The 144,179-nt window shown below is 45.3% G+C and overlaps 1 long non-coding RNA gene across 1 annotated transcript; it reads left to right on the top strand.

Moving 5' to 3' along the window:
- The first annotated feature begins 31,939 nt into the window (after positions 1–31,939).
- LOC146867713 (uncharacterized) lies at positions 31,940–103,802 on the top strand. The gene is made up of 4 exons (XR_014966127.1): positions 31,940–31,998; positions 91,148–91,242; positions 103,501–103,616; positions 103,720–103,802. It is a non-coding gene; the product is annotated as an uncharacterized LOC146867713 (long non-coding RNA).
- Positions 103,803–144,179: the final 40,377 nt, after the last annotated feature.

Raw genomic sequence — 144,179 nt, 5'->3', positions numbered from 1 at the left:
CACACAAATATTCCAGACTAAATCCCTGCCTGAATATTTTCAGTTGGACACTATAACTGTGTGAAATGTTCCCACGTGTTGTATATATATGTAATTGAGTGTCACAAAATGTATGTTTAAACTGTACGATGTCTTAATTGGACACACATTATATGTTTTTTTTATATATGAAGAAAATTTGGACTAAAAACCTAAGAAAAATTTGGATAACAAAACATAAAAAGGATTGACCGATAAATCAATATTTGTCATATGTATGTTTATCTGTTGATGTTTATATATATGTTGGTTTGAGACTAGGGATACACATGTAAGACATGCATACATAAAAAGTCTAGAAGAAGCCCAGGGAGCAAGGACAGGCAACACACAAAGTTAAAACACAAGGGAATAAATTGCCCATCTGGACGTATATAGGTTCCATGTTCCATGAAATAAAACACACGTTTACGGTATAAGGGGTATTAGTGATGTACGTATACTTTTAGAAAGTGGGCATTTTCTTGTTTAACTATCCTGCGTGCCTTTGCCTGCTTGTGATTCACCATCTGGTTTTAGAATGACAGTGGCTGTTTGTGTATTCACTTTAGACACTCACACAAAGGAAGCTGAGGTGTGGCCTGCATATGCTGATGGGTCAATCTGGGCTAGAGTGTTGGGCGGATTTGTCACAGACATCTGAATAGGCTGTGGCTGCTCAGCACAATGCTGCCTCCACCTCCTGTAGTGAAACTGGACCAGGGAGGACAGAACTGGATTTAATGAGCAAGAGTGACTTTCTGAACAAAGCCTTCACAGGGAAAAACGTGGTATAAGTATTAGACCTGAAACCCCGGAACTTTAGATTGCTTCTGGACTAAGAGGACCATGCCAAGAAGAAGAACTAACAAGCTGCTAGGAGGTGTGCTGTCCCCCTGTGCTGTATATTGTCTTGCTGGGTGGACTTGCAGTTGCTTCTCCTGTCCTGCGGGTAGTTGAAAGGACTGACATTTTGCCGTGCTGTGGTATCCTGCTTAAAGAAGATCTCCAAGGGTTTGATTTAGAATTTGCCTCCTGTTAAGTCGTCTCAGGGACACAAAGACTTCACTTGCAGCTTTCTTGAATACCACTGCTGGGAGCTCTGACCAGCCTTGGGGTGCCAAATCCAGTTCAGGGTCCTTGAAGGTTGCTTCTGCTGCAAAGAGCTATCAAGAACTGAAGAATCCTACAAAAATTACACTTCGCTCGTCTTGTGGCTGAATTTTCCGATGCAGTACCGATGTGCCGGAGAAGTTCCAGACACACAGCCCCATGCAGCCAAAGCAATCCCTGCAGTGCCTGACAGCGGCCTGAAGAATCGCCGCATGATGAGTCCAGTTCACTGACCTCCGAAGTCCAAGATCACTGCAGCGGTTCAGACACAGACCCTGCTGTGCGGCTAAAAGAAACAAAGCATCGGGGGACCGCGACTGAAGAAATCAATGCAATGCCTGTGTGCAAAAGCATGATGCTTCTGTGCCAAGTTTAGCACACACAGCCCAGAACCATCTTGGAATCAACACATCACTTACCCCTACAGTACGGATTCAACGCATCACGTCTACTGCATGCTGCAGAACTGTTATGTTATGTTATGTTAAGCAAACTTATAAAGCCGATGGCAGCCCCAACAACGGGGCGTCCCAGCGCTGACAGACAAGTGGCCAAAGAGAGGAAAACTAGAGAGTAGAGAAAAGCCAGGTTTTAATCAATTTCCTAAATGCCCAGTGATCTTGTGTGCTCCGAGCAGCAAGAGGAGCAGCATTCCATAGGGTGGGGGCCATTGCCCTAAACGAGCACCCCCCTGCTCTCCGCCTGCGCACTCTGGGAGTACAAGCCAGGTGCAAGTCAGCGGAGCATAGAGCTCGAGTCTGAACATATGGAGAACATAGCCCTTGCAGGATTTGGGGGCCTTGGCCATATAGAATCTTGTGCATAGTGCATAGAGTCTTAAACTGGACTCTCTGTTCAATTGGTAACCAGCGAAGACGGTGAAGAAGATTAGAGGCATGAAATTGCTTTGGTAAGGCAAAAAGAGTGTGAGCTGCCGCATTCTGTGCCCGTTGGAGTCTTTTAGTTACGGATTTGTTCACAGCGAGTAAGAGCCCATTAAAATAGTCTAATCGAGACTGCACTCCAGATTGAACGATCGTTTGGCGGGTGGATGCATCAAAGTATCTCAAGATGGGTTTCAGGCCGTGTAGGAGGCCAAAACAAGTCCCCACCACTTTTTTTGGGTGGTTCTCAAATGAGAGGGCATTGTCCATCAAGATCCCTAAGTTCTTAACAACGGTATTTAGTAGGGGGGTTCCCAGAGCCGTAGGCCACCATTGGTTGTCCCATTGATGGATGTCACGACCCACCAAGAGCACCTCAGACTTAGAGGAGTTCAATTGTAAGTAATTGTTTGCCATCCAGTCTGAGATGGTCAGAAGATCCTCTTGGAATTTCACTTGGTCTTGTTTAAGGTTGTTGGAAAAGGTAAATACCAGTTGGGTATCATCAGCATAAGATACCATATTGATGTTCTGGGCTTTAGCCAAGAGGGCTAGTGGGCGGACATATGCTTTGAACAGCGTGGGGCTCAAGCCAGAGCCCTGGGGGACCCCACAGCCAAGAGGGTAGATGCTGGACAAATATGGAGGGGTAGAGACCTGAAAAGAGCGATTGGTCAAGAAAGATGCAAACCAGGACAGGGCCTTGCCCTTGACCCCGATCTCCTCTCATCCCCTCCCCAAGGACACAGGAACTGAAGCATCACTATGTTTTCTGATGCTTCCCTCCACTTCTGCTGTTTTGCCTTGTGGATGTTGATGCATTTGCGGTACTTTGTGTAGATATCACGCATCCATAGATTTCTATAGTAAGAATTGCTTGAAACATTTTAAAAGTTATATTTTGAGTTCTGTATGTTGGATTTTTGTTGTTTTGGTCTTGTTTGGTCTCGATAAAGATCCTTTGTTTTTCTAAACTGGTATTGTTTTCACTGTGTTAATGTGTGTGTTATGTGCAAATACTTTACACATTGCCTCTGGGATAAGCCTGTCTGCTCGGGTGAGCAGGGGTTATCTGCGTGTGTAATCCCCTTATTCTTACTAGATGGAAGGGTACCTACTTGGACATGGAGCATATCAGTGCCAACTAGAGACCCCCAATGTCTGTTATTTTATTAGTGTTGTTAATGTTTAGAAATATCATAAAAATATAGTTAGTTTTATGTTTGCAGGCAATAATATCATTAATTACATTTGTTTATAAAACACAAACATGTAACATCTTTTCTCATTTTGTTCATATTTTGAAAGTTAACTTATTGTATAATTTTACTTCTTTATACATCTATATTTCAAGTTAAAAATAAAAATTAACACACAGCTAAGTAAAAACAATATTTTCATGATTCTTCATATAAAACAGTAAATTATATTTTATTTCTATTCTATGTTCTACATTTTCCCCATTCATTTTTTAAGCATTTTAAAAATTTTACATTGTTTTTATACATATTTTTAACATCATTTTAACATATTTTTTCAGCATCTATTGAATAATTGCATATATTATATAGTATTATTCAATTTATACTTAATAGTATTTTAATATTTGTAACAACATTTATTGATGTGCTTTACATGTGTAAACAGCTTTTGAATTTTTTTTAATGAATTTATTCAACATTTGTGCATTATTTACCATTCCTTTCTATGGGAAGACAGTCTTTTGAATTGTTTCATTTAGCAGCCATTTTTTTAACTACTACCTTTTATTTTGTGATCTATTTGTGTTATCTTTAGTGTATTTTCTCAGAACCAGATTGTGGAAAGGTGCTGATTTCCTTCGGAAAAGGTAAGTTCATTTTTTAAAGGCTTTGAGGGTGAGGGGGTTAGGGGGAGGTCTGCAAGTTATTTATAGTTCTGTTTGTGGCTTTTTGGTAAGTTTAGATAAATTAATAGTAGTATTTTTCACTAGTTTGTTGTTTAGGGTATTCATACACTATTTTAGTAATGTATCATTATGTAATTTTAAATTGTGTTATGCTACTTATATTTTGATGGTTAAGTGTGATATACATGTATTTTCGAGAATATGATGTTTTTTGTGGAAGTTTTAGTTTAGAAATGATTCCTATGGGCATTGAGAGTTTCCCTTTTTTGTTAAAGGAAATCAATTTTGGTTTGTAATAGACCAATAGTTTTTACTTTGGTTTCCTTTTTTCAGGTTTCCTGGAGAGTTTCATTTTTAAAAAAAACTTTTCTTCTTTTTTAAGGTTCCTACTCACTTTGGATGACTTTGAGGGCTCTCTAATAGTTTTGTTTTATTTTTTGATTTTTTGGGGGCTTTTTGGACAATATTTTTCATATTTTTGGTGGATTACTATTTTTGACCACGTACAGAGGAAGATCTGCAGATAAAAAAATGTTAATTTTATTTATTTCATTTCTTATGAGTGGGAAATGAGATATTTTACTGTTTGTGTAAATACTATGTGGTTGTTATTTGGAATTTATGGTTTATGTCTTGTCAATAATTTATGTGATCAATTGAATTTGTTTTTAGTTTCTTTGTGTTTTTATGTAAATAATTTATATGCTTTATGTGCTTAGTTTGTCTCCATTTTGTTGGTAGAAAGGGCTTTCAGGTAATGAATTGAAGTGGTTGGCTACCTCTATGACAGGGACATAGGCTAGTGCTATGATTTTTTTTTATTGCAAATTCAAATTGGCTGTTTGTAAACTATTCTACACTGCAGATTGTACCCCGTATTTCCGTATGCTTCGATTGAAATGATAGTATCAGCCATTGTTGCGGAAAGGAACCGCTCATCCTTAGGTTGGCGGTTCTGACCGCAGGATTACGATGCAACCACCCAAAGGGCAATCGCACACATCCATTTGTCAATTGAAGGTTGTGTGGCGGGCGGAAAAGGCCCGCAGCACATGTTTCCATTGACAAATGGATGATTGTAAACATCCCAGCACCGTGTGGCAGGCACCTCACAGGGCCTGCCACACGGTGCAGGAAGGTTTAGGGGGACACCCCAGGCCCCATAGCAGAGGGCCAGAGGTTAAGGGGGCCCTGATAGGCCCCCCCAAAGGCACTTTCTGACTGTCGGAAAGGCCAACATGAAATGGCTGTCTGAAAGTGCCATCATAATCCTGACGTCCGAGCCGAGCCTGGCTCCGCTGTCATTAGGGTATTATGGTGGCTTCCGACGCTCCAACGGGCTCCTTGAGCCCGTCAGAACCACGTTGGAATCCCTTGCTAGTTTCATTCTGACAACCGTCATCATTATGAGGCGGTTGGAATGAAACCTACGATGTTGAGTGGAAAGCCTCTGACTGTTGCTCAGAGGCTTACTGCCCAACATCGTAATTGGGCCCTATGTGTCATTGCTGAATGTTCACAAATGTGTATGTCTTGGTATCTTCTAGGGCCAGAAGAAGTATCACTGGTGGCTTTTTTAGTTCCTGCAATTAAACTTTTTAATGTGGGTGTAAGTGGTAGTTGGCCTGTTATGTGCTTGGTGGCCTTAGGCAGTATATCTTTATGGATTGTTTGTTGTGGGTTCCTGGGAGCTACTGATTTCCTCTCATGTCTTGCAATATCTCCCTTACTTCTATTTCTGCCACATTTGGGGGGTGGTTGTGCTCTCTTGCATGAATGACATAATCCTTTGTAGTTCCCCTCCCATAGCATTCATTAGAATAATATTTGGTACATTTCCAATTTATATTTCCTGTTGATGCACTTTCTAAGTGATTCAGTAACTGCTTTCCTTTCTGCGATGTTAAGTACTTTGCTACCTCTCTCATTGTATCTGAAAGTACTGTAATAGTATAAATATATACAATATTCAAATGTTTGTACATTTGTTATTTACATATAAAATTATGCAAATACTTCTGTTTTGTATATGTACATGTTTACTCTATTTAGACGTTTCACACAGTTTTGCATTTTTGCATTGGGGGTGTTGGAAAAAAAAAAAGTCAGTTTCATTTTTGATGTTAGCTTCTTGGTTGTTTGTGGAAGTTAAGCTTGTTAGGTTTATTTTTACTTGCTATTTGGGTGCGTTTATAGTTTTTTAATAATTTATGTATACTTACTTTCATATATTCTTTTGCTGGTTTGTGGTAGTTGTTTTTTTCTACCAGTTTATGGCTTTTTCAAGTCCTAGTTTTGTCTTTTAGGAAGTCTATGTACATAGATAGATGTTTGAGAGTGTTCTATTAATTATTTGTTATTTTGGCTATTAAAGTTTATTAACAAGTATGTTTTATTTTAAATATAAATGTACTAACTGGGGCCTGATTACGATAGTGGTGGGACTGCCACCATCAGGCATCTCACTAACATCGGCCCCTGCAGGTTCGCCGGCCTCATTAGGAAGTGGAGGGGGAGGCATCTGGCGGAGAGACCGTCCACTGCGCATCTGACAGGCTCAAGGAGCCCTTCAGAGGGATAGTAATTCCTACAACAGGGGTGGTGCCTGCTCAGGCACCGCAGTAGGGATTACAATGTCTCTTTCCACCAGCCCTTTCATGGTGGTCCCCCCATGAAAAGGCAGTGGGAATGTGACTTTGGGGGCACCTATCAGTCTCCCCTTCCTCCTTGGCCCTCCCTATGGGGTCTGGGGTAAATCCCAGCACCTTGTGGGAGGCACCGCATGGTGCCTGTCACAAGGTGCACGGATGTTTCATAACATGCCTCTTAGCAGTGAGGCTTGTGCTGCAGCCCTTTTTCGGCCGCAGCACAAGCCTCAATGCTAAGAGGCATGTTTCCAACCACCTCCACGGCGGTGGGATTGTAATTTGCCTGGCAGGACCGCCAACTCCTTGTCGGCCGTTCCCATTCCCAACAGGATGGCGATTGGACGCTCGTCCAATCGCCATCATAATCAGCCCCTTGGTTAGGTAGTTGTTGAATCATAATCAGCCCCTTGGTTAGGTAGTTGTTGAAATATATATATTTCTTCTTTAATGGTCTGGTGAGAGAATCTGGCAGAGTTTTCTTGGTTATTGTTTAAATGTTTGTAGTTAATAGTAATTTTTTGGGGGTTGTATTGTTATGATTTTAGACGTCAGTGCCCCCTGCGAACTTATGGTAAGGAGCAGCAGGAACAAACCCCTGTACCCGGTCCCTAAAGCACAAACAAAACAACCATACTTATTAGACAGTAGCCTATTCCAGAAAGAACAAAGAATAGCCTCTTGCCGAAAAGGGAACCATAAAATCTATTAACAATAGGAAGAATAATAGCAAGCATGGGGCCGGATTCACAAAGAGCCTTTGCACTAGTGGTGGAGGCCCCACAGCCATGTCAGGATCTCTGCATTTCAGTTTCTCATTGCGGAGATCCCGCTACGAGTGGGGCCCCCCTGCCACAACTGGGGGCTCTGCCATGATATGAAGGCCCTTTGTGAATCAAGCATCTAGAATATGAATATACATGTATAATTAATGACGTATTTGTTATGGATGAAAGCATCAATAATGTATTTATTCAGACTACAAGGGGTTAAATCTCAGCAGCAGGAGGACATATTTTTAAAAGGCCTCTGAGAATAGGCTCCTTTACTTTCCTACATAAAATTATCTTATTATGAAATCTGTAAGGCCGCACAAAGTGTTTTCTGTGTGCTAAGCTATCCTACAGTAAAAATGTGGAAGTGAGGCTTTAGACAATAACAATATCTGGGCCAGATATACGAAATTCGTATTTTGAATTCCCTAAAGTGCGATTCCATAGGAATCGCTATTTAGGAAATGCAAAATGGTATGCACAAAATGTGCGATTTCCTAATATCGCTATTAGGAAATCGCAAATAGGAAATGCAATTGCATTCCCACCTATGGGCCAATGGGAAAAATTACCGGACATAAACTCACTGCCACTTCGCTGCTACTTTGCCGGTATCCTGTGGGAGAGCGGGACAGGACTACACGTCCCAGGATCCTTAGCGGCTCATAACCACCACCGACGCTGATTCCACGTGCCCAGAGGCGCCTTTAAAACATCCTGAGGGCTCCCGTCTGCGCCCATCCGAGACTGGAGGAGGCCGGGCAGGGCCATGCTACTAACATCTTGACTCTGGGACTTATTAGCCTTGCTGTGTAAGATCTGAGAAGACTCGTACACCAAGACTTTTATATCGTTCTATATTGACTTCACCCCCCAGACACCCTATGAGACTTGGAATTATCACCACATATATAAATTCTTTGTTCACATCAACTAGCCTTGAAAAAGTCGTGGGACTACTACCCATTACGACGAAACATGTGTTGGCTGTAGATGACTACTCTTGAAGACTTGCATTTATTAAACGAAACCTGATAGAAGAGTGAAGAACCACTAAGTGTCCATTATTCATGTTTATACTCACGGCTTACACCATGTACTAAAGTCACTTTAATAACTAAAAGACGTGTGCTAAGGAATGTTTTATGGGCCAATGGGAAATGGCTTGCATTTCCTAAATTGCGATTTTCTAATCAGAAATCGCAATTTAGGAACTCAAAGCCAAGGGTCCCATTAGGCTTAAGGCCCCCCCTGGATGCCCCCCGAAATTCGTAGTGCACATGTAAGTGCACATATGCCATAGGGGTATATGTGCGCTTGATGTCACAATAAAAAATGCATTTTTAAATGCAATGTTTAATTTTGCATATGGTTACCATCGACTTTGAGTCAATGGTAATTGCATTTCCTAAATGCCCATCGCACATTTAGGAAATGCTTTGTACATGTGCTTTAGGAATTGCAAATAGGTAATCCCTATTTGCGTTTCCTAAATCGCAGTCGGAATTTGCGATTTCTATCGGGTATAAATCGCAAATTGCGACCGGTGTTTGGCAATTGTACATATGAAATGACTGCTATGCATTTTATAACAGGCCGAATTGCGATTCGGACCGTTTAGAAATGCAAAAGGCTTTCGTACATCTGGTATTATGTCCTTTATATTATCAGGCTCATTATTTACCATTGTGCTTGAACACTAACTCAGCCTGGTGTTTTCCTGTGTCAATAAGTGGCCCTTGAATAATGTGCACAGTTAGTCACATGTCCCTAATGGTACATTTCTGGTTTTAGATATAGAATGTCTCTCTTTGATGTGTCGACAGCTTTTATTGGCCTGTAAAATACATCTCAGTACCCTAATCAAGGAACCGGTTACATTTGAAGCCATCCATATTTTCCCATTCACCAACCATCTGTAGTAGAGGCATGGAGAAATGAACTCCATGCCGGTCCATGTTCCTCTTTCTGGAGCCTGCAGGGCATCACATGAACATGTATGAAAGTCTCGAGTACAATTACCATCATTGTAAAGCTCTCAAGTTTCTAATGTACATGCGTGAATTGATCATCCAGTTACGGTTTTTGCTTTGCATTCTGGAATTTGTAGGCTGACTTTACAATGCCGTGAACATGAATACCCAGAAAGCAATGCAAAAACTTGAACTGGATGAGCAACTCGTGCATGGATCTAGAAAACGTAAGAGCTCTGTCCATAAAAACTTATGAAAGAACTGGGCACTCTTATTCATCTCTCTCCTTTTAAACGCAGTTTTTAGGATGCACGTTTTTAGTTCTTTTGGCATAAAACTATTATTTTAAGAAATTTGCAGATTTAACAGGTGCTAAATTAGTACATATAGAAAAAGAGAAACAGACAGTACAACTGAAGAGTATTTAGGAGGCAGCACAAGAGCGAAAGTTAAAACACACTGTAATATCCGACGAGAGGTCAAAGAGCATGACCTCTTAACTGGACCCCTCATTAGTGCTAACAGAAGAGAATGAAGCAACCGGCTGACCATGTCCAGTAATTAATTCATTGACTGATTTAAAGGAAAACCAAAAGTGATTAGCTAAGAAAGAAAACTCTCTTGGAAAAAGCTTGAGTCCCGTCTCAGAATGAAAAATGCTTTTCTTTCAAACGGCGCCGAGCACAGTTCCTCCAGCATCCATAAATTAAGCCTAATAGGCCTGAAGGTCTGTTCCTTTCCTTCCAGCGAAAGACACTTGATAAATGAACTGAAACAGACTCCAACTGGGTAATTGGGTTATTGTAAACATATTAAAAAGCAAAAATGCATTGCCTACATTTGCCATTCATGGGCGAGAGAGTTAGAAACCTGTTGATCAAAAGAAATCCATCATGAGCGAAAAACCAAGTTAGCAGCCGGGCAACAAATTGAGGGGCTCAGGTGCACCGATGGACATCACCCACCATGGTCTGCTAGTGGGAGCAAACAGAGAGCTTATTGAAACAAGCATTTGCAATGTAATAGGTCTCGCATTTGCGCGAGTTTAAGCTATTGGCATTGTAAATGTCATGCCTTTTATTTATCTGTTTTAAAAACAACACATAAATAAAAGGCAGTCTCATTTACAATGCCAATAGCTCGAACTATCGCAAATGCGAGACCTATTGCATTGCAAATGCTTGTACCTACATCCCGTGGAATGATTACAAAAGTGCCACCTGTGGTAATTATCCTGCGGCAGGTGTATATCGCTGCTATGTCTATCCCGCTCTACTTAGAATCGGACCCCACTACCTCCAGATGAACCATGTACATTTTGCCCCAGATAAAACACTCAGCTCAATGATGAATCACAAAATGACGTCTCACCATCCAATAAACCTTTGGAGGCTCAATCTTTTCCGTCCAGACAGCAATGTTTTAGAAGTTGCTTTCTGTTTACATAAGAAAGTTACCATGACCACCTGTTCTTTCGCAAGACATTGAGGGGTTCAAACACACCTGAGCCAAGGACTGCACTGTAACAGTTCCACAGACAAAGGCACCTAATCAAATCACTGACCCTACAAATGATCAGTTTGTGGATTAGATGAGTGTGGATCTGAAGATTTGTCTCCCCGTTTCTTCACAAAATATCACCAAAGAGCACACTGAGCTCATGAAAGCCCACAAGACACACAGGTGCATGATGTGGTCAATCGCCTTTGAATATGTGTTTCTTGCTTGCTGTGGCATGATTGGAGCAAATCTCTGATTCTCGGGCAGATGACCTACACATACAGCCCCCTCCCAGACCTTTAAACGTGCATGATGACCCTCCTGGTAGCATGGCCACTGCTGCCCTATGATCATCCACCTTGTTTGCAGTCGGATTTTGTGACACTCATATGCCAAAGTGAGTTTCTGCAATCCCTTAGAAGACAATGTGGGTGATGTACCCCTTACAATTCATGTTTAAAGCTATAAAATGACAAAATGATACAGGCAGATTGCTGAATGCTCTCCTGTAACACAGCTTCCCTGTAAGCTAGACAGCTGCAGTTTACTAGTATCCTCTTCTGATATATATTAAAGATTGAAAAAAAGAGTGTTGTAGGTTCCAGACCCATAAACCTGCTATAAACAGGTAAATACCACCAATCATCTGCACATTCACTTTAGACCAAGCCAACGCCCTATAAAAACCAATGCCAAAGATGGGCTTTGATGTGTGCACTTTCTCAGTATATGGCTGGGTTCAAACTGGAACGGCATGGTGAGCAAAAAAACGATGGTTTTAGGCCCAGATCTTTGTACTGGGGTGAATGTATAACATTGTTCTGTATTCTGTCCATCAACTGTTGTTTTTGCATTTGCACTTTCTCAGTGACATTCCTCTGAACATCTTTGTTGGCGCTAACACTGTGAGCCTAGGGTAGAATGGACAGCTCGCCAGTGGTGACCTAGTATTGCTCGCATATGGTGACCTTGTCTCGCTTGCCTTTCGTGACCTTGTCTTTGGCGATGTTACATGTAACATGGTGTCTTACAAAACATATGAAGGTATGGAGTTCCGTTACAGAGACAAGTACCCCTTAGTCATACACCGTCAAATGCTACAGTTCATTCACCTAACCAACAATGCATGCCTACTTTAAAATACCACAAGCTCCTGCTATGCAAACCTCCCTCACACTTAATACTGTTGCTGTTCAGAAAAGCACCTAGAAGCAATTGAATTATGTTTTGTGCGCCCTACAAACAACATTAACAGGGACATAACAGACGTTCTGGCCCACATCATGAAAAGCTAGAGTTGACCTCACCCTCCCTGCCTGCAATGAATGCAGCATAAAATCCCACAAGCGCTCAGTGCAAACCTCTGTTACACGTACCACTGGTGCTGCTCACGAAAGCGCCTAGAAGGAATTTATTTACCAGTGTGCGCTTTACAAACAAAATTAGCTGGGATATACCAGCCGTTATGGCGCTGAGTGTATTAATTAATGAATGCATTTCAGGAATCTGATTCTATTCTGGTGATAGTTTGAATCAGCTTGGGTCAATCAGCCTTTCATCCTTCCCTAGGTTGATAAAATGAGTACGATTTAGTCGGGTAACAACAGACATACTTCTTGCTCTGAAGAACGGACACGGACTGCAATGTGGAAACGCATTGGAGCAACGACACACTAAGATCCAATAAGGGGGGGTGGTGCTGAAGGGTATGCCGACTGTTAGAAATGGGATCTCTGGTTGGCTAAGGCTTGCGCCAAAGCCAGGCAGTGACCACCACTCTAGTCAGGGCAAGGGAGTTACACACCAAAGATAACCCCTGCTCACCCCCTTGGTAGCTTGGCACGAGCAGTCAGGCTTATCCCGGTGGCGATGTGTAAAGCATTTGCGCAACACACACAGCAACAACATACTAGGCACACCACAAAAGGAACGCCACACAAGGTTATATACAAAAATAGCCTTTGTATTATCATAAAACACATTAGATGGTAATCACACAATATACACTGTGCCAACTGGCACTGGGCAATATTTACAGGGGATTATTTACACATGACAGAGCCACGTGGGCCACTGTCAGAATCATCACTTGGAAAAAATAGTAAAAGTCAGGACATATCATAAACGTAGACCACAACCAGTAATTACTGGCAAACACTATACTCAGTATCATCCTGTGACAGAAATCATATTATGCACAGTATCACATTAGGCGAGAAATATCTTCTACGCCAACCTCATAAGCCTAAACATATTAGACCATAACCTCCTAAGCATAACTCACATTAGGAAATACTCTTACTAACATAAACCGCAGTAGGGAATACATCATGCCTAAACCACAGTAGAGAGTAACTCCAACATAAAACAGTATGGAAAATCTCATAATCATAAAAACACTTTTAGAGGTATAAAACAGGGTGCTTAAATCATACTACATACATGACATTTCCTAGCACCACATAATCACATTAGGGCCTGGTGCCCTACAAACCTCACAGCCCCCCTGGCCAACTGGCTATCTCAAAAAGGGGCTCAAATGCCCTATGTCCCAAAAGTCAGGACGCGCTGCCAAAGCAGCGAAAGTCAAGGGTGCGCAATCTGCGCAGACCTAAACGTTGCAGCAGCCCACTACTTGCTGGGCAGCTGGGAATGTCAGGGGCAAAGGAGTGCATCTCACTCCTAACTCAAAACATGCCCCCAAAGAACTGTACGTTAAACGGTGCAGCTGCCCACTACTTGCTGGGCAGCTGTGAATCTCCAAATGCGGCCTGGCACCACTGTGCCGCTTCTGTTCCTCTCAGGGACTCCTAAATCAATCTGCGCCACTGTTGCAGCTGCCCGCGCTGGTGCGGCGCCAGCTGGGAGTAGGGAAAGGGGCTCTGGCCCCACTGTGCCTTGAAGACAAATGTGCTCAAACAATAAAAGCATGGGCCCCTCTGGGCCTTCCTAAAACAATTATGGCCATCGTTGGAGCCACCAAGGCTCTGGGAACAATTATGCCCGTGGGGGCGACCGGGCGAGAATAAACATGCCCACCATGCTGGAGACACAAGGGGCTCTAAACAAACAATGCCAGCAACGTTGAAGCGGCCCGCTCTCCTGGCGGGACCGCTCAGACTCTGTGCCCAACACGGGGAACAGCATGGGCTCCTCTGGGCCCTCTATTAACAATTATGCCTGCCATGTTGGAGCAGCCCGCTCTCCTGGCGGGACCGCTCAGACTCTGTGCCCAACACAGGGAACAGGATGGGTCCCTCTGGGCCCTCTATTAACAATTATGCCAGCCACGTTGGAGCGGCCCGCTGCCATCTGGGACCGCTCTCATTCCGTACAACAACCATCAGGGTGCCGCGATCAGCCCCAACATTGTGCCCCCTGGAGCCCCCACTCACCATACTGATCCCGGGAGGCGCTCGTCGTTAGGCCAGACACTGCGGGCAGCAGGTGGGGCTCTCTCTGGAGGCTGGACTCTCCCGGTCTCTTCCTGGCTTTACCCGGGCCCTCCTCATGGGACCCGGGACTTCCTCAAGGAGCCTGCGAGGCTCCGTCTAGATCTCTGCTGGCGGGGCGGGGAATTCTTCTCCTCGCTCTGCCCCTGTCCCAGGCAGAACGTGCCTGACTTCCGGCCTCGATCGGGCCGGCGGCGGTGATCTCTTCTCCGACAAACTGAGGGGTAGGCTCCCTCTCTAAGTAGGCGCATGCGGGGTGGGCACCCGCCATTTGAATAAAGGTAGAAGCGGGGTGGGCACCCGCAAAGCTCCATTAGAATGCGGGGTGGGCACCCGCCATTCTCCATCCATTTAAAGCGGGGTGGGCACCCGCTCAATCTCGGCAATTCCGGGGGAATCCCTACGCCGGGGATTCCCTCAGGGCAAGGTGCAGCTCGATGATGCAAAGCTCCAGGGCTCCTCTTAGGAGACAAATCTCAGCGCTCCCAGGGCGCAAAAGGCAGACACCAAGTCTTTTTAGGAATGAAGGGCAATGCAGGGCCCAGGGAGGGCCAGCCCTCCCCTGGGCCCCAGCAGCAGCACGCCCTCAGGAGCAGCACACCAAGAGTGAACATTTACATGGGGTCACAGCCCCTATATTTATACTACTAAATCCCTTTGTCTAAGAGTGCAGGGCATGGGAGAACCAGATACAACTGGTTCAGGATCACTTTGTGTACATGACTCCTTCCTTCCTTTCAGAGTGCAGGGCAGGGACATCAGACTCACCACAGGAGGTGGAGCCAGCATTGAGGAGGGAAGGCACAGCCTTATTCAGGTCCCAGGTGCAACTCCTCCCTCCCATCTGCATGCAGATCTCTCCATTCACCACCGGGCAGACTCACCCTGGCTCCTGGAATTCCCCAGCCCTCTCAGCTCCTGTCAATCACAAGACAGACATGCAATTCACATCATGTAGGCAGACACACAGCACACAGAAATGCTAACTTATAAAAGTGGCATTTCTAAAATAACCACAATATATCTGCGCACACTATTGCGCAGCATTTATTCTCATGAGTTTGCACATACTAAACTTGACCCTGCACTCCCCTCATACCAGGGATTACCATGGACACTCATATCCCCCATGCATTCCTATGGGAGGGCAGGCCACTCTCACCACACGCACTCAGAGTGTACACGTACTTTACACTGGGCCACAGTGCAAAAGTGCGCAGAGGCCTAAAATCACTACCACCACGTCAGAGCTTAAGGCAAAAAGTTCAGGGGTGGACCTGCCAAGAAGGGCCAAGTCCAACACCGACACTTGGCCTTCCATAAGTCCTACATCGAGAAGCACATCTGTAAACACTTATACACATGCAGCTAATTATATTTGGTGTAGCTTCTTTAATTAGCACAACTCTGCAAGTGTAGCAGCATGCAGGGTGGAGATGGATTTATAGGCTGCCACCAGCAATCACTTAGAGGCATGCAGATTGATAAAACAAATATGAAAATAATGGCCACAAAAGTTGTTATTTTAGGACATTATTTTTGCCAGGCATGTTTCGAACTGCTGATAACCTTGAGTGATGCAAATGTGAATACGCAGACAAGTTGCAATACCTCAACCCGGTTAGTGTTTAAATACAAACAAATGCGCAGTGTACACAACTGATTGGTAAAATAGAGAGGACTGACGCAGCACCTGCCATGCAGCTGAAAAGATTGACGCAGCCCGAGTCCTGAGCACTATGTTTCCAACATCCGAGACACCCGCTACGACTTCGACGCTGGGCCTGCTGTGTGGCTGAAGAAATCGACGCATCACCTACTCGCAGCTGGAAAATCGACCTAGCGCCTGTTTTGGCGCATCGACCCCAGCATGTCTGTATTTTCAATCACCTGTGCGCCAACGTCTTCATCTACGTAGTCCAGCAGTAATGAACTGAGGCTGCGTGTCTGGAAACCGACACATCACCTCCCATCGCAGTAGGGAATTGACGCATCACCTCTCCTGTCAGTAAGGAATCAACTCATCAACTCCCCTGTGTGGCAGTAAGGAATCAACGCATCACCTCCCCAGGCAGTAAGGAGTCGACGCATCACCTCCCCTGCGAGTAAGGAATCAACGGATTGCTTTGTTTTAAGGCTTCACCTCCACTGTGTCTTTTTTTGTCTCTGATTTTGACACATCCCTGATACTTTGTCATAAAGGTGACGCATCCATTGTTTCCTATGGATTGAACCATTTTGAAACTTTTAAAAGTGATATTTTTGCTTGTGTATGTTGGTTTTTGCCATTTTGGTCTTGTTGTATTCAGAAAAAATATTGGTTATATTTCTAAACTGTTGTGGTGTCCTTTTGCAATGTTTTCACTGTGTTACTGTGTGTTTATGTACACATGCTTTACACATTGCCTCTGACATAAGCCTGACTGGTCGTGCCAAACTACCAAGGGGGTGAGCAGGGGTTATATTAGCAGTGTAATCCCCATACCCTGACTAGAATAACGGTCCCTACTTGGACAGTGTGCAAACCACTCCCAACTATAGACCCCCATTTCTAACACCTCCTAATGCTCAATTCTACACTCATGACTGCTCTTCAATGTGTAATACAGGTAATAGTTGGTTGGTACCTATACTACTTCTTTAAATCGGTAATGGCCTTAATTCCCGTTATATTAAGAGGATTTAGGGAGCACGTGTTGATAAATGGTAATGTAGAATCCATGTTCAATATATTGAGATAATATTTTTGGGGCCTGTTTCGTATCGTGCCTTCTTGTGTTTATTCAGGTATTTAGCATAGCTTGCTCCTCTGAGACGTGAGACTTCTGTCAAGGTGGCACCAATACTCACTACACTTCTTCATTCTCTTCTGCACCTGAAGACATGCAAGCTCAGGAGATTCGGAGTAGCGCATTGTGTGGGATGGGCACGGAGAAGTAAGCACTTTTGGCACCACATTCTTGCAGAAAGTCTCATACTTAACCCCTTCCCCACTCATGACGGAACCACTCCGTCATGAGCCACGGTCGCCGTGTGCTCATGACAGAGTGGTTCCGTCATGCTGCGGCCGTTGGCGGCCGTGCCGCCCACGCGGCGCTAATTCCCCGCCTGTGCGGGCGATTAGCGTCGTGGGCGGAGTCATGACGGAACCACTTCGTCATGAGCACAGCTCAACCGTGGCTCATGACGGAGTGGCTCCGTCATGAGCACCGCGCCACCGCGCTGCCCCCAAACCCCCCCCAGCGCTGCGGCGGATTTCCCGCCGCAGCGAAAGGGTTAAAGGTCGCAGTTCAGCATGTACATGTGTATGCATTTTAGATGCACATCTTGTAATGGAGGTTGTTTTGTTCATTTGAAACTCCATGACAAATTGGCCACTATATATATGCTCTCATGCACAGCAGCCTTTTTGGAATAGGTTTGGCTTTGCAAATGCTTGTGAAACAAATCATCAAGCATTGCCATAGAATAAATACGAGTGAGCTGGTGTCAGAAATCATTGGCGTGTGAAGGTAAACATTGCCAAAAACCATTGGCAAAGCTAAAAAGTGTGACCTAGTGGTTTTGTCAATGCTTAAGATGACATGTTTTTAGTCTGACAATCTTTGGCGGACACACATTTTTAACCAATGAGAACACCTTTTGAATTGACTGAAAGGTAAAGGGGTAACACGGACAGGGAGATGGGCAGGCGTCTCAGCTACTTTTATAGAGCCAGAGTCAAGAACTACTTCTAGGGTCATCACCATGGGTAGCAAGGAGTGGTTTGTAGAGTATTTTACAAGTGGTATATTGTAAAAGACCCTGAACCAGCATGAAGCCAACATTTAATAGGACATTTGGGGAAAACTAATTGCAAAAGGCGCACAATCATGGATTTTTTTAGAGTAACACGGTCAACATTTTAAATTATCTCAAAACTTCTTTGCCATGTATTGCAGGGCATGCCCCAAAACGTTGTAGGATAAGTTACCAATGTTCATTTTCTACCTTTTTTTGACAAGCAAAGTTATCAGAAACCTACAAAAATCAAAGACAACTTCACAGGGGAGTTTGAGTTTCTTCTCAGATATTGTGGTTTAACAACATTGGTTAATGCCTAATAAGCTTCACTTAAAAGGACAATTTGAAGATTTGCAGGCTTTTGATGAAAGGAAGTTACCCATTTTGAGTTAATGGGAGTGGTTGTGTAGGAATAATGTGAGCAATGCCAGAGCCTTGCCTTTAAGACTCCCAGTAGAGGTCAATCTTTGACTGAGCACCTTGTGGTCAATATTGCAAAATGTGGCAGAAAGATCGATTAGTATCAGTGCACTGGGAAGACACTGGTCTCAGGCCATGCAGAGTTCTTCTTTTATGCTCAGTGGGATTTTTTCATGTCCTAAATCCAGATTGGAAGTTACAGAGAGGCCTTTCATATCCAAATGGAGAAAGAGTTGGAGTAAATCGAGTGCTTCATTACCTTCGCTGCACAGACAGTACCTGCATATATAATTAACTATAATGCCAGGATTTTTCTTTAATACAAATGAAGCGTCAAGTTAAAGATTCACAATTAAAGTCTCTGTTCACAAGTTATTTTTTTCCTGAATTGATAAAGAAGTTACATCCATCCTGTTTTCAAAGAAATGGTGACAGCGTCAATATAGTGATGAACAGGTTACATACGTCCAGTTTTAGGTATTTGTAACAGCTGACATGTGTTTCGTCACACAGAAACTTTTTTAAGGCTGTATTACAGTAATAAACATATATTGTGGAACAGATAACCACTTAGTCAAAAGATAGGTCACAAAGTTTAGGGTGAGTCCCAGTTGTGAGAAGTGTTCGAACTGAGCGTTTACAAGAAGGCCGTAGCAATAAAAAAACATATACCAAAAAAGTAGGCCATAGATATATTCTATGTGTAGCATAGAGTCGTAGACGTGTATAAGAAGTGCAATAGTAGAGCCCTTGCTTATATGGTTCCAGATTAGATTCTTAAAATGAGTAGAGAAACGTGACACCAAGTGTGACAATATAACACAAGATAATGTAAACAAATGATTTAACCTTAAAGAATACCAAGGTTGTTAGTAGCAATAAATGGATGAGAAGAGTATTGTATCTAGGAAGGCCATTCGTGGAGAGGTCTCACATTAGAAGTCTTGACTGTCTACTATGGAACAAAGAGAGAAGTAAAACAGGTGAGTGAAGTGCAGTGTCCCTGTGGCCAAAACCTGTGAGGTCTCGAAAAGCTGAGGAGAGACACTTACACACTAGAATTTAACTCGTCTTCTTAGGGCGGGAAAAGTAATATTTTGTGTGGCATAGTGTATCCTTTCATCCCAGTCCAAAGAACGAGGGGCTCCAAAATGCGCTGAAAAAATGGTGGTGGAGTAAACAAGAAAAATATAATGGAAAAACCATGCACCTAATAATGCACATCGAGCCTTTAGAATAAGCACTATTTGCACCCAGCAACATATGTAGCGTAATTGCTACATATGTTGCGGGTGCTAATAGTGCTAATTCCGTATGTAAAACTAAAAGTAGGTATTATTTTAATCGAACCGAGCAAAATTTTGTGATCTAAATGTCAAATACTTAGTCATTGTGGTTTACACTTTGATGTGGAGTGCCAAGGTTATTCCTTTTTGGATACATTGGCACATTGGACTTCGTCCCGTGTGCACTCACACCCTGGGTTGTAGAGTGTGGTATTACCCTTGTAGCACCATTTCTCTGACTAATTCATTGTACATACGTAGCATGTATGATATGCCAACTAAATAGTGTTTCTCAAATGCGAGCTGCGATTTCTTTTCCATTACTACCCTTTCTTTTTTCATATTTTATTGTGGTAATCAGCATTAGTTTTTTTCTGATTGTTGGAAAATTTCAAATATTGGGAAACTTCTCTTTGTATCTAATACACAATAATATAGTACGACATGGCATCCTGATCAAGATCAGCTGGTCGTCTATGGAAATCTGCACCCTCCACTGAGCACCTACAACACCTCAGAGTGCTGAGGAACTCATACAACAGATAGATCCTAAAGGCCAAGGCAGACTTTTTCAAAACCCAGCTAAACTAAGCCCTTAACCGCCCAAGAAAACGATTCAAAATCGTCAAACATCAAACGCGCAACCTGCCTAAATCTTTGGAACTAAAGGATTCGGCTACACCTAAGGGCGATGAGCTGGCCAATTTCTTCATAGAAAAGACAAAAGCCATTGAACTCGACATCCAATCTAAGAAGGGCATTCTACACCTATTGCTCATGACACTAAATTTTACTCTCAGATCAAGGTCCATTTTAGTACTCTGATGGAAACCCCAAAAAACAATACCTCTTGGCACCCCTTCTCGCCCATCACTGAACAAGAAATCTATAACACTATTCTAGCGATTAACCCCTCCAATCACTTCTCTGACCTTCTGTAGGAGAGTAGGATCTGCTTCTTATGGTTACCCCCACTTTTTGCTGATGTTTCACAGTTTTTCGACTTTAGTCTGGCTGGGACCCTGCTATCCAGGGCCCCAGCCTAGCTGCTTCCTCTCTAAATTGATTGCATGTACTTTAGGTACACCACAGATTGTATTCTGGGGTACCCTTATAAGTCCCTAGTATATGGTCTACTATGTACCTAGAGCATAGGTACCCCAGAGGTCTCTCAGGGGCCGCAGCATGTATTATGCCACCCCTGGGAGACCATTTAAAATGACACAACAGGTCTGCTACAGAAGCCTGTGTAAGGTGGTGTATGCACCCCTTACTTAGATATAGGTTCCCTATATCTATCCATATCACTGCACATAGAAACCTATCAGTCACCCCTATGGCAGACCTTCTCATTCCTGAAGGCAGGGTGCTGGGTTTTATGTGAGAGGGTGCCCATGCATGAGCAGAGCCCCTCTGCAGCCTTTGGAACCTTTATTCCGGGGTTGATTGTGATGCAGCCAAACCATATACTCTTAAGTGCATTATGACCTCGCGATAAATGCTAACTTTGGAATGGCTGCACGGAAACATGTCGTGTTAGGTGTCAAACACCTTGGAATCATACCTCCACTCCAGTAACTGGTATGGGAGGTATGATATCCACCCTACTAGAGGGAGAAACTTGACAGCACCGGTACACCCGTTACCCGCTTCACAGATCCTGGCATCACAAAATGGATGCTGCCAGCCACAGACATGAGTCTGCCCTCCTGCTGCTGGACAAAACTCCGGCAGGGGAGGCCTGGACAATAGGTTTCCTGTCACAGGGAGATGTGAACACCTCCCAGACAGGCTTTAGTGTATTGGGGCTGGGTGGGTGCACTCAAAGAGTGCTTTGATGTCTGAACTGGGGACCCATTTGGTGTCCCAGTGCATAGTCCAGCTCAAACTGGTTGCAGGGGCTACCAGCCCCTGCTCTGACATGAAACTGGACAAAGGACATGGGTGTAGCCACCCCTCTGTCCTGACCCTCCCATAGGTGGGTCCCCAGAGTTTGTCCCACCCCTTCCTTGGGTATAAAGTAGGAACCCCTGGCTATAGGACTTTAGATTTACCTGGACGAAACTCTGCTACAGAATCCCAGAACTTCTACTATCTACACGATGTAGGATGACCGAATAATCTTCCTTGGCGTAAAGGAGTTACTCCCCTGCAAGGCAGGCACCTAAGACGCATCTGTCCGGTTTGCAACTACGCAGCTCCTAAAGGACTGTGAAGACTTTGCAACACAGTGGATTCCCAAGCTTCTCCGAGGCTGATCCGTGCTCTCAGAAATCCTGAGATCCAAAACCCTCGTGGGGACCGTGCAACCTGAACCCCTGGACACCGTGCACATTTGCAGCAGCATATGCTTCTTGGCAATCCTGGCAAGGCTGTGCTTTGGGCTACTTGTAGTCCAGACCCCGAGCAGTGATTCCACCGAAGAGTACTGGCCTACACTCCTCGAGTGACCCATGGTCTGGTATTTAGTGATTCCTCTCGAGGTCCCTTCGCGATCCCTTGTCCGTAGACTTGTGGGTCCCTGAGAAGGGTACTTTAACTTTCAATGGGCTTACCTGGTTGCTCCAGATGTGCCTTGACTCTCCATTGCTCGAGGAGTCCACAGGACCTTGCTGGTCCACACCAAAACTGTTTTTCTCTCACCGCGTGGGTTGCAGTTGCCAAGGCTTGTTGGTCTCTAATCCGGACACCGACCCCCCAGCACTCGACATCCTTTGTGGGACAGCTCACCTGAAGTCTGTGGTTGTCATCGACGCCTCCTGGTCCCCGTGGCAGTGGAGTCAAGCTTCACCTCATCGCACCTGAAACACCCAACATCGGTGGGTATACGCCTATCGTGCCCCTGGTCACTGCCAAGTGACCCAGACTCTGTCGCCTCTGCTTTCAGGTTCTTCACATCTTCGATCCAGGCTTGGATTACACTGGACACTTTTCATTTCCATGACAGCAGCACTTTGCAGCAACTCTCCATTGAAGACAGCGAAGATTCCCGACACCATTTGACACCTATGCACCCGGTTTCCCTGGGTTAGGTAACACGAGTACTCCGGTGCTCACGTGGGTGCTGGCCTTAGAACCTTCTAAGTCTGAAGGGTTTGCTCCAAGTTCTCTCCTAAGTGTCCTTAATCTCTAAAATTTCAACCGCGACTTTCCCATAGGATTGTATGGAGCTCGCAGCTGTGTTCTCACACTGCACACGTCCCCCGTGGGTCCCCTGTGTCACTACCTTGGGTGGTTTCTTGGGGTCCCAGTGATTCTACGTGCTCTAGGAACTGTGTCTAGTCAAGTCGTGGTTCTTATACCACTTTCTTAATATATGGTTTGGTCTCCCCCTGCGGCCCAATGTATATTGTGCTATTTACCGTAGTTTTAGAACTGTAATATTGTTTGGCTTGCTCTCTAATCTCATAAAGAGGTTAGTAGAGAGTGTTTAGTAATAAATACATATATTTTATATATATATATACCTTGTGTGGTTCTCCTTTCATTTGGTCATTCAAGAGGTTATAATCTGGTAAACCAAGCTGCTTTACATTCCTTCGAGACTTTGCCTGAAGGCTGCTCTCCATAGCTACCACTGGGATAGCTTTCAATAAAGGTCGTCTTAAACCTAATCATCAATAAGGGTTGTTTGGAGTGGTGCAAGGTGCCCCCTATAACTAGTGGACAGCATATACCAGGCCAACTTCTCACACCCTCTACCTCCTTCTTTATTCAGAATGATAAAAACATCTATTCTACCTCTATGGGCAAAGATTGTAAACGCCTCTCTGAGACAAGGCTCCATACCGGACTGTCTTAAAGTAGGACAGGTCAGACCCATACTAAAGAAATCCGACTCCCTCCCCTCAGATCTCAACAACCATCGCCCTATATTCAACATCCCCACCCTGGCAAAATTGCTGGAAAAATGTGTACAAATTCAATTATGTAACCACTTCGAGAATTTCAACACCCTAGACAAACACCAATCCGGCTTCCGTCAAGGTCACAGCACGGTATCTGCACTCACATAATGGATGACATACTAAAAATGCTAGACCGCAACAAATCATGCCTATTGATAATTCTTGACTTATCCTCCGCTTTTGATACGGTCAAGCATGACAACCTATTATCCCTACTGGAACATAGGATGGGCCTTACTGGCCCAGTGTTACAATGGTTCACCTCCTTCCTAAACAACATAACACCAAGAATGTAGAGAGGGCATTTACTCTCTCAACCCTCCATGGTCACCATAGGGGTTCCACAGGGATCAGCACTCTCACCCATTCTTTTTAATTTACTCATGAAGCCCCTAGCAAACGCATTGAACTCTGAGAACATTCTATATCACCTGTAAGCGGACGACACCCAACTGTATATGAAAATCTCCAAACCAGATAACTTCATCTCCCTCAACGCTATTCTACAGAATACTCAAAGATGGCTCACCGGAAACCTCCTCATGCTCAAAACCAAAAAAACTGAATTCCTGCTCATCTCCTCACCCAACCACACACCCAAGACAGACGTATGGTTGAAACATCTAACTTCCTTTGACTGTGCTACCCACATCATTGACTTTGCGAAATCCTTGGTAGTCACCATAGACAAACACCTGAACATGCAGGCGCAAATTACTAATGCCACCAAGGGAGCCAATCACCAGATGAGTATACTAAGGAAACTTAAACTCTTTCTACCACAGACCGACTTAAAAATGGCGGTACAAGCCCTAGTGTTACCAAGATTGGACTATGGAAGCACCACTCTTTGCGGGCTCCCCAAATACAAGCTGGTCCCACTGAGGGCATTGCTTAACGCTGCGGCTAGACTGGTCTCAGGAACTAAAAGAAATAACCACATTTCTCCAACCTTGAAAGCTCTGAACTGGCTGCCCTATGAGGCAAGAATACACCTAAAGATCGCCTGCATGACCCATAAAGCCCTCCATAGCAATACCCCCAGTTACTTAGCACTAAAGCTAGAGCGTTCTGGAGGATGCAGGCAATTGCGAAGTGCAAGTTCACTACTACTGAAACCACAATCCTTCCATAAAAAGAGAACTGGTTGCAGAGCTTTCTCAGGGATGGCAGCGAAGATTTGGAACTCTCTACCGCCAGTGATACGTGGAATCCCCTCATTTACCTCCTTAAAAAAATGTAAAAATGCTTCTAATGAACAAACTCATCTCCTAAGACTTTAATGCTAAGTCGACTACTAGTCACCTATGCTACACATTTATTACTGCCTACCTCTTTTGTATTGAGTGACCATTACTGAATGTACATATACTACCGCAACCTCCTAATGTTTAATAGCGGTGTGTGGATCATTCTTTATTGACTACCAGTCACCTATGCTATCCATATATTACTATCTATCTCTATTGTACTGAATTGTGAATATCGAATGTATGTATACTACCTCAACCATCTAACGTTTAATAACTGTATAATGTAAAGCGCTCCGATACCCTTGTGCGTCGATTTCGTGCTATATAAAACTTAAGAAATAAAATAAATAAATCCTTTGACAATGATAGAGATAAGCTTCTTTTAGAACTCTTCACAGGTACAACAGACAAAACTAGAATGGCCGAACCCACCACAGAACAGGAGGGTTTGAGGCAAAACTTGTATCAAATTGGTACATCTAAGAAGGCAAAAACTTTAGAGATGGTGGGGCTCCACCATACTTAAAAGATATGAGGCCTCATGTAGGAAGCCAAATACCGGTCGGTAAGGGCCGATTTTCGGTAATTATACCGTTACCGACCGGTATTTTGGCTTTTGAGATGTAGGGGGAGAATTTCATGATTCGGTATTTACCGAATCGGTAAAATTACCGATTCGGTAAATACCGAATCATGAAATGAGATGTAGGGGGAGTGTGTGGTGGGTGTGGGGATTCGTTATTTACCACCAACTAAAGGTTGGTGGTAAATGACGAATAGGTGACAAAAAGCATTTTTGTGCACGTTTAAGTGTGCAATGTGGCAGACATACATGCCCTTAGGGCATGTATGTGCGCCACATGTGCACACATGGCCGAATCAGGGGTGCAACAGGGTGTCAATGTGACACCCTGCCACCCTTGCATGTGCTCCCCCATTACCGAATCGGTATTTACCGATTCGGTAATGAGGCATACCTTCCCATCACTGGGAAGGTATGCCTCATTACCGAATCGGTAAATACCGATTCGGTAATTACCGAATTTTTCCGAATCGGTAATATTTACCGACTCATTACCTACAGTGCATTTACCACTTCATAAATACCGAATCGGTATGATTCGGTATTTATGAAGTGGTAAATGCAAGCCCACCTGCATAAGGCCCATAGTGATATAAAAAAAGTACCTCAGGGTTTGCAAGTTATGATATTTCCTTCCTTTGAGGACTCAGACCCAGACCTACTTAATGAATTGAAAGATCTGATCCTTTCCTTTTCTTTTAGGATGATGGATATCCTCATTGGACATGCAGAACGCAAGAGAAGCAATATATTACTGGAAATTGAAAATTTGGAGACTGAAATCAAAAGTCTCAATTTGCAGGAAACTACAGAGAAATATTATAAAATTCTCAAGGATATTTTAAGTGCGCATCAGTTGTACATCAAAGACAAAAAAAATTGAAAACTCCGGATAAAACGAAAATGATTATAAAAATGGCAGAGTTTTTACTTTTGCTCATAGGTTTGATGACGTTAAATCACGTTCCAATGTCTCTAGTGGTGTAAATATGGCTCCAATGATTGTTATGTCAACCAGTGAGTTGGATGCATCTAGGATACACAGCGACAGGAGCAAATCGGGTGACACTAACTTAACAACTGCAGGTCCCTCTGACAACCTGGCCTCTTCTTCCTTTTTAGAAGAATGGTACATTTCGGGAAAGGAACAAGAACAAACGTCAACAAACCAAACACAAGAAAACAAGGAGGGTAGACACACAGGCCAACCTAGGCACAAGGGTAGTGCTGACCATGAGATAGTTATCCCACAATCAGAAAAACTCAGTACTGCTTCGAATATGACACCCTATGAGGAAGGCACCAGACGTAAACAATACAGACAATGTTGCTATTGTGAATTTGTCCAACCATGATCTTTCTACTTTTGAAATTGATGTACTCAGCAAGGGTCATGGCTTTTGCCTCACTGTTAGTCCTGACTTCACACAGATGCATGTAGATTTGTTCAAATTTTTTCAAAACACAAAATTAAACAAGTTTTTTATTACAAACCTGTGTACTCCTCTTCCCTTATCCCAATAACACCAGTTTGTAATACAATTATTAGGGAGATACAAGATCTATATCTATTACTGTCTTTAAATGATAGTGGGGGTACTACACCTACCATCTTAGTTGTATTATCAGACTTGGACATCACACCTAACTTGAATATTGTCAGTGGCTTAAAACCAAAATCTGTCTTTGTACCTACTCTACCCCCTAATATTTTGATAGATTCATTGTAGAAGGCGGTGACCAATGATTTATATGTACTAGAAGATAATCTTTCTGGGAAACACTGACATTTTAGACATAATCGAAAAAAAGGAGAAAGTTTGACCCTGAAATCACTCGCTAAAACACCTGAAATTATTATTAAGAAACCGGATAAGGGAGGTAACATTGTGGACATGCCAGACAGTGACTACACTCAAGAAATTGATAGATAACTTACAGATGGCCAAGTATTCCTAAGGCATATCAACAATCCACCTAATAACATCACTAGATTAATCAAAAGCAGACTTAGATTTTGGCACGTCAAGTGTCTTCTCACTGATGTGGAGTTCCAATACATGTTATCCTTACCTAGGGCACCCTGTATGTATGTACTCCCTAAAAGTCATAAGCAAGGTACATTTCCTACAGGGAGGCCTATAATTTTGGGTATAGGCTCCCCCACGGAACATATCTCAGAATACATAGATGTTCTCCTACAACCGCTAGTTCATAACCTTCCCTCATATCTAAGAGAGACCAGTGATCTCTTGAACAAACTGGACTATATCGAGTGGGTAGAAGACTTCACTTTTGTTACACTAGATGTCTGCTATCTTTACACCTGCATACCCTTAGAGAAGGGGATCCAATCTTTGGCAGCTGCTCCATTTCAAAGAGATGCAACACTTTTTGAACATGCAGAGTTGTTACTAGACTTGACACGCTTACTTTTAGAGAACAATGTTTTCCTACATCAGAGAAATTGGTACAGAGAGGCTAGGGGCATCGCCATGGGTTCAAAATCTTTCCCCATTATACAGAAACCTATACATGGGCATTTTTGAACAACAACATCAATGGACGGCCGGCCCACCAGAGGTTACTGAACATATTGTTTACTGAGGACGCTACATAGATGAAGATTTTGTCATTTGTGCCGTTAACGACACACATTTGTGTATACTACTACAGCATCTCAACAACAATGAATGCAATCTACAGTTTACTCACCAGACTGACAAAAAGGAAATAGATTTCCTTGATGTAGTGGTCTATGTCAAAGAAAACAAGATACTAATAAAACATTTTAGAAAACAGACAGCGTGTAACTCTATTCTGCACGTGACTAGTGCTCACCTGCATTCATAGAATAATTCAATCCCCTTAGGGGATGCCGTTCTTACCAGCATACACAGGGGAGTGAAGGGGAGCAACAGACCACAACTCCCAGCCTGCTCCGCAGCTCCTTATGCTGCCTACGCCCACGCTGCACCAAGAGGCACTACATAAACTGCTCAAGGATCCTGCAGTGTGGGACCCCGTTCTTAGCGGCATGCACAGGGAAGTGAAGGGGAGCAACAGACCACAACTCCCAGTCTGCTCAGCGGTTCCTTACGCCGCCAATGCCCACGCTACACCAGGAGGCGCTAGATAATCAGCTCGGAGATCCCGCAGCGCAGGACCCAGTTCTTACCGGCATACACTGAGGAGTGTAAGGGAGCAACAAACCACAGTTCCGGGCCTGCTCCACGGCTCCTTATGCCGCCAATGCAAACGCTGCACCAGGAGGTACTAGATAATCAGCTCTGGGATCCTGATGTGCGGGATGCCGTTCTTACTGGCATACACAGGGGAGTGAAGGGGAGCAGCAGACCACAACTTCCAGCGTGCTCTGTGCTGCTCCTTTAACCGGCAACGCCAACGCTGCCCCAGGAGGCACTATATAATCAATCAATCAATCAATCAAGATCTTTATTTGGATACAATGTATCCATAAAAGCACAATAAAAATAGCAGCATGTAACAGTAATACATAGATCAAATAAAAGAGGGGAAAGTTTTGAAGTGAAGCACATCATAAAAAAGTAGCAACAGACCACAACTCCCAGGCTGCTCCGCAGCTCCTTATGCCGCCAACGTCCATGCTACCCCCAGGAGGCACTAGATATCAGCTTGGGGATCCCGCAGCACTGGACCCCGTTCTTACCGGCATAAAAGGGGAGTGAAGGAGAGCAACAGACCACAACTCCCAGTCTGCTTCACGGCTACTTATGCCACCAATGCCCACGTTGCACCAGGAAGTGCTAGATGATCAGCTCGGGGACCCCCCGAGATACGGGACGGCGTTCTTACCACCATACACAGGGGAGTGAAGGGGAGCAATGAACCACAACTCCCAGCCTACTCCGTGGCTCCTTACGCCGTCGTCGCCCATGCAGTGACAGGAGGCGCTAGATAATCAGCTCGGTGGTCCCTCAGCATGGGACGCCATTCTTACTGGCATACACAGGGGAGTGAAGGGAAGCAACAGACCAAAACTCCCAGACTGCCCCGTGGCTCCTTACACCACCCATTCTGCACCAGGAGGCGCTAGATAATCAGTTTGGGAATCCCACAGCGTGGGATGTGTGCTTGAGCACCCGGGCGGCGCGCGGGTGGAGCACAGACAAAGAGCGGCCTGTCTGCGCCCATAAGAGCCAGGAAGAGGCTGGGCCACCTCTCTAACCCCTGAGCCTCATGGATTCTTTATTCAAGGTATTGTTCTGTGGAGCTCCATATTAGACAGTTGGTGAAAGACAATCGGAAAGAGAAAGCAAACAATGCCCACGACAGGTGGAGGGGGTTTTGTAACAACTCTTGCCACGTTTTTGGCCAGGGCAGCAAATGTCTTCTCGAACAAAATCACCCTGACTGCAAGGAGACTTTTGCTGGAAATAACTAACCTTCGACAGAGCCCTTTATCCCTCGGTGGCACTTTGTCAATAGATGCCCAAAGTGAGATGGCACCAATACTGTTATCTGCCACGGATTTATCAGAGGGAGCGGAGGGCAAACAAGTGCAAGGCACTTTCATGTTGGAACCCCCAGTCAAAAAGAAAAGATGAGGGGAAAAAGTCTGTGGTACCAATTGTCCTTGATCCAGATCATGTGGACTCGAGCTAGACTTTGTCAAAACTGCTCCTAAAAATGGAAGATATGCTAAAGATACTTTTAGCTCCCATTAACTCATGGTTGGAAAAGGTGGAAGCCTTGCTTTGTCAGCCCAATGAGCTTTACTCCTGCCATTTAGCCAGTAGCCATGTCACAGAGCTCGCGGGGATGAAGGAAGGGAGCAGGGTAGATCTGTACCTGTAGCTCCCTCAACTAGCAATGGTCCGCAAGTCAGCAGTGGCCAGCATTCAGAACACAGGGGCAGTTTGCAGTCAGACCAAGGGCATAAAAAACAAGCAATTGGAAAGAACGTGTTTTCAAGGGAGCCAGAGACCTTCTGAAAACAATAAGGAGGAGGGGGGTGGCATAGTTGTAGCCTGGCAAAGGTCATTAGCCCCCGGGTCAATCAGGGGCCCAATTTACTGGGCCCAAACTCCTCCAGTCTCCCTTTAAAGTTGGAAGAAAGAACTGATATTTTAAACCTACCCCCAGATTCAGCACCTTTGGCTATTTTGTTGGGTGTTCCACTTGTCAAGCAGGGCTCTAAGGAGACAAAGGTAGATCTGGTATATAAGGTGACCCACTAGCTGGATAGATCTCTGATAAATGAACATCATATAGCTCCCCATGGTATTATGGCTAGAAAAGTGGAGTGAGTGAGGAGTGCCACAAAAAAACAGATAGGTGGGGTGAATGTATTGTGTTTAATTTAACTCACCCGTCGCATACTAGGGCCATGATCCACAGCCAATTTAGACACAAATCAGACACGGGAATTCAGGTCATCCCGCTTCATTTTAATTATCCTGACGGGGCCCAATACCAAAGATTCCAGAACAAAAATGTTCGTTTTTTTCAGGAAAAGATGTTACAATGCCCAAAAGTGTGCCCAAATATGAGTACGACCATTCCTCTTGCAAATAGATTTGTACCATTGAGAGACCTAGATTGTATTGATTGACTACTAGCTTCAAGTGAGATTATGGTTACAACAGGGTGCCCTCTGTAATCTAGAGAGGTAAATGATATTCGTTCACATTCTGTTCCGTCTAGCTGTAAATTCATGTCCTGGAACATTGCAGGGTTAAGGGCTAAAAAGGATGACGTGCAGTGGTTAAGTATGTTAAGGTCTGGTCACATTGTCTCACTGCAAGAAACCTGGGATACGTCAAATTTGTTTGTTTTTGGATGGTGTTGCGTCTTTTTTTAAAGCGGCTTTCCCTTCCACTACAGGACGTGCTACGGGAGGTTTGCTTATTTTAATATCCCTTAAACTGGCTTGTACAACGAGGAGCCTGTTTAGTCCATCCCCACATTTGTTAGCAGTAGAATTATCCTTTCCCAGGCATCCCACCTTGGTGGTAATTAACTTCTATAACTCCTTTGCGGGAAAAACAATAGTGAGCATAAAGCTGCACTTGAAGACTTTCCAGAGCATGTTGGACATGATAGTCGCTCCCATTGTGAATTTATTATAATGGGGGATTTTAATGTACATCGCTGCTCCTCTAACTGTATATTGAGTAGGGGATCACTCTATAGCTTGGCTCCCTGTGGAAGGAATGGGCGGAAACAAAATCTAGGAGGCCGTATGTAGTGCTCAATTTTGATTGGTTTATTGTCTTTATAGTCTTTATATTGTCTTTATTGTAAATGAATCAGAATGTCTCTATATATTCTTCTCTTTTCTGCTCTGGTTTCTCTATCTACCTTCATGGGTCCCATGGTGTCTCTGGTTCATTCTGTTTCCTTTGGTATCTTGGTGAAAATTTGGCCTTGTTATTCACGTGTTGGTTTTTCCTTTTCTCTCTTTCTTTTCTTTCCTAGGTTCTCATGCGGGAGAGGGACATACCCCAGGAGGCTCGGAAGAAAGAAGAGAAGATGGTGAGTAACCAGTGGTATTTTGACCTTTCTAGGACACACTCCCTTAGCCCATTTTGAACATTCGGCCCAAGGCAATTTGTTAGAAAGCTTATTTGCTATTAATAATCTACATTGTCTTGAGCACACGGATGAGACAGAGTTGGTTCTTTTCTTTATTGGTAGGGGATGTTGCTCAACCATAGATTATATTGTGGTATCTGCTCCTTTGCTCTTAAACATACTGAAAGCAAGCTCATCTTGGACTGGTTACAGTGATCATAACCCAACGACTGTAGAAACTATGGGGGTGCTGGTCTTTCGTGGAGACGAGCCAAAGAGCCTCTCAAATAGGGATTTCTACCCAACAGATCAGGCGCGTACTATTAGGTGGGGCAAGATTATGGTGGAGGCTTTTTTAAACCAGTTGTATATTAAGGGTAAAAAAGATATTAAGCAGTGTCTCAATAATCACACTGAGCCCAATGTGGTAATAGAAGCTTTTGGTAAGCTGGTAAATCAGATCGCAAAAAATCTCACATGACGAAGAAGATCAGGAGATACTGAGGGGTAAAAATGGTTAGACGTAATAGTCAATTTTTCATAGATAATAACTTTTCAAGAATAGAGTTTGTTATTCCCGCTGAAAGATCCGTATATAGGTTTTCCTAAATCATGTCCTTATATAGGCACAATTCGCATTGCCCTTATTTAGTCAAAGAATCCCAGTCCTTATTTAGGCATTAGCCATGCTATCCAAATGCAGGCATGGTCACCTACATCCGTCCATCCCAACGTCACAACGAGTTCTTAGAAACCAGACCCTTAAGCCTTTGGGACTTTCCCTAGCTAGGATTATTAATTTCTCCAAGAACTCATCTATTATGCATGAACTACTATTCCTTAGGGTTTCATTCATGACGTCTTCCTTTGCCCGACTTTACATCCATGCTAACATTCCTAAGCACTTTCCAGGTATAAATATACCTTCCCTTACCATGGCAAACCACGGCTCAGCTGCACAGCTCGATATGGCTCGCCAGGGCAAGTTCGGAAGGAATTTGAGTCCCCGCCTAACGCACTGACCAGAAGCTGTCATCCCTGCTCGCAGAGAATCCAGCTTCCAGTGTTCTGACTCCCTTCACAGGGTGTTAGAGTTTGAGAACCGGAAAGAGATTCCCACCTCTCTCATTCTAAGGTATGGAGCTGACTAGAACCTAGAGGGACTCTTGACATATGCAAACTCTAGCTTACCATACTATAGAATACAGCACCTAATTCTTACCTTGTACTTGACTTAGGTTAGGCACACTGGGGTAGAACTATTTAGAAGCATCAGGCGAGTATCCACTTTTTAGCCTATGTTATTTATGTATGTGTATATGAATATATGTCATAGCTAGAAGACAATGTTAGTGCAGTAATATTTCTTCTTGCTGCTTGCGCTGTACGTATTATATCTCGTAAACTGTCTTGCGATTGTAACAGCTTATATCTCTTACACGAGAAACAAGACTGTTCAATAAATCCTTGTTTTTTAAACACCTGTCTATCTATTGCTGTGTAACTCTGAAGAAACTAAGCATGCACAATTGACTGAGTGAAACTGTTATCTGTTGTTTCCATGATTCTGAGACATGTTCCGATTCTAAAGGGAAACAAAGTTGTCATGTTTATGCGGTTGCCAGAAACTACTCCCTTTTTGTTTATGCAAGGAGTTTCTAGTGGCCTCTGAGTTAGCTGGCACACAAAGTAATTAAGTTTAATGTACTCGATAGAGACATACTGACCTCAGTCCTATGCCACAACTATAGTGTATATTATTCCAATGCGTAGAGCCCATAAGGGAAATAGGAACTACAATACATGCCGCCCAACGTGTTTGGTAAGGCAGTAATTTAATGCCAGATACTGAAGTAACTCAGTCGTGCTTTTCTCAGAGACTCCTTCTCATAATACTCCACATGACGTCTGAAGTGGGTAGGGTTAATATCCGCCATATCTGAGTAGGACGCAAATCCTATGTATTAGCTGTTTGGTTTGTTCAACGTTGAAGGATACAGTGTTCCAAAATATTGTGCACCTTATCTTTGTTTCCTTGAAACTTGTTCTACATTTTTCAAAAACAATGTCCCAAAACGGGGATAATAATACCGTGACCGGTGAGGCTGTGACTGACCAAGTCGTAACAGCTTTTAATCTTACAGGTTTAAATGAAACCGATGAGGGTGTTATAAGCATCCATCCAAATTTAAGGAGAGCCATCACTCTAAAACTTATAAAACATGGCCTAACACCAAGAGGTGGTAGAGCAGTTTTCGTGATAGAGGCACAAGAATCTTTTCAGACAGAGGTATTCTATTCATGGATAGTATTGCCAGAATCAAATCAAGTAAAACACGTGTTTCACTTCTATAAAGAAGATGAACCACCTGAGGAATATATTCCCTTTCAGGATGTTGAAATCCCACTCACATACCAGGAGCATAATCTCTGGTTTAAAGGCGTCCTAAAACATTACAATCACATTACCAGGCTCAGTCCACTAGGTAGGCCAGGAGCAACATGGCCAATTTTAGCTGGCTACACACCTCATCTTGATATCGAAGAGATGTCAGACGATGAATTACTCATTCAACTCAAAGAGTTAATAAAAATTTACAGACAGTTAGTCCAATATGTCATGCGGACTTTCACAGTTCAACCACCATTAACCATTCCAAATCAAACCCCTCACCAGGGGTATGCACTTAAAATTACTCCAGAGACTTTACACACAGTCATGGGTAAAATGCCCACAAAACGTGAACAAATTCCATTCTGGATAGCTAAAAAAATTACACAAATTGAAGCAGTATTTCCTAATACTAGCCCCTATGAGAAACACAGAATCCTAACAATCTGTTTACCAATGGGGATGACACCACATCTAGAAGACTGCACCACTTGGGGCACAGTCTTTGCGGCCATCTATTCTAAAACACATGGTGTTCCGTCTATTGCTGTAATACCTGATGTCCTGAAACAAATTCAAAATGAATACGGGGCAGAACCTGCTCTGAATTTAGGTATGAAATTACTAAAAAACTTCGACCAGGTCTCAACAATAATATTATCTAATATTAAAGGGGAGGCAGCATCAGTGTTGATCCGCCAACGTTTAAGGTAATTTGATGTAACAGAACATCAACAAGTAGTACCCAGAATAATAGAAAAATCGTATGATGAATTAGGCAGCGATAGCTTGGGTGGAAAACCAGTTAAACCACAACTATCTGAAGGTCCTGAGAACGCAATCCTACATCTTCTAAAAATAAATGGGAAAATAACAAAAAACATTCAAAAGAGAAACGTTCTCAATCCCGAGGTAGGTCTCCTCAAAAGGAGCCCTCTGGTAAAAGGTATAACCTCAGGAATAGGGATAATTTGAGAAAACCTGACAGATATCAGGATATTGATTCACGCTCCTCTCGTACCTTTCAGATATTGTCACAGACATCTGAAAGAAGAGGACGGTCAGATCACAAAGAAGAACGTGTGAAGTCCAAAGACGATCAACACGTTCAGAAAAACAAAACAAATCCTCAATTCACTAAGAAGAAGGTAGCAGGTCTAAAGATCAGACATGCAGAGAATTCTGAGAACACAACTCAAGAACGGATAATGGGCTTAGACAATGATGGACAGTGCAGCAAAAGTAACAATAGCTCGCCAGAACCTGAAGGAACTTCTGGAGATAGTGGACTTGAATGAATACATCACAGTTTAGACTGTAGACACCAGGGTTAGTACTCTGCAAAGGTTATATGAAATAACACTCCAGATGGAGGGAGACATACCAAGGAAAGTGAGAGCACTTTTTTGCGAGAAACTTTTGAGGGGTTATGATATACTTCTAGCAGAACAGGACTGGCCACCAGAATTTGTCACAGAGTGCTCACATGGTGAAGACATCATTATGTCAGCCTTCTGCAACCATGTTCCAACACACCTAAAATATACATATGCCAGGAAATTGGCAGTTGCCCAGGCCCCAGCATTATACAAAAATCATGTAGGATGGGATGAGGACTCACCTCACTACAAGATACAGTTAAAAAACCAACCTACTGCACAAAGGCAGTACCCAATTAAGCAAGAAGCTAAAAAAAACAGGTCAGGGGAGATCTTAGATCAACTTGAATACCAAGGGGTGATTCAAACATGCACCCCATCAATGAGCAATCCTTTGTTTCCTGTATCCAAACCAGACAATAGTATATCATCTAGTTTTGGATTACAGACACCTGAACACTTGTTCCAAAACATTTGCAGTGCAAAATGCACACAGTACAGCATTAATGAATAACATTGTGCGTAAAAAATATAAAACCACGTTAGATATGTCAAATGGTTTCTTTTGTCAAAACATAGCACCTGAAGGTAGGTACTTGACAGCTTTCTCAATAATGGTGACCCAGCGTCACTTTTTTCGACTCCCACAAGGGTTCAAAAACAGCCCGGGGTTAATCTCAGCAAGGGTAACAGAGTTACTACAAATTTATGATGATGAGGCATTGTCATATGTCGATGACATCTATCTGACAGACGATGACCTGGACAGGCACTTGAACAGAGTGAACACCATTATACTGGGCTTCGCCTCTGAGGGCTATAAATTCAACTTTAAAAAATCCAGAATTGCCCACCTCAATGTCCTTTTCCTAGGATATGAGCTTTCAAGTGAACGCTTAAGCCTGGCAGCTAACTTTTTGGAAAAGTGTGCGCTGCTCCAACCTCCAAAAACGCCGAAAACCTTACAGGCGATTCTAGGTTTCCTGAATATTGGAAGAACTTACATTCTAAATTAGGCTGAAAGGGTTAAACCTCTCTATGAATTAATCAAACCTGATTTCAAAATCAAAAATTGGACACAGGAACACACAGATATCCTGCGATCACTTCAAACTGACAGGTTAGCAACAAATCACTTACAAACACGCTTAAATACATGCAATTTAGTGATCCGAATAATTTCGGGTCAATGCAGATTCACCTACTCAACTTTTAATGAAGGTGAAAAAGTACCAATTGCATACAAATCACATTTGTATGCACAAGCGGAAATATGCTTCACTTCGACAGAAAACATTCTGACAGCAGTTCAAAGCGCTGTAGCAAAAGAAAGAGCTCTAGCTCAGGGGAAACGCATTATTGTTATAACTCCGGTACCAGCCTTAGAGGCAGCTACAAAAGCGAGCATTCCAAATGCAAAAGCTTTACATCCAAGATGGATACAATGGGTTAATTCTCTTGCTGCAACGGATGTTGAATACGTTTTTGATGCTTATTTAAAAACACAAGCATTCCTGCAATATGAACATGAATGTACTCTGCCTATTGAGATTCTCCCTCTTGATCAGTATGAATTTATAATTTATACTGACGGATCAGCACAACCCGCTACGGAAAGTAAGCAAGCTTTAAAGCGTGCGCAATCGTTAAAGGTCGCATGCGCGATGGTAAATTCCGACCAATGGTCACTAAATGAGAATCTCTAGGGGATTGTGCAGCTCAGCGAGCTGAGCTACAAGCATTCAAATTGGGACTTAAAAATACGGGTTGCGAATTCCCTACACTTATAGTGTGCGATTCTTTTTACTGTGTTCAATCATACAATCAATATTTACAGAATTGGCTTCAAAATGGTTTCAAAGATGCAAAAGGTGGCCCAATCAAGCATAAAATGCTTTGGAAACAAGTAGTTCAGTTGCGAAATGGACTACAAAACACTCACATGATACACATGCTGAGTCATCAACGAGATGGCGTTCACGTTGCAGGGAATTCATTGGCTGACGAAGCCGCAAAGGGGGCTGTGCAAACGGCTTCCGTAGCTGCGATCACTTGTTCAAAAATGAGAATAGACAGTGAGATATTGTTGGCTGTCAATGCATCAAACAAAGGCAGTGGTGCAGCGGTACCTAAAAAATTTCCACTCAAATACTTGTATATAATTGATGCGAACAACGTTCCATTTGCTTGAATCCCTGGAGTGGGGTATAGGGTAATTCCAAACATGGAACGTAGATTAGGACTAATCATAGCAGCACATGAAGGGATAGCCTCTGCCCATGCAGGTGTTTCTGCCACAGTATCGTTACTAAAACAAAGATACTGGTGGCCCGGCATTAGGAAACAGACCAAAAACTATGTTTTGGAATGTGAAATATGCCAACAGATGAAAGTCTCTACAGTGAAACGTCCTGCACAGATACCCTTGTTAATTTCAGATAAACCATTAGCTTGTGTTTACCTGGATCACTGCGGTCCCTTGCAAAGGGATGGAAACTATAAATATATCATGGTCGCAGTGGATTTGTGTTCAAGGTTCCTATGGATGTGGCCTCAGTGCTCAGCTGACGCTCGAACTGTTATTAAAGATTTGTAAAAGTCTTTATCGGCATATACGCAATTGGCACACTACATTCTGACCAGGGCCCTGCGTTTAGCTCTCGAGCTTGCAAAGAAGCCATGGCCAGTTTGGGCGTTGCATTGCGGTACTCCTCTCCGTTTCATCCTGAGGGAAATTCTGTTGTGGACAGGACAAACCGGGACATAAAGCAGCCTTTAACAGCTAGGGTATTAGGTTAGGGTGATGGGTGGGTCAAACATCTTTATGGGGTCCAACGCTCATTAAATAATTTGCCAAGAAGTTCTCTAGGGGGGGTCACTCTGTATGAAATCCTTTTTGGTACAAGTATGTGGGTTCCAGATCTCGAATGATTCTGATGATTGGGACTTTGATACTGTTAATAACATGATGTCTGATCTAGAAAGGTCTGCTGCATTCTCTAACCATGAATACTTAGAGGGTTCAACAGACTATGAACAGCTTTATTGTTACAACCACTATGGTCATCATTTCTTGCCTAGATCTGCAACACCTAGAAATGTATTTATGTATAACCAATGGGAACATTGTACAACCACAACAAGGGGTAGCTCAAAAACGTTTGCAATGAAGTTTCCATATTTTTCAGGGTACAATACATCCAATCATTTTTCTTTAAAAATATGAACAAAACAGGAACGAAAAATAAGTTAACTAATACAAAACAGATTTATTCTGCAGCCTTTATTGCCCAACTGTCTAGACAGGGTTTCGACTTTTGGAAAGACACAATTGACACAAAATCTGTCTGGGGTACAAAAGATTGGCAGGTGCGGGGGATAGAAGCTTTGTTTAGAGCCTGCATCATTCCCACAGCAAATAATGTTTTTGAATGACACTGCCCAACAAACGTCTTGCCTTGGGTTAGCCAAGATCAAAGACATGAACACACCGTCCATACCTACACCTGCAAGTAATAGCACTACACAGGGGGAGGTCGATGTACATACTATTCTACAAAACAACAGATCAGATCCTGAATGGGAAAAATGGTTGCTCTGGCCCACAGACACAAACATCTGTCAAGAAAGATTCCTGAACAGAATACAGGGTTTTACAATCAATAGGCCAGACCCACGTTATGTTCAAAGACAGCATCCATGGTTAGTAACAACATACAGTGTAGGAAAATTATGCATTGATTGGCTACAGAAATCTACACTAGAGGATGTGAAACAACACTTATCTTTACTTAAAGAAGACGCAGACCGTAGGGATTTCTTGCTAGGTCCTAGAAAACCGCATCAAAAACGTTTCATATATGCCGGCATTCATGCTGCTTATATTGAAATTTGGAAGGTTACCCAAGCAGACACCGCAGAAAGAATACGAGAAATTGATCGTATTAATTTAGAGAAATCTCTCGCTGTGGTCGACAATGGGTTAACGACTCTGTCATCCAGGATATATTCACTGGGCAACATTGTATCCTCTGCTATAGACAATATGGAACAAGATTTGGTCCTGCTGTGACAAGGCCAGTCTCAATTACGTTCTATTCTGTTATTAGGCTGGACGCTACAAAACTTGCGTGCAGGCTATGTGCCTTGGCGTTTCATCAACATGTCATCTCTGTTTTCAGAATACAATCTCACGGATAAACAGATCGAACTGGCACAAAGGGGAGCACAGTATACAGTGCTGAGCATTGAAAAACTGGAAAAATTGCCATTAACGGTAGCAGAAAAACCAGCTACAGAATGGATCATTCATGGCAAAATAACTCTGCCTGTTACAACTTTCCATTTTCAGTATTGCCTCAAACAAATGCAAGCAGGCAAATATGAAAGGTTGGGTAAAGAATACATCAAGACATCCTGGGATTTACCTTACACACACAGATGTTGGTGTGGGGGGCGTGAAGTGTTTCTTAGCAGTACACAATGTGAAAATGCACTGAGCGGTTCACTCATGTGTCGGGATATTAGTTTACACGGGGCCTGTAGCGCTTCTACTGCAAATTTATCCTGCCACCTGCAAGGTTCACCAGCCGCTGTGATCAATTAAACGCTTGGACAACTTTCAAATGGGAGTTACCACATGTTGAATGATCAGAGCTGTTGTGGCATGTTGCCAGGCATCCCATATCTGGTAACGGTTGGCTCCAGGGTCACTTGCTGTATGCAACTTTTGTTCCCCCAAATAGACACAGTCAGGGAGTTAAGTACCTTTATGGCCTTCACTGAACATCTCTTCTCTACGAATTGATACTTTAAGCAGAATGGAAAGCCATTCTTTTACAACAAACCGTGCCTTTGACCTCGGCCAAAGAAACCTATGATGTACAAATTTCAAGGACTTCGGGTGAGACATAGATTCTGTTATGTACAAACTACCATACACATTTCACAGAAATGTTGGGACGTATCTTAAACATGTATGATATGAGAAGTATTGTGCATGTATTTAATACCACATGTTCAGGACTGTTAACACCTTTTCAAGCAGTCCTCGGAATCATTCCAATCTTCGTGCACTCGGTGTTTGGTGGTCTGCCGCTAATTCTAGCACTCGTTGCAGGAATCCTGTTTTTATTCCTACTACTACGCTATGGCAAGCCAATCCACCAGCGTCACTCCCAGCACCTTGGGGTATGCTCTCCTGGAAAGGAAGTGTCGTGAGCGCATAGTACAACTTTTGGGCTTACCTCATCTATGAGAATTAAATACCACATGGTTTCTGTCATTCAGACCAATCTGGCAAGATTGCATCTTACCTGTTCTACGCTGCCTGCTATACGGTGACGAATGCGTGCTAGACGTCTGTCTAATACTCCCATCAGTTATGCCAACGGATATCGATACTCTGCTGCACCCAATAACGGCCCATGCTCTGTGTTGTGCCCAGAGGCTACCAATCCTGATGCCAGCATTCATTGAGATCTCACAGACGCAACATGCTACTGCTGAGGTACGAGATGGATCAACGGGCACACAGGTAACATCGGAAAGGAAACATTGCTACTGGCGATGCTTCACATCTATGTGCAGTTAATCTTCTAACTTCTAAATGAGGTATTCCAACTATCACTGACATCGGAAGACAATCTTTTGTCTACAGTAATATAGGATTTCATGTTTTCAACAGCCCCTCACACTGACTTTTGATTCGGCTCACAGTGTACCGGGAAAGCTATGAATTTGGCCTTCATTTTTTAAAACAAAGACAAACCTTGGAACTTTTTTCATGCAATTTCTTTTCTTCTCTAAAATTAAAATGTTTCTTTTTATGGCAAAGTAATATGCTTAAAGTAGAACTATTCATAGAGAACAGATTTCTTTGAACACTTCCAGGGACACATTGGGCCCGATTCACAGAACTAACTTAAGACAAAATCCTAAACTTACTACCATTTTCGTATTCACAGAAGGCACTTACTCATTTTGGTATTCACAGAAGACACTTACTCACTTTGGTATTCACAGAAGTTAGGAGTCCTAACTTTAGGACTCCTAAATGCCTCCTGTGAATACCGAAAGTCTTAAAATTAGGATTTTGATTAGCCATTGAACCGGGACTGGTACTGCAATCTAGTAGGAAGCAATCTTTTTAACTCCGCATGAGTGTAGTATCAAATGCATTTTATCCAGGCGTAGGCCGGTATTGTTAAAAATTTGCCATTTTGCAGAAGTGTGACCTGTTGTGATATACCCGTGAATGCTGCCCTCATCATCTATAGGTTATGGAATTGTGAGTTTTTTGGCACGGTCGTTATGCCGAAGGAAAATTCTGATTGGGCACTGAATAGGGACTAGTACTTAAATCTTTTAGGAAGTACTGTTTTTAACTTTGTGATTATATTGTATAATATGTATTTTATCTAGGACTTGTTGGTACTGTAGTTATATCATGACAAACTAAATATATATAAGGGCGGAGACATTGTCATACAACAACTGTACATGAAATAGAATCGTTTTATTGGTCTATTCTTTGTGTAAATGTACTTTTATAGCCATAATGTGGTTGAATAAAGTTTTATTGACTGACTGACTGACAGTCCCCTTAGGGGAAATGACACAAGTTAGAAGAAACTGTAGTGAGGATTCTATCTTTTTGAAGGAACTCCAACTGCTGGAGGAACTATTCACGAACAGAGGCTATTCGCCTAAAATACTGAACCAAGCAAAAAACAAGATACTCACCACAACATGACAGTCACTATTGAAGGGCAGGGAGGGCAAAATAGCAAAGCTAAAGATAGGTGACTTGCAGTTATTACTAAATACAGTACACAAAGTCATGTTCTATACAAACTCCTGCGCAAGCATTGGTATCTACTGAGACTGGATTCAACAATGGCACAATGCATCTCAACTAAACCCAAGATTTTTCACAGTAGATGAACCAGTTTGAGGAATATACTATGCCCAAGTTATTTACCAACAAAGAAACAAGATACGTCCTGGCTGCCAGACAAACCTAAGGGGTTCTATAAGTGTACACAATGCAATGTCTGTCAATTTGCTTGCAACAAATTGACTTGTTTCCAATATTACACTTCCACAAGACATCATATACAACAATTTATGAATTGCAGCACTAGATTTGTTGTATGCTGCATTATTGGCCATTGTGGCCTAATATACATAGGAAGCATGCTTACACCCTTAAAAGAACAAATCCAATAATATATCAGGACAATTAGGAATAATAATGGCAAGTATCTATTTGCTATACATTACAATACAGCTCACACCACCGGGGAGATTACAAACATTAGTTTTCATGGTATAGCACAAGCACAGACTAGTTCGGGGCGGGCAAAGTCTTAGCCCTCAGACGGCTGGAAACTCAGTGGATTTTAAAACTATGTGCAGTAGAAAGGGGTTTGAATGTTGACAGAGAATTACATGTTTTTCTATCAGAGTAACACATCAATAATGAATACACTTTTTTTTATCATTCTTTAGCTTTCCACAATGTTGCAACTTGCATTTTATTTTATAAATATGCAATTGTGTATATTTGGCATAGTCGTATGATGGACTACATTCTTTGGGTCCAAATGTATACGTTGTTTTCACTCTTTACAGATACGGGTCAATTATGATGTGCTCTGTTCCTCTTTTCTTTGCTCTATTTGCTCTCCTTCTCACACTAAAATGTGGTTGCACCTCTCTTCAAGGTGAGATACTTATCATAATGGTAATGTAACTAACACATTGTGATTCAATTGTTTATGGTTGATCTACATCTACCGATTGTGCCAAAATATGCAGAGAAGCCTCCCTGCCATTAGATTGAGCTGTTTCTTATAGTTTCTCCCACAAATCTATTTTCACACTTGAGTTTACAGTTCCTTAGAATTTTCTTATAAGCAGCCCTTGTTGTAACTATTGGACTCTTGTCACCTTTTCAGTTGCAGCAATACGCATTTTCTTGCCCCCCCTACATTCTGCATTATACTATCAATGTGTTTAATAAGCTTAACAATAAGGTTTAACTTAGAGAACAATTATTTTAAAGATGCAAACAGTTTAATTTGCTTCTGTTATTGAACAATCAGCAATATGTATGTGGCTGTATGAAACTAGGAATGGGATTCAATTTTCATATATGCCAGGAACAGGATTCAGTGAGGAAATAATGTCCACCCCTTTACTGTTTCTTCTATCATTCGAAACTGCCTTAGAGTCTACACCTGCTTGAATGGGTCTTGAATGATTCATAATTAAATCGCCTTTCAATGTTAATATTAGCGGTTTGTGGTTACTCTCCCGTATTTGTTGCGCTATCATGGCGACTATCTTGTGCAAGATATGTAAATTCAGCATAATGTAGTTGATTTTACTCTTGTAAGTGCCTATCTTGAAGGTAGGCTGTATACTATCTGATAAGGATCACATGGTACATGCTCGTAAATCATGGGACAGGGTCAGGGCCCCAAGGTGAATTGTCGATGTGATGCACATGTTTTTTAGCAGGCAATATTCCCCAGTAATTATCCTCATTCTTGGCAATATCAGACATGAGGTCAAGGGTTTCAAAAGTTGTGTTAAAATTGCCTGCAGCTAACTCATAACAATTCTTGGTAGAAGAAATATAAAGGCGGAAATTCCTTGGTTCTTGTAACTCACCTATTATAAATGTTTACGAGAAGAAATGATCTCCCACACAAAAGGTTGATTAACAGTCCTATAATGTCTGGTAATCCTTTGTTGATCTGCTTTAATTTACAGTCCAGTGAGGGCTTTACCAAAACAATGAATCCACTCAAGGCTTTTCCAGCTTTAGAATCATAGGGCTCAATGCTATGGGTCTTAAATCCTATTCTATGGACTGGGGAAGTAGCCCATGTTTCTTGAAATAGACAAAAATGGAATTTATCAATGTACAAACCCCAGTCATTATCTATTCATTTAGTTTTAATCCCTGCCATGTTCCACTTAATAGAGTAGTGTGTAAAAACACCGGTTGCACCACGCTAACACATTTCCCCTTTAGTCCCGTTGGGTAGTTCTAAAATATAAACAGTTGGAGATACAGTGATTCAAAATGTTGTCTGGGTGATTAATTTCTAATGAAGACTGTGGGCTGTATGTTTTTCAAACTGTGCCATGAGGGTGATAGACTAGCTTAGTGTATGTACATTAGTCCTCTGGCTGGCGTGTCAAAAGAGAATTTAGTTAGAAAGTGATCAGACAATGATAGTTGATCGGTGCAGAGGAGTTTGGGGAATATTGATTTGCCCTTCATTCTGTCCATCATCTGTGTTTCTTTTGACTTTGGGGAATATGCAGAAGAGGCGGTCAAGGTAATGGCCTCCTTCCTGTGTTGATTCCGCAACCAGTTGTGTGTAGCCAATGGTGTTCATGTCCTGTAGTATGATTTGGGAAAAGGTTCCTGTATGATCATCAACCAAAATATTCATATCACCCGTGGGCGGATAGAATTAAAGCACATTGGGTAAGACTATGGAGTCTATTAGGATGGCGGGCGGTATGGCCAAACACAGCCAATTTCCTGTCCGCCGCGGTGCGACGCGCACCGCCATCAAAGTGCGCCCGCCACCGCGGCAGTGGGAGCCAATGAAGACTCTTCGCCATCCGAAATGACGTCCCGTCTGCTGTACAAATCAGGATGCCTCAAAAAGCCAGTCGCACCGCAGCGGAGAAACCGCCCAACTAGAGAAGGCGGAAGTTCGACAGCGGAGCGCAAAACCTGAATCCCGGTCCCGACCGCAATGAATCCAGCTCTTCACGTCTTCCCGGTGCTGTACCTGATACATCACCAGCAACTCATGGACCGTTGTGGACGCCGCCACGGCTACACAACAACACAATCCCGCACACAACCACAACACACAACTCATGGGCTGATACAGGGTCCCTGGCCACACCAGACACCCTGGTGGGGGCAGGAACACATCCACAAGTGTACCCACACAGTTCCTACCTGCCACCAACTCACCCCTCAGCAGCCAGGTCACACATCACAGCGATCTCCAAGTAATGTCCCGGTCACGTCACCGCAGCGGTCAAGACAAGGGAAAACATGCGCACAATGCAGAAGGCAGTGCCAGTGCCAGGCATGGGCAGGACATAAAGCACTAAGGGCCACAACTCCACACTCCACACACTGCCCTCCAACATGAATGGACATGCCATGTGCACCCCCTGTGCAGCCCCATGCCCATCACTAAGCTAGGTGAATCCACACCCTGCACCACACAACAAGCAACTAGGGAGACAGCCACAGCAGAAGTGGCTGCAGAGGAACATACAGCACACACAGCACAGAAGCACAGGTCCAGGGCAACCCACACGCCACAACAACACACCTCATTCATGACAAGAAAGCTGAGTACAAGCACAAAATGAACACACACACATACAACGAACAAACATCCTACTGGACACACAGCCTGCCAAGTCACACAGACATACCCCACACTGACACATAGCCACATACACAGACCACATGCCACCAGCAATGGAGCACAACATATATAGGAAAGCCAAAGTGAGGTGCACACAAATGGGAGGCCAAGGAGACAACCTCCAAGCATGTGTACATCACATGCAAGACAAGGAACAGAGAACAACACCCTCACCCCATCAAAGCACACATGGCTGGCACAGTGAGGGAACGCAAACCATATTCACCTCAATGCAACAACTCAGGGAGACAGCAAGGCAAACCATGTATAGGCACAGGGATAAATGGAAGGCCCTGAAGTCAAACTGTGAACAGCCACACATATGCAAACAACAAATACACTGGGGTATGCCAGCAGCACAACAAGCAGGGCACATTGACCCACTCCATGACTGTCAAACACAAGTAGGATTCTCCACACATACCCCCCTCACACTTGCAGCACACAACCCCAGTGTCAGACACACAGAAGGGTGTCAATAATGTCCAGTCAATACACAGACAAACAATCACACTCCGTGGGGGTATCCACAAACATTAGACACACACACAGGGATGCCAGAACCAATGTCTGCACCAAAACACATAACTCAACAGAAACACACACAGAACCAGAACAAGACAACACATGACCTGTGCAGCCAAACTGTGGGAAGGCAATGGGAGCACAGACACAACAGGAGTGCACAACCTCATCAGTCAGGAACAATGCACAGGCAACATACCACAACACAGACAAGAAGTGCACCATCACAGAACAACACAGACACATCAAACACACAACAGATGCACATGGCAATACATCACATAGCAAACACAACAGGACATCAGGGAATGAACACCAGGCCAGGACAAGGCAAAATACACCCACAGCACTTCATGCACAACAAGCAGTGTGTGCATACAAAGTATAACAGTCCCACACAGCCATGAGTGACACACCATGAGCACACACAACAACAATCAAGAGAGCACACTGACAACATCACACCCAGGAAGTCAAGCAGTACCCTAACATACACACATACATCTAACACAACACCCACAAATGCACAAGTCTGGGACACAAAAGTGGAAACAACTTGACCAGAGGACTGGCCAGCACAGACAGTTGAACTGCACATGAGCAACCATGACTGCTGAACAGTACAAGAACAACACAGATAACTAATTGGGGAAATGTCATGAGTGGCACAGTGCTCCTGGCCAAAGATCTGTACCACAAAGCACAGTGTCACAAATGAAATGATGGGGAGGCACACACACAGGCAACACAAGGGGACAGCTGACATCAAAGTGAAGTGGCGTGCACTTCAGTCGTGGACATGGCAGGAGTGTACCATACACACATAGAGGGAGTGCTGACTCACAATGTTAAGGCACCTGAAGCACCGATAGGGGATGGCATGACACTGCACACCACATGCCACACTGGAGGCAATAAAGCACCATGTGACAGCAATGCATCACACCCACAATGTCAGTGTGGTTGAGCAGGTATGCACAGTGAGTACAAACAGTATCAAGACACATGCCTGTTCAACAAAACAAAACCTTGACTTGCCAGTCACACACTCTGTATGCTCACAATTGGCTAAAGCAATAAGTAGGAGTCAGACAGAACTGCAAGGACACACCAACATACTGCACAGTGCACAACATACAACTCACACATGTGCACAAAATCATAATCACAGGCCTGAACAATCCAAACAACAGGCAACCAACCCATGGGTGACACGGAAAAACTTTATTCTGGAAGGACACTGACAAAACAGACAATAGGAGCAACTGTCTTTATTCACAAATTGCACAGATAGGCACCAATATTAGATAAGAGCAAGGCACAAAATGCAGAGCCTGTACATGAGAAGCTGCACAGGCAGTGGGCACACAGCAGTGAATGACAAGGCCAGTGGGCAGGATAAAGTGTAGAGTGTGTCCATGAGAAGCTGCACAGGGAATAGTTCAACACAGCACGGAGCAACAAGGCCAGTGGTCAAAACGAAGTGCAGAGCTTGTCCATGAGAAGCTGCACAAGCAGGGGGCAAACAGCAAGGCCAGTGGCCAGTCCAAGGTGCAGCTGAGGAACATGAGAAGCTGCACAGGCAAGGGGCAAACAGCAAGACCAGTGGCCAGTCCAAGGTGCAGATGAGGTACATGAGAAGCTGCACAGGGAATAGTCCAACACAGCAGTGAATGACAAGGCCAGTGGGCAGGACAACGTGCAGAGTGAGTCTATGAGAAGCTGCACAGGCAGGGGGCACACAGCAGTGAACGACAAGGCCAGTGGAATGTGTGTGACTGTACCCTGCCATGGTCAGCAACACAGTCTGGGGTGTTACGATGGGCAGCACAGGCCCCGCTGTGGGAGAGACAGGTGTGTGAGGTTGACCAACATTAAGACTTGGCTGTCAGTTGGACGGGGAGCTGGCTGTGTGTCGGGCCCAGTTGGAGCACTTGACTGGGAAGAGAGAGGCCCAGCTTAGGTAGAGCTATCAGTGGCTTGGGAAGCCGTCAGGCTGCTTGGACCAGGTGGTGTAGTGGCACGTGGAGGTAGAGTTATGCGGACGTGAGACACCGTGTGGGTGGGAGATTGTGGAGGGGTGCCTTTCCACTTCTTGGGGATTCTAAATGGCTTGCCTGGCTTTGGATCAATGGGAAGTAGTGTGGACACAACAGGCATATGCAACACCAAGGCTGCATCAGGTGCAGACGCTGCCCCTCCCTCTGGGGACGTGCTGGATCCAGCGGGACGCTTCGCCTGGCCTTGCCTCTGCCCCACCATCCCCTGTTCACCATGTGTTCCCCCTACAGTGCTCTCCTTTCACTGCTTTACTGGGCTTGGAATGGGAGTTGAGGTAGTGGGTGAATTTGCCTTGGAGCCCTTCTTATGTGTAGCCTTGGCAGGCACCACCTTCTCAGTGGGCACGGAAACTGTCTGCTTGTCTTTGCAAGACGCTTTTGGGACAGGAGAGTCCTTGGCTGGAGATGGCTCTGAGGCATGTGAGCCTGAGGTCTGCTTCTTCGCTTTTTGGGCCTTGGTGTCGCCTGACGGGGTTTTCTCTTTGTGCTCTGGGGTGGCTTTGGTTTTCTGTGGGGATGGTGTCTGCGGCCTGGGCCCCTTGGGATGCTGCTGCTGTGTCCCACGTGTGCTGTATCGTGACCTTGATGTCTGTGGAGCGTGGTCACTATCGTCAGATGTGGCCACTGGCATGGGGGTGGACAAAGGGACTGGAGCTGGACTACGAGATTGTGCTAGTTAAAGGGCTGCCGTCACTGCGGAGGACATTGACTGGACAGTCTGGTGCAGCCCACCCACGTCTGAATGTATGCCCTCCATGAAAGCAACCACCTGTGCCAATTTGTTGTCATGGTCTATGAATGCATTGAGGAGAGCTGTCTGGCTTACACACAGCTGGTGCAAAAGGTCCACAGACTCAATACTGATGGCAGCAGGGGGGACAGGGGCAGGGGCAGCGGTGCCTGGGGAGAAGGACACTCTTCCCCTCTTACTGGTGCGAACACGGTCAGCACCAGAGGAAGTGGCTGAGAGGGTGGGCACTGTTCGCTGTGTGGTGGAAGATGATGCAGAGTCCCCGTTCCCTGTGCCCGCCAACATGGATGCATCACCGCTGGCATCAGATGACATAGAACGTTGCATCTCGGGCTGTGATTCCTCCAGCAGACTCCTGTCCCCCTCCGAGGCGCTGGTCCCATCTGTGTCACCGGGCTCCTGTGCAGCTGCTGTGCTTGTTTCCCCACCACTGGTGTCTGTCCCCTGTCCCTCCGTGACCACGGGAGATGCCGCATGAGAGAGAGAGATGTAGGGTCAGTTCAGTGGCAGCAACAGAACAAACATATGCAAGCAAAGCAACACTGAGGATGACTAAATCTACATGTTGCACGCCAACCTGTGCAATAACATTGTGCAAACACACTTTTGTTACTTAAACAGTGCATGTAAACAAGAAAACCAGGCATAAGTGAGCCATGTGATGACCACACAGCACAACATCCTGCATGTAGCTCAGACATGAAGCCCACCGCCCAGAATGCTATTGAAATGCCCAGTACTCGAATTCCCTTAGGTAGTACAGGTAGGACAAATGCATGACAGCTGCAACCAGCACAGAGGTCACTCACAAGCCACTGCATCACAGTACCAACATCACATAGCCCAGCGCTGGCGCAGGCTTGATACACATGCAGCCACACACAGCCAAAGTCACCCTTCCCAGAATACTCACCCCTAATTTGCTGCTGATGCTCCTTCAATCGTGCTTCCAGCTCAGGGTGTGGCACAGCCAAGATGCGGCACATCAGTGGTGTCATGCTGCGCCTTGCCAGCCTGCTACTGCGAGGGAGCAGCCCCAGTGTCATCTCCGCAACGTTCTTTGCCAGCTGTGAAATGTCATCCCACCTCTTGTGGCAGTGGGTGCGCTGGCGGTTTGACACACACAGGGCCCGCACCTTGCTTGCAATGGCTCTCCACGCGGCCTTACGCTGGTGTACTTTGAGCTGCAGGCATGGGAGACGAGTGGGAAAACATCAGTGACACAGTGTTATGTAACAAAATCTCTTAGTACAGTAGCATGATATTGACTCATCCCAACTCCACAGATATGTCTTGCAGAGACAGGAATGCATCTCACAGGGTACATCTGCATGTGAGAAGCACACGTAAATGCATGCAGGTGTGAGGGGGGACACAGTACCTGCACATCTCACATACAAGCAGGATGCTAGCACAGAAAGCCATGTGTAGTCTGCCCACATCTACTGTCCATTTCCAGGTAGAGCAAGACATACGTCACATGTCAACATGTGTTTGAGGGGAGACTCACTGTGTCCAACACTGCGCAGGCCTTAACGACCTTGCCCTGTGAATAGCTCACTGTGCATTGGATGTCACATTGAGGGACATGATCTCACAAACCCACACCCTTCTCACATGGCCAGTTGTGCGCAATCTACAGGGCTGATATGGCTCTTTGATGGAGAGTCCTGCAGAAAACACACATATAACACTCTGTACATTCAGTGATGTGTCAGATTGGGCGGTGACTGTGCAGGCCAGGTGGGCTCACACTGAGATGGACAACGGGGGACCACACAGCCATTCACACAAGCAATCACTGTCCTGACTCCTGCATTACCAACTTGCTGCGTCACTGTATGGCTGACAAGACAAGACATGTCCCTCCAATCCTCATGTACAGAAAGGGAAATGTGTGAAATAGGCTACACACGCCTTACCCCTGGAGACAGCATGTTAGGTAGTGCATGACCCAACCCCACACTCTCAGGCACATACTACATCAGACCGACTACATGTGTGCCCCTCTGCACTCTCACCCACACTGTTGAAGACTTACCATGACATTTGGGGCACCATATATCCTTGGGTACTGTGTGAGCACCTCGTCCACCAGGACTTCCAGCTCCTCGCTTATGAAGGGACTGGCACGGATCTTCTCAGTCCTTGCCATCACTGTGGACATGAGACAGCAGTGGCGGCAGTGGGTGGTAAGGGGTCTCAGGCAGCAGTCCCTGGAGGCAGCAGCAGGTGACAGCACCAATGGACACATCATGCTGTGTCAATGGCCATCTGGCAGTCATCCACAGTGCACAGTGTCGCCATGGTTGATTGCATGTCACAGTGCACAAAATGCCAATGTGCCATGTTCCCCACTGCTGAGCACACATGCCATGTTTGTGTATGTGATTTCTTAGATTGACATGTACTCCCTCACATGTCATTTGTGATATTGATGTACCTGTACACAGGACAGTGTTGTTATGGACTCCCCAATGTGTACACATGTCAAGGTGTAAAAGTGCAGGGAATATCACTGTGATGTACTTCAAGTTGAAGATTGTCCATATGTGCCTGTTCGTTTATGTTTGACCATGCACACACTCGTCATGTACGCTCAGCCTGTGGTCATTGTGTTGTTGATGTGTGCCAGGTTCGACTAACGCCTGAAGGTGTGTCAGGTGCAGCAGCTAGGTGTGAGACAGTGGTGTTGCATTTTTACACCAATGCTGGATGATATACTCCCAGGCGTGCCCATGGTGAACTGGGCCATATCCATATGTGAATTTATATATGGCGAGTATGATGTGGATGTACTTGCTGTGTGTCAGTTGACAGGTGTACAATCAGTGTAGCTGAAGGAATCCCTACATGTCAGCTGGTCTGTAACACAATTTAGATTACAGTCATTGTTGGCGTTGTGTCCGCCAAAATGTGAGATGCTGTGCCCATCTCATGATGTATTGCATTGACATGTGTCCACTTTCAGCTCAACTAGGTGGAGACCAAATCTGCATCGTCCCTTTATAGTGCTGGCAGACATGGAGAATGTAGAGATCAGCCGAGATTTCCGTCTGGATAGAGCCACCCTACAGACCCTTTGTGCTCAGTTGGAGCCCCACCTGCAGTCTCGCAGAACATATCCAACAGCTTTCACCCCCACATCTAAGGTGATGGCGACCCTGCATTTTTTTGCCACTGGATCGTTCTAGCACACGGTGTCCAGCGCAGGTGGGATGTTGCAGCCCATGTTCAGCATGGTGCTACAGGATGTTCTGTCCGCCATGATGAGATACAAGGACGCACATATCCATTTCCCCAGGGGGCAGGAATTGGCAGCTGTGAAGGGAGGTTTTTATCCCCTTGGACACAACCCCCATGTGGTAGGTGCCATTAATTGCACCCATGTTGGCTTGTACCACCACAGGCACGTGAGCACATCTACCGGAATTGGAAACATTTCCACTCCATAAATGTGCAGGTGGTGTGCCAGGCAGACATGATCATCTTGCACGTGTGTGCCAAATTTCCATGCTTTGCCCATGACTCCTACATCCTGCGGAACAGCATTGTACCACAGCTGATAGCTAATCTGCTTCCCGTGCGTGCATGGATTGTGGGTAAGTATGGCTAGTCAAATAGCGTGCTGTGTGTGTGACATGCTGTCCTCTGACCCAGCAACATTGCAATGTGTATCTGTGTTTGTCACACATAGGTGACTCTGCATATCCCAACCGTCCTTGGTTACTAAGCCCACTGCAGAATCCCAGGACACCAGCTGATGACCGCTACAATGATGCCCATGGGAGGACACGTCGTGTGGTGGAGCGCACCTTTGGTCTGCTGAAGTCACGTTTCCGATGCCTGGACAAGACCGGAGGTGCACTGATGTACACGCCCGGGAAGGTGTGTAAGATTGTAGTGGCATGCTGCATGCTCCACATCATAGCCATTCGCAAGGAGATCCCCCTGCTCCTGGATGCTGATGAGCAGCAAAGGCCCCTGCCTGCAAACCAACCCGTGTCCAGTGATGAGGACAGTGGAGAGGAGGAAGGTGTTGACCTGCATCAACAGCTCATCACCCGCTACTTCACTTAAAGGTGAGTGACAATGTATGATGAATGGACGACACCGGAACGGACGCACACAGACACCGCCGGCTTTCGGACCTTTTACGAAATAAATAGAACCAGGATATTGCGCATGAGAAATTGAAGCGGAAAAATACAACAGTGAGGCTCCGCTAAACATAGAGGAGATGAAGACATCGGTCCCTTTTCTTTTATATAAAAACAGCACAGGTTAAAAGATAAGAAATTTACCAAAAGAAGCATAGGAACTTTATCATCATCAATAAGAGCGGAAGTGAAGCCTTGGATCCTTTTAATTGAAAAGCAAGGTGGCCGCCAAATAACAGGTGCTGGTGCTCCACAGTATAAATACCAAAGAGATATAAATTGAAAAGATCGGGACCCATAGAATTGAAGACACCGTAGCAATCAAAGGGAAGTCTTCTTGCCCTAAATTTTAAAGAACGGGAGTAGAAAATATTATGGTCTTGAAAAAGAAGGCATGATTTGATTAGTCCTTCGAAACGCGTCAACGCTCTCAAAATAGCCACAAATTCGTTTGTATATGTAATGATGGTAGACATTGATAATTTATATCAATACATAACCAAGGTGGTCTAACCTTTGATCTTGATTGTGGCAGTCAATGACAGATATTATTGTCTATTGTTATTCTATACAGAAACTCTTGTGCATAGATTGTGGCAGGTTCATGATATATGGTTTTTAAATTCTTGTTTGTAATACAAATGTTTTTACTGTGATCTTTTTTGATCAAAACGATCTTTTTATTTTATTGTGTTTTGAAGAAATATATTGTATAATAAATTCTATTGTAATAAATTGAAGTCAGAAACCCATCTACTCTGAGTCCTTGTGCCAATGCATAACCACTGGTGAGGTTTTTTTTAGAATGGCCCTAGAGTGAGTGGCGTGTATAGGATGAATGTAAGTTGAGATAGTGTTCATTTTCTTCCCAGAGGACAACTTCTGATTTAGTTCCGTGTACGAACTCTAGTCCTTTGGGTTTCCAAGGGTTCGTCTCTTTGTTTATATATGAGTGACAATGTACAACGGATCCATTGTCTGATGATGTTGCTGTTGTTGTGAAGGTGTATGTGGGCTTTGTGACTGCAGCTGGTTGTTGACTCAGTGGTGGCTGACAATGTTTCTGGAACAGGGCGGTTTTGTACTTCGACAGGATGTGTATGTTGGAAGTTGTTGCCCATTGTGATGTGTGCATGTTGGATTATCTTGATGGTAGGTGTTGTGTGATGTCTGTGCTGCCACAACAAGACTAGTGAATGTTGTTCTGTTGTGTTTTCCTAGGTGCCTTCAACCTCTCCTTGCCTACATACATTCCATACTCCTGGTACATTGTAATCATGTTGAAGACAGTACTTCCTGGAATAAAGACGGAGCAGACACAATGACATGTGTGGAAGGATTTTTTATTTACAATGGTGACATGTGAGGCGGGGTAAACATTTCCATTGAGGTGATTAATGGAGCAGTGAGTTGACAGTTATGGTAGATGAGATAATCGAGTTGCCACCACATTGATGTGGGGACCCAGTCCAACAGACAGATGCCATTCACAAGGCAGTGTGGGGAAGGACAGTCCAAAAATTCAATGCAGTGGTGAAGAGGGTAGCCATCAGGGTTGGCTCCGTGACTGGCATTTGGCAGGTGCTTTGCCTCCAGATACTTCCAGGGTTTTCTGAGGACGGCCCCTTCGTCGCTTGGCAGGAGGGGGGCCCTGCTGTAGGGCCAGTGGGGTCTGAGGACTCACCCATCTCTGTGGGCGCAGGGGAGGATGGTGAACTGTCATCCTGCGGCTCACCAGAGGAAGGTGGAGGTGTTGGTTGTGGGCAGGCCTGTCCCTCAGTGCCACCACTTGCTGGCCCAAGAGGCTCACCATTTGTCCCATGCGGGTGTCGATTGACCTCATCAGCAGGATGAGCTCACGGAACACTTCGTCCGACGACCCTGTTCGTCCCTGGGCCCGTTCATATGCCCCAAGGACTCTGTTGATGTCGTCCAGGGATTGGGTCCCAAACTCTTGTTGTCTGTGAGTGACCCTGCCCCTCCCACCTTCCCTGCTGCCACGGACCTGTTGCCTCACCACTGTAGGCACCCGCATCCTCTCCCTGCCCTCCTCAGTCGGTGGAGTGGGGTGGTCATCCTCTGGGACAGGGGGATTGTTGCAGGCAGCGCTGGTGGTGGTGATGTTGGTGGTGGTGGTGGTGATGGTTGTGGTGGAGGACGCACAGGCCGTAACAGCAAGGGTCTGCAGAGACGTTGTTATTGCAGCAGATGTGGAGGGGGGGACCATCGCCCTGGGACCTGTTGCGCCCTGGCACACCAAATCGGCCGGCTTTGAGCTCATCGTCCAGAGAATCCCGGGAGTCAACATCTGAGAGTCCATGTACCGGGGCGTGGGGGGAGACTGGCTGTGCAACTTCCTGGTGTTGTCCTCTGCAGTGAGTTCTTGGTCACCTGTGGGTCAGATAGGAGATGGTCATTGTAGTGCACCCCAAAAGCTTTGTGTTAGCTGTATTTCATTCACTCTTTGTACACTACACAGTTGACTAATCATCACATTTTGTTGTATGTGTACTACTGTGCCTCCTGACATGGTGCTGTGGTACATGCATTACTTGTCCATGGTGTGAGGTGTCAATACCTACCATGAGTAACGTGCATAATTTCTGAGTACAGGGACATGTTGCCATCTAGGGACTAGCGCAAGAAAAACTTTCGGTGAGGACTCTTTTGCTTACTCTGCCTGTCAGACGTTACAACTGGCCATGAACTGGCCATTGTCATCTCCTGCATACCTTTGTCTTGTCATGTGCATATCTGGATTTGTACCACCAACCATGTTTTCTTGTTTCACATTTGGTCCTTGCTGCTCTGGCCCCATGGCACTTACACATGGAATTCAGTGCTGTGCTTGATTGTGCCTAGACTTTCTTCTACATGTGGATTGGTGTGTCACACTTTGGTTGCTGTGACAGCCTCATTTTCTTAGCTGTGTACACACTGTGAGTGGCAATAGGATCTGTGTGTATGTGTGTGCAATGAGAGGGCTGGTGTTGTCATTTGGCACCATGCTTTTTGCGGACAATGGCTGTGTGTACATACTGGCTACTTACCTGTTCTGTTTTCCCATTTGGCTTTGACTTGACACATCTGTGTGTGTGTGTGTGGTGGAGGCTTGCATCCTGCTCAGGAGTGTGACTAGCAAGCATGGTATGTCTACCTACCTGTTAATTTGTTTGTGGTGATACAATGGCTGACACATGCATCTGGGATGGAGGGGGGGCTCCATCGTGATGGTCTGGGGGACGAGTCGGCCTATGGTGAGTTGTTGTTCAGGCATCCCACCCCCAAACATACCTCCCAGGGAAGATGTCTGTCTACCTTTTAGTTTGTTTGTAGCGAGCTAATGGCTTGGAACTGTTTCTGGGTGTGGAGTGCTCCACCCTGGCTGTGTTGGGACAGGGTTGCCTGGTGGGAGTTGTAGTGCAGGCCCACCCCCGACCTCCCTGTGAGGATGGCTACCTACCTGTTAGATGATGGTCAACAATGAAATGTGTGCAACATGCTTTTGGGTGGGGGTAGTGCTCCATCGTGCTCAGGTATGGGACAGGGTGCATGGTGGGAGTTGTAGTACAGTCTTCACATCCACACACACCCCTCACTGTTAAGATGGCTACCTACCTGTTAGTTTGTTTGCAGTGGGTCAATGGCTTCCAAATGCTTCTGGGCGGTGTGGAGTGCTACATCCTGCTCAGGGGTGGGACAGCGGGCATGGTGGGAGTTGTTGTTCAGGCCTCCCACCCCCACACAGCCTCCATGGCAAGAGGGCGACCTACCTGTTAGTTTGTTTGTAGTGGGACAATGGCTTCCAAATGCTTCTGGGTGGTGTGGAATGCTACATCCTTCTCAGGGGTGGGACAGGGGGCATGGTGGGAGTTGTTGTGCAGGCCTCCCACCCCCACACAGCCTCCATGGCAAGATGGCTACCTACCTGTTAGTTTGTTTGTAGTGGGACAATGGCTTTCAAATGATTCTGGGTGGTGTGGAGTGATACATCCTGCTCTGGGGTGGGACAGGGGGCATGGTGGGAGTTGTTGTGCAGGCCTCCCACCCCCACACAGCCTCCATGGCAAGATGCTACCAACCTGTTTGTTTGTAGTGATAGCATGGCTGCCACATGCATCTGGGTGGGAGGGAGTGCTCCATCTTGATGAGCTGGGTGACAAGGGTGCATGGTGGGAGTTGTAGTGCTGGCCTCCCACCCCCAAACAGCCTCCATGGCAAGATGGCTACCTACCTGTTAGTTTGTTTGTAGTAGGACAATATCTTCCAAATGCTTCTGGGTGGCATGGAGTGCTACATCTTGCTCAGGGGTGGGACCGAGGGCATGGTGGGAGTTGTTGTGCAGGCCTCCCACCCCCACACAGCCTCCATGGCAAGATGGCTACCTACCTGTTAGTCTGTTTGTAGTGATATCATGGTTTCCACATGCATCTGGGTGGGAGAGAGTGCTCCATCTTGATGAGCTAGGTGACAAGGGTGGATGGTGGGAGTTGTAGTGCAGGCCTCCCACCCCCAAACAGCCTCCTTGGCAAGATGGCTACCTACCTGTTAGTTTGTTTGTAGTGGGACAATGGCTTCCAAATGCTTCTGGGTGGTGTGGAGTGATACATCCTGCTCTGGGGTAGGGCAGGGGGCATGGTGGGAGTTGTTGTGCAGGCCTCCCACCCCCACACAGCCTCCATGGCCAGATGGCTACCAACCTGTTAGTTTGTTTGTAGTGATAGCATGGCTGCCACATGCATCTGGGTGGGAGGGAGTGCTCCATCTTGATGAGCTGGGTGACAAGGGTGCATGGAGGGAGTTGTAGTGCAGGCCTCCCACCCCCAAACAGCCTCCATGGCAAGATGGCTACCTACCTGTTAGTTTGTTTGTAGTGGGACAATGGCTTCCAAATGCATCTTGGTGGTGTGGAGTGCTCCATCTTGCTGAGCAGTGGGACATGGGAGCCTGGTGGGAGTTGTTGTGCTGGCTGCCTGTGTAGTGATATCATGGTTGCCACATGCATCTGGGTGGGAGAGAATGCTCTATCTTGATGAGTTAGGTGACAAGGGTGGATGGTGGGAGTTGTAGTGCAGGCCTCCCACCCCCAAACAGCCTCCATGGCAAGGTGGCTACCTACCTGTTAGTTTGTTTGTAGTGGGACAATGGCTTCCAAATGCTTCTTGGTGGTGTGGAGTGCTCCATCTTGCTGAGCAGTGGGACAAGGGGGCCTGGTGGGTGTTGTTGTGCTGGCTGCCTGTGCACATGCCCCCCTGGTGATGTTGCTAGCTACGTTTGGGGTGGATGTGAGTGAGGGAATGTTGGATCTGTGAGACATGTGTTGGGGAATGTGTGGTGCATATGAATGTACTTGTGCCTAGGAGGTGTAGCTTTGTAGTTGTACAAGACAGTACATAGCAGTGTGGTGGTAGTAGTTTGTTTGTACTTACCAGCCTCCACACCCCGGCTACTCCTGTGAGACTTTCTAGATGCAGTATGGAGAGCACCATCTCCTTTCATGCAGTGAATGGTTTTGGTGGGATGGGAGGACCACCACCAGTCCTCTCAGCCAGCTCACGGTTCTTGCTCCTCTTCTGTTTGACAACCCTCTTCAGGTCATGCCACCTCTTCATGATTTCATTTTTTGAGCGCGGGGTGGTCCATACTGCATTGACCTTATCGACTATCCTTGCCCATATTTGAGCTCTGGTGGCTAATGGTGTCTGTTGGACCAGGCTACCAAACAGTTGTGGTTCCACTCTAACTATCTCATCTACCATTACCGTCAACTCACTCTCTGTGAATTTTGGCATTTTATGTGTTGCCATGGTGTGTGATGTGCAAAGGGGTTATGGGTGCAGGGTTGTGAGTGGTGGAGGGGGTGATGTGGATGGTGTGTGATATGTAGGGGGGTCAGAGGTGCAGGTGTGGAAGTGGTGGTGGTGCTGTGTGTGGTGTGAGTAGTGCTGGTGTGTTGCTTTGCCTATCCTTTGTTGTCAGGGTTAGTGGCCTTCAGTCTTGGAATGTTGCAAGGGATTGGGGTCAGGGAAGGGGCTGGTTTTATACTCAGCTATGTGGGTGTGTCCAAATGGGTTATTTCTGTCAGGTGTGTTGTGTTGTTTGTCCTCGGATTTGTATTTTTGTACTTGCCATGTGGTTGTGTCATTGGGGTGTGTTCTGTGTTTTGGCGGGCATGGCTAGTTTGCTGTGTGCACTTTGTGGCCTTGTTGTGGGTTTTTTCTTCCGTCTGGCATATTTGTCACGGAGCATCCGCAGTGGTGGCTGTGCTGCAGCTCTTCTGCCAGCTCTTCCATTCATCACTGTTTGCGACCACAGCGGTCGGAAACTGCCGAACGTACCGTGTGGGCATCGGGGTTATCCTAATTTTCCGTGCGGTGTCTGCGCTGTCCTGCCGGCGGTTTGATTGTTTTCTGCCGCGAATGTGACAGCCGCGGACGGGTTTTGGCCATCTCCGCCCGCTACGGGCGATTTATCTTGTGCTTTTTCCGCCACGGTCGGTGTTTTCTGGCGGTTGTTCCTAATTTGGATGCCGGATTTTCCACGGTGCTGGCGGGCGGTTGATTTCCGCATCCATGGCGGTCAGGGTGGTCTTCCGCTCGCCATCCTAATAGGCCCCATGTATGTCTGATTCAACGTCGGATAGGCATTTTCTTAGGTGGCAGTAAACAACTGCATCCATCATTAAAGAAGTGGAGAAGGTGATTGACTTGGTTAATATGCATTTGAAGGAGGTGAAAGGTGGTCCATCAATCATTTTGAAGGGAAAGGATTTGTGATAGATCAGCGCAAAAACCTTCTCTTCATCCTTGGGCTCTATTTTCTAACACATAAATTATGGTTTGGTGGAATGCGGTTTTATAGATCTGCAGTTGAGGAGTGTTTGAGCCCTGTTTCTGTGATGGCCACAAGCTCAAAGCCACATTGAATGAAGAGAGTGTGAAGATTGAAGGTATATTTTGCTAAACATCTTGCTTTAATGAGTGCACCAAGGAAATGAGCAGTATATTGTGGTGATATAGGGTCATCAAGTGAGGTGACTATTGAGAAAAGTAGACATTAATTGATAAATGGATGCAGAGGCAAGAGCACTGGCTGGTAAAGTTGAGCAGGGATGGGAGGCCAGGTCTTTAATGGAGGATACTGGGACCAGAGAGGTTTTAATCTTAGGAGGTTTTGATCAAAGGTTCAAAACGTTCCTTTGGTAAGCCAGTAGCATTATCTTTTACATTATTGAATATATTCTTGGTTATGTTGGGCATAATGGAAGGTGACTACTAGCTTCTCACCTCTAGGTATCATTGATCTGAGAGGTGTAGAGAAGTAGAGTCTGGTGTGTAGAACAGTAGGTCCCTGACTATATCACCTCTTCACAAGGTTGACACATAGAGGCCGATTATGATGTTGGTTGGAGTTGCCTCCGACCACTATCATGGCGGAATTGGAACTGATTGACCTGCGGTCAGCAGTCCTGACCCCCTAATTACGATGCGAATGCACATGGTGTGGTTGCATGCTCATATTCCCTGTGGAAGCATGTGCTATGGGGTAAACAAGCTGTAGCACAAGCTCCCATAGGGAAATGGGAGGTTGTGTTCATCGCTGCACCACATGACAGGCACCTCAGGGTGCGTGTCACACGGTGCAATGTTCAAGAAGGGGACACTATAGGTGTCCCCATTGGCTGTCAACTGGAGGCCGCAAAGAGAAGGGGACCCTGCCAGGTGCCCCCAAACTCACTTTCCAAAAGGCTTTTCATGTCGGAAAGCCCGGCATGAAAAGCCTGTCGGATATCGAGCATTGAAACCTCAATGGCAGATTATGGGCCGGCCTCCGACTGCCCGACGGGCTCCTTGAGCCCGTCACACCAGCTGGAATGACAGGCCGGTTTCAAACCCAACCGCCTACATTGTAATTAGGCAGTCGGATTTGAAACCGACAATATCGGTTGGAAATCCTCTGACCTCAGGTCGGAGGCTTTCCGATCGAGAATGTAATAGGCCCGTTAATGTCTCAGGAAATTCAGTTATAAGAAAGAATTCATAAAATGATGTGGTTTCAAATTTCAATACTTAAAGTAAAAAAGTTTAGGGCAACATATTATTACACAGATCGTAAAAAAACAAATATTCCAGCAGCGTAAATATGGTCAATAAGCAATTCCAACAACCTTATTCAGTCTCTAAAGCTCGTAACGCTTTCTGGTAGCCATAGTAACTTTAATATAATTGGATACCTCAGTGCAAATAACAAGAGTGGCCAAAGTATGCATAAAGTTAAAACCATCAATATATGTACAGGGGTGATTTCCCTAAAAAGTGGTGCTAAAAAAAAAATTCTCGCCTCTTTGTATAGGGGGCAGAATAAGATAAAGTGCATAGTGCTCTGGTTTGCCGAATTATCGCATGGGAAAGGCATGAGGTTATTGGCCCACCCTATTTGACTCGGGAATGCCACTAGAGAGTGCAAAGTGCATAAGGGAAATCTGGTTAAAATAAATCCGATCTGGACATTGGTAGTAAAGGTTAGATAAAATAGCTGTGGGCCGGGGGCAAACATGAGAGGCCCATCTCCTCGTGTTGTGAGTAGCGCATAATGGCCCAAGAGTGATGTGCCTCTTTGATAATGGCTTTTGCATTCCCGGGGATACTTTCAGGGTTGTCATAAAAGTGCCCCAGTCCTATCTCTTGGAATTTGTCTCTTACGAATCTGAGCCATGGGATAGTTAAGGCGCTGTCCAGATTAATACAATCTTTAGCTACTTCCCTTGAGAACATTAATTTGTCAACCAGCCAAACGTTTGCCTATAAGAGCAGAGGGGTGCTACCTTTACGGTCCTCTATGAACTCTAACCCCAGTTCTTGATGATAAAAGAGTGTAGGGGCACTGTTCGGGGTCATCAATAACCTTTTTGTAAATGTATTTTCCAAAAGTTGTAGTTGGCGGCTTTTGTAGTGACCCCCAACCCCATAAGTTGCCACAGATAATCATTTAGCCTTGTAAAGGTTAACTAGCTCTCACAGGCTTGTGTCCTAGTTTGCATGCGAAGCGAAATAGCCCCTCCATGGCCCTACTCGTGTGTTGCACCCTTGATGTTATCAGTGGTTCCCAATTCATCTGGTTATTGACTAGGTTCCCTAAGTAAGTAAAGTTGTTCAGCTTAACAATTATTTTGCCCCTTACTGCAAAATTTCTGTTTTTTGTCGATTTGAGGCCACACACCATCGTGTAAGATTTAATAAAATTGACATTTAAGTGAAGCCACGACATAAAATCGGTAAAAGCATTAAGCCGTTTTTGGAGGCTATTTGCTGATACTGCCATTAACACTGAGTCATCCGCACATGATAGTAGTGGGACAGGGCTACAACCAATTCGAGGAAAATCAATCTCCTTGTTCAATAAAAAAGCCTCTAGGCCGTTTTTGTAGATTTAAAAGAGAAAGGGGGCTCAAATGCACCCTTGCCGAACACCTTCTGTGAAGACAATCGGCTTGGTCTTTTCCCCTTGGGTACCGTATCTTATAACAACTGTGGTTATAGCGTGTAACCTGTGCAGCAGGGAAATGAGAGCCTCTTCTATATCCAATCTACCCAACAGGGCCCACAATTTGTCATGATAAACGGTGTCAAAGGCACTGGACAAGTCCATGAAGGCCAGGTGGATAGAATCCTTCCTTGCCTTCATGTACTTGCCAATGATCAGCGACAAATTCAAACATTGCTCAGTGGTACCCAAACCCCTCCTAAAGCCATATTGTGATTTTGGTATGACCCTTGTGGTGGATGCCCAGGCCTCTAGTCGGGCAAGAATGACCCTCCCAATACCTTTACTGTAGCATCAATGAGAGAAATTGACCTATAACATGCCGGGTCACTCCTAGAGCCCTTTTTAAAAACAGAAACCACAATGGCCTCCTTCGAGGTTACTGGCACCAGGCCAATGACTACTGCTTTGAAGACATTTGTCAATAGAGGTGCCCACAGAATGGGATTCTTTTTAAATAATTAAAGTGGGACCCCGTCAGGGCCTGGGGCTTTCAAACAAATCCCCTTCACTAAAGCCTCCTCAACATCAGATACTGAGATGGATAAGCTTAGTTGGGAAGCTGCAATTCAGTCTACAGGCAGATCCCCAATATTCTCCTCTAACTGCTTAAGTTGCGGGTTAAATATAGCAGTAAAGTGAGATTCCCAGGCATCCCCCAAGATCAATGATTTCATCTTTCTCACTTCTTCTGTGAATAGAGGGTGGTTAATGATTCCCAAAAGCTTTTAGTATCTTTGAGGGAGCTTGCTCTCTCCAGATCTTCCCATGCCAGACTCCTCATTTCTTCTTTTCTTTTCCCAATAATGATCTTATAAGTTTGCCCTGCACTTTTGATTAAGTTTCTGTCATGAGGGGTAGCATGAGGGGCCCTTTTAATGTTATTTTGGACATTTGTGCATTCTGTGTCAAACCACCATACCTCTTGGGGTTCCCTTCGATGGGTGGGTCTGGGCAGCTTTAAGCTACATCCAAGCAGAGCAGCTCAAACTCCTGGACAACCTGATCTGGGGAGGAACCTTGCTGTAAACACCTCATAATTAAGTGATAATTTGCTATAATGGTGTCTTCCTCAAATTAAGGAGGATTTATCTTGCCCCAGTTTAGTCTTGCCCCTTTGTTTGGGTTATAGTGACTAGGGCGATCATCGCCTTCCCCCGCCTGGATCGTTATATTGAGTGTAACTATGAGGGGATTGTGGTCGCTGGCACAATTAGGTTCCACCATAAAATTTCTGACAAGCCAAATAAATTTCCTAGATATTAACATATAGTCAATAAAAAACTTTCCCCTGCCACCACCAACATAAGTAGGACACTGAGGGAAGGGACCACAAACCAAGTTATTAATAAAACATAAATCATTCCCAACTACAATAGTATTTAAAGCTTTGCCTTTGGGCGAATGAAAAAAGTGTGGCTGGGGCTGACCCTCAGTATCCGATAGCCCATAGACACTTTGAGAGCTGTACTTGCAAGTTGTGCAGTTAAAGTTCCTCACCCAGAGAATACATAATGACTGCCACTTCCCAGTGACTTGGGTGATTTCCACCTGTAAGGATTCAACGTGTCGGCTATTTTGATCAAAGATTTTGTAATACCAGTTCACCACTAATATTTTAGCCTGTTTCAAATTAGAAATCATAATTAATTGATACCAGGGTGATGAGCTTACACAAGAGCTTTTATGGATCCATATTTCTACGAAATTAGCAGCAGGAAGAGGTGTGGCGCCGCGGGCAGGGCGACTGATGCCGGAATCTGGGGATCACAGTTCGATCCCCGGCGCTGGCGGCAGATTAGCCCAGCACCATGTGACTCTGGGCAATAGCTTGCTTAATCTTCCCGACGGCCCCCAGTGCCTAGAGACCCTTACGGGTGATTGTTCGTGCTTTACAAATGTGGATTATTATTATCCCTCCTTTAGCCCTTCCTGCTGGGGACGCTATTGCTGGGACAGTAAAAGAACATCTAACATAGTGTCATCCCTGGACCAGGTTACCTGAAGGCAGATGATATCAAAGCCTCTGATATACTCTAGCCATACCTTGTTTGTATTTTCGTATTAAAAAAGGCTTGACTTTTTTCCATTTTGTAATATAGTTGTAGGGGTAGGATGGTGGGTCTGCATGGAAATAGGATGGTGAGTACATTTTCAAAGCATTTTTCAAAAAGTTTGTTACATTTAACATTTTTGGAGCTTTTTATTTTTTTTTAAATTTCTTACTTACTTATTGTTATACAATAAGTAACATAACATGCCTATTGTTTAAAAAAAAAAAATGTGAATAGTTAATTGTTTAAAAGTTATTTATCATGCAAGTTCTTTATATTTTGTTCGCTAAATGTTTAATAAATGTGTTTTATGAATATATGCAAACATGGTTTTCACTGCTATTTCAATTAAAATAGTTTATTTCTATTATCACATTTATTTATTATGATATTTAAGTAATGTATACACAAGTTGCAATTCAAATTAATGGCGCTGTTATTTCTGAATTTAATTATGTATTTTGTACATGGAATTTAATATCCAAACTTAATAATTGTATTATTGTAAAACAAAAAAAATCATTATTTAATTGAAAACTATGTTATGTCTTTCAAATGTTTTATTAAGATTATTTGTTTCCAGTATTTATGATAGATTATTATTCAACTAAATAAATGTTAATATTAAAAAAAAAGGTTCTATGAGTGTATTTGGGTTTAAATGCCCCCAAATAAACATATTTCACTAATGTGTGTATATTTTCAAAATGTCAAATGGATACCTTCAAGGTGTAACACTTTGTAGAATGTGCATAAGGTTTTTATGGGAACAGGAAATTAAGAACACCCAAAGTCCAACACTTTCCTGAATGTGGTTTAGTTGGATTTGGAATAGTAAATCTGACTCCTCAAAAGTCCACACTTTTCTCTGATATGGTTAAGTAAACCTGCTCTCTCCACCCCCCCTCTACCCCCCACAAAATTCCATCCATTTGGATATGTTTGCAGTGGGAATAGTAAATTTGATCCTCAACAAAGTACATTAGTTTCTCCAATGCAGCTAAGATTTCAGTGTGAATAATAAATGTCACAGCCATAACGTGTTAGAATTTCTTTTTTTGTACCTTAATAGTAATCACACACACACACACCAGCCACAGTGATTTATTAGAGACGCACTCACAAAATATCATACAATGAACAAACAACACCATGCAATAGACCCCAATGTTCACTGCTCTGAAGAAAGAGGCAACACAGAAAAACTAAGATATCAAGGTACACACGCAACATCACAATGAGCAAACAAGATAAAAGTCACACCAAATCAGAAACATATTTGTTTTTCAGAGAAGCTCCACAAAGTTTGCAAATCTACCTTAGGGTTTCTATAATACCTCTCATGATTTCATGAGCTCCAAAATAACATGCCATAATAAAAATTATGCAGGTTCCTTCTTCACACTAAAATTCCCTCCCATTAGAGCCTTGAGAAGGCTCGAACAAGCAGTGGCCAGCAAAAGAATTTGCAGCTTCAGGATTCCAGGATTTAAAGACTGCACTAGCAATTATGTGGAGTTGTGGTATTTCCTTTCCCTCTAACAAATAGCCTCAGTTTAATCTTTTTATTGTAAGTTTGCAATGACTCTTTAACTTATTTTATGGTGCCACAAAAGATTGGACGAGGCCCAAAACAACCATAATAAAAATGATGAAGAGCCCTTGTAGACATCAAGAGTTTCAGCAGTTAGAGCGTTGAGGAGTCTCAAGGTAACAAACACGCATTGACAAAACCAACATGTGTGCCTATTTTCTATGCCACATGTTTCTTCACTGCCTGGCAGGTTTGTATAGGTGGTTGTGTGATAGGACCAGTGGGTGAGTGTGAGTTTGAGTCAATAGATGGATGAGATGAGAAACAGCATGGATAAATAATGTGTGAGTGCCACTTTTGATTCGATTGTCAACAATGATGAGTGACTTCAGAATGTCTTTTCAGGTTACATATTAAGTACAAGTAGCAAATATATATATATATATATATATATATATATATATATATATATATACAGACCAACCCATACTTTCAAGTTGGGTCTCTTCTAAACAAAAACCTAGGCAACCCCAGAACAGTTTTGACCTGCTGGACCCCATTCAGTCCTATGACACAACAAGCACAATACCCAAGTCTGGATATACCCATCACACCTAGAATGTCTTACTTACAAAAATAGGAATATTCCAATGTGGAGTGCCAAGTTGAGCCCACTCTAGTTGGGAACACAAGCAACCCTAGATGGGTTTTTACCTAGTTAAGCCCCATCAGTGAGGTACAACTTGTGTCCAATGGCATAGTGAAAATGACATGGGAGCACATGTCTGGGCATACACTGGGGGATTCTTACATAGAGTAAACGAAAAAAGAATCAGGTAATGCATGAATTAGTCTAGATTACTGGTAGTTACCTGCTGCTACATTCCAGTCCATCATTTCTTTGTCAATGATGCCTCTGAAGACATGGAAAAGCCATATGTAAATCAGACGTGGTCCAGATCCTATGGGAGCAACCCAGCATGAAGTGCCTGGTGAATTGTTACATAGACAGAGGCACAAGCCACTCCAAACCAGTTTTGACCTTACTGGTCCTTATTGGAGATGTCCTCCTTTAGTCCTATGGCTCTGTGAGTGGGGGGCCCACGTCTGAGCACACACGTTGCTCATAATGCAATATGGGAGGAAAGCTTTAATTATTCTCAGCCATTTTCATAAAAATGTAACTGCATTCTAGTCCTTTTTTACACATTGTGCCACTTTAGATATTAACCAAAAATATGCAAATAAGGCACATCTGCTCCAATGGGAATAGTCCAACCTGAATCACCAGGCCTGGTCCCCACTTGCCAGGAACACAAGCAATTCCTGATTGGTAGGGAATGTTACAAGAGTTATCACCAAGGGCTCAACTAATTGCAAGCATTCCACACATCAGCTTTGTGTTTTAATGTAACCAGAAACTGCCCAACTGGCCTTGAAATCTCAGTAAGAAAGACATTAAATCAATGTAATATTGATGGTATAGAAAATTGAACGTCCATTCTTATCCACTATGCCAGACATGAAAAGACAAGCACATCGAGATTTTTCAGTGAAAATAAAGGAGTTTTAAAATTGAGTCAATTGCAAAGGCTGAAAACTATATTATGAAAGAAATGACTACGAATATGCAGAACTTGAAGGCAACAAAACCCACTGATATACAAGAAGGCAGTATACTGCTAAGACCAGAATAAGCTTTACACAATTTAAAGTCACCCTCAAATATTAAGCAGCTTCACTCCTTTTCAGTGTTTAATGTACAAATAATATGTCAAAAATGTAAAAAGGAAATACTATAAACATAACACGCATCAGTAAAGCTTGCATGGTTAGCCATGCTATTAAAGCATTATTGTATTGTGTAGGACCCCAGAGATGATGCCTGGCTGTTGAATGTTGCCTTGTAGTAATCGTCTGATGCTACTATCACCATAATTTGGTGAGAATTCCAGACTGCAAAACATCAGGTAGCAACATCTCATTACACCTATCCCGTGAACTTCAGAGTCCTAGCCAACCATAACTCCACTTTGTAAGGGCTGTGGTCCTGCATCTTTGGAATTTACCGACACTGTGGAATGTGATCACGTAAGAAACTAATTTCGTGCACCCTTGTAATTCAGCAGTGATGGCACATCACAAAACACCACCTAATAAAAGCTTTCGATACAGCACCTCTGCTCACCCAGTGATGGTGATACCAAAAAGAACCGCTGGAACAGCAGTGTATCTCTGCAATATTAAAGAGACAGGAGAGTGATCATATGCCTCAGGTATTGAAATTAATGTGACAGAAGTATGTTCATTAAGCATGCCATTCAGATTTTGGTTGAAAAACACATACCTCTGGCTGGATGGAGCAGATTAGCACACTAAGGGGACGATTATGATGGAGGTTGCCATTGTTGCGGGAATGAGACCTTCTGACAGGCAGTCAGTGATCCTGCCCACCAAATTAGGATTCGAACCTCATGGAGGCGGTCAGAAACATGCCTATCTGTATTGAGGTTTGTCCTGTGGCCTGCAGCACAAGCCCCAATGCAAAGAGGCATGTTTTCAAACATCCCTGCACCCCCTGGCAGGCACCATGCAGTGCCTGCCACACAATGCAGGGATGTTTAGGGGATCACCACAGGTGCCCCCCAGGGAACAGGGTCCCTCCTAGGGGCCCAAAAAAAGCCTTTCCGCCAGCCTTTTCACGTCAGAAAAACCAACATAAAATGGCTGACGGAAAGGTGGATCGTAATCCCCACAGCTGTGCCTTGGAAGGCACAGCTTCCATTGTGGGGAATGCGTTCGGACTGCCCGCCCGACGGAAGCTTGTGGTCAGTCCCTGGGCCAATGCGGTCGGTCCGACCGCTTCCTAATGCATCCTAATGCAGCAGTTTGACCCTCGGTAGGAGATGCCACCGGAACTGACACTAACGGTACGTTGGTGTCGGTCCCACCGACATCATAATCATCCTCTTAATGACACATGCCCACTGCTCACATGAACAACTTATATCTCTCTACATTAATCCACCTCTAATCCTTTGGGTTCTGGAGCAGCTTTCTATTAGTCAAAAAGCGCATCATCAGGGGTGGTAAGTGCTATATAAATACAACCACAATTAATGGAAGTGTATATGTGGACTGGATCAATTCTGATGCACAAACCTTCTCTGCAAACTCCAACCAATGAAAAGAATGCACTACTACTATCAAAGTGACAGTGGGCCCAAGACTGTGCATACCAGTCAGACGAAAAAAGTCAACTGTGGCAACAGTAAAGTGGTGAAAGGAATGCTTGAATTATTCTCAGCCACTGGCCAAGGTGCGACGTGCATTCCAGTCCATTGCTTATCACCCACTGTACCTCTCTAGACAGACACCAGTCACAGGCAAATTATATATTCTTTGTCCTTCTCCTCCTTTTTTCCATCTTGTTCTCTCTTGATCCGGACCAAAATCTAATGATAAAGAATATGACGTGGTCCTGAAATATGTGCTGCTGCTCAGCACCGGCACAAATTAAGCTGGAGTGAGTGGCTATGCTGCTGCAGAGCCTCCGATAAGGACCCCATTCTCTTTTTGAATAGCACCATGTGTGTTAGGGATTGTGTTTTATCGGATAGTCTAAACTATTGATAATACTGGGTGTTATGTCATAGTCATATATATAGTTCTTTAAATAATTTCGAAAAGACAAGAAGCTCTAAAAATGTTTCTGCACTGATCCTGTTTCTAGCAGCACCGCAACTGCATTGTCTTCACAATGTGTTCACATCTTTCTCTGCATCTTCCTGTTTGAAACGGTGCTACATAATAAACTGGCCCTCGCCTTGCCTTTTGGACTCAAATTGCAACAGTTGGAAGTAACAAAAGGTTATGACCTCTTTGTTACTCCTTTGTGCTGTGTGTTCATTGTGTTTTGCAAGTGTACCATTTAGACAGGAAGCAGGTGAGCGGGGCCCAGTGAGACCTCATTAGCGGCAACTTTCGCGCTACCTGCCTGTGCACGTTCCTGCTCCATTGTTACTGCAGTCACTTGCAATCACCACGCCTGCACTACCAACAGGAGAGATCAGATGTGAATAATACATAGAAAAATGTACCTTCAGCAGCACATAATAAGGCCATTAAAAGTCACCAAGGGGTTCCTTGAGATCAAAATGCATGAGTATACAGTACAAGTACTCTGATATAATGGCACCCCTCTGGGACTTTCAATGCCCTTAATTACATGTGGTGTGTAGTGTGTGGTTATATATAATGTCTGTATTTTATTTCACATTGAAGGTAAATAATTTGCCTCCTTATATCTCGCTGTTTGTTTAGATGCGACCAACCAACATCGTTGTTTTTACTTTGTGCTGCTCATTCTAATATTTCTAAATATGCTTTATTTACAAACATCAACCAATACACTGTCGTCTACCTGAAACGTGTTCTTTACAAAGTTTACTCATGGACTATTCACAGTTCTCTTCATCATCCATATTACCTTTAGTTCCTCCCCTGTTATTATTCCTTTCGGTTTCTGATCCCATTGTTATCCTCCTTTTCATGTTGCCCTCTTTCCTTATTTACTCTCTGTTGACTCCCACTCGGGTCAAAAGTGTGCTGCCAATAATCGGCTACATTTACCCATGTTTAGCAAGAGCGCTCGCTTGGCCAATAAGATCCAAGGAGCATGGTTTGGGAACAGCGCCGTGTGTGGTGGTGACCAAGGTGAGATATTTCCCAGCCCTCCCCTACCAGGACTGCCAGTGCTGCCCATAAGAAGCTCTTCAGAGGAAGTCCTTTGGGAAAGTGAAATACGCCTTTCGAGCAGCACCTCCCGGCTTGCAAAAATAGCAAGGACTGATGAACAATATCCAGTGGGTCTGAAAATGATGGCAATGGCATCATTTAAGGGTCGCACATGTGGGACTCAAGCACCTTGATGTGGCTGTTATTACTTTGACATATGATTAGCCTCAAACCACTAGCTTCACAATAGGATAAAAAGCAGCACATTGATAGGGTAATTTAGTCCCTGGTAGCCGGCAAGCCAATCCAGAGGAAGTCCTGGTCACCAATCGCCTGTCGGAGACTGGCAAAGCCTGCTCTCCATTTTTCTGTACCTTTTGTGCAACCACTGGTCATGTTATTGCACCAAAGGCAGATCAGAAATGGAATCCATGTTTGCTTGGCCTGACTCAACATTTTTGTTTTTCTAAAACAAAGTCCCAACGAGGGAGGTTGTTTTAGAAAAACAAAAAAGCAATTGCATAGTTGTGCAGTGATTTACCACCTTGTGCATCCAAACTATGTGTGTTTTCCCTGACCGGGAGCCTTCATGACTCACATGGCGATCCTCAACATGGTGGTGGGGAACAGCAATGGTTTGCATAGTAAATCTGGAGTAACGCAAGGCATCACAAGTCACTGTCTTGCGCAACTCTGCATTGGGAAGGCATTCCATGTGTGGAGGTGGGTGTTCCCACACATCCACCCATGTTTTTTGGTGCATTCCCAGATTCACTAAGACTAGTAAACCTTGCAATTGGCCAAAATGCTATGCTTTTCCAGATGACGCATAACGGGGAGAAAATCTTTATCTCTCCTCATTATTTCCTGTTTCTACGTGTGTTCTAATATGCAGCACACATAGAAAGAGCAAAATGCCGCTGAGGATTGTTTTTGAAACCATCCTGCTTGTAGCATAGGCACCCTTGCACATTAGCACAAGGCTTCCTGCATTGGCGCTTAGCAGCCACAAGTGCTCAAGTGCAGAAAGAGCAGGAATGTGCCATATTTTTGTAACTATGACACATTTCTGCCGTCTCCATTTGACACAGAGCAGCAAGTTGTTTTGCTATGTTGCGCTGCATCAAATCTTAGTAAATCTGGGCCCTGTTGCGTAAATGTGGCCCAATTCAGCACATGGAGCAGCAGAGTGACCTATAGGCAAACAAACATATTTTGAGGTTCCTGTGTATGTGATATTATACAATCTCTTTTCATGCCACTGGATACAGCAGTTTCTTTAAATAATTTAGAACTCAACAATGTTCAAAGATCAATAAAAGCACTGTACACCCTGCAATCACCTTTCTTTTGTGCTGCTGCTCACTTCAGACAAGTCTTGTTTTTGCACGTTTTGAATATGCTCAGTTCTTTTAAGGGTTTATGTGTTTTATGAGTGTTCACTACGAATCAGCATAATTCTGTGAGTCTGTTGGAGTGTTAAATGCGAACATTTTCTTGAGGAGAAACCATCTAAAGATTTTCATCGTAATTATCTCGTACAGTTATGGTGATTAATCATCTCTATTAATGATTCCTATATTGAGTAAACTTTAGATTATATTTACCAACATGGTTGAGGAAGGAGCAGGGACAGCTGAAGATAATTTAAAATACGAGAAATTTAACAAGCCTATTAAAAGATTCTCACTATAAATTAGTAATAGAATGGAGAAAAAAATTGGAAATTATGCAGATGACCAAAAATTTGGAATCTGAGGATGAACACTTTTGGTCAGCTGGTGGAGCAGATTTTCACAACAAAAAGGGGTAAAGTAACCAGTAAGAAGAATCTTTTTGGAAAAAATAAGAGTCAAGCAAAAAATTGAAATCTGCATTGAAAGACCATGATTTCTGTGACTGCACAAACCCTGAAGGTGCATATAGCACACAAGAAGGGCCCGGCATAATAATAAAACAATAAGTAAGGTGCACAAAAATACAGCAGAAAGATGCGATGAGTCATCTGTTAGTTCGTAAGTAGAGATTAGTTGCTCATCTGACTTTGACTCTGAGGACCAGGAGTGTAAAGCTTAGGATGAACATATAGAGATAGAGTGAGGAGAAGGAGAGAGACCCATAGGTATTAACAGGTACTTTGGGACATACAATGTTTCAGCCTATGCTTTTGAAACAGTCTCTTTCACCTGAGTGGACACCAATTGATCATGTGAGAGAGCATGTTGAAGTTTGGTTACACAAGCAAATACCTGAGGATGTTAGGATAAGATTGAGATCGGAGTATCCTAGACCATCGTTTGCGAATAAGATGAAGTTCACCACTGAATCAGATGCAAAAATCTTAGGGCCCGATTATGAGTTTGACGCAGTTGCGCCGGCTCTCTGCCGGCACAACTGCACCAAACCCGCACAAGGACTGCCTGCCGTAATACGAGATGAACGAGTTCAACTCGTAATACAGCAGGAGGTCCTTTGCTCTTCCCATGGAAGTCCCTGGAAAACAGGCACTGCAATGGGAACAGCAAAAAAGTTCCAGAACGGCAGGGACGTGGACATCCATGCTGTGCTGGAACTTCGTGGGAATCCAGACGGGGGGCACATGTTGTGCCCCTCTCAATGTATCCCCATGGCAGGGTGGACATGGGGCTCCTGTAGGGCCCCTTTGTTCCTCCACCGCCAGCCTTTTTATGGCGGGGCTCCGTCATGAAATGGATTGCCGTGCAGGAACTCATAATGTGCTGAGTGGGACTGCACCAGTCCCCGCTCAGCATATTGCATTGTGGCGCAGCTGAGCCACCGCCAGGGAACAACTGTTCCCTGGCGCATTGGCGGTCCACCGCTGATGCAACAGTGAACGTCGTAATCGGCAAAAGGGTGGACCGTCACTGCTGCGCCACCAGAAGTCTAGCGGTCGGAAGTCCGCCAGACTCATATTCAGCCCCTTATCTTTTATTGGCAAGGGATGATCAAATCTTCATAAAGGTATTGATAAAGGATTATGCACCTGTCACGATTGACTATTTGACTGTATTAGACCTCTAGCACAGATTCTTGACACCGCAGAAGAGGCCTTTGCTTATCAACAGAAATAAGAAGTGGAAGAGTAATGACAGTGGTTTCAGCATGCAGTGTGTTTATTAGGTAATGAGAACACTGTGTTTTCTGTGGGGTGTAGGATGAGTATTTGGCTGAAAATTGACCTTAAGCTGGTTGATCCGGCAAACAATGAGGAAGATCTGGTAGCTAAAGTCTTCTTGTTTGGGGAAGCTTTTATTAAAGCCATGTCTAAGTTTGTAGGGGCCTTTTTTCAATTCAAAAGTCACAAAGTTATATTAAAGACACAAATACACTGAAGCACGTCCACACACATGCCTGGTACATATATGCTACCTAAGCAAGCAAACGGGGAAGTGAATGACCTATAGGCAAACAAACATGTTTTGAGGTACCTGTATATGTGTTGCTGATTCTCAAAGCAGTTGCTGTATTATGATAACTGCAAAGTTTAGAAACACCTCAAGGTATGTTAAACAATACAAATGTAACACGCTTAATGGGGTACAATGAGACACCGAAGTCTAGCAGCACCAATCAGAATATGTGCAAAATGCAACGTTTTGCAAGAACCAAGTGCTGATATAGTGCATAGACAGACACTTCTGTGTGATGTGGTGTTCCATGAGAATATGGTTTCTAAAATATTGTGGGACATAAATATTATGATGAGAAGAATATCGTGGACTAGAATGTAACAGGTGAAAATATAGTTGTTTTAGATATATTTTAATTTTGTTATAAAAAAATAACTGTTTAAAATAACATTGTAATGTATGTTGTTGTTTTATGTGTATTTGGGATTTTTTTTGTTGGTTTTTACAATTTTGGTGATTTTTTTAATCTATATTTCTTTCAGTAGCATCATTTTAAGAGCAGGATGTTCAGGTTTCAGGGGAATGTGGTGGAGAGCTATTTTTATTTATCTATATATTTTTTATGATATTTTTTAATAACACTTTTTTTTAATTGCAGAATATTTAAAATTTTTAAAACATCTTTTGTTTGCTGTGTTTTTTTAGTAAATTAAGTATGCCTTTATAATGTATTTTTTTGATTGTTAAAGTTTTAGTAATTTTTTATTAGTTCAATTTTTTTTATTAATCTTTTGTGCTATTGTCATGTAGTTAATATTATACAGATAATATAGTGATTAAGGTCCTAATTAGGATGTCGGTCAGTAAGCCTCTGACCCCTCTTTGGAGGCTTACTGACTGACGTCCTTGATTTGAATTCCGACCCACGTATTACGATTACGACGGCCGCAATTCAAACCGGCTGGTAAAATGGCTGGCTTCCGTCGGGCTCAAGGAGTCCGTTGGCCAGTTGAAAACCGAACATAATCCCTTACGGACAGCATTTTCGCCATCGGGATGATGATTCCGTTTTCCGACAGGCTTTCCATGTTGAGCCTTCCAACATGGAAAGCCTGCTGGAAAATGTTTTTGGGGGGCCCCGAGAGTGGCCCGTTTCCTCTTAATCCTCCGGTTGGGGGCCATTGTGTGGCAGTCACCGTGAAGTGTCTTCTATACAGTGCAGATATTTACAGTGACTCCCATTTCTCTATGGGAGCTTGTGCTGCGGCAGGTTACTGACCACAGCACTAATTTTGCATGTTTTTAAACATTTTTTATTATTTTTTAATATATTATTTTTGAACAATTTTATTTTTTTATATTTGCCATTTTTTGGCTCTGTAATCTCTGTTTACATTTGAATTTTTTGTAGATTTGTTTTAGTTTTGTTTTTATTTTTAATATATATATTTTTTTAATTTGGAATGGGGGGGAAATACGTAGAGGATTGCTTAGACCTCCAAATAGAAGGTTCAGATCTAGTGTCCTCCTTTGAATCACTAACAAAATTAGCAGACACACTTTTAGAAACAAAAGGCCCCAGCAAGATATCAACTAACCCACGGTGGTTTGACTCCAACTGCTCGAAAGCTTTAAGGAATTTGAAACAAGCACTAAAAAGCAAACCAAGGGACACGGCAATAGTGGCCAAACTGAGGCAAACCTACAAGGCCAAAATTAAGGAGAGAAAATTAGTAGTACAGGCAGAGGTATGGGCAGATTTGAGAGAGGCAGGAGAAAACCGGGACTATTGTGAATTCTGGAAAATAGTAAATAGGCCTTGTTTTCAAGATAGCTCCTCCCCAACTATTAGCACTAACATTCTCCCAGAACAATGGGTTAGTCACTTCGAGGGACTGTACAATAATGCGAAGGGGGTATTGCAAGAGGGTAGGTGGGAAGGGGATAGGAGTGTAGATTTAACTTTCTCACTGGAAGAGCTCAAATTAGCAATTCAAGGGCTCACCCCCAACAAAGCACCGGGACCAGATGGGACACCTCCAGACCTGTATAGAAGCAATATAGACCTGTGGGCCCCTATTTTAACAAGGGTCCTAAATGCGGCGATTAGGTTTGGTCTACCACGCTCCTGGTCCACCGCCCTAATAGTACCTATCTTCAAGAAAGGGAGCCGAGAAGACCCGAAATGCTACAGGCTGATTTCTCTAATCGACGTCTCAGCGAAAATTATGGGACGGGTGATATTGCACAGGCTAACAAACTGGACAGAGGAACATTGCACTTTAGTGGACACCCAGTATGGTTTCAGAGGGGGGAGGTCAACAAGCGACCAGTGCCTGAATCTGTATTTGTTAACAGCTAAATACACCAAAGCCTCCACTGGAACCGTTTTCATGGGGTTCATGGATTTGGCAGCTGCTTTTGACAATGTCAATAGAACTAAACTCTGGGCCATGATGTTTAACCTGGGTATGGAGGCGGAGTTGATTAACATTCTAAAGGAACTCCATTGGAATACTACGGCTAAAGTACGTTTCACCTCGGATCGGGGCTGCACGGATGCTTTCCCCTGCACAGGAGGAGTAAGACAAGGATGCATCCTTGCTCCTTTTCTTTTCTCGCTATACATAAATGGCCTGGAACGACACCTCATCTCTCTAGCCGCAGATTGTCCAAGAGTAGGATCACGACAAATACCTGTCCTTTTGTACGCGGACGACGCGGTCCTGCTGGCCCGCACACCAAGGAGTCTACAAATCTTGGTGAATGGGTTTGTTGAATTCATGGCTGACCTAGATCTGGCAGTGAACTTGAAAAAATCATTTGTCTTGGTAGCAGGGAAAAAACCAGCTAAGAAACCACTGTTCAAGATAGGGCCACATGTCCTGGAAACGGTAAATACTTTCCCTTACCTGGGCCTGCTCCTGGACTCTAACATGTACTTTAAGCCTTTGGTAGACGAACATTGTTCAAAACTTACATCATCCAATGGGGCAATTTTAAGCTTTGCACACAGACTGGGTCGGTGGAGCCCGGAACAGATCATGACACTCTATGGGTCCATCACTAAGTCAAAGGCCCTATACGGGGCAGAGGTGTGGGGATTTACGGATGTGACTAAATTGCAAATCGAAGAAGACCAGTTCCTCCGCCGAATTCTCAGAATCCCAAAATCCACCCCTGCGGACATTGCTCATCTTGAACTGGGGATGGGCTATATCTCTGACGAGGTAAAGATCAGACCAATTACTATGTGGACAAGTGTATGGACCAACCCAGAGGCGGAATTAACCAGGGAAATTGTTAAAGACTGTTTGCTAAGGGAAAACGCACTTGAAATTCCATGGTTGAAATATGTTAAAAATACCTTGAAAAGTATTCATCAGACACATTTGTTCTTGGATCATACGCAGATTACAACCATGTCTAAACTCATAGTAAAGAAACTGTTACTGGAAAACTTTGCAAGGGCTAGACTCAAAGTGGGACAACTTAAGAGAACAGTAACTGCACATGGCTTGGTAGCAAACAGGGCAGGCATGGAACCATATTTGTTTTTAATGCACAACCAACAGGACAGATTTTTAATGTGCCGTTTTAGGCTCAATCTTTTACCTAACATTTTAGCTTACCCCGCGGGGTTCACCACAACGATTGAGCAGAAGGGTGCCTGCGGCTGCGACAATAAGTCTCCGCAGGACACCCTTCATTTTGTACTTTTATGTCCATTTTATCAATTTCCAAGGCGCCGCTTCCTGGTCCAAATACTGAAAAACCAGAAAATACGCCAAGCAAAAGCAGCCCTGTTGTTTTTACAAAAAGCAAATGATATGTATACTCTCTATGCTATCTCAAATTTCCTAAAAGTTACTGTTAGACTTAGGAATACAAGGAACTAATATAATCGTATTTACATGTCCTTTCTGCCCCTGACCCACAAATCATGTCCCTAGTAAATGTTTTTAATCCTTCTCTTTTTAAATTGTTGAAGTTCAGGAATGAAATGTGATAAATTGTATTTTTATGATGATTTTTAATTATCGAAATAAAAACGAACTGAACTGAACTAATTTGGAATGGTTTTAGTAAACTTGTGTATCCAAAATTACATTATTGTCCCTTAATCTTATTTGGTTTAGGGTGAGAATACTTAATTGTACTTTCTTAAAGTCCAACACATTTCCCAATGGGTCTAACCTTGAAAATGAACTTTAAATCTGAATTCCCAAGGTGCACCATTTTCCCCAATGTGGCTACGGTTGGAGAAAGAATGTTACATTCCACCTCCCAAAAGTGCAACACTTTCAACAACATGGCTACGGGCCTTATTAAGACTACGGCGGTCCATCGGACTGCCGTAGCCCAGGTGCAACTGGGGCAGTCAAACTGCATTGGTACCACCACAACCGCCAGGGATCAGAGATTCCTGGCGGTGTTGTGGCAGTCTTGCGACCGCAATATGCTTGGCAGGGCCGCTGCAGCACAACCAAGCATATTACTAGTTTCCTCCTTGCCACGGTTTTCATGGTGGTGAGCCCACCATGAAAAGTGTGTCAGAGAGGAAACAGGGCCACATGATGCCTCTGAGTCAGGTGTGCATGCAGGGGGGCGATGGTGTACCCCCCTGTCTGCATAAAACCCCAGTTCCTGCAGGGCATAGACTTGACAGTCCATGCCCTGCAGGAACCTGCAATCGTTTTCCCATTATGGTGCCTTGCTAAGCACAGCTGTGGCCCAGCCACCGCAGGACCGCCCAACCTGGAATCCTGTTAGAATCTGGTGGGCAGTCTCATTATAAATTTATTGGTGTGGGAGTTGGGTACTGGAAAATGGTGGCCTGGTCCCACATGACCAAACTCATAATAAGGCCCTAAGTTTGAAGTGGGAATAATATATAGAACCTCCCCAAAGTCCAACACTTTGCACATTGTGATTAAGTTTGGAGCAGGAATTGTAAATAAGTTCTACCCCAGAGTGTAACGCTTTCCTCAATGTGGCTAAGGGGCTGAATGCGACTTTGGCAGTCCGAATGGCGCAAAACCCCCTGTGCAACGCCACCGCAATGCATGCGCAAGTCCATCAGCCATATTACGAGTTTCGCATGCAGATCTGCCACCTTCAGCTCGGCCGTTCAGCCAATGGTCTAGCACCGGCCACACATTGGGAAACATGTCTTCGGTTCACTGCCGGGCACCGCCTGCACCGCAAGCCTGACTGCAGAGCGCATTATGAGTACAAAAAGGCATCGGTGGTCCGGTAGTGGCGCAAAACAATAGACGGTCCTTCGCCATCTTCCAATGCCTACGTTATAAGCAACAAATCACAACACGATTCCAATTTTAGAACCAATGTTCATTGGCAAGTTTTAACACCTTATTCACATGAAGCAACATAACAAATTAACATGTTTTTAGACCAGCCCATAAAACAGCTTCAAAATGCAGACCACAATTCCTTTTGAAGATCAGTGAGGAGCAGTGGGGGAGGAAAGGAGCTGACGTGGCATTGATGGTAGTTCCCTGTACTCAGTGGCTCTTGGCGTCTTGGGCTTCTCCTGCTCGTGGCCTCGTGCTCCCTGCTCTCGGAGCTCCTGGTACCCAGTGGCTCAGCATTAGTCCCTGCCTGCCCGCACCTCTCCAAGCTCAACTCTGCCCAAAATCCACATATCACAACAACAACTCATTTTTGCCAATTAGTTGAGCACCACTGTTAACCTTGAGACAACAACAATTTAGTAGAACAATTAAGGCCAGTTTCAGGTTTGCACACAGGTTATGCCATAAGCCAGTAACAGAATTATTAGAAATCTAGAAGAGCAAATGTATTCCTGTAGGATCTTAAGGAGCGGGCGTTTGGGGCTATAGTAATCTGGACACCCTCAGACGTACTAAAAATGGCTTTTCCAGTAGATTATTGTCAGTACCCAAGAGCACAGCAACCTTCAATTGCTATTAAGGGTTAAGTCTAACCTACTCAGAGAATGCCATTGGCTCCACTCCATTGATTCTATAGATTAATTGCTGGAGAAAAACGGTTCTACTTTTCCGTATTCACCGAAAAAAGTAGTAAAGTTAGACTTTTGGTCCAAGTTTACCTTTGTGAATCAGGCCCTATGATTGTATGTTATGTCTTAAACTTTTATGGTTCTTTGCACTGAACAAAGATTTTTGACTGACCGAGTCATACTGTCTTCATTTGATTTTTGGAAAGTCAATAGATTTGGTGGCCAGAATAGAAGCATTCACTTTGAAATTGTAAATTTTTAACATGTAGAAGCTCTATTGTTTCATTTGGGAAATCAAACACAATTTTTTAATGTTGTTTTGGCTCTGTTTGGATGGTGTTGTCGCCCTAAAAGGAAAATCATGTAAAATCCTCTCTTCCGGTGTCGCCTTCTGGGAGATCTGTGATGTATGCTCAGAAATACGGAGGGGGATATTCACAAGGATGTATCTCCGATTTAACGGCACTTTAGCGCAGCCAACGTCGTGATAAATTTACCTCCCCATTCACAAGCCGTTGCAAACAGCCCACATCACCAGTTTACCCGCGATAGCAGCCGCAAAAAACATCGCCACCGATGACCCCCGCAACTATCGCTAATGAGATGCAGAGTAGACGTTACCGTGCCAAAAGCAGCGGCAACACCACTCCACAACATTCACAACGACCAGACAGAACTGCGATAAGAACACAAAACAGGCGATAAGGCACGTTAGCAGCAGGAAAATAACACCTTCTCTGACCTGGTGCAAAGTCGGACCACAGCCTGCACCACAAAAGGGAGCACAGCCCACAGCCACATCGGAAGGGCAACAGATGCACCCGGGCAAATGAACATGCAGCCAGGAGGGCCAAAAGGGCAACAACACCTGCCGCCTCCACCCCCAGGACCCCCTCTCCCCGGCACCCCCTCGACAAAAAACATGCCACATCAGCTACACCTAAACACGTCCAAAATAATCAGCTTGATGTCGCAAAATCACAACTGGTGACATGCATGTGTCGTCACAAAAATAAGCATCACACATTCACTTTCGAAGCAACAAATGAAACTTTATTAACATGAACACTGAAATGAAATGAAGACACATGGCGGCTACCCGCGGGACAATTCGTAGGTCACTGTCTGCAAGACAAAAATAATGATGAGAAGGTGTGTACTGTGCACATCAAAGGTCAGAGAGAGAGAGAAGGAGAGAAAGAGGAAGAGAGGGAGGGAGAGAGATAAGAAGAGAGGGGGTGAGTGAGAGAGAAAAGAAGAGAGGGGGAGAGAGAGAAGAAGAGATGGGGAGAGAGAGAAAGAGAGAAGAATAGAGGGGCAGAGAGAGAGTGCCGCCCCTGCCCACCAAGCCACACTGCTCACCTGCTGCCACCGGTGTGTCTCCAAGCACTTGCCGGTATGTATAGCAGTAAACCAGGTCACACATCTGAGACAGACCCGTCATCTGAAACAGAGTCCAGATACACGGTTGGCACAGTATTTGCGAATAAACATGTAGGAAACTATACTAAACATGGTAGACTAATTAATAAATAAAAGTGCATTTCATAGTCACAATGACCAAACAAGACCCAAAAAGGTGAAATTCTGTATTTTCATTTATTAATGCAAATCTATATTCTTGTGCATATATATACAATTTATCTGTGATCTTTTCTCATCGCCCTATATGTAGCTACATCTCCTTTTACTTTTTCCTTTTCATTAAATTATTTATTGTGTTTGTCACATCAGTTGTGCATATATTTACACATTTGTGATTCTTTACATATCATGTATCTATACATTCACAATCGACATAGGGAGGAAAACAAGAAAAACAGGAAAAACAAGAATCATTGACGCATTATCTGTCCCATTTGGTCAATTATTCGCAGTATATTTGATCTCATTTTTTGAACATGGCTAAACTTAATCATACTACGTGCGTTTCGGCGTTCTGCCTTCCTCAGGTAGCCATGATGTCTTAACTCCTTGTTAAAGAGAGCCTCGTATCTGATTAAGTGGAAGAGCAATTGATCCACAATTTATCACGGGAGGTGAAGCGAAAAAAGGTCAACATATGCTGGGTATCCAATATGTCCCAAAGCAAATTGTTTACGGGTGACTCGTTTGAAAAACTTGACAAATTAATGTATTTAGGGAACTGGATGCGCCATATATATATATTAGGCGTAGCGACAGAATCTCATATATAGTCTAGGTCAAGTGTTAGTAGAATAATGGAAACGGAGACGCTGATGTAATGGAATTCTGTTTCGTTATGCGTCCTCACCGATCGTCCATAGTACTGGTTTTAGATTCACACGCCCCGTGACCAGAGTTCAAAGCAAAGCACGGTTGGCACAGTACACACAATTGCACAAGACAACATCACCTGCCCGCCATTGCACCACCAGGCAGAGGCACCCCAGCCTCTTCCACCACCTATCGGAGCATGCCTGCCATGCACACCCAGGCAGAAGCACCCCAGCCCCTCCAGCCTCCCATCGGAGCATGCCCGCCCATGTCCACCCAGGCCTCACTGCTCACCTTCCGCCACCGGCGTGTAGACAGGAGGTCACACCATGTGCCGCTGCAAGCCACAAGCCCGGGGCCTGCGGACATGGCACCCTCGACACAATGCAGCCCCGCTCCGCAGGCTACCAGTTCTCACATTTGGTGCTGGGTCTTGATTACTCCATGGCATAGGACATACCACTGCACCCGGCATCATCGTAGGCTGCACACCAGCTCAGCCTAATGGGTGCCACTAACTCTGGGAACCCGGAAGTGATGTCACGTGGCGGTAGGCCCGTGCTGCGCGCTGGCTCTGGCCTACACTGCGGTCCAGCAGGGCACACACAACCTGAGCTGTCCAGGCCGCCACGATGGGGCCTCATCGCAGGCTGCACACCCGCTCAGCAGCTTAAGGTGCCACTGACTCAGTGCACCCAAAGTCACCGTCCCGTGGCGGGGTGCGTGTGCCGGCCGCAATGCTCCAGGTGCCACTAACCCTGTGCAACGCCAGTCAGCACCATGTGGTGGTAGGCCCATGCCGGCCGCAAGGCCTCGGGTACCACTAACCCTGTGCGCAACAACTCATGTAGCCTTTATGATTGAGAACCGTGGAGCATCCGTCATCTAGTCAAGTCAACACCGGCAGAGGGAAATGTGACGTCGTCGGTCCCTTATGTTGGCGGAGACACATGGCCTGTGTCGCCTGTGCCGGATGGGTGTGGTGTGCGTGCAAACCTGCCCTCAGGGAGTGGCTGTGACATGCGGACATCTAGACCCGTAACCTGCACACCACCAGCGTGTACGGCTGCGACGAGTAGCAATGAGGGCCCCCCCTTGGAGCGTAAGCGGAGTGGTCTGGCCTGTTGTATGCCGGACCAGCACAGGGCCTGCAAAAATAACTTGTGGGCTCTGGGTATGGTACAGTCCATGTCCGGACATGGAAGTGACTGATGCGTGTGTCCCTGTTGTAGTGTTCACGGGACCTGGTACACAATATGCAATGTGGCAACCTCTGACTGGCATCCCACAGGATGAGCATCATTGATGCAAGAGAAATCACTGTCCCTACATTCATCCACACATTCATACATGAATGATGAAAGACATGACACAGCAGTGTGTCACTGGATATTTGTTGCACATCCGGTGCAGTTCTGAAGCTGGAGCGGTACAGGGCAATGCCGAGCACACTACACAATATGGGCCTGTGGAGGGCCAGCCAGAGTCCATCCGGGGATGACAAGTACTGTGGAAGAGGAAGGGTACTGTCCGCAGTCTGGTTGCCATGTCATTGGTCATCAAACAGGATATGGCAGTCCATGTCGCTGTCCAAGGTGAGTGCATCGGAGTGTAGCGGGGGTCAGTGGATGGTCAAGAGGCCATGTGTGGCACCAAGCAGAAACAGGCCAGGTGGCGGAAATGAATGCTAGTGCCTCCTGATCACAAACCCATCGTGTCCTCGTCCCCGAATGTGTGCTCTGCCCCACCTGTGGGTGTTGCAGTACCGGCTGAAGAACTGTGTGCCAGAGTGGATAAGTCTGCCGCAGTGTGAGGCAATGGCACACCAGGGGGCGGAGATGTGGATGATGAGGGGGCAGCAGCATTCATCTGCGCCACGCCTTTTGGCAGCAATGCCATGATGATGATCTGCAGGGCATGGTAGATCCCAGCTACATTTCGCTGATATACACCGGTGGCTGCCATCTTTTCCGCCTCCATCCGCACCATGTCCTCCATGAGCATGTGTGCTGGTATTGCTGGTGCCCCTCTGAGCGGACAGGTGTTCTTCTCTCCATGTCAGGACTCCAGTGATGTCAGTCAGGGCTCGTTGATGACCATGGAGTGGGCCTAGACACCCATGGATGGCGTCCAGTTTGGTGGCCATGAGGTCGAACCCCACCCACACCTGCTCAGCCATCTCCCTCTGTGCCTCCAGCACACGGCGTTGGAATGCTGTGTGTTGTTCCTGGGGGAATTGGGAGACTGCTGGGCCGTGGGTGCCTCCTGCTGGGTGGTTTGGGTGGTGGGTGGGGTCTCCTCGATGCAGCTGGTCACCCTGATCCTGGAGGTGAGTCGCTGATGATGTCAATGATGTTTAGGAGGGTTTGTGCGTCGATGCTGGGCTTGTCCTTGTCGTCATCAATGAAGAGTGGCTGGGACTGCTCTGCAAGGGTGTTGACGGTGGCCCTGTAATGTGAAGGGGCGATGGTGTGTTGAAATGTGTTCACATATATGTAGCCGCATGGTACATGTTGACACACAGACAGCATGGCATTGTACATTGTGAGACAGTCTATAGATCTGGGCGATGACCCAGAGTCACTGAGGGTGTGCACTGTGCTCTGCTTGATTGTGCATGTGTGCCAATGTGGCCATCTCCACCTGTCCCCCCAGTACCTGGTGGTCACTCACCCTGTTGTGGTTGTGTTGTGTCCTGTCGAGCAGTGTCCGCTCCCCCAACTCCAGCCACAGTATCCACACTGATGTCTGTCGACACCAGCTCCTCCATGTCATCCAGCATGAGCTGTGGTGCTGGGCCCACACCTCCAGTCTGCATTTCTGCCTTCTGGTTAGCTCCGGGTTTCTCCTTGGTCTTTCTCTTGATGTCATTACATCGCCTCTTGACCCCATCCATTGTCCTCTTGTGCTCTCCGACGGCATTCACCTTGTCCATGATGTCCCGCCATATTCCAGTTTTGGTGCCCAATGACACATTGGAGGTGACGAAGAATTGTTGATGGTGTTCCATCACCTCCATGACAATGATCCTGTTCGCCTGCGGACTGAACTTCGTCTTCCTCTTCTTCTTGTCCTTGCCCTTCCCTGTCCCCGAGGTCCTGGGCTGGTCGTCCGGGGTGCTTGTGGTGTTGCACTCGTCCTCTGCGCCTGCTCCGGCTGCCTCCATGGTGCTTGGGTGTTGGTTAGTTTGTGTTTGGGTGTTTTTTTCTTCTTTTATGGTGATTTTTCCCACCTGCCAGGTGTGTGTTGCAGGCCTGGCACTGCTTATCGCTGATTTCCTCATCGCGCTGTGGCCCATCGCAGGTTTTTTTGTGTTGTGGTTTGTGTTTTTATCTCCATCGAGGTGGTTGTATCGTGGACATTGTCCGCGGTATAGGCAGACTATCGCATGGTACCGCCTTGTTGTGAATTCCACGTTGTCACAGAGTTATTTTTCTGCGATGGGCAGCGATGTTGAGAGTTGCGTTAAGCTACTCTTGCGGTAGTTTTCACACGTTCTTGTGAATATACTCCTGAGTTTTTAGAAATCAATAACCTCATTTTCAAATTGACAGTGGGGAAGCATTACATTGGAAATGTAACAAATAAATGTATGCAAGTATATGGTAACTGTTTATTGGAAACCAAGCTGAAAGGCAGCATAGGATTGCATGCGGTCAAAGGCATACATACAGTCAACGAGTGATTGGAGGGAAATCTGGGTTCTGAGACAGAAATTGGTCTGGTTCTATGTAGTGATGTATTGTTCTGCAAAGATATGTGTCTTCAATTCTTTCCTAAATTGTAGCAGGATTGAGACAATCTTGATGAATAGAGGATGTCCTTTGAAGTCATGGATACGTAAATGGAGAAGGCCGTGTGCTTTATTTTGTTTGCTTTCCTGGCTCTAGTCTTCTTGTCTTGCTTGCTTGCTGCAAATTGCTGGCAGCGCCTTCTGCGCTTTCCCTGTAACTAAACTTATCCGCGTTACAAAAGATGCGTATCTAGTGAATATGCAATGATTACTGCAGACCTTCAAATTGTAAGTGTCCCGAGGAAGCTCATTTGCTGTTAAATAATTATTGGCAACATTTATTATACTCATAGTACTGTTGATTGTTTTTTATTTAGTGCAGTTTTACTTAGTTCTTTCCATTGAGAGTGAGTTCACTAATTTAAGGAAATGTGATTTGATTCACCTTCCTTCTCGATACGAAATGCTCTTTGAATACGTTTCAGAAAGAAACTGGATCACATCATTCTTCAGCTGTTTGTAAAAGTATTTTGCCCGGTAGCTTTCTGCATGGAACATACTTGGAAATAACAATCATTTTTCCCTCTGAGTCTAAATCTTAAGTGCTGCCTTATGGCTGAATTGCTTTTTTATATGGCTGGCCCAGGGCACTAGATAGCATTTAAAAGGAAATGTTCGTCTTTCTTCTCACACGCAGTAATCTTTTCTTTTCATCAATGAGGGTGAGAAATAGTACAGCCAGAATGAGGAGGTTGAAAGTTCAAACCACGATCGCTTCCTTTATTCATCTATAGGCGTGTGACATAATGACGTAATTCATTGTGGAAGGATGCATTGCTAATGTCATGCAATTTGGACAAGGTGCCCAGTCTTCTTGGAATTTGACATCTAGTGTGCACTTGCTTAACAAAAAAATCTCGGCCAAAGTACCAGGGCTCGTATAATGATGTCTGTCCTCCAGGCTTTCATCTCCTGGGCACTAAACATAGCACATCAAGCCTACATCCCTTCTTTGATCTTTATTTCGCATTACTCTTCATCTCGATGTGTAAGGTCCTCCAGTAATCACCTCCTGTTAGTCCATTACTACCTTAAGACAAGGAGGCAGCGAGCGGGTCACTATTCTCGAATATTTTATATGTCGCTTGGAAGAACTTTCTGTTTGGCATTAGACTTACTCTCCATTTCTTTCTTTATTCGAAGATGTTAAAAAAAGGATATTCTCCCTCTTCCCCTGTAATCTGACTTTAGTATCCTTCCATCTGTTATTTGGTGTTACAGCGCCAGGACACCATGTAGCTGGTTAGCAGTGTGCTATAGAAAACAAACAGATGAATAAATGAATGAATGAATAAATAAATAATTAAATAAGATTGTGTGACCACATAATGCAGAAAACAATTTAGCACATGGGTCTACACTGGCCTCAAACACTGCACTTTCTTGGATTATATCAATATTTTTCATAACACTATAAGGTTTGTTATGTGCTATGGATAATACTGAAAACCTAGAACAAGTCAGAGGGTGTGCAACAAATAGTAAAATTGTACCAATCTTCAAAATTAATGGCTGAGAATGACCTACACATCTCGTTCTTCTTACCCTCAAACACAAAGTTTAGGCACTGCCTGCTTACTTCAACATTCCCTGTCTAAGCCTATTTCATGTCTATAACTGCTCAAGGCACTCTGGGACTGATTCAAAGTTTGGCAGAGGAGTTGCTCCATCTCAAACATGATTGATATCCTGTCCGTCTTACTTCAAGTGCCATAGGATGTAATGCACATATAATAAGTTGGACGGGATAGCTGTCCCATTTGTGATGGAGTAACCTGAATCAGGCCTTCTGTCTTCTACTCTTAAACCTACCTTCCAATCCACACACTCAATGTTTTTCTTTTGTGTCAGTTGTCTATTGGGCTCCCGTTTTAGCCGTGTACACTGAGTTGCTGCCTATTCATGCTTTGGGCAGGCATTTTGTCACCTTTGCCATGCTCTCTTGGCTTTCTGCAGACAAAAGGTTGATACTGGTGTAGTGTGCTTGGGTTCAACTTCATAATTGCTTGCAGCGCCACACTGAGAGATAGTGCACAGGCTCGCAAGTATATTGTGGAATCCTGGTCTTTCTCTCCTACATGCCTCTAAATTCCTGCCTCCAGAGGTTGGTCCACCAGTAAGGTTTATAAATATCATTGGGCTTTATTTAGCAGATGGTGCCAGACTAATAGGTTTTCTTCTGTCATCTGTTTAACTGAATTTTTTTTTAAAAAATTGCAGGAGGGTTTTTATAAAAATCAGTCTAGTTCTACCAAGAGAATTTAGGCTACTGTATCATGTTGTGCCTTGTATCAATTTGTTTAATGGTAATGAATTGTTAAAGTCTTAATTTTTCATACAAATTTAAGTTGAAGAAATTGTGCCTGACACTAGAAAATGCATTTAACTGTGTCTTATCTGTAGAAGAGAAACAGAAAACATAGAAATGCTTCTTTAAAATGTGATAAATAAATAATGTAGCTTTAAACAATAGGAGAAGATGCTTTCTTGAACATGTAAAAATAAATGTGCAGCTTAATTAAGAAGTAGACTCTCATATCTAATGTGAGTCTATGAGTAGGTCTGAAAATATTTTTCGACTTCTGCTTCACATTTAAAAAAAATGCCTTTTAGAACTACTGATCTAATCCTCTGACTATAAAATTGTTCATCACTTTAAAATGTGCTACTCAAAGAGAAATGAATTTCTTTCTTTTCTCACACCATATGAGTTTCTCATCTCACTAAACAATGTATTATGTTGTATTTTATAATGAATAGATTATTGGTAATGTTGAGCTTATTGAAGATATTGTTTTGCATGGTCTCATCAAGACTTAGTGATAGAAATGTTTCATTGCTTTAGGCCAGTCCTTTGTCCATAAAATGGGGTACTGACAATAACTAACAGAAGAGGTCTGCAAAGGATCTCATGAGAAACCTTCCCTCATGTATCTAGTGCAAGACATATTAGAAACCTTTAGATAACTGCTCACCGGCTTGAATGTTTACCATGCGAAATGAGAGGAGAGATTACAGACCATCTGAAGACCTGTTTCCATTGGACAAACCATGCTGAATGTTGCACATGTTTTATGTTTTCATATATATTTGTTCCTAGTTAGGGAGGCTACACCATTATTTCTTTCCATGCTGTCTTACCCTCAATTCTTTATGCATTATTTTTCCCTTATTCTTGCCCAGATTGCTGTCTGCTACTGCCAACAGCGATTTCCTTTTACCCTGATCTTTATGTGGAGAGACTTTCCCCCACAGTTGATCATAGCTACTGCTGTGTCCCTTTTTCCTTGATTTAATTAACAGTTGTTACTGCAACTTGTTGGGGAACTCAGCTGAGTTTCTGGAACTGCTCTTTATCAGGATTTTATTCTTTCACTAACTAAAAGGTCTGGAATCTTGCTCATTTTCCAAAGAGAACTCTTAATGGGTTCTTATTTAGGTTAGGACTCTTAGAACTAAGTTAGGGACTATTTCCTTTATGGAACACAATGTCTATATTATGAAGATTTTAATGAAACCTTTTCTTGATATTTCTGGAATTTGACTAATCTGGGTAAAAACTGCAGAAACAATGCTAATCTTTTAATGAGAAATAAAGCTTCAAAACGTTTCCAACCCTTTCAACATTGACAGAATATTAAGTTACTGAAAGTTGATGATTGTACTTGAAATTATATTTATTACAGCTCCATTTTGCCATCACAGTCAAGATCCATTGGCCTGAAGATGGAGGAATGCCAAAAATAGGAGGCCTCTGTTGTAAGTGCTTTAGGTTTGCACTAGTCAGCAATAGGCCCTCCCAACTTTTGGGTGCTAACAAGATCAAGTATTTGGAATATGTTTCCTTAAAGGGTTCTTCCTGAAAGTGCATCTTCTCGTAGCTATTACTACTGGTATGATGTGGCAGTTAGGTTCTAGTCTTTGTCATCACCCATATTTAAAGATATATGAAGACTGGATTGTTTTGCGGTTGGATCCAGGTTTTATTCATAAGCTTAATTCAACTTTCAGAGAGAGCATAACGTTGTTCTTCCAGTTTTGTGCCTGAATCCTGACTCATTTTCTGCTTGTATGTTATGTTTTTGCAGATCTGCAAAATACAGGCAATCAGACATCCTGTTTATTAACTCTGGTACCATAAGAAGGGGTTGCAGATCTTCCAAGGAAACTTTGAGTTGGTAGGGTAAGTCTGTAATCTCTTTACCCGACCAGAAATCAGTAAATGAATTTCCAAGTCTCTCCCTACCACAAGAGTGACTTTTCATGGGTAGGATGGGCTGGTGTGTCTATTGTTGAGATTGGTAGAGCTGCAGCTTGTGCTACCCCTTCCACCTTTGTTTCAGAGTATAGTTTGTATGCATCTCAGGATTATTATTTTTTGTGGTTCAAGAATTCTTTGAAAGGCAGCTATCTAATTAGTTTTTGTTAAGCCATAATGTTTGGTTAACATGATTTTTATTGCTTGTTTGGAGTGTTTCAAATTAAAGATTTTGCAGCAGAACGTCTGTCTAAGGTTGTGATATGTCTTCTTTTGAAGGTTTATTCTGCAGATCGTAATGAAGGCATACCTCTTAGGTTAATCCTCAATTAGTAAGGAATAGGACGAGAAAGGAGATGAGGATGCAATATTTGCTTCACTTACCGGTAATCTTCATTACTCTTTTTTTCTTCCTCAGACCTGCATTTACATCTCTTCCTTCCTATTAACCTTCATCAAAGATCTGCTGGAAGAGCTTCTATAAAGAACGGGAAGTGTAAGTGGTAGGAACTAAGTTTAAAGGGAAAGGGACATGACACCCTGGGCATTACCAGACATGGGCAAAAGGCTTGAGTAGGGAGCGGTGTAGTAAATAGACAGACCCTAACTTCAAATAGGAAGTAATGGAATGAGGAAGAAATAATCTGAGTAATGAAGATGACCACATTACGGGGTAAGTAATCAATACATCACAAAAATTGAAAATCATTATCAAACCCATAAGCCAAAAAAAACGGAATAAGAAATGTTTCACCTTTTTGATACCTGTCAAAAAACCTTGTTTACATATGTTAAAGTTAATATTTTTGTGACAAGGATTACCTATGCAAAAAGGGCATGTGGATGTGTTGTTTCCAAGGAATCTATCAGAAATTGATCAAAACAATGGTATATTTCCTGCTACTGGAGACATCCCCCAAACATCCTGGGTATTTGCATAGCAATCTTTTTAGGTCAAACAGAGAATATGTAAAATGTATTGTTGATGTTTTGTGTGTTGATACTTCTATTGGGCAAGTGTTTTGAAATATTAGCCATTGCATTAATTTTGCTAAAAATTAATTTGTCTTCTTGGTTTTCTCTCTATTGACACAAATGCCACACTTTTAAAATGTGTTCATTCTGAACCTAAACATTTAATGGGTAACTTACAGCCCTTATTTCAAATGTTACACTGTGTAAGGTTTCATCCATAACATTGCAAGTTTCTATTTTTTTACATTTCCTTGTATATTCCTTGGCTGAATGTCAGCGCCCAGGACTGAAAGCAAATTCCAGATTTGAAATAACATACACATCTGAAGAAGGAAGGGAGACAGTTCATATTTTATTGAGCCTTCAATACAAGGAAATGCTGGTTCCTGTAATGGTTTGAGTTGCCACCTTGAAGTGTCGCCTATGTTCATGCCTTAGGGTATGGAGAAATTGATGTTGTATCCTAATACATCAAAACCTTTGTTAATCTCGCAAACCATGAGTGGGGCAGTCATTGTTCAGGTTGTTTCATGAAACAAATTATTTCATTCACATATAATAAAACATTTGTGTGTGCAATTTGTTTGTAGGCCTAGGATGGATGGATTGTTCTGTTCACATCCAAAAATTGGTTCTATTGATAAAGTGAACAGTCGGGGTGACAGAGGGTACGCCTGTCTGGAACCTCAAGACAAGATCATTTTAGGGAGTAGTCTACTCTTTAAGAAAATGTTGCTTTTTGGGCATTGGTAAGTTGCTAGTATAAATGTTTTTGTATTTGGACTGATGACCGCTTTATCCAATAGTTTGGCAAGGGAATTCCATTAAATGCTGTCAAAAGCCTTTTGGGGATCAAGGGTAAAAAGGTTCAAGAATGTGTTTATTCAACAATGTTTATTACATTGACCACTAGCCTAATATTATCCCATGTCTGCCTTTGTTTGACAAACCCAGCTTTACACAGTGAGACCATATTGGAACATATGGGATTCAGGCATGCCACTACAATCCTAGTGAAAACCTTTGCATCAAGGTTCAGTAGCACTCTGGTAAGACAGGAATTGCAAGACTTGCTGTCTTTGTCCGGTTTGACCCATAATGTCAACACCGATTCTGTCATTGTATCAGCAAAGGTGCTTGTCTGCAAAATTAAACATTTTATTCAAAGGACTAACAATATAATACCATGGGTACCCTCAGTGCACAACTGCCCCCACCCCCCAGAGGGGACCCGTAATGAGCCCACCAAAGCCAGCCTTTCCATGGCAGTTCTGACGCCAGCATTGTGATCGGGTGGGCAGTGCCTGCTAGGCACAGCCACCATATCCCCAGTGGCCTGTGGCAGAAGCGTGGCAGGTGCTCTATGCGTCCGCCACACTTGTGGCACGATTCACCCCATCATCCTAATATGGCGGGGGGAAATGGGAGCCAAATGGCGGAGGGATCGCCACAACTGGCACGGCGGTGGCGGTCTCTCCGCCATCGCAATGAGCCGCACAAAATGATTGTATGTAATTACGAGCTAGTTGCTTCCTAATTTCATTTTCCAGTAGCTGGCCAGCTACCTTTCAACGTTCGTTATGTTTGTGATGAAGAAATAGCATGATGAGACCTGATTCACAGATTAACACTTGTTACAGTTCTTCTCTGGTTTTGTTTAGATTTCTGTTACTAGTGGGGAGTAGTCTAATTTGTCTTTTGCTTCCATTTTAATGTGAGATTCAAGGTCTGTTTTTTCCTTTTGTTAAGGCATAAGAAGGAGAACTTTCACTGTATAATTTCACCATGGATTGACGATTTCTCCGAGTCCAGTGCTAGCTCCCAGGTTTCTTCATTTTCTGCGTTTTCCTGAAAACAATTCTCTAGTGTTTTATTCATAGGTCTTGTAATTCTTTTTCATAGAGTTGCCAGATAAAGCGTTGTACGGATCTATTGGATTATTATCCAATCTTAATATGATTGGTTTGTGGTGAGATACAGCCTCTATGCCTCTTTGTACATCAAGGATTGAAATAGCCAGATCTGCATAGGCCAAGGACACGTTCATTCACGAATAGGACTTGTGAACCACTGTAACACTTTAAGTTGCCTGCGGAAAGTGTCTGTAACTATTGCCCATGGCAAATTGAACATATATATGCAATTTCTATCCACACCCCCTTCAACTCATGATCTTGACATATATCATATGATCACATACATACACATTATATGACGAAGGCAATGTGAAGTACTGTTCTGGCTAATACAAACCAGGTGACACATATTAACTAGGGCAATGGGGAAGAAAGATGGGTTGCACAATGTTTTGTGATATTGGATGGAACTCTGCTTCACACAAGACATAATTATGTAAAGCATTACAAACTGCCACTGTACTGCCAATACCACAGGCTGAAGTGTGTTGCATTACAACAAAGCTATGGGAGTTGTATTCCTGCTGAAGGGATACAACTCCCAGATCAAATCCCAGATCAAGAATGAACAATAAAAAACAAAGAAATGTGGGTGAGAAGATTGATTCCTTGAAATACCAGTAAATGAAGAATCTCCTTCTGGTTTGGTATTTTGGTAGGCGTTCTATTAAGGAAAGTTTACAGGAGACATAAATATTGTCTACAGTCTCAAATTATGCATATAACTATGTTATAATCTGAAACTGGGTTCATGTCGGAACACATGAAAAATGTGAGTAAGGTTAGCTGCAAAATTACTGAATTGTGAGTAGTCAGTCAGTCAGTCAAGTTATTCTGATAATCAAATATCCATAAAAGAAAAACCACATTAAGAACACATAAAATCATATTAAAGTATAAAATATGAAATTAAACACAATTAATCACACACAAAACTGACATATAAAAGCACTACAGTTTCAACGGGGCAGTCTTGCCAGGCAAAGAATAAAACACAATTAATTACACACAAAGGTAAAAAGCATTCTATGGAAGCATGTATAATCACTGCAATAACAACAGGGACATTTTAATCAGAAAGCAAGGCACGCTGGGCCCGAAAAGGCGCTTCAATAAAAGAGCCTACATATAAGTTTGTCTCATCATCTGACAATTGTAAGAGAAAACTGAATGCCACCTTAAAAGCCCTAATATTGTGTTTTTTAATGACCGGAATGAAAAGTGCTTCGTATATCTTAAATACAAATTTAATAAAAGTATGAGTGCTGCATGGACTGACCAGAACTCCCATCACAGGGGCAAGGACACACATCAAGGTTCATTTGAAAACCCAGGGAGAAACATAATAAATATTTTAATGTGCCAGCCCCAAACAGAACCACAACAAGCTACCTTCCCAGCGTCCACTTGCTGTAAAGAGGCAGCTGGTTGGAAGGCTAACTACAGCCTGTTTAAATAAGATGTCACTGTTGACTTTCCCCCATCCTTGTGTAATCTTGTGGTACGCTCAAAATGAAACAGGGTTAGCTGCACAGGTTTCTTATTTACATTCACAATATTTTCTGTGTCTATGAAGACACGCAGTAAACCAATCTTTCGAAAAACAGACTCCACAGCTGCTAGCCATGGAATTTGTGAGTAAATTAAATTACATCTGCATAATGCACTGATGGATTACTGGGTCAAAATCTGATAGTGCAAACCACACTTAAATAATGCAAACTGAAAGCATGAAGCATGAAGGGTTTGAAAGCCATGATTAATGTCTTGCAAAAGTCTCACTGTCTGAGAAAGGTCTTATTTTCACAGGCATTAAGCTAAGGTCCTTAGCAGACAGAGCTGTGCAACTCTTGCATGTGGGCCACCAAGGGGTTGATAAGACAACAACAAAGATTGGGGAAAGAATGGTTCCCAAAAGTAAATGAAATGGTCCAAGAAGAAATTGCCCAGTGTATAACGTGCCAAGAGCAGGGCAAGAGGACCCTTTCTCATGAACAAATACAGCCAGGAAACTCAGCAGTGATTTCCACAGCATCTTGGGTTGGCACCAGCTACTCTCCATGATGGATGCTTGTTGATTCAGTGCCCCCCGAAATGTTTAAAGTATGTCTACTCAAAGATCTACACAGGGAATGAAAAGGATCAGTGGTTCCCTATTCCAAGAGAGAATATCCCAGCAATGTTTAAAACAGTGTTCTGAAACATCAACACATCATTTCTGGAAAACCACAAGCAAATGGGTGGGGGGAATAGTTAATTCGGGCTTTAATATCGACTTTGCATTATGGAGGTAGAGACAATGGACATTGAGTGGGGCATAATCAGGTTTGTAAGAGATTAGCAAATAAAACTCTTAAATGAACAGCTTAAACATTCATGGCAGTACTTGGTGACTGAGTGGTGTCTACATCATACCAAGAGATGGGGCAGGAACACCTGGCTGTCCAGACAAGTAAGAGAGAAAAGAAGGAGTTAAAATAAAGCGTAATCTGGGCAAAAGGCAGAGGAATAGATGTTTGTCATCTATTATAGTATAAGGCTTATGTCAACACCCAAGAGCCGATGTCAAAATGTCCCTTGAACCCTGATCTTTAAATGGTATACAGAATAAGCAGCTTGGTGGCTGCCATGTGAGGAACTTTTTCTGATGCTAGAAACATGTCTTTTGTGCAATAGAGAAGACTAGCCACAACCAGGGGAGAGGTAAGATGGAATCTCCTGAAATCAAGATATATAGAAGTCAGGAGACGATTGACGCTGATTTGCTCCTGACAGGATCCACAGCAACAAGATCCGCACCGGGGACTGCATCTAAGATCGAGTGAGCTGATGAAGGTTCCCCGAGCTGCAAACTGTGAAGATCTGCACCTGGATAGCAATTCCATCTATGGAGCTGACAGGGTAGAGGATGTCTCCAGAATCAGCCAAGCATCCATGGAATCACAGGAAACCTTTGGACGTGTTGTTCAGTTTTACTTCGAAGGAATGTTATGTCCATAGGGCAACGTTAAGCTGGGCTCTACCAAATGCACCTATAGAACACATCAGGCAGCCGCTATATTGAGGAGCAGATCTGCGCTAATAAAAGAAGGTCCCAGTGCTTTGAGTGCAGGAGGAGGGCAATCCACTCCATAACCAGAACTAGACCGAGAACTGTGAGTGGTGTTTATTGGTCCATGAGCTTTATTTTACCCCATTCTTCCATCCCCCCTTCATTGGTGACTTAGCTTATGTAAATCAAGAACCAGGAAAGTCTCACATGTGGATGTGCAATCAGAACTTTGACCATGATATTTAGATAAATATTACATTGTATATTCCATATGTTGCTGTGAAGTTAAGGAAGGTGGGTGCTTCCAAAGGAGAGCGTTCATATTGATACCTATCTCTTCCTCTCTCATTCTTTTTTCTCTTTTATGTATTTCGCTCTATTTTACTTCTTATTTTCTGTAAAGACGTATACCCAATCTGTCTCTATATAACTATTTTGTTTTACCATAGTAGTCAAATTTGCCAAGACCTGGGCTACATACAAGAAGCCGAAAGAGGAAATGAATGATTAAATGAATGAATCACTGAATAACAGTGTCATCCTGCTCCTCATACTTTGCTCCTGCTTTTAGTACTAATCCATTCGACTGGACAATGTCGTGCATTTTGATCCACTGTGTTACTGCTCTTCCCTCAATGCTACACCTACCTTCAGGTAGTTATATCAGAATGTTGCCACCGTCAATTATTGACTGGCTTCTGTATCAAGATGGGGAGAGGATGTAGCCCTACGGCTAGAGCTGTCGACCTCGCAGCCGTTGAACTGGGTTCGAGTCTCGGTAGGGAAACTCAACATCCTGCGATTCGGGGCAAATCACTTAATCTCCCCGCGCCTAACAAAAATGATCGAGTCCATCTATAACAAAACTGGTGCTCATGTAAAGCGCTCTGATATCTTCGGGTCGAGTTCGCGCTATTTAAAACAAAAACAACAAGGTACAATGGGGCATATTATCAAGCATGGAGTTAAAATGGGCTTGATAATATGCACTTGAGAATTCCAATAGAAGCCCATATTGTCACCAAAACATGGGCTTCTATGGGAATTCTCAAGGGCATATTATCAAGCCCATTATCGCCGCTTTAGCGGCAGTTTTCTGCCGCTAAAGTAGCGATAATGTTAACTCTGTTTCTTGATAATATGCCCCAAAGATCTCTAAATTGAGAGGGAATACGTTTCCTTGACCAACAATAGCTATTGCTCCTTGGTACCGATGAATTATCTTATCCTATCATGTCTCGTCACCCATTGTTCAAAGATTCATTCTACCCTTGTATTAAACGTATTTGGGGGCATATTATCAAGAACGGTGTTAAAATTATCACCGCTTTAGCGGCAGGAAACTGCCGCTAAAGCGGCGATAATGGGCTTTATAATATGCCCTTGAGAATTCCAATAGAAGCCCATGTTCTGGTGTGACACCAGAACATGGGCTTCTATTGGAATTCTCTACGGCATATTATCAAGCCCATTATCGCCGCATTAGCGGCAGTTTCCTACCGCTAAAGCGGCGATAATATGCCCCTTCGAGCGCTCTTCAACCTTAACTGCCCTGGTATCACAATGACAGATGCGAATAACAGCCGCCACAGTAGTAGAACATGTGATTTACTTTTTGTTGGAATTCGCAATGTACATTGCTCTGAAACTCGGAAGCTTTGAGTTCGTGCTCAATTCCTTCTCTCAATTCGATATGCCTCGCTTTTTCTCACAATATGCAGTATAAAGCGCCCTGAAACCAGCATGAGTGCTGAACGCGCTATACAGATGAAAGCATACATTAGTGAATAAGAGGTCCTCTTTGGGTCAACACACACAACTCATCGTCTTTGCTGGGTTACATACGTATCTGAACTGATGGAACAAGTGTTAGCCTTACATCTTTTCATAATACGGAATTGTTAAACTGACATCGCTGCATGCATATTCAACAGATTTCTTTCTTTAATTTCGAAACATAAAAATGGTTGTGAATTCAGCTGTGGTACCGCTGTCATTTTGCCACGTTTTAGCCATTACAGTTATCGTTCGTGAATAATTACTCAGTTTAGAGGAGCGCTCAGGTTTGGGAGGTGCGTATTTCCCTTTATAATGCATGAATGGCCATGCTTTTTATTACATTGTAAAAGCTATAGTGCATATTCTGTCAGTAAAACATGAAAAGACTTACAGGAAATAGTCAGCGCAGAGCCAAAATCCAGGGACATTGTGTTCAGCAAAATACTTAAATGCTGGAAAATGTCTGCAGTTCCCCCAACATGTTGGAAAGGTATTTTACGGGCACCAGAAAACTTCAGGTTTATTTCATTCTTTTAAAGTTGCCAGCTAAGTTTAAAACTGAGGAAACACTTGCATGCTCCTATTTCTGTTCCATTTTATCATAATGAAAAATATTCCAATATCTGGATAAAAATACCTCACTCAATGTTAATGTTTAGAAGCTGGTTCATACCTCATATATTGTCCGGAACGCACTCACGCTCTCTTTATCTATTCGTGCACCGGCTTTATGCGTAAGCGTTATATCCATCCCTCCTTTTAGCTTCAGTGCAGCTACAATCACAGTAAGAGGACAACTGTAGTCCCTATTGTGCCGGGGCCCTAGGCACACATGGTTACAATAATGGACACAGACACACTGTGGTAGGGTACTGTAACTGGTCACGAGCATGTGCACCCGGGCCCTTTTATTAAGAGGCTCACGTCACTCATGACGCCTGTGATGGATGGGTGTCAGGTGCATGGGTGTCCAGCCCTTGAGGGAGTGGCTGGAATGACCAGTGCCTGCTGCCAGGGCCATGTATTGATGCTGTGTGTCTGTCAGTTGCCGTAGGACCTGGGGGTCCGCCTGTGCAATATTCCGTCTCTCAAGGGTAAGGATCTGGGTTTCTAGATTAGTTAACTCTTCCTGATCTTTTCTCCTTTCCCACGCTACTCTGTTTTGCGCCCTGTCCCGCAGAGTTGTTTTATAAGCTTCTCAGAGGACTACCCCTGATGACACGGATCCTACGTTTTTGTCAAAGAAGATTTTTGCGTCTGCTCTAATGCCCTTTAGCACTGTCTGATTCTGCAAGTCACGTGCAGACAGTCTCCAGCCCTTTTGTCTTGTCCGAATCCAGTCTTCCACCTGTACATACAGAGGGGAGTGATCCGACAAACCCTGGGCCATGTATTCCGCCTCATGTATAGTCTGCATGTCACCCTTCGGGAGAAACACATAGTCCAACCTCGAGTAGACCCTATGCGCACGCGAGTAGTAGGAGTAGCTCCATGCCCCTGGATGTAAGTGCCTCCAGACATCTACAAGCTCAATGTCTCAGCAAGATGTGCCAGTTGTGTAGTGGGGTATGTTTGCATATGGTCCCCTGTGCGGTCAGTGGGTGTGTGCATAACGTCATTAAACCCCCCCCCCGATAATATGTAAAGAGTGTGGCATCTCTAAAAGGATTTCTGTAATCTTGTTGAACGTCCTAGGTTGCAGTTTTGGCGGGGCATAAACTGAAAGGATAGTAACAGTCCTTCTGCCCCATGTCCCTGTCACCCCAACAAATGTGCCCTGGGGGTCTATCCATGTGCATGCCACACAGAAGGGGGGTGACTTCTTAATCAAAATTGCTACCTCTCTGGAGCCGGAGGTATACCCCGCATGGGCCAGGACGGTGTACACCCCTCTCGCCATGAATCCACATTTTGTGCCTTTAAGATGAGTTTCCTGTAGCATCACTACGTCTGGGTGAGTACGTTTTCTAAAGCACATCACCAGCCCTCTTTTGATTTTATCCCCACGGCCGTTAACGTTCCAGGTCAAGGCAGTGAAGGCTTCATTCTCGGTACTGCCCATGGTTGGCTATGGTACATTTGTGTCGTGCATGTGTATATAGAGTACAACAGAGCCCAGGTTTGAAAGTATACCTTGTTATGTGTTTCCTGCAAACCTCACGACTGAACCGTAACTGAAACTTAACTGTCAGCAGGAACTTCTCATGACAGTGATACCCAAACCCGCCCTTCCCCCTCCCCACCTCCCCTCCTAGTTTCACAGCTACACCCAGAGTGATACTTCCGGGGTGGTGATTAAGGGTAGTAGAGGTCTGTCGCCCACCCAAACCCAAAACTTATGTTACAAATCCAAACACTTGTCACACATTAAACAAACTAAGAAAAACAGAAAGAAAAAGCGTGCCCAGAAAGCGGAAAGAAAAGAGTGGAGAGGGGAAAGAAATAAAAGAATTAAAGTCTTAGGCCTCTTTCGGCCTGTCACCTTCTCTTGATCGCGATGCTTCAGTCACTGTGCAGGTCTGAGTGGTGTTATTGGGGGGTGGCAAGTCTCGAACTCGGCCTCATCATTCTAGTTCAACGGCAAGTCTCTGAGGCCCTTGTTCAGGAATTCGAATCGGGAGCTTCTCCCCATGTCTCAGGTTTCTCTGTCTCTGCGTCTTGTTCCATTGCTACTATTGCAGTAAGTAAGGGGTGTTGCGGTGTGTCGTCTTCTTCTTCTCCGGACGTGCTCTCTAGTGTCTGTCTCCGTGCAGGGTTCCCGCCGTCCAAGGACAGGAGTGTTGTGCGGGTTCTCCGCCCGGTGTCGGTCAAGCGATTGTGTACCTCTCTTCTGTGGGCGGCTACTGCCTCTCGTAACATACGGCGTTGCCCCTTGTATGCGCGCCCTCTGATGTCCATGAGACCTCTGCACTCTCTGGAAACCAATTGCTGTGGAATCTTTCTCCCTTTGTGTTCCATTAGCTCGTGGGGAATCTTCCGTCCTCCTCAGAACAGGATGCTCTTCTAACCATTGCCAGGCTTCCTCCGACATTTAGAAGAAGTGGGTCTTCCCCATATACAGTACTTTCAATTTTGCAGGAAACAAAAGCATGTACTAGATTTTGTGCTCTCTGAGCTTTGCCTTCCCGGAGTCATAGATGCGTCGCTGTCGTTGCACTTCCCTCCTGTAATCTGGGAAGATCATTATGCGGGCATTTTCATGTTTGATATCACCAAATTTCCTTGCCTCTCCTAAGATCACGTCCCTATCGAGGAAGTTCAGGAAGCACGCTATGATGGGTCTCGGTTGCGCACCAGGAAGGGTTCTTGTCATCAACGCTCTGTGCACTCTTTCTATCATGAAGCAGGTTGAAAATGTATCCATCGAAAGGTTCACCGCAGCCAGGAGTAGAGGAAGTCCAGTGTATTCGATCCTTCACTGCCCTCTCTAAATCCCACAAGCGTAGGTTGCTATGCCTTGCTCTGTTTTTCGCATCATTGACAAGCCACTGGAGGTCTTTGTTCGATGCTTGAAGGTCGGCCATCCCTTTGCGAAGGTCCTGTAGCGTGTCTTCTGCCTCTCCCAGCCAGGTTTCCGATTCCGTGACTCTGTCATCCAAGTTGCGGAGGTCCAGTCGCAGTATTGTCACCTCCATGCCCACTGCTCCTATTTTCCCCTCTAAAGCCAGCCTGGAGGCTTGAATTGCCTGAAGGAGAGTATCAGTGTCCGAGCGACTAGGTGGCTGGTCCTCCGGAGGTGGGGTGATCATTTTGGTGTAGCGATCTATCTTCCCCTGCCAGGGTGGCTTTGGGTCTTTGTCTTTACCCATTGTGGCGGTCGTCGAGCGGTGGTCTGCAGAGGTAATCATGGGGGGGGGGGGGCAAGAGCGTATCTTCTCTTCACAAAGGCGGTCCCTCCCTCTCCTGCACCCCGCCAAGTCTGTTGCTGTTGTCCTGCGGGGGGTCAGGGCCTCAGTATAAGAATTGCAAAGCTCCCTAGCAGGGACCGTGGAGAGTCAGGTATGGCGCCCAAAGTCCGTCCCCTTCTCAATCGCCACCAGTCAATGCAGGGTCTACTGGTTCTCTAGTATGACTGTTAAGGGGACCATCTACAGGGTAATGGTTAATTGTGCGAGAACACTTCACTGAGTTCATATGCGTCCCAGAAGCCAGGAGGGCCCCTGCAGTACCTCCTCCAGGATGGACCAGCCAGTCCCCAGACAGAGTCCAACAAGCCCGGGGAGCAGACAAGGGGAGTGTGGGCCAAGCTCGCCTCTAGGGTAGTCCCCATTTCCAGACACAATTTATCATTGTGCCTTCACCAGTATGACTTGGTATACAAGGCACTACAGTTTCCAGATTTAAATTTTTTTAGTTATGATTATTATCATATATGAGCTACTGGTTTTTGTATCACATATGAAAACTACTACCCAGGGCGGTCCTAATTTAAATATGTTTATTGGTTTACTTTTCTTTTAGTCTGAAATGATTAAAAGAATCGACCTACTCCCAAAAACAGAAACGTTGCTATTCTCTATCTGCTTTCACTGAATTTGGAGTTACCCTTCAACATTTGTCGCATCCCAACTTGCCAGGCAAGTAGCTTTCGTCTATTTTTAAATATGCAAATTATGTCAACTCTCTTACTTTAGCCACCAATAGATGTGTGTTTCTTTCTATTTATATCGTCCTATTTAGGACGCTGATAGTTTGGACTTTTCCAGTATCGATCCTGCGATGTCCTTACTAAGATATTGATGTACTTTAGGATTTAATTTAGGTGAGTGTTTAATTCATTACTATTCAGACCCCCCCCACCTTTTTTTCATCTTCTGTTTTTGCTTCTGTTTTGATGTTATCTCTACAGTTGTCACATGGCCCCCAGGAGGGTCACTGCTATTTGTTTCCTGTTCCTTTATATTTATTTCATGAGTGAGAAGTGGCATGAAATGTGCAGTTGCTTTTAATTATTCCTTCTTGACAATTCATGTTGTATTTTCTAAAAACAAATATTTTTGATCCATTAAATGGAAACCCAATTTGAGTTCTCGCTGGCTACACCATTTGTCCTTAATTGAGCAACAAATAAATATCATTTATCCATAAATTCTCTAACATGTGTAACTGATGTATGAATTTGAATATTAAAAAAATTCTGTATAATTTTCAATTAGACATTATGACTCGTCATATATTCTTACAGGCCCCTCGGACAACAGAAACGCATAAAATTTACGCCCTGAAGAAGGTGGCACCCTCACTGTTGGGTGATTGCACCGAAACGCGCGTCGGCGTGTCTTTTTGTATTGTTTGGTTGTCTCCATCAATTCCAACAGTACATATTTATGCTTTTGAGGAGAGTACCTTTTGTGTGTAATATAAAAACAATTCTTTTTAATGTGGTGAAAATGTATTATGTAGTGTTTTGATTGGTTGTGTTAGGTTGAATGGTTTGCCTGATGAATATGAATGTGATATAATTGTTCATACACCCCTCTTACCTCCCTAATGGGGCCTTCTTTGGTTTTTGCATATATCCTTTCAAAAATCAACTGCAGTTATATTTGTAGTATCTGTTTATTGTAATTATACCAATGAATTATCAAATAAAAGTATAATCTTTAATCAAACTTCCTTGTGTTCTCTCGTTCGATTGGTATAGCCGCCAGCGATTCGTTGGGTTATATATCAGTAAGATCCATTTGATCTATTAATATTTAGATAGGTAGAGCATAACTTTTGTGTCTGGTATTGGCTTTGTCCCCTATTGCTCTCCCTACATCAAAACTGGGGTACCCCTATTTTTAGTGAATAGTCCCCATGGTGTCCAGCAATGCCAGTGTCCCTCAGGGGATAAGGTGCAGCCAGGGGTGTGAGGAGCGCCCCCTCCCCCCTCACTCTCAGACCTGTAATGAGCTAGTCCATCAGTGGCACTCATAGACGCTCCCAGCACCACTTGCACCTTGGGGTCTTTCAGGAGCTTGGGCACCGTTTCAATCCAGGTCTCGAGGCCAAGGGTGAGGCGTGTAGGTATCACCAGGCCCAACCGGGCCTAGCCGTATCGCCAGGTGCTCAGGCGCAGGGTCAGTATTCGCTCTTTGGTAGCCCCGCCAGGTCCACAGCAACCATGGATGCCCCCTGGGGACCAATCTTTAAGGATCCACCCCATCACCGTCTCTGCCAGGCAGCTGATACCCTCACCGCGGTTCCTCCCACCGCACTGGCTTACCAGCGTCTCTGTCCCGGGAGCCAGAGCCCGTCAGTGGCTCTGCAGTGATGGCATCAGGTGGGCCGACGAGGAGGATGTCTTCCGTCGAAGCGAGCGAGGGCTCTCTCTGCACGGATCGCCTCTGTTCTGCCGAGTCAGGCGTGCTCCCTCAATCCCCGCAGGATGCCATCTTGGTCGGGTCCCAGGGAGACCCCGCGTAGCGGCAATCTGCTCTGTCCCGGTAAACAAGGTACTGGAAACTTTATATTCTTAGCGCTGGGAGGTCCGTAGCGCTTCTATTTGCATTTGGGTTCATATCCGGGCCTCCAGAGCGCCGGATACTAGTCGGATCAGAAGCTTTCAGCCGGAGCTCGGTGAAAGCACGTCTCCAGCGGCAATGTCGCTGGCCACGCCCCCCCATTCCTCCTAAATTTTAATGAAGACAAAACAAACACTAGTCCAACCTGTAGGGGTAAACAACAATTAACTATACACCATATGGTCCATCGGCTTCTCATGTCAGGCAGTGGGAAGACAGCAGACAGGGGCTGGTGACTGACTGCAGCAGGACAATCTCGGCGGACACTCATAATTTAACCTGAGTGGTAAAGGACACGAACACTGGCTTGGAGAAGTCAGCTGCATCCCAGCAGCATACTGCTGAGAACATGTCCTTAGGTCCTGCATTGGTCCACTCTGCTGACGTTGAGGATGGTCTGTGGTGGGGGGCTAACAGTTCATTAAACAGGGTGCATCAAGAGCATGGTTGGAGTCCATGGTGAAAGTTTACGAAGGAGTTGCTGGATCAACTGAAGTCTCTGTTAGACTACTTTGCTGTATCCGGTAACCCGTCAGTGGGGCAATGTCTCGTTCAACTCTCCCGCCTGGGGACGCCCTTTGTCGGATTTACCATGGGACTGCTTGTGAACTGTGCTGGGGCTGCGTGTGTGCTGACGGGGGCAGCTGCAAGACCACCGAGGAGCCAATACCCAGTCACTCGCACAAACCTCAGGGGTGGATGATCCTTGGTCAAGACATGCTATCGCTGGAGCAGTTCAGGTGGAAGCCAGGTTAGCAGGTAGTCTCTGGGTCTTCTTGTCGGTGGGTGTGGCAACGGTGTGGGACTCCAATCCATCGATACTCTGGAGATGGTAGTGTTTGATACATTTGACAAGGACTGGCGTGATGGCATTGCAAGTTGTGTGGTGAATCTGGACAACAGTTTGTGATGACTTGCTGTGATGGTTGCAAGCCTCCATTCTTGAGTCGATCACTGTGAGTGGGGGTGTCCAGTTGCTTCCAATTCCTTTGGGGAGGCATCTGCATCCTTGCATTTGGACTTCTTGGGCTCTGAAGACGTCGGTGACAGTGGTGTGATAGACACGCTGAAAAAACGTGAGGCATGAGACTCTGTTCGTGCAGGCTTGCGGCTTACTCTTGGTCTCCTGCTGGGCTGTCGCCTGTCCATTCTCTGGTTGCCACCCACTTCGCTTGCTGTTGGTGTGCCAGGATGCGCTCCTTTAGCAGCTCGGATTCTCTTCAACGTCCGCCCCGGCCACTCACGACTTCCTCTCCTGAACTTAGTTGGTTGCCCAGTTCTTAGTGTAGACCCTCCCGTCACACTTCCACATTTCCTGCTGAGTGTGGTGTCATGCACATGGCAATGATGATGTAGTTGCCATTGGACCTGGACAAGAGGTGGTGACGATCTTCTAGGAGAGGAGGTTCCTGGAGGGACTTCATAGCTACATGTCTCTGCCTTGCTGAGGCTGTTCCTTCACCTCTGGCATCTGCGGTCAAGAGCAGGGATGCTGTGTGACTTAGACTGCGACACTTGGGGTTGACGGTCGCACTGGGAAGCGTTGAGGAGAGACGTGGTTCGCGCTAGCTGTAGCTTGCGTTTGGTTCTTCAAATGCAGCTGTCTCCAGGGACGTCGGTCCGCCTTGGTGGCTGTCTGGTGTCTCTGGGTGTGCTCTTGGCTTGTGCTGCTATGCGTCCTCGTGCTTCTCCTCTTGTTCTCCCTAGCGCACCTGTGTTTGTCTAGCTCTGTCCAGCTCCTCATGATGACAGGATTGTCACTCTTCTTTACGATTCATCTTCCGGGTGCAGTGGCATGCACCTTCTTCCCATCAGGCCAACGGGGCCTATCCACTTTAGTGGTCCCAGAACAATGTGAGTGATACGTCCAGTTGCCATCATCTCTTCTTCTTCCTGGGTACCGGGTGGCGTACAGCCACTTGACTTCTGTTTCTCTTCTTCAGGGAGTCTCACGGTGCCAGGGTGGTAGGTACTTTCTTGGCTTGAGGGTGTCATGCTTGTGTCTCGAGGCTGCGCAGTTGTGGCATTTGATTCTGCCTCCATTAAGGCATGCTTGGTTACTTCGTGTGACGTGCTCCTTGCTTCTAGTGCGATGTGGCATACGGCCACGTGCTGCGTGTCCTTGGAGCAAGGTGGTGTGGTGGCAGCTTTCCACGTGAAGTGTGCGACTTGCCTCTTGCCTGTCTTGGATCGTTGGCGACTCTGTCTTGAGGCAGTGTGGGGGAGGACACTCTTTGCTATCTTTGGCCCACTGCATGGCTTCGCTGGTGCGGGAGAGATGTGGAGGCTCCCGGTTACCTTCAGTGTTGCATCCCTTTCATGGAGAGGTCTCACCCTCTGGGGCACCTGCTCACGCGGTCGACCTTTTGGGTGCATGCTCTGGCGTACCTCTTATTTGGCGTTCCTCGCTCTTCTTCGCGGTGCCCTCTTCTGGCGCTTGACCTGCTTGATCCCTTGTCTCGGATAGTGACCATTCGCCACCAGGGGTTTGTGTCCCAGTGTCTTCTCTTGATGTGGCATCAGATAGCCTCAGGGGCTGGATGTGCAGCGCACGTTCTCCTTGCACCTTTAGGAAGCTTACCGACTTGTGCCTGTCTGCCCTTGTCAACTTGACGCTTTTCTGGGCAGGTGCAGCTTTGGGCTTTATTATGGCTCTTGCATTGTCTCTGCACACTTTGTAAGGGCACACCTGGGTAAGCTAGTGCCTCTAACTGGTGTCTGGCATGCCTGTGCTTCCACTTTGGTGCTTGACTGGGGCAGCTGTGTGCTACGTGAGTGCTCTCTTCTGGGATTACAGTCTCTCTGTGCTGGGACAGCACAACCGTCAGCACTGCCATGTGTCTACCTACTTTCTGGTGTGGAACCACTTCCGGTCTCTCTCCCCCCCAGCTGTGGCAGCTTCAGGCCTCTGTAGGGTTCTCTCTGGGTTTACCCGTCTTTCCCCCTTATCTTATCTTAAGGTAGGGAAATCCCAACAGGGGCTTTGCAGATTGTGCAGCACTTGCCTTTCGTGAGGAACCTTGCTGGTAGGGGGTGATGCTATAGTCACCATGCAGTGAGTGATGGCCTGGACAACTCTCCTGAGGCTATTGGCCTTTTCAGTGTGAAGTGCTTTCTTTTCCTGGGTGCTGTAACCAAAGATGGACACCAGGTGGCACTGCAGTGCAATTGTTTGTTCCGGATTGACGATTCAGGTGCGGGCGTTTGCAAGGCTAGTACAGCTCCAGTCCTTGCTGGATGCTCTTCTTGCTCAGGGCTGCCTCTGAGAATATTCCCCGGTAAGTGGTATAGCTGCTGTCACATTGAAGGTTATGCAGTCTGCCTCCTAGTGCAGGTGTTTCTCTCTCTACCAGCCATGTTTGACGTAGTACCGGGCAGACCGGGGTCACTCTGGCCAGTTCCTCTCTTTTTCAATTAACTGTGATGGGGCAGTGTGACCAACGATATGTGCACTGTAGCCGCTTTGCAGCGGCCAGGACAGTTCACATGGGCCTCCGTGTCCTTGTTGCTGCTTTGTTCCTCAGGGTGCGGTGTAGGCATGCGACTGCTGGGTGTCACTGCACTCGGGTCTTCTCTCTACCGGCCACGGAGGTCTCTTCTGCACCGGCTGGTCTTGAAGGTTGTTGCGGCAAACCGGTGTAGGGCTTCCCTCGATGCTGGTGCTTTCATTCGTGGCACCTCCTCGCTGGGGCAGTTGGCGGAATGCAAGGCAGCTTTTCAGCAGCAGGTACGGGGCATTGACCCACTCACCGCGTTGCTGTTGTCTTCACTTTGCCCTCAGGAACTTAGTGGGCAGGGTCTGTGTGGCACAAAGTTCCCCTTTGTGGGGTAGGGTCAGTCCCACCTCTGGGGCTGCAAATGCTCTTGAGCACCAGTGTCCGCAGGCACTCTCCGGCAGTGGGACTCACTGAAGCCTGCGCTCTGCTGGGGTGCCGTAGGGTGGCCCACACTTCACACCTGCGTGGGTGCTTCAGGAGACAGACCAGGGAGCATGTTCATGCGGTGTGCTGCTGGGCCGCAATCCTTCGACAGCCGGCCGATGCCTCAGGATGCCACTGTTCGAGGTAGTGAGGCGGGGGTTTCAGTTGAGGGTCACCGGGCTCTTCGACTACTGCAGTGACTGCCTGAGCACGGCAGCGTGCTCATTGCTAGCGTGGCAGGGGCTCTGGCTCTCACTGGAACCGGGTAACTGCGTTTCCTCTCCTTCTTCCACCGGAGCCAGTGGGGGTAGGAGAAAGCCAGTCTTTGGTCGTCACTTCTTGAAGGCCGATGGCTGCATTACGGTGTTGATCTCGATCTTCTCCACAGTCACGGATGGGCGTAGACAGCACGACAGTGGGGAATGTCGCATCCCTGGCTCATTTCCTCCCCATGAGGGACGATGAAGCGCCTAGCAGCAGGCACGCGGGGTCAGACCCACCTCATCTCCAATGTTGTGTCGGGGCCCTAGGCCCACATGGTTATTATAATGAACACAGACACACCGTGGTAGGGTACTGTAACTGGCCACGAGCACATGCACCTGGGCCCTTTAATTACCAGGCTCACATCACTCGTGACGCCTGTGATGAATAGGTGTCAGGTGCATGTGTGTCCAGCCCTCGAGGGAGTGGCTGGAAAGACCAGTGCCTGCTGAGCCACTAGAACGTATCCAGCAGGACACAACAGTCCCCATGCATTAGGGTGACCAGATCTTGACAACCAAAACCCGGGACATTTTGCAAAAATAGAAGAAGGACTACAATTTTACATCAACGGTGCTGCACAGAATGATAACTTTTATCAACATACCTGTTAATTAAATTGCTTACTTATAACAGCTGCTAACTAGCTCAACTTTAGAACACCCAATAAGTGCCTCTCACTGGTTTTAGTCGACCCCTTCTAAAAACCGGGACATGAGCAAAAATTGCAGAAATCTGCCGGGACTGCTGGTGAAAACCCAGTGCTGTCTGAGCAAATCCGGGACACCTGGTCACCCTACCATGCATGCCATCAAAATATGACAGGTACGCTCTTGCAGTCATAGTACTCTCATAGAGCAGCATGCTTCCCATCCGTGAATACTTCTTGGCGCTGCGTCAGGGGGATGAAGCACTCCATGAATGCACATACAATTAATTTACATGTTTGTAGATTGTCTTAGCATGTTAGGGGTGACTTACTAACATTTTGAACTGGCTTTGCGTCATAAAAGTAATGTAAACCAGCACAAAATGTTTTTTAGGATTATTTACTTTCCAGCGCAAAACGTGTTTTGCACTGGCAATTAACTAAAAGTAAGGCAAAGCAGAGCGAAGCATTGCCTTGCGTTACTCAGCATCAAGGGGGCTTTACATGGCCGATCCCATACAATTACCTACACCTTTTGATGCTAAACCCTATGTACCAAAAATGTGAGACAGGGTTCTGCGTAAAAATATAACGCCTTTTAAAAACAGACGTTAAAAGAAGAAATGTTGTCATTTCCATTGGTGGCTTCTCCACTATGGTGGACGAGCGTCACCCCACTGCTTCAAAGCAGTGCTAGGTAGAAACATAAAATGATAATAACTTCGAGTTATTATCATTTTATGCTTTGTGTCCTGCTGCTTTGTGGGCAGGCAGGTGGGTGGGGCTGCTCTGCTTTGGGAGCAGGGGAGGAATGGTTTGCCCACTCCTAAGTGCGCAATGACTGCTTGGTCAGCCCTCTCGGGCACCCAAACCAGTCATGCACTCTTTCCCTTTTCTCCATACAGGCTGCATTACAGACTGCATGGAGAACATGCTCACACCTCCAGCCCCTGTCTGAGCACCGTGTCATGATGCTCAGACCAATCACAATGCTGCATTGCAGCGTTTTGATTGGCTTTGGGGAGGGAACCTGGCTGCCTGCTTCCTGCCCCACAAGTTAGAGACAGGAGAGCAGGAGCAGAGATGCGGGACCCAGCCTCAAGATAAGTTTCTTGTTTATTTCCCCCCCCCACGTGAGCCCCCCACAACCCTCACCGTGGCCCCCCATAACCCACCACACCTGCTCCCTCCAACCGCGAGCCATGCCGCTGGCACTGGCCATTTCTCCTTCCTTTTCCAACTTTGCATGCGTACTGCACTGTACAGCACACATACAATTAGAAAATATTTTAATGTTGTCTAGGCATGGTATTTTGCACTGGAAGGGAACCCTTCTAGTACAAAATCTATGCTAGACTCATGCACACACCCTTGCACTAGAGTGCAAAGGTGTGTGCGTGGCATACAGCAGCAAACTTCTACATCAGCGCTAAGGAGAGGGGGAGAGAGCCATATTTCTGTAGATATGACTCTCTCCTGCTCCCTCCCTGTCACTCAACACAGCACAGCAGTTTTGGCTGCTGCGATGCATTGGGTGATACATTCCTAAATCTGCCCCGTTGTCTTTTAGCCTTTACACATATGTGTTGGAATTGTTGTTAACAGCAGTGGGTCATCGCTACTTTCGCATTGTGGGTGAAGTTCATGCCAGTTTAGCCTTGTGCTGATGGCAGGGCTCTATTGGGATGCTTGGGGAAGGGAGCTACTTCCTTTGCCAGCAGAACGGAAGACTCATTTATCAAATGAGTCAAGGAAGAAATCCTATAATGCCCATAATGGGCAGACTTTTAAGCCACTTTGGGTGGCCACACAAGTCCCTTCGTTAGAGGTCAGAAGAAGTGATCCTGCTGTAGTTTACCATGTACTTCATTGAGTTATCAGTGGTAGATCAATAGAGTTCCAGAGGTTCAGTTCCTGAATATGGAGGGATTAGCCTTCATGTTTCTTCCATCATAACTTTCTCTCACAGTTTGCGACAGGGTATTTTGGCATGATGTATCTAGCAGGGATGTAGCAGCAGTACCAGTTTATTAGCAAATGTATGTCTTTTTCCTAATACACTGTCAGACGTGTGACCTTTCTTCCCCAAGAACCAATAGAGGGATTATAAAGCATGTGTGTATTTTTCCAATTGAGGCCCTCTCTGGGTGTATGGTTCTGTTTTCTTTTCAGTACTGAAATTAGTGCTAAAGATAAGGTACCGTGTATAGTGTTACTATAATTTGGAGGCACCTTGTTGAGTGAGGTGGCTTCCAACATTCACTCAATGGGCTGACAAAACTTCTTTTCTACCCGACATAATTGGTTAGATATTAGGCCATGTGTGGGAAGATAGAATGTTCACAGATAAACACGATTCAAGGAATTTGACATTTAGGGGCCTAATCCGAACTCGCTTGGAAGGGCTCCGAACGAGATCCGGCCATAAAAAGTATGAGCCGTATGCATGTTTACCGACCGACTCGTACAGCTGTACGAGCGAGCAAGTACGATGTGAGCAACACGAAATTCGCTGACCGACTCGTTTCCGGGTCCGAACCGCTCCATATGCCTTGTCTGTAAGCGAACCGTGCCATGCAATGGAGGCAAATTCCGACCGAGCCAGTACGATGCACGCGTCAGACAGCCGGATCAAGCCGAAGTTTCCGGCTCGCAAAACATCCGGGAAACTGCCTTTGGGGGTCCACGTCGGACCCCCCGTCACCCGCAGCCTTACGACTCAGACACAGGGGGACACCCAAGGGTCTCCCCAACACATGCATGTACGGTATGGATTGCACCGACACGTACCCACTATAGGGGGCGCCCTTGTGTGAGACATACCCATTCAATCAATGGGAGCCCATGTATGCGTCGTACAACTGGCTCCCATTGACTACTATGGGAGTCCGACCGAACCGAGTCCGGCAGCATGCGGCCGCATCGTACTCGCTCGGTCGGACAACAGGAGTCCGGCTCGGTCGGAAAAACACTCCGGATCTGGCTCGGTCGGAGAGCTTTCCGACCCAGATCGAAATCGGCCCCTTATTGTGAGGGCCCTTGCTTTTTCTAAGATTCACAGCCATGTGAATAGCAAGGTCTGTTAGATTGGTTTCACACTGATGCTTCCATATTCATTTCTTTCAGACATAAGCAGCTCTCCTTTCTCCAGAAAAAGCGGGCCAGGCTTTGTGGGATAACTATGCAGTTTTCGGACATAAATCTAGTAATATGGTTGGAGCTGTTCCATTTTCCAGGGTGTAGAAACAGAATATCGACATCGAATTGTATGAATATCGAGTCAAGAATATCGATGGTGGAAAATACCGAGGTACGTTTTTTCGTTGCTTAAAATATCGATTTTTGTGTACTGTAGAAATATCCAATTTGTAAATATCGATTGGAAATATATTGTTGTAAATAATATCGACTGTTTGAATATATTGTTTTTAATGATTTTTTAAAAATTAATTTGGTAGTAGTTATTTTATATTTTGTAAATCTTTTTGTGTTAAAATGTTTGTTTCTAGTGTATTTTAATTTATTTTAGGAGTGCGATGTTGGATTTATAGGGGATAAGGCTGAGGAGTGGTTTAAATATATTTATTTAAAATGTCAAATTATTTTGAATTTTTTGTACAATTATAAGGGCGGGATGTTGGGTTTAGAGGGGATGAGGATGGATAGTAATTTTGAAATATTTATATACATTTTTTGATATTTTTTTAATTTTATGTAAAAATGTAGGCACAGGATGTTGGGTTTATAGGAGATAAGGGTGGGGAGTAATGTAAGAATGTTGGTTAAAAATAAATGTTAATTAAACAATTGTTGAAATATATAAATAAATTAGAAATTTGATATTTTCAAAAATGTTGAATTTATTTTGAGGGTTAATATTCTGGTGTAAATTGTGTAACTATTTTATAAATATTTTAAACAAAATATTTGTATAAATGTTTATCTTTTGCAAAAAAAACAATATATTATTTTATTGTTTTTGTTTTATATTTTTTTAGTTTCAATAAAATTTGGATAATTTTAAATTTTTAAATTTAACATTTTTCATAGTTAATTACCATTTAATAATTATATTTTTACTTTTTTGAGAAAGGGTGTCTCAATTTTATATGAATCTATAATTTGATAATTGTATCTTACATTTTTGATTTTTTTTGTTTTTGCTTTAATATTTTGGAACCCATTTCTGAAAAATGTTAACATTTTAATTTTTATTAAAAAATTACAATTTAAAAAAAAGATTTTGTATAGTTTTGAAATATTTTGGTGCCGATTCCGATCCATGAAAAAAAATTACCGTACGACTCGTATCCATATTTTTTTACATACGAATCGTGTAAGTCCCATACAAACGGTGATGTACGATTCGTACCTGAAATATACATATGAATCGCTTCGGGAAAAGTCTACGAGACGTCCCCGGACATACAAATCGTAAAACTGAAATCCGAGCGTGCAAGTACGATCCGTACCGCCCATCCGAAAACACAAGCGCATGGAAAAGGCCCCGTACGGAGCGAACTCTGTACGACCCCTACCCCGAGTCCACTTGTGCCCGGGGTACGAGTCATATGGCCCACCAGCCTCCCCCCCTCCCGCATACGTCAGCACCGTACCCCTCACCCCCATACGTACGGACCATACCCCCCACCCGCGTATGTCCGCACCGTACCCCCACCCCCATATGTACAGACCGTACCCCCCACCCGCGTATGTCTGCACCGTACATATGCAATGTTGGGGTACGCACCGTACATGATGACACGTACGATGTGGGTGATGGCGTGTATGTCGTGTACCGGGCCCCCTTTTCGTCATGCATCGCAGCGTACTTAGCTTATCCGGCACTTTTTGGCTCCCGTAAAAATATAGCCGTGCGGAGTGCTGTAGGTACGAATCGTACTTGCTGTTCCGTAAAACGCTGCCTGACTCCGTGCGGACGTCGCGTACGCGCTGTCCAGGATCAGAATTGTATGTATTTTTTAGCCGTACGGTGATTTTTACGATTCGTACGGAAATGGTATTTCTGTACGAATCGTACTTGCTGGTTTGTAAGGTGAAATTCCCGGGTACGAGTCGTACGGAGAAAATGCTCCATACGACCATTCGTACCCGGGTTTTACAGGATCGGAATCGGCACCTTTATCTTTTTACATATTTGTCATTTTTACAATATGTAATATTTTCCTTTCCTTTTTTTGTTTTGGAGTTATTATGGTTTATTATCCAGCACTTTCCCTGAGTTTTGCTGATATTGCAGTTGGGATAGTAATTTATTATGGTTTATTATCCAGCACTTTCCCCGAGTTTAGTTGGGTTCAAAGTTGGAATAGTAATTTATTATAGTTTATTATCCAGCACTTTCCTTGAGTTTATTTTGTTTTGGAGTTGGAATAGTAATTTATTATGATTTATTATCGTGCACCTTCCCTGAGTTTAGTTGGTTTTTGTGGTTGAAATAGTAATTTATTATCGTTTATTATCCAGCACTTTCCCTGAATTAATTTGTATTTGGAGTTGAAATAGTAATTGTTATGGTTTATCATCCAGCACTTTCCTTGAGTTTATTTCGTTTTTGAGTTGGAATAGTAATTTATTGTGGTTTATTATCCAGCACGTTCCCTGAATTTAGTTAGGTTTGGAGTTGGAATAATAATTTATTATGGTTTATTATCCAGCACTTTCCTTTAGTTTATTTTGTTATGGAGTTGGAATAGTAATTTATTATGATTTATTATCCTGCACTATCCATGAGTTTAGTTGGTTTTGGAGTTATTATCCTGCACTATCCCTGAGTTTAGTTTGTTTTCGAGTTGGAATAGTAACTTATTTTGGTTTATTATCCAGCTCTGTCCCTTAGTTAATTTTGTTTTGGAGTTTGAATAGTAGTTTCTTATGGTTTATTACCCAGCACTTTCCCTGAGTTTAGTTGGATTTGGAGTTGGAATAGTAATTTATTATAGTTTATTATCCAGCACTTTCCTTGAGTTTAGTTTGTTTTGGAGTTTGCATAGTAATTCATTATGGTTTATTATCCAGCACTTTCCCTGAATTTAGTTAGGTTTGGAGTTGGAATAGTAATTTATTATTGTTTATTATCCAGCACTTTCCTTTAGTTTATTTTGATTTGGAGTTGGAATAGTAATTTATTATGATATATTATCCTGCACTTTCCCTTAGTTTATTTGGTTTTAGAGTTCGAATAGTAATTTATTATGGTTCAATATCCAGCACTTTCCTTGAATTTAGTTAGTTTTGGATTTGGAATAGTAATTTATTATGGTTTATTATCCAGCACTTTCCCGGTGTTTATTTGGATTTGGAGTTGGAATAGTAATGTTTTATGCTTTATTATTCAGCACTTTCCTTGAGTTTATTTTGGAGTTGGAATAGTAATTTATTATGGTTTATTATCCAGCACTTTCCCTGAGTTTAGTTAGGTATGGAGTTGGAATAGTAATTTATTTTGGTTTATTATCCAGCATTTTCCTTTAGTTTTTTTGTTTTGGAGTTGGAATAGTAATTTATTATGATCTATTAACCAGCACTCTCCCTGAGTTTAGTTGGTTTTTGGAGTTGGAATAGTAATTTATTATGGTTTATAATCCAGCACTTTCCCTGAGTTTAGTTGGTTTTTGATTTGGAATAGTAATTTATTATAGTTTATTATCCAGCACTTTCCTTGAGTTTATTTTGTTTTGGAGTTTCAATAGTAATTCATTATGGTTTATTATCCAGCACTTTCTCTGAATTTAGTTAGGTTTGGAGATGGAATAGTAATTTATTTTGGTTTATTATCCAGCACTTTCCTTTAGTTTATTTTGTTTTGGAGTTGGAATAGTAGTTTATTATGATATATTATCCTACACCTTCCCTGAGTTTAGTTGGTTTTTGGAGTTGAAATAGTAATTTATTATGGTTCAATATCCAGCACTTTCCTTGAGTTTAGTTGGTTTTGGATTTGGAATAGTAATTTATTATGGTTTATTATCAAGCACTTTCCCAGAGTTTATTTGGATTTGGAGTTGGAATAGTAATGTATTATGCTTTATTATTCAGCACTTTCCTTGAGTTTATTTTGGAGTTGGAATAGTAATGTATTATGGTTTATTATCCAGCACCTTCCCTGAGTTTAGTTAGGTATGGAGTTGGAATAGTAATTTATTTTGGTTTATTATCCAGCATTTTCCTTAAGTTTTTTTGTTTTGGAGTTGGAATAGTAATTTATTATGATTTATTATCCTGCACTCTCCCTGAGTTTAGTTGGTTTTTGGAGTTGGAATAGTAATTTCTTATGGTTTATAATCCAGCGCTTTCCCTGAGTTTAGTTGTTTTTTGATTTGGAATAGTAATTTATTATAGTTTATTATCCAGCATTTCCCCTGAATTATTTGGTTTTGGAGTTGTAATAGTAATTTATTATGGTTCATTATCCAGCACTTTCCCTGAGCTTTTGTGTTGGATTGGAATAGTAATTTATTATGGTTTATTATCATGCATTTTCACTGAGTTTTGTTGGTTTTTGGAGTTGGAATAGTAATTTATTATGGTTTATCATCCAGCAATTTCCATGAGTTTAGTTGGTTTTGGAGTTGGAATAATACTTTATTATGGTTTATTATCCAGCACTTTCTTTGAGTTTAATTGGTTTTGGAGTTGAAGAGTAATTTATTAAGGTTTATTATCCATCACTTTACCTGAGTTTGTTTTATTTTGGAGTTGGAATACTAATGTATTATGGTTTATTATCCAGCACTTTCCTTGAGTTTATTTTGTTTTGGAGTTGGAATAGTAATTTATTATGGTTTATTATCCTGCACTTTCCCTCAGTTTAGTTGGGTTTGGAGTTGGAATAGTAATTTATTACGGTTTATTATCCAGCACTTTCCTTGAGTTTATTTTGTTTTGGAGTTGGATTAGTAATTTACCTAGTTTTATTACCCAGCACTTTCCCTGAGTTTATTCGGATTTGGAGTTGGAATAGTAATTTATAATGGTTTATTATCCAACACTTTCCCTGAGTTTATTTGGTTTTGGAGTTCGAACAGTACTTTATTATGGTTTATTATCGAGCCCTTTCCCTGAGTTTATTTAGTTTTGGAGTTGGAATACTAATTTATTATGGTTTATTATCCAGCACTTTCTCTGAGTTTATTTTATTTTGGAGTTGGTATAGTAATTTATTATGGTTTAACTATCCAGCACTTTCCCGGAGTTTTTTGTGTTGCATTGGAATAGTAATTTGATATGGTTTATTATCCTGCATTTTCCCTGAGTTTTGTTGATTTTTAGAGTTGAATTAGTAATTTATTATGGATTATTATCCAGCAATATCCCTGAGTTGAGTTGGTTTTGGAGTTGGAATAGTAACTTATTATGGTTTATTATCCAGCACTTTCCCTGAATTTATCTGGATTTGGAGTTGGAATAGTAATTTATTATGGTTTATCATCCAGCACTTTCCTTGAGTTTATTTTGTTTTTGAGTTGCAATAGTAATTTATTATGGTTTATTATCCAGCACTTTCCTTAAGTTTATTTTGGTTTCGAGTTGCAATAGTAATTTATTATGATTTATTATCCTGCACTTTCCCTGAGTTTAGTTGGTTTTGGAGTTGGAATAGTAACTTGGGGGCCTATTAGGATTGCGGTCGGACAACCACCCCGACTGCCATGGAAGCGGAAAACAACCGCCCGCCTGCACCGTGGAAAAATCGGTGGCCAAATTAGGATCATACGCCAAAAAATACCGACCGCCGCGGAACGGAGCAAAGAAAAAACCCCCGTAGTGGGCAGTGATTGCCAAAATCCGTCCACAGCGGTCGGATACGCGGTGTAAAAACACCAACCCGCCACAAGCATAGCGGAGACACCGCACAGGAAATTAGGATATCCCCAACGGTCCCGTGGTACGAACCGCTGTTTCTGACCACTGCAGACGATCCACGAAAAATATGGCAGACGAAGCAAGAAACCCAAAATAAGGCTAAAAAGTCCACACAGCAAACTAGCCATGCACCCCAAATACAGAAAATACACCCCAATGTCACAACCACATGGCAAAAAGAAAAAAAGCATTTCCCAGAACAACACACACACCACACCTGACAGCAATACCCCATTTTGACACACCCACATAGCTGAGTATAAAACCAGCCCCTTTCCTGACCACAATCCTTTGCAATACTCCAGGGAGAAGGGACACACACCCCAGGTTAAAGGAGAGGCAAAGAACACAACATCACTAGCCACACCACACACAGCACCACCACCACTTCCACACGAGCGCCACTAACCCCCTGCACATCACACACCATACACATCACAACCACACCCACCAGTCACACCCCTGCAGCCACAACCACTTTGAACACCACACACCATGCCAACACAGAAAATGCCCAAATTCACTGAGAGTGAGTTGACAGTCATGGTGGATGAGATAGTCAGAGTGGAACCACAACTGTTTGGGAGCCTGGTCCAACAGACACCATTTGCCACAAGGACACAAATGTGGGCAAGGATAGTCCAAAGGGTCAATGCATTAGGGACCACCCCAAGATCCAAAAAGGAGATCATGAAGCGGTGGCATGATCTGAAGAGGGTTGTCAATGAGAGGAGAAGCAAGAACCGTGAGCTGGCTCAGAGGTCTGGCGGTGGCCCTCCCATTCCACCAAAACCATTCACACCATGGGAGGAGAAGGTGCTTGCCATACTGCATCCAGAGAGTCTCACAGGAGTAGCCGGGGGAGTGCAGGCTGGTAAGTACAAACAAATGACTACCACCAAACTGATATGTACTGCCTTGCACAACTGCAAAGCTATCCCACCTCAGACAAATTCCATCCATTTGCACCAAACTCTCACAAAAACATGTCTCACAGATCCAACATTCACCCACTCCCATTCACCCCAAACGTAGCTACCAACATTACCATGGGGGCATGTGTACAGGCAGACAGCACTACAACTCCCACCAGGCCCACTTGTCCCACAGCATCAGCAAGATGGAGCCCTCCCCCCACTCCACCCAGAAGCAAGTGTTAGCCATTACATTACCCTCATCAAACTTACAGGTAGGCAGTCAACTTCACAGTGAGGGTGTTTGTGGATGGGAGGCCTGTACCACTACTCCCACCATGCACCCTGTCCCACACCTCAGCAGGATGGAGCACTCCCCCACCCAGAAGCAGTTGGAAGCCATTGCAGTACACCAAACAAACTTACAGGTAGGTAGACATATTATTCTGCCTTGTGACCCCACTGAGCAGGATGTAAGCCTCCACCACGCACACACAGATGTGTCACATAACAAAGCCAAATGTGAGCACATTACAGGTAAGTAGCTAGTACGTGCACCCACACATTCGTCACAAAAGAAATAGTGCCATATGACAAAACCAGCCCTCTCATTGCACAAATATGCACCCCTACCCCATTGCCGCGCACAGTGTGCACACAGGTAAGCTAAGGAAACTGTCAGCTACCAAAGTGTGACACAGCAATGCACATGTAGAAGAATGTCTGGGCACAATCATGCACAGCACCTATTAACATGTGCATCGCCATGGGGCAAGTGCAACAAGGACCATTCGAAAAATACAAAAGCATGTGTGGTGGTATAAATCAAGATATGCACATGACAGGACAAAGGTATGCAGGAGACGACAATGGCCAGTCCATGTCCAGATGTGACGCCTGCCAGGTCAGACAAATCAACAAAGAGTCCTCAATGAAAAACATGTTGTGCCAGTCCCTAGATGGCAACAGGTCCCTGTAATCATGAATTATGCACAGGTCGCATGGTATGGCTTGACACCTCACACCATGGACAAGTAATGCATGTACCACTTCATCATGTAAGGAAGCACAGTAGTGCACATAGTAAACAGTGTGATGATCAGTCAATAGTGCAGTGTACAAAAAGTGAATGACACACAGCTAACACAAAGATTGCGGGGTGCACTACAATGACCATTTCCCATCTGATCCACAGGTGACCAAGAACTCACTGCAGAGGACAACACCAGCAACCTGCAGAGTCAGTCTCCCCCCCGGTACATGAACTCTCGGATGTTGACTCCCAGGATCCCCTGGACGATGAGCTCGAAGCCGGCCCATTTGGTGTGCCAGGGAGCAACAGGTCCCAGGACCCCATCGTCCCCCCACCACATCTGCGGCAATAACAACTTCACTGCAGACCACTGCTGTTACGGCCTGTGCGGCCACAGCCGCCACCACCACCACCAACGCTGCCTGCAACACCCTCCCTGTCCCAGAGGATGACCATCCCACACCACCGACGGCGGAGGGCAGGGAGAGGATGCCGGTGCCCACAGTGGTGAGGCAACAGGTCCTTGGCAGCCGGGTAGGTGGGAGGGGCAGGGTCACCCACAGACACCAGGAGGCTGGGACCCAATCCCTGGAACACATCACCAGAGTCCTTGGCGCATACGAACAGGCCCAGGAATGAACGGGCTGGTCGGACGAACTGTTGCACGAGCTCATCCTGCTGATGAGGTCCATCGATACCCGCATGGGACAAATTGTGGACCTCTTGGGCCAGCAAGTGGCGGCACTGAGGGACAGGCCTGTGCCACAACCAACACCTCCACCTCCCTCTGGTGGGCTGCAGGATAACAGTTCACTATCCTCCCCTGCGCCCACAGAGAGGGGTGAGTACTCAGACCCCACTGGCCCTGCAGCAGGGCCCCCCTGCCAAACGACAAAGGGACCGTCCTAAGAAGACCCTGGGAGTATCTGGAGGCAAAGCACCTGCCAGACGCCAGTCATGGAGCCAGCCATGATGGCAACCCTCTTCACAACTGCATTGACCTTTTGGACTGTCCTTCCCCACACTGCCTTGTGAATGGTATCTGTCTATTGGACTGGGTCACCACATCAATGTGATGAATACTCTATTATCTCATTTACCTTAACTGTCAACTTACTGCTCCACCACCACCTCAATGGAAATGTACACCCCCCTCACATGTCACCATTGCAAATAAAATATGCTTACACACATGTTGTCGTGTCTGCCCGGTCTTTATTGCAGGATGTACAGTCTTCAACATGATCACAATGTACCATGAGTATGGGCTGTATGTAGGCAAGGAGAAGTTGAAGACACCTAGGGAAACACAACAGAATAACATTCACTGGTCTGGGTGTGGCATCACAGACATCACACAACACCTACCATCAGGATAACCCAACATGCACACGTTCCAATGGGCAATAAGCGTCAACATACACGTCCTGTAGTTGTTCCCAAATGACCTGTCCCAGAAACATTGCCACCCACTGCTGAGTCTACAACTGGCTGCTGTTACAATTCTCACATACCCCTTCACGACAACAGAAATATCAGCAGACAATGGGTATATTGTACATTGTCACCCACCTTCAAGTGAAGTAGCGGGTGATGAGCTGTACATGCAGGTCAACACCTTCCTGCTCTCCACTGTCCTCATCACTGGACACGGGTTGGTTTGCAGGCTGGGGCCTTGGGTCCTCACCATCATCCAGGAGCAGAGGAATCTCCTTGCAAATGGCTAGGTTGTGGAGCATGCAGCATGCCACTACAATCTGACACACCTCCGGTCTTGACCAGGCAGCGGAAACGTGACTTGAGCAGACCAAAAGTACGCTCCACCACACAATGTGTCCTCCCATGTGCCTCATTGTAGCGGACTTCAGCGAGGGTCCTGGGATTCCGCAGTGAGCTCAGCAACTAGGGACGGTTGGGATATGCAGAGTCACCTAGGTATGACAAACACAAATATACATTGCAAAGTCGCTGAGGGAGAGGGCAGCAGGTCAGACACCCAGCACACCATACGACTAGGCATACTCACCCACAATCCATGTACGCTCGGGAAGCAGATTAGCCATCAACTGGGGCACAATGCTGTTCCGCAGGATGTAGGAGTCATGGGCCGAGCCTGGGAATTTGGCACACACGTGGGAGATGATCATATCTGCCAGGCACACCACTTGCACATTTATGGAGTGGTAATGTTTGCAATGCCTGTAAATGTGCTCACTTGCCTGTGGTGGCACAAGCCCGACATGGATGCAATCAATGGCACCAACAACATTGGGGATGTGTCCAAGGGGATAGAAGTCTCCCTTCACAGCTGGCAATTCAGCACCCCTGTGGAAATGGATGTATCTGTCCTTGTATATCATCCTGGCAGACAGTACATCACGCAGCACCATGCTGAACATCGGTTGTGACATCCCACCAACGCTGGCCACTGTCTCTTGGAATGATCTAGTGGCAAAAAAATGCAGGGCCGCCATCACCTTATATTTAGGGGTGAAAGCTGTTGGGTATGTCCGGCGAGGCTGCAGGTGGGGCTCCAACAGATCACAAAGGGTTTTTAGGGTGGCTCAATCCAGACGGCATTTCCGGATGATCGCCACATCCTCCATGTCCTCCAGCACCGTCAAGTGACGAATAAGATTTGGCCTCCTCCTATTTGAGATGAAAGTGGACACATGTCAATGCAATACATCATGAGATACGCACAGCATCTCATGTTCGGATGACACAAGGGCAACAATGACTGCCATCAATATTGAGTAACAGACCAGATTACATGTAGGGACACCTTCAGCTACACAAAGGGCACACCTCTCAACTTACACAAAACAAGTACCTCAAACACCACCTTGGTCAATGTGAATGCTTATAGGGATATAGCCACATTTCACATGGGCACACCTGAGAGTATAGCATCCAGCATATGTGTAACAAGTCTCCTACCTAGCTGCTGTACCTGTCACACCTTCATGCGTCTTTTCAACTTGGCACACATCCACCACACAATGACCACAGTCGGCGCAGGAATGACAAATGTGTGCATGAGCAGACATGAGAGGCCATGCAAAATAGATCATCATTCACTGAGACGAGCATTGCTGTGACATGTGTACACATTGTAGAGTCCAGAACAACACTGTCCAGCCTACACGAACATCAAATTCATAAGTGACATGTGAGTGAGTACAGGCCAATCTACGAAATCACACACACAAACATGGCATGTGTAGTCACCAGTGGAGTAAATGGAACATTGGCATCGTGTGCAAAATGATGTGCCATTGACCATGTGGGTACTGTGCACTGTTGATGTTTGCCAGATGGCCATTGCCATTGTATGGCAGCCATATCGTGGGAGCTACTGCCTGGCACCGGAGGTGTGTCACCAGCACCCCCATTCACACAAGTGCGGTAGTGATAGGCATGGAGACATGGGGAAATGGCAGTTGGCATGCTCCGCCATCCATATCGCGGTAGCTACTGCCTAGCCCCGGCGGTGTGTCACCAGCACCCCCATTCACACAAGTGCGGTAGTGATAGGCATGGAGACATGGGGAAATGGTGGTTGGCATGCTCCGCCATCCATATCGCGGTAGCTACTGCCTGGCATCGGCGGTGTGTCACCATCACCCCCATTCACACAAGTGCGGTTGTGATAGGCATGGAGACATGGGGAAATGGCGGTTGGCATGCTCCGCCATGGAGCTTGACCTGGAGCCAATGGGAACCTTGATAGCAGTGGCCTGATGAAATTTTGAAGATCGCGGTAGGCGTGGTCCGCCACCGCGAAGGCGGTCATTGGATGCATTTGAAAGAAGCACCATTGCGCCAGCGCCCACCGGACCCCTGCGGTGTGTCACCGCCATGGAGCTTGCCCTAGAGCCAATGGGAACCTTGATTGTGGTGGCATGATGCAATTTTGAAGATCGCGGTAGGTGTGCTCCACCACCGCGTAGGCGGTCATTGGGTGCATTTTGAAAGAGGCAGACCTGGAACACCAATTGCTGCAGCTTGGCACCTTTGAAACGACCCCAGGGGGCTATATATGTGTGGGAGTGTGCCTCACATTTCCACTGCACTCAGAGCCTGCTACCTTCACCTGTTGCTGCGTCCAGGGACTGCTGCCTAAGACCCCTCACCTGCTGCTGCATCCAGGGACTGCTGCCTGAGACCCCTCACCTGCTGCTGCCTCCAGGGACTGCTGCCAGAGACCAGTTACATGCTGCTGCCTCCAGGGACTGCTGCCTGAGACCCCTCACCTGCTGATGCCTCCAGGGACTGCTGCCAGAGACCCCTCACCTGCTGCTGCCTCCAGGGACTGCTGCCAGAGACCCCTCACCACCCAATTCCGCCGCTGTTGTCTCATGTCCACATTGATGGTAAGGACAGAGAAGATCCGTGCCAGTCCCTTCACGAGTGAGGAGCTGGAGGTCCTGTTGGACGAGGTGCTCACACAGTAACCAAGGCTATATGTGCCCCAAATGTTGTGGTTAGTCCTCAACAGTGGGGGGGGTAGGGCGGGGGGCACATATGTAGTTGGGCTGATGGAGTATGTGCCTGGGAGTGTGGAGTTGTGTCATTCACTGCCTGACATGCTGTCTCCAGGGGGAAGGTGTGTCTACCCAATGCCACAGGTTTGCCTGCCTGCACATGTATGTATGAGTGACCTGTCTTGTCAGCCATACAGTGATGCAGAAGGTTGTTCATGCAGGAGTGAGGACAGGGATTGCTTGGCTGAATGGCTGTGTGTGCCCCTGTAGTCCATCTCAGTGTGATTCCAGCTGGCCAGCACAGTCCCCGCCCACAAAGACAAGGACACATCACTTCACTTACAGAGTATTACATCAGTCTTTTCACATTGCACTCCAGCTATGGGCCATCTCAGAACTGTAGATTGCACATGACCTGCCCTGTGAAGAGGATTTTGGATTTGTGAGATCATGTCCCTCAATGTGACATCCATGACACAGTCATCTATTCACAGGGCAGGGACATTGACAGCTGCGCAGTCTTGGACACTGTGAGTCACCCCCAAACACAGGTTGACATGTGATGTATGTGTTGCTCAAGCCAGCAATGGTCTGGACATGTGGGCAGGCTACATAGGTGTTTCAGTGCTGGCATCCTGCATGTGTGTGAGATGTGCAGGGACTGTGTTCCCCCTCACACCTGCATGCTTTTACATCAGCTTTTCCCATGCAGATGTACCATGTGAGATGTACTCTAGTCTCTGATAGACATATCGTTGGATATGTGATGAGTTTGTATCTTGCTGCTATACTGATAGATGTCGGTACATGAAACTGTGTCACTGATCATTTCCCTCTCTTGTCTCCCATGCCTGCAGCTCAAGGTACACCAGCGTAAGACCGTGTGGAGGGCCATTGCAGTGAAGGTGCTAGCTCTGGGGGTCTCAAACCGATGGCGCACCCACTGCCACAAGAGATGGGACGGCATCACCCGGCTGGCAAAGAACGTGGCATAGAGGACCTGGGGGCTCTTTCCTCGCACTGGGCATTTGGCACGGCGCAGCATGACACCACTAATGGGGCACATCTTGGCGGTGACACAGCCTGAGCTGGATGCAAGTTTGAAGGAGCATCAGCAGCAAGCCAGGGGTGAGCATTTGGGGAGGGTGACTTTGACTGGGAGTGGCTGCATTTGTACAGAGCCTGTGCCAGCGCTGGCCTATGTGATGTTGGTAGTGTGATGCAGTGGCATGTAAGTAGCTGCTGGGCTGGGTGCTGGTGTCATTCATTTGCCCTACCTGTACGTACAAAGGTAATTTGGATGCTGTGCATTCACATTGCATTCTGAGTTGTGCTCTTCAGGTTTCTTCTGCATTGGGGTAGTCTTGGGAATCCCATGGGAGGGAACAGCAGTATGTCCGATCTGACTGTGCCTTCATCAATGCGTCCTTGCATGCACCCAGATTGGGGAGGCCTAGACATCTGACAACAATGTGCACCAGTCTTGTGTCCCCAAAGTACAACATGGTGGGTGGCATGGGCTAATGGCCATTGTGGACTGTCATGTTGTAGTCTGTTAAAAACACACAAGGTCCCTATTAATCAAGTACAATAGTAAAACTTTCTATCAGGCATAGGCTATTCAGGGGAATAATAAATCACACTAATACAATGCACAAAAATTATTAATGAGTCAGAACAACTTAAGGTATCTTTGTATAAAAAACAAGTACAATTTAATCAAAACTCAATATTGGTTTAAGTACATTTCGAATAAAAACATTCATATACAAAATCATGTAAAATACATCAATACAAAATTATGGCAAAATTAATACAAAAATACATGCAAGAAAACAAAAAGTCGACGCTGCGCTTCGGTGGATGAATGATCGTACACCTTCTTCAGGACCGTTTTCTAAAACAAATTTACATGCAGCTAGTATCACGCTTTACTAGTCTTGCCAAAGGAAGTTAATTGCTTTCAATGTTCAGGGATTTATCAATGTCCCACTCTTCACAACCCTTTGATTTGGGTATCAATTAGTGAGTTGTTCATATGTGCCACCGTTGTGTATTCAATAAAATCACGAAAAAGTACCATTTGGGGTTAAGGTTTATGCCGGTCACCATAAATGGGTCAACGCTATTAATGACTCAACCTCAGGTTCAATTGTGTTGTTGGTCACCATCGAGGTCTAGAGCAATCCTAGTTCCATTTAAAACTTTTAAGTTTGCACGTAGATAAACAACTCCCGGGTCCGTCACTCTATCAAGAGGTTTTATATAAAAAAAGCCCCCGCGTCAAAGCTCATCATAATAATTGGACAAGGCACTCAGAACGTTAGATGCACGTCAATAACGGCAAATTGTTGTTCTGTTGATGCCACTGACCTGACCCTACATCTCTCTTTCTCATGCAGCATCTCCTGTGGTCACGTAGGGACAGGAGACGGACACCAGTGGGGGTGAAACTAGCACAACAGCTGCACAGGAGCCCAGTGACACAGATGTCACCAGCGCTTCAGAGGGTGACAGGAGTCTGCTGGAGGAATCCCAGCCTGAGACGCAAAGAACCACATCATCTGATGCCAGCAGGGATGCATCCATGTTGACGGGCACAGGGAACGGGGACTCTGCATTGTCTTCCACCAGACAGCGGCCAGTGCCCACCCTCCCAGCCACTTCCTCTAGTGCTGCCCGTGTCTGCCTCAGTAAGAGGGGAAGAATGTCCTTCACCCCTGGCACAGCTGCCCCTTCCCCTGTCACCCCTGCTGCCATCAGTGCTCAGTCTGGGGACCTTTTGCGCCAGCTGTGTATTCCAAACAGCTCTCCTCAATGCCTTCATTGACCACGACAAAAAACCGGCCCAGGTGGTTGTTTTCATGGAGGGCATACATTCAGACGTGGGTGGGCTGCACCAGACTCCCCAGGCTTTGTCCTCAACAGTGACGTCTGACCTCCAACAGGCACATACTCACAGTTCAGCTCCGGTCCCTTTGTCCACCCCCCTGGCAGTGGCCACGTCTGACGATAGTGACCACGGTCCACATAAATCAAAGTCACGATACGGCACACGAAGCACACAGCAGCAGCAATCCAAGCGGTCCAGGCACCATCCCCACAGAAGACCAAAGCCACCTCAGAACGCAGAGAGAAAAGTCCATCAGGCGACACCAAGGGACAAAAAGCAAAGCAGCAGACCTCAGGCACACATCCCTCAGAGGCATCCCCGTCCAAGGACTCTCCTGCCCCTAAAGCATCTCGCAAAGAGAAGCATACAGTGTCTGTGCCCACCAAGGAGGTGGTGCATGCCAAGGGTACACCTAGGAAGGGCTCCAAGGCAGATTCACCCACCACCTCGACTCCCATTCCAAGCCCAGTGAAGCAGGGGAAGGAAGGCACTGTAGGGGTGACACCTAGTAAACAGGGGAAGGGGGGCAGAGGGGAAGCCAGGCAAAGCATTCCGCTGGGTCCATCACATCACCAGAGGGGGTGCCAGCGTCTGCACCTGATGCAGCTTTGGTGGTGAGTGTTCCTGTTGTGTCCACACCACTTCCGATTGATCCAGAGTCAGTCAAGCCATTTAGGATCCCCAAGAAGTGGAAAGGGACCCCTCCACAATCTCCCAGCCACACTGTGTCTCCCGTCTGCATGACTCCACCTCCACGTGCCACTACACCACCTGGTTCAAGGAGCCCTCCGGCTTGCCAAGCCACTGATAGCTCTACCTCAGCTGTTCCTCTCTCTCCCCAGTCAAGTGCCCAGACAGTCCCCGAGACACAGCCAGCTCCCAGTCTGCCTGACAGCCAAGTCACCCTCACACACCTGTCTCTCACACACATAGACCTGTACTGCACATTGTTACCCACTGACTGTGTTGCTGACCATGCAAAGGTACATTCCCTGTGCAGCTTCTCATGGACCTACTCTGCACTTTGCCCTTGGCCACTGGCCTTGTTGTTCACTGCTGTTTTGCCCTTGCCTGTGCAGCTTCTCATGGATCTACTCTGCACTTTACCCTGGCCACTGGCCTTGCTGTTCTGCCCTTGCCTGTGCAGCTTCTCATGGACATACACTGCACTCTGCCCTGACCACTGGCCTTGTTGTTCACTGCTGTTTTGTCCTTGCCTGTGCAGCTTCTCATGGACCTACTCTGCACTCTGCCCTGGCCACTGGCCTTGTTGTTCACAGCTGTTTTGCCCTTGCCTGCGCATCTTCTCATTTTTTTTTTGTTTAAAATATTTTTATTGCAGGAATCCGTAAATCGTTACATAACCGGCCAACATTATATATCACGCCCGATCAATGAGACGCAACCCTCCGTTCCCCCACCGTAAGTTACTTACACAGCCATTCAGCCCACAACCCTAGGGTCGGGCGGCGAAATTCAATGGGGGCTCAGGAGGATGTCGAAGCTGGCCCGGAGAACCCGCTGTCCGTCATCTGCTTTTCCAAACAAACCCATAAACCCAAAATAACACCCCACTCTTAAAACACCCCAAACCCAGGTAAACCCTCCCCCTCCCCCCGCCATCAGCGCGCGGCACCAACCGCTACAGGATCTCCAAAAGGACCCACGGGGAAAGCAATAGATCTGAAAAGTGCAATCGTCTATCGGGACTCAGGGCGAGCCTCTTCCTCCAGCTCAGAGTCGCTGGGGGCGCCATAATCCCTAAGGGCCTGCACCAACATCTCCCATTCCCGCGCTGCCTCCTGTGCCTTCTCATTACGCTGCCTCCAAGCTAGCTGGTATCTGAGCGTACTCTCCCCCGCCGCCCACTTCAAAAATTCGCTGCGCCACCGGCTTCCCGTCGGACCAGCTCGTGCCTTCCAGTTCCTGGTCACCTCCCGTTTAGCAAGGAGTAGCCCCAGATCAATGAACTTGCTAGAAATTTTATTTTTGGGGGTATGAGGGAACCAGTGCAGGAGACCCACCGCCGCGTCAAGCGATAAAGATCTCCCCGTCGTCCCCTCCAGGGTCTTCCCCACTTCCTCCCAATAGGATGACAATCCCGGGCAGGCCCACAGCATATGGAGGAGGTCCGCCTCCTGGGCCGGGCACCTGGGGCATTCCGCCGAAGTCGTACCAAAATATCGCCTGATTTTCACCGGGGTCAAATAGGCTCTATGGAGCACGTAGTAGTGGACCAATTGAAAGCGGGCGTGGCGTGTGCCCTTCCAGGCCCTCCGCACTAGCTGGGCCCAGGTCGTCTCCGGGATCTCCCTGCCAATGTCCTCCTCCCAGCGGTTTCTCAAAGTGGTGAGGGGAGCCATCCCCTCATTGATCAGTCTGCCGTAAAGGCAAGTGACCGCCTTCACCGTGCCCGCAGACATCATCACGTATTGGCATACTGGGGATAAAGGAGGTTCCTCCTGCCCGCGTCTCCAGTGCGCCTGGATCGCTCGAACAAGGGCCGAGTGCAGCAAAAAGTCGCCGCGGGGAATCCCGAAGCGCTCGATGAGCTCCTGGAAGGGCAAGAGCGACCCGTCCTCGTATAGATCCCCGATTAGCTGCAAACCGGCGTCCTCCCAGGTCGCCAGCCGCGACCAATCACCCCCATGGGGCAGAGCCGTTAGCATCCCCAGCGGTATTTCGGGCGCGTACGGTGTTCGCAGGTGGCCCCGGGCGTGAGCTCGGTTCCAGCACAGGCGGATAGTCCGCTCCTCCATTGACAAGTCCTGCAAGGCCAACCGTTGTCTCATCGCTATGAAGGAGAGAACATGCCTGGCCATGCCCGTTCCCCTCTTTTCTTCGGGGCCCCGGAACTCCCGGGCGATCTCCTGGGTGAAGGCCTGGAGCTGCGCCGCTAAATAATACTTTTCGAAGTCCGGCACCGCAAGCCCACCCTCCTCCTTCGGCCTCAGTAGGGTCTTGAGGGCCACCCGCCGGCGGCCCGAACCCCAAAGGAATCCGACCATCATGGATCGTAAAAGTCGAAACGTGGTCGGTGGGACCCAGATCGGTAGTGTCCGGAAATAATATAGCAACCGGGGGAGCGCCACCATTTTAAGCAAAGCAATCCTCCCAGCCACCGAGAGCGGTAGCGTGGCCCAAAAGCCCATACTGCCTCGAAGTGCTCGAATGCCCCGGGCAATGTTCCCATCCAGGAGGCCAGAAGGTTCATGATAGACATACACCCCTAGATACTTAAAGCAGTCGGGTTCCCATCTAATCTCCCTACTCAGAGTAGGGGTAGGGGTGCCCCTGCGGACCGGGAAAAGACAGGTCTTAGTCCAATTCACTCGGAGGCCCGAGACCTCCCCAAACTCCGTGAGCGCCGTCGCAGCCCCATGTAGGGCATCTAGCGGGTCTTCTAGGAAGAGCAACAGGTCGTCTGCATACAGTGAGATGTAATGCGGGCCCGAAGGAGTCCACAGGCCCGTGTAATGGGCTCCCGACCGGAGATGCAGCGCAAGAGGTTCCACCGCCAGCGCAAAGAGCAGTGGGGATAACGAGCATCCCTGCCTCGTGCCTCGTTCCACCGGATATTGTGAGGAAATCAGCGGTCCCGCCCGAACCCTGGCTGACGCCGAGGCGTACAGAACCCTGGTCCACCTGATGAAGCCCTCCCCGAGGCCGAACCTCCGCAACACAGTACAAAGGTAGTCCCATTCCAGGCTATCAAAAGCCTTCTCTAAATCCACTGAGAGGACAACCGGGCACGGGGCGTCCACAAGCGGTTCCCCTAGCAAGCGGAACAACCGGCGAATATTCATGGTCGTGTTACGCCTGGGGATAAAGCCAGCCTGGTCCTCATGTACCAAGGAGCTCATGTGGCCGAGCAGCCTCGAGGCCAGGATGCTGCTCAGTATTTTATAATCCACCGTCAGCATCGATAAGGGACGGTACGACCCCGGATCGGAGGAATCCCTTCCAGGCTTGAGGAGCGGGACCACCAATGCCTCACACATCGAGCCTGGGAGACGCCCGAGCCTCTTCGCCTCCCTGTATACTACCAACAATCTAGGGGCTAGGAGATCGGCATAGGCCGCATAGGACTCCACAGGAAGACCGTCCAGGCCCGGGGTCTTATTTCTCGCCATCTTTTTGATGGCGCTACGGATCTCTCCCAATTCTATGTCGGACCCCAAGGCTTTCGCCACGTCCCGCTCCATTGTTCGGATCTCTAAAGGCCGCAAATAGTTATCGAGCAGGTCAGGGTCTCGGACCGAGCGACTGCGGTATAAGCGCTCGTAATATTGCCGGTAGCAGCTCAGAATCGCAGGCTGGGTGTACACCTGGGTTCCGTCTGCCCTGCGCATGGACGTCGTCAGTGAGGACTGCCGCGTAGGGTTGGCCAGCCATGCCAACAGCGCGCTCGACCTATCCCCCTCTGCGATGGACCGAACCGTATAGGCCTTATAGTCAAAACAGCGGAGCCGTTCGACCTCCGCCGCCACCGCCTCCTTCGCCTCCGCCGTGCGCGCCTGCAATTCGGGGCGCCCGGGGCGGCGTAACTCCAACTCGCGGAGTTTTCGATCCGCTGCCTCTAGGTCGGCGAGGATACTTCGCCTCACGCCGACCTGTTTAGAAATGCAGTACCCCCTCACCACCACCTTAAAAGCGTCCCACTCTAGCGCTCTCGAGCTCGCGGTGCCACGGTTGGACGCAAAGTACTCTGAAATCGTATCACCTAGGTCCGCCTTGAAGACACTGTCCTCAAGGATCTCGGGCCGTAATTTCCAGGTGGGCACCGCCGGCACCCCGGGAAACCAGCCAAGGTCCAACAGGAGGGGGTTATGGTCAGAAATGGTCCTGGTCAAATATTCAGACCGGACCGCTGCTGAAACCAGTTCGGGCGAGCCAAGAAATCCGTCCAGTCGAACGTGCAATTCATGGAGGCTCGAGAAGTAGGAGTAATCCCTGGTTGTGGGGTGTTGCGCCCTCCAAATATCCGTTAGACCCCAGTGAGTCTGCCAGTCCCGACGATCCCTAGCCAAGCGACGAACCGGAGAATCGGGGAGGGGTGGATGCGAGCGGTCAATATCTACATCCACTACTGAGTTGAAATCTCCACCGAGCAGGAGGGGTCCGGAGAGGCAATGGGCCAACGAGCCCGATAACCTGGAAAGGAAGGCAGTCTGGTCTACATTAGGAGCATACACACAGCAAACGTTTAGGTCTCTCCCTCCCAAAGTCCCCGAAATAGCCACATAACGCCCCTCTGGATCTATCACTGTGTTCGTGACCTGGAAGGGAACCCCAGCCCTAACCCAGATCAACGCCCCTCTGGCATACGCAGAGTACGAAGTGCAAAAGACCTGCCCCCTCCACCTACGCTGTAAGGCCGCCCCTTCCGCCTTGTTCAGATGAGTCTCCTGCAGCAGCGCCATTTGTATTCCCCTACGCACTAAGTAAGCGTGGACCTTGTGGCGCCTGGACATAGTGTGAAGCCCCCGTACGTTCCAAGTAACACATTTCAGATTAGCTACCTCAGCCATTGTCCCATATTGTTCTCGCAAAGTCTCCCCATCCGGGTCCCAACAATAACAGGACATCGATCCTCACAGCACTGATGGCGGCCATTTTCCCCAACCATAACTTAACAACCCAAATATGAATCAACTCCCCATCCACCCTCCCCAGAACAGGACCCAAATAGCACCATCTAGTTCCCATCCAAACCATATTCTCCAACTATACCCTACTAATCCTGCAGTCGCCACCGCAGGAAGGCCTTAAGGGCCAGGTGCAGGCCGGGCGGAGGCAGTGGGCCCTCGACGCTCAGGCCACCAGGACTAACCGAAGCCCAAAACAGTGTCACAAATAAACCCCCTCGGGGCAAATCCAGGGCACCCCACCCTCCCTACCCTGGTAGTCAGCATCTCTGATCGACACCCGCCACCCCCTCGCCGGGCCCCCACCCAAAGTGAAGAAGCTCACCCCGTTACCCCTGTCCATCCAGAAGGCCCTCCGCCGATTGCGGTGTGATCACCGGCGTATGGTCACTGTCAGGCACGGATTCCTCGGAGTCCGTTGGACCCTCCTCGTCCTCAGGGACCGCTTCCTCCGCAATGGCAGCGTCCCGTGAACCAGACAGCACTGATAACACCTCTAGTACTCCCTTCCGCTCCGTCGATGTCTCTACAGTTGAGGGACCCCCCGAGCGGCCACGGCGACCCCGAATCCTCCTGGATCTCCGTCTCTGCTCCGGCTCCGCCACCTGTCGAGGCGAAGAGCCGGATCCACCTTTCCCCGCTCTATATAGTTCGAGCCAGTGACAAACATCCTCTGGGGTATCGAAGAACTGAGTTTTGTCATCGACAATTATGCGGAGCCTCGCAGGATAGAAGAGCGAGTATTGGATACCCTCGCTCCGGAGCTCGCGCTTGACCGCCAGGAAGGAAAACCGTCTGCGTTGAGTTTCATAGGTGTAATCCGGGAAGATGTTCACCTGGCTGTTCGCCACTTTAAATGGCCCATTATGTCTGGCGACATTGAGGATGAAGTCTCTGTCCCTGAAGTGCAATAATCGCGCCACCACCGGTCGTGGGGCACGTCCCTGCTGCGGTGGCTGCGCCGGGACCCGATGGGCCCGCTCCAGGGTGTAGAAGGAGGATAGACCCTCCGGGGCCACCGTGTCTCGGAGCCAGGCCTCCAGATATGCCACCATGTCGCCATCCTCAATCTTTTCTGGCAGGCCCACCACGCGGATGTTGTTCCTCCTGTTACGGCCTTCCGCGTCCTCCGCCCTCTGCTCCAGGACCGTAATCCGGGATAAGGCATCCTTCATATCCACGGCCAAGGTCCGCTGTGCCGGCTCCAAGGTTTTCACCGAGCCCTCCACTTCCTTGACCCGGTCCGAAAGTTTGCTGTGGTCCGCTCTAAGGAGACCCAGGCTCGTCGCTACCTGGGCAATGTCCTGCTGGAGGGCCGAGCGCGTGGTCGCTATTGCCTCTAGGACTCGGTCAAATTGCTGCTGCAGTGGTGCACCGCCGGCATCCTCGGGGCCCCCGCGTTCCTCCTTGTCCTGGGTCTCCGAGTCCGAGACAGCTGGGGCAGTCCCCTTGGCTCCTCTAGGTTTCCCCATGTCGCCGGCCGCTCTCCGTGCAGGTCTCGGAGCGGGCGCCTCCGAGTTCAGGCCCCGGCTATGACTCCCTCGGGTGCTAGGCCTCAGGTCGATTGCCGGAGATCCCCGTCTCCAGGGCCCGTTGGATCGTCTCAACCTTGACTCACGCCACCAACACGGCGTCCGGGGGCACCGAGGAGGAGGCGGAGACAGCCGTCGCCAGGTCGGGCAGGCCCGCACGGCCGACAGAGTCCCGGAGTGGATGTCACCAGCTCCACCGGACGATTCGCGGCCCCAAAAGGTTGCGCCTCCCATGGAAGTGGGTCGGCCAGGAGAAAGTGGCCAAGTGCGGTGTAGGGAGTGGGGCCACCGACGGGGCCTCCTGCCGTCCCCGCGTGGGATCCGCTAGGGTGTGGGCCTCCGTTCATCCGAGTGCAATCCCCGTTAAAAGAGACCGCTCTGACCGACGTCCAGCTCCGACCCCCACCGGGAGCCGGCAGAGCAGGGGATGCACCGCCGCCAACGACGTTCCTCCGGTCTAATGGATCTGGCCAGGGGGACAAAGAAGTCCGGGCGCCATGTTGGGTCGCACTGCGTGGTACCCCGGACTGCGATTTTCGCCGGGTCACCGCTCGTGCCGATCACACCAGGGGCCCCGGCAGGTTTCCGTCGGGCCGGTCCGCAAAATGCGGGGGCTGGGGTGCCCCGCAGCCGCCGAATTACAGGATAATCACGGGCTCAGTCCCGGAGCCGAGCTCTCAGGCGACCATCACCATCGGCGCCCAAGCCACGCCCCCTGCGCATCTTCTCATGGACCTACTCTGCACTCTGCCCTGGCCACTGGCCTTGTTGTTCACTGCTGTTTTGCCCTTGCCTGTGCAGCTTCTCATGGACATGCTCTGCATTTTGTGCCTTACTCTTCTCTTCTCATGGTGCCTATCTGTGCAATATGTGAATAAAGACAGTTGCTCCAGTTGTCTATTTTGTCAGTGTCCTTACTGAATAAAGTTATGTTGCTGTTTGTATATGGTTTACTGTGCCACATGGTCTGTGTGCCACTTGAACATAGTCAATGTTTGGGCTCACTTACTCTCTTTTTTCCACAGGTGACATGGTCTTCAGTTCTTCCTGACCCAGATACTTGTGGGAGCAATGGTGTCATTTTACAATGGATAGCAGTTTTCATTTACTTAATTTGTTCATGTTGGCTATATTCTACACATGTCAGGTTGGGGGGCACTGCCAGCACAGAGTGGGTTTCTGCACACAGTATTGCAGGCAGGCTGGCCAGGGTCATCATGTATGTGTGTTCTTCCTTTATGTGTGCCCAGTGGTGTATGTGTGTGGCCATCTTGTGATGGCCAGTCATCCTAGTCCCATGGCTTACTTTCCATTTGTGCTCTTGGATGGTCAGGTAGTGTGCAGTGTGAAGGGGGTGAGTTTGTTGGGAGTGTTGATGTGTGCATGCCCCTGCATTGTCAACTACACACATGTCACCCAGGAGTTATATGCCTGTTGTTTTGATTGTTCAGCCCTGTGGATGTGGTTGTATGCACATGTGTGAGTTGTATGTTGTGCACTGTGCAGTGTGTTGGTGTGTCCTTGCAGTTGTGGCTGACTCCTACTTGTTGTTTTTGTCACTTGTGATAATGCAGAGTGTGTGACTAGCAAATCAGTGTTGTGTTTTGTTGCACATCCACATGTCATGTTGCTGTGTGTGGAGACTATGCAAACCTGCTGTTCCACACTGCCATTGTGGTTGTGTTTTCTCATGCATTGCTGTCACATGGTGCCTTCTTGCATCCAGTGTGGCATGTTGTGTGTGTTGTCATACCATCCCCTATCTGTGCTTCAGATGCCTACCCATTGTGGGTCTGCACTCCCTCTCTTTGTGTATGGTACACTCCTGCCATGTCCCCTACTGACATGCAGTACACTTCACCTTGGTGTCAGCTGTCCCCTTGGTTTACATGTGTGTGTGTGCCTCCCCATCACTTCATTTGTGACACTGTGCTTTGTGGTGCAGTTCTTCGGCCAGGGTCAGTGTGTCACTCAGGGCATTTCACAAATGGGTTGTATGTGATGATCTGGTGCTGTTGGTCAGTCATGGTTGCTCCTATGCAGTTCAACTGTGTGTGTTGCCCAGACCTCTGGTCAAGTTGTTTCCACCTTTGTATCCCAGACTTGTGCATCTGTTGGTGTTGTGTTGGATGTATGTGTGTTGGCTGTGTTATTGCTTCACTTCCTGGGTGTGCTGTTGTCTTTGTGCTGTGCTGTATGGTGCTGTGTGGGTTGCTGTTCTGTCACTGATGTCTGTGTGTGGCTGGTATGCTTGGTGTGCACACACTGCTTGTTGTGCATGCAGTGCTGTGTGTGTATGTTGCCTTGTCAGTGCCTGGTGTGCATTCCCTGATGTCCAGCTGTGTTTGCTAAGTGATTTTTGTGCCTGTGCATCTGCTGTTTGTTTGATGTGGCTTTGTTGTTCTTATGTGTGTTGGGGTATGTTGTCTGTGCATTTTCCCTGAGTGATGAGGTTGTGCACTCCTGTTGTGTCTGTGCTCCCATTGCCTTTCCACAGTTTAGCTGAACGGGGCATGTCTGCTCTTGTTGTGGTTCTGTGTATGTTTCTGTTGGGTTATGTGTTTGTTGTTTTTGTGCAGACATTTGTTCTAGCATCCCTGTGTGTGTGTTATGTTTGTGGCTACTCCCAGGGTGTGTGATTGTTTATGTGTGTATTGACTGTCAAGTATTGCCAGCCGTCAGTGTGTTTGGCACTGGTGTTGGGTGCTGTTGGTGTGAGGGGGGGGCATGTGTATAGATTCCTACTGGTGTTTATCAGTCATGAAGTGTGTCAATGGGCCCGTGTGTGGTGCTGCTGGTGTACTCCTGTAAAGTAGTTGTATAGATGTGTGGCTGTTAACAGTTTGACTTCAGGGCCTTCCTTTCATCCTTGTGCCTATACATGGTTTGCCTTGCTGCGTCCCTGTGTTGTTGCTCTTTGATGTCTGTGGTTTGACCTCACTGACTGTACCAGCCATGTGTGCTTTGATGGTCTGAGGGTGTTGTTCTCTGTTCCTTGTCTTTCATGTGATGTACACATGCTTGCTGTGTGCCTCCATGGTCTTCTATTTGTGTGCAGCCCACGACGGTTTCCCTATTTGTTTTGCTCCATTGCTGTTGGCATGTGGGGTGTGTATGTGTCTGTGTGTCAGTCTGTGTTATGTATGTGTGACTATGCAGGCTGTGTGTCCATTTGGATGTTAATTGCTTGTATGTGTTCATTTGGTGCTTGTCCTCATTTTTGTTTCCCTAAGTGCAGTGTTGTGGTGGTGTGTGTGTTTCCCTGGCCCTGTGCTACTGTCCTGTGTGTTGTGTGTTTCTGTGCAGCCACTCCTGCAGTGTCTGTCTCCATGATTGTTTGTTGTGTGGTGCAGTGTGTGTATTCACCTGGCTTGTTGTTGTGCATGGGGTGCACAGGAGGGGCACATGGCATGTGTCTTCATGGAGTGTGCTAGTGTGTGGTGGGAGGGGGTGTGGCCCTGTGGTCTTTGTGCCCTGCCCATGCCTGGCACTGGCCCTGTCTTCTGCATTTTGCACATGTGTTCCCTTGTGCTCACTGCTGTGGTGACGTGACCGGGACATTGCTGCATGGTGGCGGTAGCTGTGTGTCCAGGATGCAGAGGGGTGACTTGGTGGCAGGTGGATGATGTGTGGGTACCCTTGTGGATGTGCCCTGTCCCCACCATGGTGTCTGATGTGGATTTGGACGCTGTGTCTGCCCATGTGTTGTGTGTTGTGTTTGTGTTATTGTGTACCTGCGGCGGCGTCCGCGGCAGGCCATTAGATCCTGGTGATATAGCAGGTACAGCACTGGAAAGACTTGTAGAGCTGGATCGATGGCAGTCATGACCGAGTGGTGTGGACTGGGACTCTGGTTTCACGCTCCACTGTCTAGCTTCCGCCGTCTCTGGTTGGGCGGTATCTCCGCTGTGGTGCGTCTGCCTGTTTGGGGCATCCTAATTTGTGGAGCGGGGTGGACGTCATTCCGCGCGGAGGAGAGTCTCCATTGGATCCCTCTGCCGCGGTGTCGGGCGTACTTTGATGGCGGTGCACTTTGCACTGCAGCGGTCGGGAAATGGGCTATGTTTGGCCATATCAATATGGCTGCCGTGAGGACCGCTGCTCCAGGGTGGAAACTAGCATTTTTCCGCACCACCAGCACCGCAGTGGTGCCACCGCCCGACATCCTAATGGACCCCTTATTTTGGTTTATTATCCAGCTCTTTCCCTGAGTTTAATTTGTTTTGGAGTCTGAATAGCAGTTTCTTATGGCTTATTATCCAGCACTTTCTCTGACTTTAGTTGGGTTTGGAGTTGAAATAGTAATTTATTATATTTTATTATCCAGCACTTTCCTCGAGGTTATTTTGTTTAGGAGTTTGAATAGTGATTTATTATGATGTATTATCCTGCACCTTCCCTGAGTTTAGTTGGTTTTTGGAGTTGAAATAGTAATTTATTATGGTTTATTATCCAGCACTGTCCTTGAGTTTAGTTGGTTTTGGAGTTGTAATAGAGATTTATTATGATTTATTATCCAGCACTTTCCCTGAGTTTATTTGGATTTGGAAAAGTAATTTATTATGGTTTATTATTCAGCACTTTTCCTGAATTTAGTTAGGGTTGAAATAGTAATTTATGATGGTTTATTATCCAGCACTTTCCTTTAGTTTATTTTGTTTTGGAATTGTAATTTATTATGATTTATTATCCTGCACTTTCTCTGAGTTTAGTTGTTTTTTGGAGTTGGAATAGTAATTTATTATGGTTTATAATCCAGCACTTTCCCTGAGTTTAGTTGGTTTTGGATTTGGAATAGTAATTTATTATAGTTTATTATCCAGCACTTTCCCTGACTTTATTTTGCTTTGGAGTTGGAATAGCAATTTATTATAGTTCATTATCCAGCACTTTCCCTGACTTTTTGTGTTGGATTGGAATAATAATTTATTATGGTTTATTATCCTGCATTTTCCCTGAGTTTTGTTGGTTTTTGGAGTTGGAATAGTAATTTAATATGGTTTATTATCCAGCAATTTCCCTGAGTTTAGTTGGTTTTGGAGTTGGAATAATAATTTATTATGGTTTATTATCCAGCACTTTCTTTCAGTTTAGTTGGTTTTGGAGTTGAATAGTAATTTCCTATGTTTTATTATCCAACACTTTCCCTGAGTTTAGTTGGTTTTGGAGTTGGAATAGTAATTTACTATGCTTTATCATCCAGCACTTTCCCTGAATTTATTCGGATTTGAAGTTGGAATCGTAATTTATAATGGTTTACTATTCAGCACTTTCCCTGAGTTTATTTGGCTTTGGAGTTCGAATAGTAATTTATTATGGTTTATTATCCAGCACTTTTTCTGAGTTTATTTGGTTTTGGAGTTGAAATAGTAATTTATTATGGTTTTTTATCCAGCACTTTCCCGGAGTTTATTGTGTTGGGTTGGATTAGCAATTTATTATGGTTTATTATCCTGTATTTTCCCTGAGTTTTGTTGGGTTTTGGAGTTGGAATAGTAAAATTATAATGGTTTATTATCCAGCAATTTCCTTGAGTTTAGTTGGTTTTGGAGTTGGAATAATAATGTATTTGTGTTTATTATCCAGCACTTTCTTGAGTTTAGTTGGTTTTGGAGTTGAATAGTAATTTACTTTGGTTTATTATCCATCACTTTCCTTGAGTTTAGTTTGTTTTGGAGTTGGAATAATAATTTATTATGGTTTATTATCCATCACTTTCCTTGAGTTTATTTTGTTTTGGAGTTGGAATAGTAATTTATTGTGATTTATAATCCAGCACTTTCCCTGAGTTTAGTTGGGTTTGGAGTTGGAATAGTAATTTATTATGATTTATTATCCAGCACTTTCCTTGAGTTAATTTTGTTCTGGAGTTGGAATAGTAATTTACTATGGTTTATTATCGAACACTTTCCCTGAGTTTATTCGGATTTGGAGTTGGAATAGCAATTTATAATGGTACATTATCGAGCACTTTCCCTTAGTTTATTTGGTTTTAGAGTTCGAATAGTAATTTATTATGGTTTATTATCAAGCACTTTCCCTGAGTTTATTTAGTTTTGGAGTTGGAATAGTAATTTATTATGGTTTATTACCAGCACTTTCCCTGAGTTTATTCGGATTTGGAGTTGGAATAGTAATTTATAATGGTATATTATCCAGCACTTTCCCTGAGTTTATTTAGTTTTGGAGTTGGAATAGTAATTTATTATGGTTTATTACCAGCACTTTCCCTGAGTTTATTCGGATTTGGAGTTGGAATAGTAATTTATAATGGTATATTATCCAGCACTTTGCCTGAGTTTATTTGGTTTTGGAGATGGGGTTAAGTTGGATTGAGGCTTGAGCGGGTTATTGCCCCTTTTACTCCATGCATTCCTTATCGTGGTGAGGCTCCCTGAATGATTCACACCAGTGTTATGACATCTTGGATTCTCTTCCTTCTCTAAAGAGAAGTCTCCACCTCCGTTATATTTATTCCTGCTGAAATGAACTTGAGTAAATCCTACTTGTAAAACTCACTCACCGCGGATGCTCCGACGTTGACATCTTTTAGGAGTGCCCGGTTTCTTGTTTCTTTTCCCTGAAGAAGTCCACTACTGGACGAAACGCGTCTGCTGTTTATGTTTTTTAAAAGAATATTGTGAATAAAAGAAGAAATTAAAAAGAAGAATACTCTATGGACCAGTTATTACTGTCTACCTTGTGTTGCTATTAAGTGGTGCACCTTTGCGATTTGTTTTTGTCATAATCCGTTATTGGATTGCACCGTGGCAGTGGGTGCATTAACAGAGTGAACACATGATTAAAGGGGGATTTCCATTATATATATATATTAATTAGGGATAGCAGGTCAGGTGCTAGGTCTTAACAGGGTACACTGTCAGAAGGTTGTCTTACTACTTTGGGGCCGATTCCGATCCGGGTCGGAAGGGCACCAAATGCGATCTGGCCGGAAAAACTATGAGCCGTACGCGTCTTTTCCGCCTGACTCGTACAGCTGTACGAGGGAGCCAGTACGATGTGAGCTACATGAAAATCACCGACCGAGTCGTTTTTGGGTCTGAACCGCTCCGTACGTCTCGGTCGTAAGCTAACCGTGGCCTGCACTGGATGCGATTCACGACTGAGCCAGTACGATGCACGCGTCGGACAGCCTGTGCGAGCCGGAGTGTCCAGCTCGTAAAAGCTCCCGGAGTCAGATTTCGGGGTCCGCGTCGGACCCCCCGACACTCGCAGCCGTACAACTCACACACAGGGGGAGACACATGGGACTCCCCCACACAGGCATGGACGGCTCGGATGGCACTGATGCGTACCCACTGTAGGGGGCACACTTGTTTGAGACGTACCCATTCAGTCAATAGGAGCGCATGTACGCATCGTACAACTGGCTCCCATTGACTTCTATGGGAGTCCGACTGAACCGAGTCCGACAGCATACGTGCGCATCGTACTCGCTCGGTCAGACTGTAGGAGTCCGGCTCGGTCAGAAAACACTCCAGATCCGATTCGATCGGAGTGCTTTCTGACCCGGATCGGAATCGGCCTCATAGTGTTGTATTTTACCAGTATGACTTTATCTTCGACTCTTAATTTCACAGGTTAGAATCGAAGAAAATGCAAGCATGTTTTTGCTCATTCCATGCTACAGATCTCAGAAGGGTGTGTTTTTCTGTGCAAGCATTTCACTGAGTATTACCTGATAAAATCTGTTTGGAGAGCATATGACAAATCAGGTTACATTTGTGCAGACCTTGTAATGTCAAAACAAGAACTAAAACTTATTTGCACTGAACTCGATGATCAGGTCTCTTATCACAAGGGCCTAAGATGTTCCATGAGTGCCTAAAGAGCAGGGTGCATTTTTAGGATCTCCATTTAAGTGGCATTGCATGAAACCTTAAATACTTACCTTTACTAATTGTGTTTGCTTTTCCCAGAAAGTTATGTTTATGTAGGTTTTTTGCATGCAACATATTGCTTATGTCTAGTGTGTACTGTAAAAAGAATTGCCGTATCGTATCTGTGTGAGTTCAGGTTGCAAGTAGGAGTTTAGTACAGTCAGCGGAGTTCAGGCTGACAGCAGAACAAATTTGTCACAGTACTTGTCAGTTTGTTTTTAAGGGATTCAGAATACATGCTCATCCAATTCTTGGCCTCGATGCAGGGCTCATGGCACAATGGATGGTTAGGTGTACCAAATGTAATTGTGATTCTACAAGAAAGTGTGTGAAAGAAACATACAGCTTTTGAAATATTGACAGGGTGAAAGTTAAAGAGCATACATTGCTTAAAGGTTAGTGAGTGCAGTGTGTGTAGGGGTGGTAAAGAAAAGGGGCGGCAATACCTGTAGGAGAGAGTGAAAAGAGGTTGCTGAAGAGGAAAGAGATGTTATGTGAAAAATG

Source organism: Triturus cristatus, chromosome 1_2, assembly GCF_964204655.1.
Source record: "Triturus cristatus chromosome 1_2, aTriCri1.1, whole genome shotgun sequence".
NCBI classification, from domain to species: Eukaryota; Metazoa; Chordata; class Amphibia; order Caudata; family Salamandridae; genus Triturus; species Triturus cristatus.
The sequence above is the reverse complement of the archived record's forward strand: the minus strand, read 5'-3'. Positions and strand labels throughout refer to the sequence as shown.